Below are 144179 nucleotides of genomic sequence, written 5' to 3'. Positions count from 1 at the left end.
GCCTTCCTATACACAAACAATAAATCTGAAGAAGAAGAAATAAAAAAAAATCCCTTTTATTATCAAAACAAAAAAAATCAAATACTTGGGAATAAATCTAACAAAAGAGGTAAAGGACCTATACAAAGAAAACTATAAAACACTGTTAAAAGAAATAGAAGAAGACACAAAGAAATGGAAAGACATCCTCTGCTCATGGATTGGAAGAATAAACATTATTAAAATGGCCATCCTACCAAAAGCAATATACAGATTCAATGCTCTTCCAATTAAAATTTCAATGTCATTCTTCAAGGAAATAGAACAATTATTGATAAAATTCATATGGAATCACCAAAAACCCCGAATAGCCAAAGCCCTCCTGAAAAAAAAAAAGAAGGGAATGGAGGCATCACACTCCCAGACTTCAAACTATACTACAAAGCCATAATCATCAAAACTGCATGGTATTGGAACAAGAACAGACACACAGACCAATGGAATTGAATAGAAAATCCAGAAATAAACCCACAGATTTATGGTCAACTAATCTTTGACAAAGGAGCAAAGAATATGCATTGAAGAAAAGAAAGTTTGTTCAATAAATGGTGCTGGGAAAACTGGGTTGCTACATGCAAAAGAATGAAGCTTGACTACTATCTCACACCATGCACAAAAACCAACTCAAAATGGATTAAAGAACTAGACATAAGACCTGAAACCATAAAATACGTAGAAGGAAATATAGGCGAAACACTACATGATATGCACATCAAAGACATCTTTACAGACACATCACCCAAAGCAGTGATAGTGAAGGCAAAGATAAACAGCAGGGACTACATCAAATTAAAGAGCTTCTGCACAGCAAAAGAGACAATGACAAAAACAAAGAGAAACCCCACCGACTGGGAGAACATTTTTGCACACAACACTAATGATAAAGGACTGATGACAAAAATCTACAAAGAGCTGATGAGACTCAACAAAAACAAAGAAAATAATCCAGTCAAAAATGGGCAGAAGAGCTAAAAAGAAACTTCTCTGAAGAGGAAATGCAAATGGCCAACAGACATATGAAAAATGTTCAACATCACTTGTGATCAGGGAAATGCAAATCAAAACTACAATGAGATACTATCTTACACCAGTGAGAATGGCACATATTAACCAATCTAGCAACAACAAATGTTGGCGAGAAAAAGGAACTCTCCTGCACTGTTGGTGGGAGTGCAAACTGGTCCAACCACTATGGAGAGCTGTGTGGGGATTTCTGGACCTACTAAACATAGAGCTTCCATATGATCCAGCAATTCCTCTCCTAGGTATTTACCCAAAGGACACAGAAACATCAATTCCAAAGAGCACCTGCACCCCTATGTTTATAGCAGCACTATTTACAATAGCTAAGCTTTGGAAACAACCCAAATGCCCCAAAATAGATGACTGGATCAAGAAGATGTGGTACATATACACCATGGAATATTACTCAGTTTTCAAGAAAGATAAACACATGCAATTTGCAGCAACATGGATGGCTCTGGAAGGGATCATGCTCAGCGAAATAAGCCAGAAAGAAAAAGAAAAATACTGGATGGTCTCACTCATAGCAGGAATCTAGAAAACTTAAATAAGGGACCAGGAAAAAGAATAACTGTAAGAAAGAAAATATCAAAATCAACAAACAACTATGAACCAGAGACACTGTTTGGGGGTGGGGTGCGGGGAAAGGAGGGGTTGGGGTCAAAATAAGGGGCTTGTAATTGTAAGGGGAATATAAAAATAAATTTTAAATAACAAAGAAAAATAAAGTATGCATGTGATATTAAGAAATAGAACTAGGAGCAATGAGAGGTGGCTATTCCAATTGATTTTGCCTCCTAAATATCATTTATATTTATCCCACCTATTTGTTTTTATGACTACTGTTTTAATTTTGTGTAGGGGTTGGAGAACCTTTTACATAAAGGACAAGATACTTCATGTTTTAGGGCTTGTATGGTCTCTGTTACATTTTTTCCATTCTGTATTGTGGCATTAATACAAGTATAGGCAATAGGTAAACAAATTGTTGTGGCCATGTTCCAATAAAACTTTATTTACAGAAAGAGGTGGTGAACTAGTTTAGGTCTGTGGGCTATGGTTTGTTGACTCCTGGTTTAGAGTTTTAACATCTCTCATCTGAGTTATTATAATGATTTGTCTTCCTCACGATGAGTTTACTTCGTTTCAGTCCCATTGGCATTGTTAGTTTAAGCACTCACAATATAAGGATAAGTATGGCAAGGATCCTATCCCTGGAGAGGTGACAGTTCAGAGGAAACATACATGTGAAACCCTGTAACATTAATGAAATGAGGTAGGTTGATCTATGCATTGCTGCCAGAATAGATTTTCTATGAGAGTTAATCATCTCCCTTTCGTGCTAAAACACACTCAATGTTACCTGATGACATCATGACAAGTTCTCTGTGAGGCAAGCAAAACTTTCCTTATTTGACCATCTGGTCTATAGCCATCTTCCCAGTCTTGTGTTTTTTACTTTCCATTTCCACATGTTAAGTAATAGCTACAATAAATCTTAGTATTGGTTATGGCAACAACAGAAATACACGATGCTCTTTTACGTTCTGAGGCTTTGCATATGCTATCTTGGAATGCCCTCCCTACATTTTCTCATATTCAACAAGAGAAAGACTTTTCTTTCGAAGATATCCAAGAATTGTAATGAGCTACCTTATTAGAAAAGAAGGAGTTGTGATGCTTCTAGTCTTTCCCACTAGAAGCCTTAAAGCAGGGATTGGCTAAATACTTGGCAGATGTACCAGATGCTGTTGGAGCCCTGCCAAGAATTTTTTAAAGCAGGTTTTATATTCATCTTCTGGCTACTACAAATGTTGGCTGTTAACAACGCACACCTGCATGTTTTTCAGAGGATTTCCCTAACCTATTGAGAGCCACCATGCTTGGAGATGCTATCTTCTCCCTCCTCCCCACCAGCCACAATCATCCTATCACCCTGTCTGCAACTTGTAGCCAATGAGTAAATAATGTGGTGGAATAACATCCCAATATTGTTGCCTCTGGGTGGGATGAACTGTAGTGTAATTCCTGCACCAGACCTCTCCATGGGATCAAAAACACTCCTCCATCAAGATATGCAGTCCATTTTGTTTCTTCCTTTTGAATATGAATCCTCTTTGTGACATGCTTCTATCTTGTTACAATATGGTAGAAATGATAAAAAAATCTATTTAGCCATTTCAACTGGTGAGTTCAGGACATACATATTTAAGGTGATTGCTGAGACATACATGCTCATTGCCATTTTGATAAGTTTTGTTGTTTCAGTTTGTCTTTGTTTTTTAACTTTTATGTCCTTTTGTCTTATATGTTACTTCTTTCCACTTTGTTTGAAGGTTCTGCTGAGGTTAGTATATATGATGGTCTGTTTGAGTGCCTCGTTGAACAGTCTGATGCTCAACTTTTTGTGACGGGTCACATTGTTATTCCAGTCCTTCATATTATATAATTTAGGTGAAGATTACATCTTTATTTGTTGTTCTGTTAATTTATGACTACTTTAGCACTTCTTCATGTCAACTTGGTGTTGGTGAATTTTTTCAGTTTTTGATTTTTAGTGAAGTTCCTCATCTTTCCATCTGTCTTAAATGTTAATACTGCATAGTAAAGGATTCCACTCTAGAAATCTTTTTCTTTGAGTACTTCAAATATCTTTTGCCATTCCTCTTTTGCCTATAGGGGTTCTACTGAAAAAGTCTGCCCACAGTCTAATTGGTGTTCCTTTATAAGTTACCGTTTATTTCTCTCGATGTCATTAGTATTCTGTTCTTGCCATAGGTTTTCAACAGTTTTTAAATAATGTGTCTTGAGTGTGTCTGTCTAGTGTTATCTTTTTGGGACTCTTAGGACCTCTATCAGGACATCAGGTTTGCTTCTCAGGTTGAGACAGTTTTTAGGAATTATTTGTTTAACTAAGTTGTTTCTCTCTCTCTCCTCACTGTGGGTCCCTCTGTCAACAGTTAGTTGTAGGTGGACTCTGTCTATGACATTGATGCCCTTATCTCCTGTGAGTTCTCTTGCCCTTGGATTACTACAAACAGTTTAATGAAAGGGTTTTCTTCTCATTTCCACTGAACCATTGCTCCATTGTGTGCTGTAATCATCTGTTTATCTTTCAATGATTATTAACTTTGTTCTGCTGCAATTTAGTTGTGACTCTTTGGAGGAGGCAAATCTAGCATCTCCCCTCTGTAGTCATCTTGCTGGAACCTCCTAGCTTTTCTTTCTTGCTATCAAAGGATTTGGTGAAAAGAAGAGTTAGGATATGTTCAGAAGATACTTACATACCTTACCCTATATTAGGAAAATAAAATTCCTGACAGTTCAGAATGCAATGTAACCCCCCAATTAAGAGAAAGTTGTGATTCATTGTTATAAAATAAAAATGATGAAATTCATCAAATAATTCATGTTCTTCAACTGAAGTATTCTCAGAATATTTGTCATTGGCAAAGATTTAAACTTACAATGTTTCTTTCAGAAATTTTTCTTCTTTTTTTTTTCTGGTAGTGAGTGCATTGTCACTTTGCCATTTGTCTCTTAAACCACTTTTCTTGAGTAGTTTCTGAAACGATAGAAAGTATTGTTGGAATTGCTTGACCTTGTTTATCTTCATTTCAAAAATGGGACCCCAAGGGCAGTTGGAAGGAATGAAGAAGAAGAAAAAAATGTATCTATATTCTATTAAATCACTGGGTCATCTGTTTTGGCAACAGTACTATCATCTTATCAGTTAGAAAAGGCTTTAATAAATATCCTCTGTGACCCACCTGCCTAACCATTTTTACTCAAGAGACTAACGTTAGAGTTTGAGAACCTTTGCATGACTCATGAATATACATTAGATGGAGGGATGCCCACTGAGTTCATGATGCTCCTAGGGAATTTGCATATTTGTAGTAGAGGTGCTGTCTTTAGGGAATTATTCTTGTTCTATTCTTGTTCTAGTCTTGTTCTATTCTTCAAAACTGATTTTCTCTTGGGTCACTGCCAGTGAGAACCTTTCCACACTTATCAACCTCCTTTGCTTTTCAAAAGTGTAGCTCTCTGTTTTAGAGACAACTCTGCATTTCCTTGCTAGGAAAAATACTCTTCTGAGGATTGTCTTATCATTTATTAAAAATATTAGATTCTGACTGGTCCAACACAGTAGCCCTGGTCCAACACAGTTGTGACTTGCATCACAATAAACAATAACATTGCACATACTTGCTGTAGATAATTTCTATTAAAGAATCAGTACTTTTCAATCTTAAATTCCATTTTATCAGTGAATCCATGAATTTACCTAGAATGTCTTTACAGGTGGGGGGTAGTGGTGACAGTGGAGCTCAGGAGTATAGCATCCTTTCCATTCCCTATTGTACCAGATTATTGAATAATCTGACAATCCTTGAGAACTAAGTTTAAGATTCTAGCTGATGCAGAAGCTGTTTTAGCAGATTAGCCAGAATTAATAGCCCTATACAGGAAGTTTTACTTACTAAGAAGACAATCTCACCCAGTTTGGTCACTTGAAAATAAATTTCTTCCTTTGTAGGAGAAAAAGATCTTATTTTCCTACACTCTCCCTTTTCATGTGGTCATTTTTTATACTGTAGTATGTCATGTGTAGTCGTATCTTCATTTATGCCTTCTGTAATTTTTCCATTATAAGCATAGCACTGTGAAGATCTCCGTGACCTCTGCAACATGAGTTTGATCCCTGGCTGGCCAGGATGCTGCAGACCTCTCTTGCCTCGCCTTCTGCTCCCTTCATCACTGTGTTTCGGTCAGTCTGCCTGTTCTGTTCCCCACCCACTCTGTCTCTGGTGAATACTCTCATTCCCCGCGCCTCTGGCTTGTACCCCAGTTCTTGTATGCGTAAATAAATAAATCTTAAAAAATACTTAATGCAGTGTATTGTAATAATTGGTTTTTTTGTGTTAGTTTTTCACAAAATAGGATGATGTTTACTTTTTTTTTTTTTTAAAGATTTATTTATTTATTTATATAAGCACTGGGTACAGTCAGAAGCCCGGGAGGGTGAGAGAACTCACCAGAGCCAGAGCAGGGAGCAGAGCTGGCAGAAGGACCGAAGTACACTGCTGAGGGGAGCAGCGGGCGGCAGGAGAGGTCTGCGTGCCATGTGGGACCCTCCTCCGGGCAGCTGGGGATCGAACCGGCGTTGCGGAGGCTTCGGGGAGCTTCGCAACCCAGCGCTCAACTGCTGCGCCACCGGGGAGGCTGGGATGATGTTTACTTTTAATGTTCAATGATCCAGTTGCCAATTTGCCTTTACTTTTGTTCTGATTGTCTTGTAGTTACCTTGTAAATACTGTAAATACTGTGACCTCCACCAATAGGAGAAAATTGGAAGAGTAAATTGATACTGCTATATTCTTGATCACTTAGGTGGGGAATAGGCTAAGGTTGCATGTTGTCTTTGGACACTGCATAGTGCATTGCATTGACAATATTGCAGACATCAAGTACTGGTATCATCAAGAAATAATATAGTATTTTATAGTCATCCTGTGTATGTGAATTATAATAATATATGTCTGTTTATAGCAATATTTCGGGTATTGATCAAGCTATTGAACTCTCTTCTGAACATTTTGACCGGTAGTTTTAGGATAGGTCTAAAAGTAACAAGTTTGATAGTGATAGGTCTGAAAGTAGATAAGAAAAATGCCTGTCAGGAAATTTTCAGTTTAGTTTTCTTATATAGGTGAACATATTGCTTTAAATTTCTTCTATTTGTACTGAGAACTATATAAACTATGTCATTTTTTTGTGCATTTGATGTGCTTTTCCAGTGTTTTTACATAAATGAAAAAAACCAGAATGTGTCCCATTTAGACAAAGCTCTATAAATATAGGATTAGCATACATCAAATTCAAGTTTTGTTTTGTTTTTCCACTTAGGGTGTGTTTTTTAGTTTTGTACATTATCATTTGCTTCTGTGGAGAAGTGCTATGAATTGTGTAAGCACTCAGGCGATTGTGTTTCTTAGTTCAAGATGGTTTCCTACTTTATGCTCAAATATATCATCATAGGAACTAGTCTTGCTTGAACAGTCTAAACTCTAAACCAGTCATTTCCTAGGTGCTAAGGAGCTAACATTTATGAGAGGTTACTTCATGAGTGGCAGGAGAGATTGCTTTATATTTCTAATACGAACAATGAGGCTAATTCTTCTCCTTGAAAAGGTCTAATTTAAGGCTGCTGTTTCACCTGCCCTCTCAACATTGAATCATCCTCAGCACTTGAAGAATTTGGCAGAATTCGTGATTAATGCACAAGTCATAGAAACTTGAATGCAGAATTTATATCTGCTTTAAACAATATGTTGGTAGAATTATCAGGTGATTTAGCAGCCCAGTGTTCTTTGATTCATCTTTGTATTTGTGGCATAATATGTGTCTGGTGTTTATTAACTTTCCAATAAATATTTGATACAGGACAATATAGGCTTATATCATATCAGATCACCTTTTCTGGTGTTTTCCTTAGCAGAGACCCAGCCTGTGTGGAGCATCTCAGTGCTTCTGTTTGGGTTTCACTTATATCAGGGGTGTGTTCTTCCACCATTTCTGGTCTCCCCTCTCCAATATCCCTGTCTGAGTTATGAGTCCTGCATTCTTGGTCTCCCCCTTTCTCCTTCTAGATTCCAGACATTTGACATGAGAATCTCCTCCTTGTCCCTTCAGGTGTGGTCTGTGCTGGTTCCTGAGGTGCTAGGAGTGCCTCAGTCTCAGCCCAACCTGTATGGCTTTCTTAGCATTATGTCCTTTTGCTCAATTAGATGTTCCTCTTGTGAATGAAACAAAGGATCTCTTCTATCTCCATCTTGATCTTGTCATCCCACTCTATTTTTAATTTTTTTAAGAATCTCCATATTCCTTGCCATAATGGCTATGCCTATTTGCATGCCCACTAGAAGTGTACAAGAGTACCCTTCTCCAACACATTTCTCTAACATTTCTTATCTTTTGGATAATGACATTCTCACATATATGAGGAGATGTCCCATTGTGGTTTTAATTTGCATCTCTCTAAGGGGAGATGGTGAACATCTTTTCATGTGCCTGTTGACCATCTGTCTTCTTTGGAAAAGTGTGTGTTCAGATTCTTTTGCCAATTTTTTAATAGGGTTGTTTGTTTTCTTATTGTTGAATTTTATGAGTTTTGGGGGCATATTTTGGATATTAGCCACTTGCAGACTTAAGATACACACATCTCTTCTCCCATTGAGTAAGATGTATTTCTTTTCTGATCCAATTTTCTTTGGTGGTGGAGGAGTTTTTTAGTTTCATGTAGCCTATTTCTTTCTATTTCCATTTGTTTCCCTTTCCACGGGAGTGAGTTCCCAAACATTTCTTTAAGGCTGACGTCCAGTTGCATATTGCCTCTATTTTCTTCTATATATTTTATGGCTTCAGGTTCTTACATCCAAATGTTTAGTTCATTTGGAATCAGTTTTTGTGGATGGTGTGAGACAGTGCTCTAGTTTTATTCTTTTGGATGTGACTGTCCAGTTTTCTCAATAGCATTTATTGAAGAGAGTGTGCTTTTCCAGTTATAATCACTTGACTCTTGATTTAAATGAATAGTTTATATATATGTGGGTTTGTTTATGACTCTAAATTCTGTGCCATTGATCTGTATGTTTTTATTACAAAAGCATGCTATTTAGATTCTTATTGCTTTGTGCTACAGTTGAATTTGGGAAGTGTGACACCTCCATTTTTTAATCCTCCCAACTTTTGTTTGTCTGACAAAGTCTGTTCTCTAGATCTCATGGGTACCTTTGTCAGATAAATTATTCTTGGTTTGAACTTATTTTCTTTCAGTACTGCTTTGAATATATTTCCCCATTCTCTACTGGCCTGTAAGGCTTGTGATGAGAAATCCTCTGGTAGCCTTGTGCTCTCATTTTCCTCTGTGGCCATGAGGGTGTCTCCTGGCACTGAGCAGTGGGTAAAGTGAAACTACCCTTTTTACATTCTTTAATACAATCAATGTTAGAGTTTTTGCTGTAGTGATGTGTTACAATTTCCCTAGTGGACTCCTGAACTTCCACAAATATACTTACATCAACAAATTATTGTGTAAATCAGTGTTCTTTGTGGGGAAGACAGTAGAAAATCCTATACTGCCACATTGTTGATGTAGATCCTTTTATGTTATTTTATTTCAGCTTGATTGAGAGCACTGCTATAAATGCACTATTATTTCTTTGTAAGTATTGCTTTTATAGGATAGTAAATTCCCAGGCTTCTGATATGAGTAACACTTATTTGTTGGGTTCATTTTTGGTGATACAGAAAAATGGCATGAATTTGGTGTCATTGATCATCAAATTTTTAACTCTAATAGTATTTCAGATTTTGAGTCCTGATATTAGCTGAATCATTTACTCTTGCATAATATACATAATATACACATTATAGAATTTGAAGTCCTGATGTAAGGCTTCACTTGATATTTGTTTGATTATCATTGTATCTCTGTGTTTGGTACTGTTTTCTCATTTGTAATATGCACCTTGGAATAACTTTAGGCTCAGTGGTGGTGGTGTGAGCACCATAAGTGACAAGTAACCAAGAAAAGCCTACTTGGTATTGGGGTATAGCACAGACCAGCTACTTTAGTAGTTTTTGATTCTTTTATGCCCCACTGTTATCCTACAATGGCTCTAAGCTTATTTAGGGGGTTAACACACGAGCTTTGGAATGTGAATGGCCTGCAGTTGTCACATACTAGTAAAGATAGACTTTAATAATTTGTCATTTTACATCCATGTACCTTTCCTCTTGGTATTTTCTTCATATAAAAATTGTTTACATTTAGGTCAGTTGCATCTCAAACTTAACTTTCAAGATCTGTCATGATTTGTCCTCTCCCTCAGGAATAGTATATAATTTCCTGGACCTACAATGTACTCCTGTGTCAGAGATCTACGTTGTACTCATTCCTGTGAAAATATGTTTCATGTAATTTCATGAATTTGAGGACTTGTTTCAAGTCCTTCATATATACTATTCTTTTGATTATAATTTTATTTTCTGCTCCTTAAGATATTATTTCCTCATTATTCAGTATCTTAGTCAGATGTTTCTTTCTTGGAAAGCAACCTGCCTTAAATCTAGCTTAATACTTGGTCCTAATTGTATAATTTTTAAATTTTCTCTGATCAATTGTAAGCTCCATAAAGGCAAGCCCATGTTCACGTCTATATACCTAGTATCTGTCAAAAATTTGGGGCTTTATAGTCACTTAAATATTTGTTAAAGGAATTACATGGAGTCTTTTGAAAAGTTGTCTAAGAGTTTTACGTTTTTGTGTTTATAAGGGAGTTTCTCTCTCTCTCTCTCTCTCTCACACACACACACACACACACACACACACACACACACACACACACATGCACACACACATATACCCACCCCTTATTCACAAAAGGGATGGATCTTAGTAGCCAAGAGCTAAATGTTCTCTAGTTGGAATTGCTGTATTATCCAGAAAGGGGAGAGTAGTAGGCAGTGAGACACTAGGGAGCCATTCCTGAGAACATATACAAAAGGCCCCCCAAATAGAGTTACTTTGAAATGCACAAACTAATATTTTGTGCTAGTAAAAGTTTCTTTGAATGTATCAAGCAGTCAGATAGATAAAATTTTAAAATTATGTTTCACAGTCAATTTTACTTTTGTATCAAGATATCTATAAAAACACAAAAATGCTGCAATCCTGTTCTCAAAAAAATAGGTGAGATTAATTGAGATTTAAGCATTAGCTCACTATCTTCATTCATTAAAAATGATCTGAGAATAACTTCACCAAAAGTCAGCAAGACAGAAACACAGAAAAGGAGATGCTTGGACTCTAATTTCTCTGCAGAATATGTAGAAACAGTTTCTTTGATAAGAAAACTTCACAGTAATTGTATTAAGAAGGAAAAGTTTCTGACTAAGCAGAGATATTTGAGTATGTTTGACACCAGGTCTCTGAGTGGTTATGTAAAACTAATGTCTAGCATTTTCCTCCCAGGAGTCTACCAACTCCCAAATTCAAAGTTATTACATTTGCTCCCTTTCTACCTGACAAAGATGCTAGAGAGAATTGACACAGGTCACAGTCTAATCCAGTCACTAAAACTGTTAATACAAGATTTTGGGAGAAAATTTTAAAAAATGAAAAAAAATATATGGTACATTTTATGCATTTATGCAATAAAAGTTGAATTTGGAGTTTGCAAATCCTTGTTCTTATTAAATATCTAATAAATTAGCCATTGGGCTATGAAGGAAGATCTAAGGGAGAAAAGAATAGCAAATTCAAAATTGAGGTCTGAATTCCTATTGTATGGGTTTCCTTTGACCCTTAGACATTATTCACTTTTGATGGGTACCTTATTCTTTTGTCTTTAATGATTTGTTTTCTCCCTGATTATAGTAGATGTTCTGTTATGATCATTCTTTCCTCTTCCGCAATACAATATCTTGGCACCTATCTAATGATTTTTTTTCTTTGCCTATTATATTCACTTTCAGATGCTGGAAACAGGATAGAAAATAAGGAAGTAAAGTGCTCCTTATATTTTTATTCCATCCTTTTTCCTGTGTCTATCACTTTCCAAGCTCCCTTGCATTGGAGCTAGTTCTGGCTAATGGAATACAGAGTGATGAATTAAATATGTAGGCTGCTCCTTAGAATTTCTGGTAAAGTCTCTCCATGATTGTTTCACTTTGCTGATCTAGAGCAGTGCTGTCCAATAGAAATTTAAAGTGAGCACATGTGTAAATTCAGAATTTTTCAGGAGCCACATCAAAAAGTGTAAAAAGGTAAACAAGAAAAGTAAATTGATCCATTAAAGATATTTAACACAATATGCCCAATTACATGTGTCATTAAAATGTAATCAATATAAATATTGAAGAAAATTTATTTTCTTTTTGTAATACTATGTTTGCAAAGCCTATTGTTGATTCTACACTTATAACTCATCTCAAACCATACAGAATTCATTCCCATTTCAGGCACTCAGTGACCACATATAGATTGTGGCTATTCCACTGGACAGGACATTTTTGGAGAATGACATGGAGAGAATGGCACAGCTTTTAGATGGAAAAATGCTGTGTCACTGTGAAGTGTCATACCCAAGTGGTCTGCACTGAACTGTATATGAGTAAGAAATAGACCTTTGTTAATCCACTGATTTTCTGGGTTATTTATTATTAGCTAGTGTCCTGTAGATTAGATTATTTTGTAGCAAATATTTATAACCTTGCTTCTGTCTTCCCTATTCTCTGATAGTAGTAAACTCTCCTGCCTCATTGATGTTGGTGTTGTCATGTGACTTTCTTTGTCTAATGGAATATTGACAGAAAAAATAGTGTGCTGGTTCTCAGTCTAGATTTTAATATTATTGTATGATTCAGATTAATGTTTTTTAAAGTTTTTTCTTTTCTGTTTAAAAAATGTAAACCAAATTATTCACTGGTCAGATGAAGATGGTCACAGAAGAATGAGAAACACATTGAATAGTTACAAATTGAATCTGTGGTCATCAGTTAGACTCAACTGAGTTCAGTCTCGATCAGCTGAATGTCAACCCATCTGTAGACATGTGAGGAAGCTGATAAATGATTCTCACATGCAACACTATTTTGGGGTAGATTGTTACACAGCATTATTGTGACAAAAACTGACTGACCTGTCCTAATAGAATTTCACTGGATCTTCGAATAATCTGCACTTACTACTAATCCATAACCATAATTTTCTGTACCTGTAATAATTTCCTATGGTAATGAGTATAATTATTACCCTATTACATAGAAAAGTTAGCTAAGACTCAGACATAAAATGTAATTCACAAGATGACTAATGAATCAATGATAGAATAAAGGTTTCCAATCTTGTCTGACCTATAAAAAAATAGATTTTCTTGTAAATCTAGCATATAATATTTTGCTAATATTTTGTTGATTGTTTCCTATGTCCCCCTCTTGGGGTTGTTCCAAAGTTCTAGAATAATGTAAGAACCAACAAGGATTTCCAGTAGCAGTCTGTGGATTTGCCTTGAATCTTATTCAAGGTCTCAGTCAAGCATATGTCTGTGTCTTCTAGTGCTGGATTCCTGATTTCTAGGGTTTCTTTTCAAGCAGCAAAGTGGAAATAGATCAGGTGAGACAACACAGCATGTAACTAATTAATCCTGACTCTGATTAGTAGCAGGAAAAATAAAATGTGAGCAGTAACTAGAAGTTTACTCAAGCAAACAAGCTAAAATTCATCCTATTTTTCTGACATGAGTCATATTCTTTGGTTTGATGGCATTCTTCTTTATAAGGAATATATACCTTCCTCATACCTTGTCATGGTTGGCGCCTACTTTACGAGATCCTTATCCTTATTTTAATTGCGTATATCTTTCTTCTTGAAAACAAAATTTTCTTTTATTAATGAACACCTATACAATGAAACTGAACTCCTCACATGTTTATGTAGTTCACAAAATGATCTTCACAGCCATCAGTGGAGATTAGTTCTGCTAATTTTTAAATATATGCAGAATTTCCTAAGTTTAAATATATAGTCCTTATTATCCCATTGTCTGAATACCCCAAGACATATTGTTGAAAAATCTTAATAGTCTCAAAGAATCAAAATCAAAATTTAATATATTTTATAAACTGACATACTTACAGAATTTACTGTTAACAAACTACCTCCCTTTTCTTTCTTCTAACCCATTTTCCCTCTTAGTTATTGATAAATTTTTCCATAATTTTCCAGTAACTCTGTGGCATCTCACACATTTTTTTTCTTATTTTAAGTTGTTATCATAAAGTGAGGTTCCCCCTTCACAGATAATCTGAAAGATAAATGTGCTCAGTGAGGCTTTGATTGATACCTTTTATATCTATCTCATTACAATCCCATTATGCTTGTGGCTACATGCCTGTGCTTGGAAAAAAAAAAAAAGCAGCAAATCATTGGCTAGAATAGCCTGTTTTCTCTCCTTTTTTTTTGGTGGGGCCCTTGCTGGTGGCTGGGGATCTAACTGGCGCTGCAGAGGCTGCGGGCAGCCTCGCAACCCAGCGCTCAACTGCTGTGCCACCAGGGGAGGCCCATCTCCTTGTTTTGACTTTCTTCTTCCCAAAGTTTGTCTAAACTGATTATTTCTTCCTAAATTTCCTATGTAATTCCTTCTATTCTATTACCTAACTTGATGCCTTTCTCTCACCTTCCATAAATTATCCCTTTGGTCAATACTCCCCAATTAGCATTCTTATTAAAGCATTGTTTTAAAGTATATAAACCATTGTTTGGTTGAAAGTTATACTTTTATGACCTTTGAGAGCTGAGAATTTTTTTTTTCAATTTTTTTTTTTTTTTTAAACACTCAGTAACAGAGACCTGGGAATTCTTCAGCAGGTTTCAAAATGCATGCCTTTCAGCCAGGTAATTCCTTATGTGAAGGGACAGGGGACCTTCAGTTTCAATAGATTAATGTAATCCTCAGTGACTGTTCATCTCAAGATGGTAACAGTGGTGTGATGCTGCTATTTGCTGAAATGATGAATACTTCAAAATTGTTCCAATTTTTCTCTGTACCTTTTATCTTATTTTTATAGTTGCAAAAAGTTTTGGTCAAAACAAAATTAGGTTACCTTAGTTTTTCTGTGGTGCAGTTTGAATACTAACAAAATCAATTTGATATTGATATTTTGCTCTTGAAGGACAGTCACTTTCTCAATGCTCTGATGAGATCAAAAGTGATTTGATTATTATATTTATGGAGTGTCCGGAGCATGCGCAGTGTTGCGCAACACGTGCCATCAATTAAGTTTCGCTTTACCGTTTTGCCTTCTGAGAAACCACAGGTTTTTCCTGTTAATCAAATGAGACTGGGAGGTATGATGGGAGGAGCTACCAGGGTATAAGAAGAGAACCACGAGAGAATAGAGGGGGTTACTGTGAGAGGAGCAGAGAGAAGGTCAGGGAAGGTAGAAAGACAGGGAAAAGTAAGAGAAGGTAAAGAAAAAATAAAGAAGCAACCGCTAGCGTCAAGTTGTCTCAAGCCCCTCATTTCAATCCTCAGCCCTTCTCTTTTCGTGCCTATGAATCCCGCGGGTTGGGACAGGTGGCGCCAGGCCTGGGGCATGAAAAAGAACGAAGGAACCGCTGGAGGACCAGCTGTGGTGAGCCGGCCAGTAAGGATGCGGAAGCGCCCCATGGGTTCCCGCTCGATTGGTTTGGTTTGTCAATATACCTGACCCTGCTAACCTTGATGACACGAGCGTCCCAGATGTCAGTACGATGGGCGATTGTGCATTGGCTGCCTTTTTTGCTCCTCATTGATCTTCATGATTCCACTTTTCCGCAAGTATTTGCCAATAATCTTCCTACTGGACTGGCTTCCAAGCCATTGGATAGTGCCCTGTTGGGTCAGGGTGAGGTGAAATTATTTAATGGCACTTACTCTGCAAACAGTAATTCTACCTTTGAACAATCCGTTAGTATCCAGAATAATAGATCAGAAAATTTGTCTACTGCTGTCTGTCTGTTCCCTCCCTTCCTTTTTTTTGTCCTCTCCAATAATGCAGAAAATGCAACTGTGTTGAACTGTTCAGCGGAGCCCTGCGCCCTCTCTGCCTGCTGGACCCGGAGTGTGGAAAGGGTGGTGATCATTCGTCTGCTTTCTACTTTAATCATGCCCATGGATGTTTCTGCACATCTTTCCTTTTCCTGTTCTACCTAGGAGGAGACGTGATTTTGGCATCACTGCAGCTGTTGTCGCTGTTTCAATAGTGGTGGCCGCGGCTGCGGCTGCTGCCGCTGTCTCTGTCACTCAAGCTGCTGCAAAGGCTGACACTATAAACAATTTAGCTGCCAATGTTGCTTTTGTGTTATCAGCATAGCAAGATATGAATGAACATTTATGAAATGGACTTTTGATGCTTAATCAGCAGATAGCTCTAATGTAAGAAGAGATAGACACACTTTTGTTAACTGCTCACATGCCTTGTAACCTTCTGTACCGTTTTATTTGTGTAATTCCTGTTATGGTGAAAAATATGTCTATGGAAGTAAATAGGTTAAATAGTATAATCAGAGGACCTTGGAACCACCAGTTCCTGAAGCTGACTGCTCAATTGGCGAGACAGCTCATAACTGTTAACAACACTCGGGTTACCCCTGTTACGAGTGAGGGTCTCATTGCCTGGTTTAGAGGACTCCTCCCAGAGTTGCTGTTTGTGCATTCGTCATATGGTTTCTCCGTGGGCTACAGAAGCGAAACAAAGAACGTGCTATTGCGGTCAGGCAAGTACTCGGCGCCATGATACTTGACCAGGACTCCCCAGTGGCATCCGGATGGGTCAACTTAGCCCTAGAGAACCTGAGAGCCAAAGACAGGTAAGAGCGTAGCCCGTCCAGACCAACCTAAGACAGAGGTCTGGACCAAGTGCGCCAGATTAGCGATGATGGGTAAGGCTGGTCACGGAATATGCTAACCTAAGATAGGCCAGGTGTCTCATTTAAAAGAAAAAAAGGGGAGATGTCCGGAGCATGCGCAGTGTTGCGCAGCACTGCGCATGCTCCAGACAATGGAGAAAGTTTCAAAAACTTAAAAACGCGTCAGATTAAAAGACTGAGGATATAAGGGCATTTTAATAGGCAAAGATTTAAATTTTGATCTTTATTTAAACAAAGTAAAGTCTCCTTGAGTTCTAGCTATATGAGCTATATGTTGAAAAAGGATGTACATGAAAGCAAGAAATACAGACAGGAAATAAGACAATATATGCAGAAATCATAGCTTACTGAAGTTTATCTCAGGAATAAAGTAACAGAGAAGTTTCAGCTCATGACTGAGCCCACAGCTGCACATTTGTTTTTTACTAAAGTGGAATTTATATAACATAAAATTAACCTTTTTTAAAGGTTAATTCAGCATTTTTTAGTGTATTCATTGTTGTGAAATCACCACCCATCTCTAGTTTTAAGACTTATTCATTGCATCAAAATATCCCTACCTCATACTCAATAAATAATTACTCTCTACGTCCTCCTAACTACATCTTCTGGCCCCACTAATTGCTTTCTGTATGTATGGATTTGTCTAGTCTGGATCACAAAAGAAATTATAGAACATGTGACCTTTTTTTGTCTTGTTTTTTCACTTAGCATCATGTTTTTAGGTTCATCCATGTTTTATATCAAGCACATATCAAGTTACATCAAGCATTTATCAGTATTTCATTCCTTTTAATGACTAAATAATATTACATTCTATATAGCTTCACAATTTGCTTATTATTAATTCTTTGGAGGACATTTAGGTTGTTTCTGCTTATTGACTATTGTAAATATGCTGCTGTGAACCCTCAGGATCAAGTATTTGAATATGTGTTTTCAGTTCTTTGGGGTATAATACCAACAAGTGGAATTACTAGATCACATTGTAATTCTTTGCTTAACTTTTTGTGGAATCATCAAACTGTCTTCTAAAGCAGCAGCACCATTTATAATCCTATTAGAAAAGTAGGAAGGTTTCTATTTCTCCATATATTTACCAACAATTTCTTTCTTTCTTTCTTTTTTTCTTCAAATGAGAAATCTTTCTTAGTGGGCATGAAAGTAGCATATCATTGTGATTTTGATTTGCATTTCCTTAATGTGCCAATTATACTGACCTTCTTTTCATGGCTTGTTAGCCATTTGTACATCTTTGGCGATATGTCTGTTCAATAGTTTGCCTATTATCTAATTGGGTTGTTTGCTTTTTTGTTGTTGTTGAATTTAAGTATCTTTTATTATTCTGGATACTAAATCCTTAATCAGACATTTGATTTTCAAATATTTTCTCCCATTGTGTAGGTTGTCTTTTAAACATCTTAATAATGACTTTTGCTACAGCTATATTTAAATATTTTTAAAATTTTCATTTATCTATTTAGTTCTTTTATTACTTATGCTTTTATGTCAAATCTCAGAATTCATTGGTGAATATAGTCATGAAGATTTACTCTAATGTTTTCCTGTACTAGTTGTTAAGTTTTAGTTTTACTTTTAAGTTTTTGATGCATTTTGAGTTAACTTTTGTGTTTGGTGTGAATTTGGGGTTTTGATTAATTGTTTTGGATGTGTTTATCTACCTATAACAGACAAATTTGTTGAAGACACTATTCCTTCTATATAGAAAGATATTGACCCCCTTGTAAAAATCATTTTGCTATTGATATATGGGCTTGTTTCTAGACTCTCAATTCTATTCTTGGCTGAAAAGCGAGTATCAGTTGATACTAATTGTGACTTGGCCAAGTTTCCATTCCTTGTGCTTCCATTGTCATCCTTAGCTTAGGCAGACTTGTGCAATTTGAATGTAGAGAATATGGAAGCAGACTTAAAAAAAAAAAAGAAATTCAAATATTAAAACGATATTTACTAAGAATTCATTAGGGTAGTTACGCCATAACAATGGTTTGGTTTTAAATATCTTGTGCAATTCTGTAATTTATCAAATTTTTGAGGTCCATGGAATATATTATTTATAAATTAAATATACTTATTCCCCCATCTCTAAGAAATATTATCTTCAATATAAAAGTAGTATATTTGTATACTTTTTTCCGGGTATAAATAAGAACTACATTAGAGATTCAGTAATTTCAAGGTTGCCATTGATAGAAGAGAGACAAATTGATTTGTTTTTCCAAATCCTTGATGATAAACAATGTAAAGATGAAGTGGTAACATCTCCTAACAGTAGTAAATAAGATTTGATGATGCTCTGCTTTGTGAAACAAATGCGTTTTTGCTTACAACGTGCACTGTCCATTCTTCTTACCATATTTTACCTTCATAACATCTTACACTATCATCACATTGGGGATTAGGATTTCAACATGTGAATTTTGGGGGAGATAAAAACATTTGGTCCATAGCTGTTATTGTAATTCCTTTGCCTTGCTATATAAAATTGAGAACAATCTTGTCTATATTTACAAATACTCTAGCTCAGAGTTTGACAGGAATTATATTGATAGTGTGTATCAATTTGGGAAGAATTGGTATCTTTACTATATTGAGTCTTTCAATGCATGAGCATAGTATGTGTCTCTAATGAAATAAATATATCTTTCATTAGTCTAGTGCATAGATATTTGGTTAATTATTTTTTAAATAGTAGAATTTTGCAATGAAACCACTAGGGCTCGGTGATTTCTTTTTTGGGGAATTTTTAAATTATGATTTTGTTTATCTCAATAATTATAGTACTTTTGAATGATTTCTTTCATATTGGAGGAGCTGTGTTTTTTTTTTATTTCACCTAAGTTATTAAAATTAGAGTTGTTAAAGTTTCCCTGTTATTCTTTTGATATATGCAGGATCAGTAGAGATCGTCCTTGTTTTATCTATAATACTGGTAATTTATATCTCCCTTTCTTGTAAGTCTTACAAGAGGCTTGTCTATTTTATTGATTATTTCAAAGAAACAGTTTTTGTCTCATTGAATGTGTTGAATGTACTTTTTATTCTTTCTTTCCTTCTGCTTAATTTAGGTTAATTTTGTTCTTCTTTTTCTAGGTTCTTGAGATATGAGCTTGGATTGATTTGATACTTTCCATTTTCTCTAACATCAGCATTCAGTGCTATACATTTCCTGTTCAATTGTAAATGCTATATTTTCAATCAGATTTTCTTTAGTTTTACTTAGAAATTAAGTAGATTTGATACAGCATAGTCTGCTCTAGCTATATCTGAAACCCAACAATTATTTACTGAATATCTACTGTCTAGATACTAGTCAAGAATTTCTATTCTAGATTCTCTCCTTTAATTGAACTTTCACTCAAATAGGTCAATCAGGAGGGCATATCATTAAAACCCAGTCAGTTAGAATAGTGTCTCATTGACAAGTAGTTGCTGAAGTAGTAGGCTTTATGAAAAAAAGCCATGCCAGTTAGGCCAATGTGATTCAATTCTAGGGGGGTATGAAGGGATCATTGTTAAAAAGAAATTTTATTTCTACAGGAATTGGAGTTGAGAGACTAAATCCAAAGTTACTGGGATGCAAAAGGAGAGAGGTTTTTTTTTCAGTAGTCAAATGGGTGAAGTCAATATAGAAAATACCAGGGCCAAGAGATGGAATGAGTTACCATATTGATTACATTGTTTAAATTTCTAGCAATACTTCTGAATATATCATCCATGTGAATTATACTGATCTACTTACGCCCACCTAATTTGGATTTTTGTCATTTAAAATCTCATGAATCCACAATTTATTTAGCAAATTATTGAATATATTTTGGTATTTGTATTACTTGTATTTGACCTTGTTTTTTTTTCCCTTGCCTAATTTCATCTCTTTTGACTTCTCTGCAACTACTATCTATTGATATTTCATCTTAGGCTAATAATAGTTGTTTTTGTCAGACTTCTTTCCTGGTTTTTCTCTAATACTTGCATTTTTCATAGATTGTGTCCTTGGTTCTTGGTCCTATCTTTATGTCAGTGAAGGTTTTTACATGTCTTAACAAAGGAATATCAACTAGATTTATCTAGAAACCTAGAATTATTATTGACTCATTGAGTCTACCTATTAAGTAATTTTTATTTCCTTCCCTTGATTACATTTAACCCTGCTTCTTTGTATTAATTCAGGTCTTCATAAATTCTCACTTGTGCTGGTTAATAATGGCTTCCTATGTTATCTCTCTCTTAGTCACCAGGATGGTTAGTATTTCACTGCAAAACTGATGATGCCATTTCCTTTCATTATACACATTGTAAATCAATAGTGCCGCTGATGTAGTCCTAACTGACTTCTCTGTCCTCAGAATTTTATGATCTTCTTTTCTCACCTTTGCTATCATGAGAGAAATTGCTTAGACTCCTAAAAAAATATTTTCATATTCATATGCTTTGATTCCATTGCACTTGCTATTCCCTATAGCATCTATTTTTCTGTGTGCCCACCAACTGGAGCTCATAATTGTACTTCAAATAACAGTTCAAATTATTATCTCCTCTTTGAAATATCCCCCAATCTCGCTATGGCAAATTTAGGTAATCCTCACCTCTTATGTCGATCTGGGTTTATTCCAATACACTAACCCATTACATTGTAATAGACTGTGGAGCTGCCTCTTTCCTAAATTTTATTTTTTTTAATTTTTAAAAAATATTTTATTTTATATAATTCTTGCATCATTTTTCATTTTTGCACAATGTATGCATTTTCATTTTGGTTATATTCCCCATACAATTGCACATCCCCTTATTCTGACCCTAATCCTTCCTCTCCCCCTCCCACCCCCCATAGTGTGTCTCTGGTTTATAGTTACTTGTGGATTTTGATTTTTACATTGTATTAATAAGTCTTTTTCCTGGTCCCTTATTTAGGTTTTCTAAACTCCTGCTAGGAGTGAGACCATCTGGTATTTTTCTTTTTCTTTCTGACTTATTTCGCTGAGCATGATCCCTTCCAGCACCATCCATGTTGCTGTAAACTGCAATGTGTTTATCTTTTTTGATTGCTGAGTAATATTCCATTGTGTATATGTACCACATCTTCTTGATCCAGTCATCTATTTTTGGGCATTTGGGTTGTTTCCATAGCTTAGCTATTGTAAATAGTGCTGCTATAAACATGGGGGTGCAGGTGCCCTTTGGAGTTAATGTTTCTGTGTCCTTTGGGTAAATACCTAGGAGTGGAATTGCTGGATCATATGGAAGCTCTATCTTTAATAGGTTGATAAACAGCTGGGACTACATCAAATTAAAGAGCTTCTGCACAGCAAAAGAGACAATAACCAAAACAAAGAGAAACCCCACGGACTGGGAGAACATTTTTGCACACAACACTAATGATAAAGGACTGATCACAAATATATACGAAGAGCTGATGAGACTCAACAAAAACAAAATAAATAACCCAGTCAAAAAATGGGCAGAAGAGCTAAAAAGAAACTTCTCTGAAGAGGAAATGCAAATGGCCAACAGGCATATGAAAAAGTGTTCAACATCACTTGTAATCAGGGAAATGCAAATCAAAACCACCACGAGATACCATCTTACACCAATGAGAATGGCACATATTAAAAAACTGGCAACAACAAATGTTGGCGAGGTTGTGTAGAAAAAGGAACTCTCCTGCACTGCTGGTGGGAGGGCAAGCTGGTCCAACCACTATGGACAGCTAAGTGGAGATTCCTCAATCTTTCCTAAATTTTAAGTAATGTAAGAAAGGAGAAATTTTCATTCATCTTTGAATTTCCAGAATCTCAAAAAGTTACTGACAGAAAATAGCCACTCAATGATCTAAGTGAATACAGGAGATAATTGGGCAAACATTATTTTAATACTCTAGTTAAATAGTCTGTAATATAGTTTCACTTACTTTTTTTAGTTGTAACTTATGGATCATTATTATGTTTGTCATTTCTTAATCCTCTAAATATTTTAGGAACTTTAAGAAAGTATAAAACAATATGCAGCATACATTTATTTAATATATAAAACTAATCATAATGCCAGTTGTATTAAAAGGGATTTATTATAAACACTTTTTACAGATGAGTAAATTAAAGTGAACAGACTTAAGAAACTTGCCTAGGGATATGGGACTAAATTTTGGAGGTAAGATAAGAGTTAAAATTTTTCTTATTCTGAAGTATTTATTTTTTCCACTACAACACAATTCATTTTCAGGACCAAGGGGCAAGCATACATCCTCATGCTTATCCATCTAAAATGTCAAACCTTTTGATTTTCACCAACGTTGCTAAATGCCAAGAAAAATCATTATGCATCTTTCACCTGTTTCAAATCTTTCCTCAAATGTCTTCTTAGGCAAACTTGTTCATACCCTTTAGAAATTTAACTGTTACCCCTCTCCTCCACTCTTATCAGGCTATATGTTTTTTCACACGAGATACCACCTTCTAACTTAATATAAATCAATTTATTTACTATTATATTCTTTCTGTTTACATTACTTGAATTTAAATATGACAAGAGAAAGACTTTGACTATTTACTAATACCAATGAAAACAGTCAATAAAAGTGTGTGATACATATTAAGTGATAATTTAGTAATAAGTGGTAGCAATAGACATACATCAAATGAATTGAGAAGGAATGAGTACATGAATGAATAAAAGATAAGCATTACTAAGAGCAAATAAAACTTGTCAGAATGTATCTGGCACTTTTCTTAGAAAAACTTAAACACAATGGAGCTTTTGAGAAACTTGGGTATTCTGAGCTGCCTGACCATATTACTTGCCAAATACAAATAGGCACTTACTGATTGAGAATATTTGTGAACAAAATACAAAGAAAACATTTATCTTATCCCTACTCATGATTACCAATTGAAGAAAGAAAAATAACTGAAAAAACCTTCAATGAGAATTAATAATGTGGATTGAGTGATTTACACTATTTTTATATGTAGGCTTAGTTCTTTCCTCGGTTTCTTTTAAAGAAAAGAAGAGAATAGAAAGGCAGAGTTATTGCTCAATTTTTTTTTTTTGTGTGTGTGATGTAATGATTTAAGATTACTAATGTTAGTAATCTGATAATACGGCACTTGAGTTGTTTGTATTAAATAGGGCTTTAGTGAAGACTCAAAGTTGTTAAACTACGGAAAGTTGACAAAGAGAACAATTAAATTAATAATGTAAGAATAAAATGATTATACTTCACTTAGTTTGTTTTGCTTCTTTGTGTTTAAATATTTCGTAGAAACAGAAAGAATGTTTATGAATAGGAACTATTCAAACTGTCTTTTCTAAAAGTTTGATATATATGGACTTGATTCTTGTACATGGTATGAGAAAGGATTTCATTTCATTACTTCCCAATGTGATTAATTGATATTTTCTATGTATATATATTCTGTATTTTTTACAGACACGCCTGTGTATATGTGTATTTGTACATATGTATGTGTATCCCTCATTTCTATCACAATGGTAAATTTATCTATACCTCTGCCTATTCTGCATTGCATTATTATATCATGAAGTCCTAGTATTTTCTTTTTTATGACTACTTCATTTAATCATAGCTTTTGGTTTTCCAAAGAAATTATAAGATCATTTTATAGATTTCTTGTTGAAGATTGTATTTTTTCAGAGATGATTCCACTAATTTATCCTTCCTGACTTGCTCCTTTTACTCAGACATTACAATTGAACTGTTTTGACTGCCCCCTTACAAACTTTGTAGTATGTTTTACTATCTTGACATCCTAAATATTTTCTATAATTTTCATTTTGACCCTTTTTTTAACTTGTGAATTTAAAGTGTACTTAATAATTTCCAAACTTATGGTGTTTTTCTGGTTAAAATTTTTTGTTAATGACTTTAGTTGTATTGTGGTCATAGATTATGGCATATATAATGCTAATAATTTGAAATATATATAACCTTGACTTTAAAATTTCATAAAATCTATTTTCATCAAGGCTTCATTGTCCTTGAAAATAAGTATATTCCTCTGATGTTGGTTGCAGTATTCTATGTATTACCATAGATCAATTTTGATTTCATTTATTGATTGATTGATTGATTTTTAAAGGTTTATTTATTTATTTATACAAGAACTGGGTTACAGGCCAAATGTGCAGGAGGGTGAGAGGATCCACCAGAGACAGAGCAGGGAACAGAACAGGCAGACTGACAAAATACACTGCTGAGGGGAGCAGCGGGCGAGTCTGGAGAGGTCTGCTCGCTATGTGGGACCCTCGCTGGCCGGCCGGGATTGAACCCGTGCTGCAGAGGCTGCAGACAGCTTCACAGAGCAGCACTTAACCGCCTGCGCCACCAGGGGAGACCCTCAATTTTGATTTTATTTAGATGCATTCTGTTTCTTCTTTACTTAATCTATCAATCACTGAAAATGCAATGCTAATATATGCTAATACCCTACTATAATGGTAGATATATCTGTTTCTTTTCAAATTTGCACCTTGTATATTTGGTTACACATAGTTTTAGAATTATGTCCTCATTATGAATTAAACCCTATCTTATTATATAGCATACTTCTGTTGCAATGTCTTTTCCCTTAGATATATTTTTTGATAGTTTTATCAGTTTAGTTTACTCTCTGCATGGTAGAAATTTTTCCATTATTTTTCTTTTGTCTTTTAATAGTGTAATGTTTCAGGTATATCCAGTATTTAGTCGAACTTTAAAGATTCAAAATAAAAGAATTGTGTGTGTGTGTTTTTAAAGATTTATTTATTTATACAAGAACTGGGGTACAGGCCAGAAGTGCGGGAGGGTGAGAGAGTTCACCAGAGACAGAGCCGGGAGCAGAACAGGCAGAGGGACTGAAAGCACTGCTGAGGAGAGCAGTGGGCGAGGCAGGAGAGGTCTGCCGTGCCATGTGGGCATCTCCCTGGCCGGCTGGGAATCGAACCCACGCTGCAGTGGCTGTGGACAGCTGCACAGTGCTGCACTCAACCTGCTGCGCCACTGGGGAGGCCCAGAATTGTGTGTGTTTTGTTGAGATATGCTTTATATATAGTATAAGAAACAGATCTTAAATATACTACATTAGTGTAATTATAGACTAGTTTGGGTTTCAATTCACCATTTTCCTTTATGCATTTTATTGTTCCTCCTTGTCATATTATTTTTTCTTTTTCTTTTCTTGCTTTCTTTTTGATTCATTTTTTTAATATTGCTTATTTCCCCTTTAATTGAGTTTATATATTCTATTAGCTTGAGTTTATATATTCTATTAGTACTCATGATTATCTGACATAATATACAAATATCATAGCAAAGTTTAAACATTTTATCCACAATTTATATTCAAATTATTTAATCCCAATACACTGTAAGCCCTGATCAATCAAAAAAGATTATTGAACAGTCAAAACTGATACCACCCCAAAACATCTGATTATCTATCAAACTACACATACTTCAGCATACTTCTCCATTTAAATAAATGGCTTCAGGAAAACATTTTTTTTGCGTGTGCTTCTATTTGATTTTTCTTTCTATTAAAGTGGACTTGCAATATATACAATAAACAAATAATGTAACTTAGATTAGGGTATATACTGTGTCTGGTCCATAGTATACATTTTTATCCATACATTACATGCTTTTTATAGTTTGTAGTTCATGAGCATTTATTTCCAAAGTAAAGTAGGACAATCAATATAAAGACCATGAAAAGACTACAGTACAATTCCTTTCCTTTTCTGTACATTAAAGAAATGAAACAACTTTTGAGTCAGGACCTCCTGGATATATTTTTGTTAACATAAGACTCGTTAGGGCCTCCTTGTTGGTGCAGGCAGTTGAGTGCCGCACTGTGAAGCTGTCTGCAGCCTCTGCATCGCGGGTTTGATCCTCGCCGGCTGGCAAGAAGCCCACATGGTGCAGCAGACCTCTCCTGTATCTCCCACTGCTCCCCCCAGCAGTGTATTTCGTCAGTCTGCCTGTTCTGTTCCCCTCACTCTCTCTCCAGTGAATCCTCTCACCCTCCCATGCATCTGAAAAAAGAAACTCAATAGTTCTGAATTATGTGCTACAGTTTATATAAATAATATCAACTTTACTTTCAAATGACAATACCTACACTTTTTCCCCCGATATATCAAAATTCTGAATATCAGAAGACTGTACTGTGACTTTGTTGAGATGCTTTTTTTAAAGGAGGAGTTTGCTATTATAAAATGAATTTCACTTTAAGTACCTTCTTCAGTTTGGAACATATTCTCAAATATTGAAATTAGCAGAGGCATATTGAATAGTTAGTAAGTCAACATGGTGACTGTGAAGTTTATGTTCTCATTTTATGTGAGTACAATTATTTAAGTATCTTTTAGCCAATTTCACGTAAAGGTAAAAGATTTTTGTTTGTATTGCCTTATTGTCACGGTATTTTTTTTTTCTCTTAAGATTAGCAAGGGAAATGAAAGACAGAAAACAAAGGAAAACTTTTTTCACCAAATATTAAGAGTGCTGATTTCCACATGCTATTAACTGTAGTTGTTCTGACATTTAGAATTGGTGTCTCAGTTTATGCTTGACTGTGGATATTAACAATATCTGTGTTCTTTCTTTTAATAATGATTTGGAATAAATTGAAAACCAAATTTACGTGAAAATGAAAAAGAAACTTTTATTATTGGTGGAAGAACTTTAACCTCTCCAGAAATTTTTCATTCTCAAAAAAAAAAAATGAATCTAAACTATAATTTAAATTAAAATATAATTTGTATTCTTGAGAACTTAGCAATATTTTATGCATTCTACAGAGTAGCTTTTTATAAAGGACTTATTCTCCAGAAATTTGGGGAAGAAAGAAACCTTATTTAAGATGACATATTTATTGAGCATCTGTTTTATGTTAAGCATTCTGTTAAATATACAGGAAATATAAAAATAAGAAAGACTTTTTTAACTTCAAGTAGCTTCCTATCTATAGAGTAATTGGACAAATACATAATCATCTATCAAACAAGGTACAAAACTAGTTGTCAGGGCATTCAGCTGAGGGAAAAATCATAACTCTTAGAGGTAGAACAATAAAGAAAGAGATCACAAACCCATAGGCAATGGAGTTAAGCTTTAGGGGCAAGTCAAATTGTGGCAGTTAAAGATATAAGATGTTCCAAGAATTGTAGTCTAGGCTAACAGCATTAGATAACAAGAGGCAGAATTCTGGGTATATTTCGAGAATTACTAGCATCATAGGTTAGCTACATGGGAGATAAGAAGAAGCTAAAAATGTGAGCTTCCTCTGATTGGTCAAGAAACTTAGTCTATATTAAATACTCATGGGGAGAGGGGCCTCCCCGGTGGCGCAGCGGTTGAGCGCTGGGTTGCGAGGCTGCCCGCGGCCTCTGCGGCACCGGTTCGATTCCAGGCTGCTCCCCAGCCACCGGAGGAGGGTCCCACATGGTGCGCAGACCTCTCCTGCCGCCCGCTGCTCCCCTCAGCAGTGTGCTTCGGTCCTTCTGCCTGCTCTGCTCCCCACTCTGGCTCTGGTGAATTCTCTCACCCTCCCACGCTTCTGACTGTACCCAGTGCATGTATAAACAAAACAAACGAACAAATAAATAAATAAATAAATAAAACATGCCTCTATAAAAAGAAAAAAAAAAATACTCATGGGGAGAGCTGCAGATACTTTTTTTCAGGAAAATGACATCATCCAAACTATTCTTCAGTAATTATTCTTTAGTTAGAGAATGTAATAGTATGATGTACTCTGAAAACTGGAAAGACTTTAACACAAGAGTAAAAGGAGTGTTTTGGAAAAATTAAAAATGCTAGTGAGAAAGCAGTAACCTTAGGTTCTAGGACCTTAAGTTGACCTTAATAGTGCAAAAAAAAAACAAGGAACATTTTACACTAGAGGTAGAACATCTATTCTAGCCATTTCAGAGTGATTGTACTGTATCCATCTCTTGCTCTCATCTTGTATTTCTGACCAGAGACACTTCTTCCATCTCTTCTGACTTCTCTCCTTGATCTCATTTTTCTATTTCAGTAGTTCCAGGAAGATCTACTGTCAGGGAATCTGCCCTTCACCATTTCACAGTGCTCAACAAATTCAAATATCTCATATTTGAGAACAAGAAGTCACAACAAGGAAATAGCCCAGGCTGGTTATAACCTGCACAGATGAAATTTCATGGCATAAAGAACAATGACGCCGTTTCAGTAGGTGAGACTTCCAAGATAAAGTATAAATAGAAGAGAAAAGAAAGTCAAGGACAGAGCCTTGGGGACTCCTTATTTTTAGATGATGAAGGAGGACAAAGAGCCTAAGGAGAAACAAAGCCAGATCAGAAAAGTAGGTGCTGAACCAGGGACAAGTAAAATAATGAACTAGAGAGTTAAGGTTGCTGCCAAGGGAGTTGTAGTAAACAGGGTTGATGACATAGAGTCAGTGGTAGAGAACTACCTAGGTAAGTCAAGTGAGTTAAGAGTAAATGTAGGGGCCTCCCTGGTGGTGCAAGGGGTTAAGCACCACACTATGAAGCAGAACACAGCCTCTGCAGCACGAGTTCAATCTCCGGCTGGCCACGGAGCAACCCACATGGAACAGCAGACCTCTCCTGACTCGCCCGCTGCTCCCTTCAGCAGTGTACTTTGGTCAGTCTGCCTGTTATGTTCCCCGCTCTGTCTCTGGTGAATCCTCTCTCACCTCCCACCCCCACATCTCTGGCCTGTACCCCAGCTCTTGTATGCATGGGTAGATAAATCTTTAAAAAAAAATAGTATATGTAGTAGTACTGTTAAGTAGGAGTGGAAAGCAGAGTCAAGGTAGTGAAAGGATTGAAACTGAAGATAGAAATGAGACCAGTCATTAAGAACATAGTAGGAGGAGAGCAGAAACCAGAAAGAAATAAGCAAAGGACAATGGCTACAGAGATTTTAGGTGGAAAAGAGGAGGTCGAAGGTACTCAGTGTGACAGAGGGTAGTTAAGAGTGCTGAAGTTGGCAGCAGTATCTAAATCTGCTACTAACTTTGAAACCTTAAATATGTCATTTGACCCTCAAATGCTTTTTTCTGTTGTCCACTTCAAACGAGGATAGTAACAGTACTTATACAATTGCAATGAGGTCTAAATGTTTTCAAACTTAGAACAGTACTTGACCCATAATAATTATTTATTATATGTGATAGTGTGAATAATCTCCATAGAGTTTTTGATAAGAACATCATGGAGGAGAGAAGGTTTAGAGGTAGGTAGAACCAGGAAATGAGGATGTTTTTGAAGTGATTGCTCATGTACTTTGAGTGAGTAAGGAGAACAGATCAAACCAGAGCATCACTGAGCTGGACATTGGGAATCCTGGAATAAGTGGAAAGGAATTGGAAACCAATTGAAAAAAAAGATATTTAAACCTTAAGCAATTATATGTGTGAAAGACATGAAAAATGGGAAACAAATCCTCTTCAAGAGTAAATTTTAGGTTTCTACAAGTCAGGAGGCGCAATACTACCATCCCTTGAATTGTGGTATAATACAGAGCTTATTAAGGGAAAACTCATATTTCTTGAGTATTTTTCTGAAGGGACTTGAATGAATCAATGGAGAGAACCAGATATCTGTTGTCTTACTATGTGTATATAACATGAGAATCCTCTTTTCCCTAAAGTACAGAAGGATCATTGCCTCAGGACTGCAGGGCACCTAAATTTGGTCCAGTAGAACCACTAGCAGATACCCAGACCCTCTATTACTGTTGTTTGGTTGATTTTTTTAGTCTCTATTTTAAACTACCAGTAGTGGAAAACTATCTGCTCTGATAATTAGAAGGGAAAAATCTAAACTTCCCTTTTGAAGTTAGTTGTCTCTCTGTAATATGTACCATGGTTATAACTCAACCATTTGGCACTTGTTAGAATATGTCCTTTCCATTGCTAAGTTGTCGGCTATTTGAACAGAGCTGTTTTGTTCTTTCTGAATCTTTACAAAGGGAGGGAGATGTTATGATGAAACATGTTCAGTTTACTCCAACACTCATTTGTTGGGATGTTTTTGAGCTCTTACTAGTGATGTTACTACTTCAGATCTCAGTCGGCTTCAGTGTTATAGAAAGAGGATAAAGGCAACATGAGCCTGTCATGTGACCACGAGGGGGACTAGAATCTAAATGTGTAGTATTTCATATACAACTTGCCTGCTGCCGAGTACAAACAGGTAAACAGATGCTCATGTGAGAGTTTCACTTTTTTTGCCTGTGAAATGGGGGTGACATTAGCTACCTCTGTTGTAAAGGTTCAATGAGCCTATAGCCAGAGACTGATAGCTTAGACATACTCATTAAAGAGCACCTATCATTGTTATTATCATTATTATCAAATGGTATCAGCAATAATGGTAATATAATTTGTCCTTTCTGTGTGTGCATTGGGTAAATTTTAATTTTTTTTGCTACCAGTTTGAAGAACATGTACATATAAATTTTTATACCTTTTTTGAGCCACTTAATTGGAACTTCATTTAAAATGAAGGTTATGTAAAACATGAAAAAAATGTATCTCTGACTTCTTGTTGATCTTTATGTTCAGAATTTAAATTCATGGGATAGATCACATCTCAGTTTACATTGGTATGCAGAAGGAAATGGCAGTTCTGTATTCATGACAGCCTATTTAAAATGGGCATGAAAGAGTCTCTTCTAACAAGGTTATATTGTATTGATTTGCCTTTCAAGTATTTATTTATTTATTATATGTGCCATTTCTGAAAAATGAAAAGTGCAACGAAAATTCATGGCTGTTTCCAGCTTCCCGGGGAGCTGGATACATGTGTATTTATGGGGTATTTATTTTCCTAATATATGCAATGGAGTTGATTCTAGATTATTTGAGTTAGAAGCAGAATATAAATCTTTACAAGCACAAGTAGAGTTAAGGTTTATACTAAATCTTCTCCTAAAATACCCTAAAGCAAGTTCTGAAAAATTCCTTTCCATGCATTAAATTAAATCTAATCTTCCTGGGAAGCCAGTGATGAAACAGGACCCGTGGACCACTCTGCATTGATCACAGCATCCATCACCAACTTATATTTGAAATATGGATGAAAAACCTTATTTCTGTGGCTATAATGTATATTCTTTAAAGACAATACATCTGACTTTTAGTGCTTTACATGTCAGTCAAACTATGGGGTAGGGAACTATTTATCTAGCTTCTCCTGTGGCACTGTTTTAGATATTCTGGCAACAGTTAATAATTATACAGTGCTTACTGTGGACTAGATATTGTGTCCCAAGTGCTTTATAGACATTATGCATTTAATTCTTATGAAAATCATATGATTAGATATAATTTCCCCCACCTTCTGATGGAAGGTGGGAGACTAAAATTCTGAGAGAAATTTAGGAAACTAAAATTCTGAGAGATTAGGGAACTTGCCCAGAGCTGGCCAGTTCAAAATTGATGAATCTAGAATAAGAACCTAGTGTTTGATTGATGGACAGGCCTATCTTCTAGTATTACCCAAATAGTTTTTAATACCTTTAGATAGGAGTGAATGCATAAATAAGAATTATGGTAATATATATTCTAAACATAAACCTTTGCCAAAACATAAAATTTCTCACTTCAGAGAGAAACCAAATAAAGAATATATTACTCATTCATTCATTCATTCATTCATTCAGTACTTATTGCCAATTACGGTTGTGTCAAACATTTGATAGAAAGTGGAGGCCTAGAGGTAAAAGATTGTCCTTGATTCTAACTGGCTCGTGGTCTTTAGGGGATTCAGACAGTAATAAAAGAATTCTAATATGTAACTGGTACAGAAGCTTTCGTGGCTCGGGAGTGCAGAGAGGTTATTAAAGACGTCCAGAGTGGTTGACAACCAAACTGAGCCTTGCAAACTAGGAGAACTGAAATGAAACGAGAGATGGGAGGAGAAAAGGAAAATAAACACAAACCTTTTTTTTTAATCTCTTGTTCAGTCAAAAGCTGTTTTTCAACTCATTCACTTGCAACCATGGCAGCAGCTTGATAGAAAACTTTTGGCAAAGGAGAGAGGAAAGGGGGAAGGGGAGGAGGAATTGAGAGAGAGAGAGAAGTATTGAGAACACAAGGTAGACTAGAACCTCGTGAGATCACTGCAGTTTTCAATTTAGCATTGTCTTTTTATGTGCTTTGGGAAATTATACCCTTTCTCAGAAATAGATTGTCATTTCTGATTTTCTGTAAAGGAGGTTGACAGTTGAAAGACTGCTGAACTTTTCTGAGATTCTGCACTGTCACCTGCTTCCCTTCTCCTTCAGTCTTTTTCCTTCCTAGACTGACACTATCAGCTACTGCAAAAGTGATGCTAATTTCCTTTTAGCTATATTGGGACTTGAACACAAAGACTGCTCTGAACCAGAAACGGTGGAAGAAACATGCAGATAGATATTTAGGTAGCAACCATAACTGCATTTACTCTTTCATTCTAGGTTAGACCAAAGTAGCTTCGGTGTGAAATACAAGAGTTGCTACAAGAGTAAATTACAAAGGGGGGGCCTGAAAACCTTATGCAAACCTCAAAACTGGCAATCGCCAATCATTTCAGTTGCTGTGCAGTTGGCAAGGGGATTCTTTCCTTTGGAATGTTGTACTCTCCCCCCTTCCAACACATAGTCCCTAGTATAGACTTTAATATAATGTGAGATCAAGATATGAAGATACTAATAAATTTTATGCTTAAGGGAAGAATGTTAAAGCATCTGGGAAAATGGAAGCATTATTTTCCACGTCCTTCTGGTTCATTCCCACTTAGTCCAGCGCTCACAGTTTTATTTTTTATTTATTTTTTACTTTTTCCATGCTTGGGCTTTTTTTAGTACTCTCATGACAGACTAAGTATTGTTTTCTCTTGGTTCTATTCTTGTTGACTTGCATATTGTCTAATGCAAACCTTATCCTCTTAGGACGCTGCAGTCCCTCTTCTTTCCCGCCCCCTCAGCAGTCTTCTTTTTCTATATATACACCTTCAATTTTAAGCAGTTTTCCTACCTTGTCACAGTCCCATGCAGAGATACATCAATTGCAGCATCTGTGTGAATGCCTCTCTCTATTGTGAGGTTTTCAATTGCTTGGAATTCTTTCTCTGAGTCTTAATGATTTCTCTGTATAAGGTTTTAGAATCTGCATTTTTCTTCTTCACTAGGAATGTATTTATTCCCACTCTCCTGCCTTGAATCGATTCTAATGGGTGTGTACGGATGGTCTGATGAACTGTAAAATAGAATGAGAAAGCGGGTTAAATCATTCTTTCCAAAAGGTACCCTTTTTGTCACCCATATATTCCTAGAAAAAATAGTTAAAAAGGAGAAAAAAATACTACTGGAGAGAGATCTTAAATTTGGGGTGGTGTTAATTTCGGACACTCCTAATTTCAAGTGAATGTGAAATTTTCTGTATTTTTGATTCCTTAATTATAGCTCATCTCAGATTGTAAGCCAATGATTAGCATATGTTTCTTATTTAATACTGTGTACTTCAGGGACAGAGATTTGCTCATATTCATCTTTGTGTCCCTAGCATTATGTTTGGCATATAGCAGCCCCTGCATAAAGAGTCTTGGATGTGTCTTTCACTACTATTATATCCTAGGAGTACCAGAGTTTTAATTTTCCCAGTTGAATAATATATAAAAATGCATACAATTCAGATTAAAATCATAATTTGTTGATTGACATTGTTGTGTTGAAGTTTAAGCAACTGTTCTACATTTCTCAGTGCTATTTTAAATTGTGAATGTGCTTTGCACAAACACATATTAGAACATTAAATTGTGCACCCAACTTGAGAGAATGCTTTTGAAAATATGAACATATGTGATTTAAAAACAGAAAGGTAAAAATTAGCATCTCAAAATAAAGTTCTATGCAAATAAAAAGGATTTAAGAGATAGGCTGTGTCTGTATATCATATAAAATGTTAAGAAGAAAGTCAATCTTCAGCCAGGTGTTTCACTGTTAAGTTAAATGTTCAGATGCCACATTATCCTTGCCCAGATTTCTATTATTTATTGAAAGCTAAGGCCTTTTAAGCCAGTACAGATGGATTGACTAGCTATTTTGATTGTAATCAACCATAAAAGTTGCCTGACTGTACTTCTGTCCATTGATTCATCTGGGGCAGAGAGGTAGATTGAAAGTGCACAAGGTGAGGCTTATCAAGCAGAAGTGCGAAGGCACCATTTTTGAAACAGAAGTAAGAAACTTAAATAAGTACCCCCAAATACCATTTTCAGCAAGACAACAAAAATCTTGCAGTCTGAGGGGGAGGAATTAAAATTGAAATGAACTAGCAGAGGAGCTGTGCCATGGAAACTCCTCAGCTGCTGCCTGGAAGAGATCTTCAAAACTCCTAAAAAGGAAGAAAAAGTATCTTCTATATGCATATGATGCAGAATTTAGAGGAGAAAATTTTAGAAGCTTGTTTGTAGATAGGCATATATGTTTCCAAGTTTACTCCAACTAGGAAAAGGAAAAAGAATGGGAAAAAAAATGAATTCTGGAGAAAGTGTTTTTTGGGAAGACCAAAAGATCTCAATGTTAGGGTAGTCTTTTGTCTATACTGGGGTTATATTGTCAGTTTCTCAATACGTATTTTTGGAAGTAGTTCTATCTAGAAGATTTCCATAGTTTTTTTTTTTTTTTTTTTTAATCTTACAGGAAAAGTTAAAACCACCATCTAGCCTCTTTATATTTCCTTAGAGTTTTGTTTGTGACATAGAGAAAGCAAATTTAAGGATAAAAGTAAACTGCTATAATCATCTATTAATAAAAATGCACTAAAATGAAACTGGGCAGATTATTTGGAATTCATGTTGACAGGAATAGGTTATGGAAGAGAATGGTGTATTACAAATAGCATGGGTTATGGAATCAGGCCTCTATTGACTCATTCAGTAATGATATATTGAGAGCCTACGATAGGTTAGACATTGTGCTGGGTTGTAAGCGTATAACAGAGAATAAAACAGAAGAAGTCCTTGTCCCCATGGCACCCACAGACTAGTAAGGGAGAAATGGTTAAAAACACATAATGAATCTATGGCTGCTTTTTGCCAGTAAATACAAAAAGAAAAAAAATATCGAGAGATAGAAATTAAAGTGTTTGAAGAGCTAAAATACTCTAATTCCATTTTTGAGAGTCACTATTTATATTGAGGTGACATTGTTTTACATTGTTGTTTATGTTTTAGAGGTATAGGATTCCCCCCCTTCAAGTGTTGTTAATAAATCACATCCACCACCAAAAGACCATCACTCACAGACCGTCCATTGACCAGGGGAGCATTACTTAATCTTTTTGAGTCTCAATTTTCTCATCTGTAAAACAAATTTTAAAAGAACCACTAAATAATGTATAAATAAGTGAAATGAGATGTTTTTAATAACACATCCATTTTGGATAACTAAGAATTAACTGGAAGCCCTTTTGTTCTAGCTAAATTACCAACAATCTAATCTACTGTGTGTCACAGTGCCAGATCCTAGACCTAGGGTGATACAGATTATTGAAAATTTGACATTCAAGGTTAACTCCATTACAATCCCTGTGCTTTCAGGCATCCTGTTCTGTGTAATTAGTCACATATAGAATTTCTATAAAGACATGTATCCAAAACCTCCTTCCTAATTACTATGTTTTATTGTCAGCAAACAATCCCATTCTTTATTTCTTGAAGTGGTGGAAAGGACCACAGCCATATTTTCTTAAAATATTTATTTATTTGTTTGTTTTTGTGTAGAAGAACTGGAGTGTAGGCCACGGGTGAGAGGGTTCACCAGAGACAGAGTGGGGAGCAGAACAGGCTGATCTACTGAAATACACTGCTAAGGTGAGTGGTGGGTGAAACAGAAGTCTGCTGTGCCATGTGGTTTAACTCCCTGGTGGGGGATTGAACTCTGGCTTTATGGAGGGCCATCAAGGTAGTGGTGCTGAGAGTTAACCCCTAGTCTACCAGGGAGGGCCACAGCCCTATTTTCTACTGGTGCTCCAATTAATCTGTTGTTGCACATTTTTTTTTTTGTTTTAAATGCCCCCTGGAAAATAAGTATAGGAGATTCATTTGTGGTGCTGCGCACTAAGGAAGGATTAAAGTCCAAGGGTTTTGGCATAAAGAGGAGTGTTAATGTTTCAGGCTAACAATTAGCACAATGACTGAATATAACCTAACACTGCTTTGAAGATTCAAAATCCTGTAATGGCCTAGGGTCAACAGGCTAATAAACTGATAATCCAGTATGCTAAGAGTTGAAAGTGAATGAGACACAAACCCTGGAACATACATCAGAATTTGATTTCTTGAATGGAACTTTCATATATCTTATTGTTAATATTATGTTTTCTTTTCTTTTTCTTTTTTTCTTTTTTTAAGGATTATGTTTTGGTTTACCCAGTGTAAGGTAAGTGGAAATTACCACGTTTTTTCTGCCCTCCCACCATTAGCATCAATGATCGATAGGCGTGGTCTTACATGCATGCCTCATGGCAGCACTTGGAGTGTGGTGTGTGGGTGCATAAAGTGGGCGCACCTGAGCTGAAGAGTCTGCGCATGTAGGGGCAGCGACGCAGAGGATGAGCCAGGCAGCAGAGGACGGGAGGTGGCGGATGATAGTGCAGCAGAGTGCAGTGGAGAGCGAGCGTCAGAGAATGTCTAAGAGAGTGAAAAGAGCATGTAGGGATTCTCAGGGGGTCCAAGTTTCTGACTCCCTGCTGACTTGTTTCCCCTAACCTGTGGGGATGATGCCCAGGGCTCCAGGGTGCTCTTTCAAGTTGCCTGAACTGATGATCAACCTGCCTGGTCAGGGATGGCTGCAGAACCCCCAGTGATATGGATGATGTGTTTCTGGTTAGTTGAAATTTTAAGAATTGAATTTGGGAGGATCTTTTCATTTTATGTACCAGTTTACCATCCTAATATCAGCTGGATGTTTTAATAGCATACACCATAGATTTAAAGTGAATTTTTCCTTAAGTTATTCCTAATTCAGGTAGGCTAATACTTAACACAAGTAGAGAAACAATGTCTGACAAATCTTATTACACATCATCCAAGAGACACTTTTAAATACTGCTTCCTAGGTTTTATCTCAAATATACAGAATGAGAAATTCTAGGTGTGGAGTCACCAAATCTGTAATTTAGAAAGTCTTTCCAGGTGTTTCTGGTGCATGAGCTTCATGATACACCTTTGAGTGCTAGCTGAGAGCAAGTGGAAAGTGGCTGTGTGTTTTGTGCTAATGTGAATCCATTTTTGCCCGTAGGCACATTTCTGACAGTCATTACAAGTGTAATCAGTGATTCTGCTGATTACACTTGTTCCTCTCTCTCTAGTTATGTCCCAGATGTGTTATAATTCAAAATGAAGCTCCCTTTCAAGTATTTGAAGGGAAGGTAACATCATAGAATGGAGTCCTCATTTCCTTATTAATTTCTCTTCTCTCTTTTTTGTGGCACTCTGTTGAGAAAATGCCAAAAAAAAAGGTGTGTGTGTGTGTGTGTGTGTGTGTGTGTGTGTGTGTTTGTGCATAAATGATTGTGTGTTTTTTCCTGGAATAATAACAGCCTTGATGAGAAACCCTTTCATTAGGATTATAACATAAGGGGCTATAAAAATATTCTTAGGTAAATTACCATTTTGTAAGCTCCTCAGTTTGAATTATTCAGCTGTGGTTACTATGGAACCATGAGCCTTGTTCACTTTGCAGAGGAAAATTCTAATGGTCCCCCTGTGTCCCCACACTATGGAAGAGCTCATTAAAGGAAACATACTGCTTCCCCTGTTAAAGATACACAAACCGACTGCAGAATGTACACATCAGGGTTTTAGGTCTACCTTTCATTGGCAGAGCTTGCAATTTCAGATAAGTGTCAAGATGCCTCCTTGCTAGAAAGAGTTATTATACTTAGGTCAGCTCAATCCTAGAGAGAAAACATTTTGGAAGAGTGAAACTAGCCTGGTCTTCGTTCTGGATGTGATAAGTAAAATAATGTCTTCCTTTTATTTAACTAACACTTAACATTTTCTCCTTATACTGCTGGTGGTTTATACATATAATTTCATATAGTTTTCTTGATGCATCTAAGGGAGGATTATTACATTTAACAAAAGAGGGAACTGAGATTCAAAGTTGTTAGATACCCCTCATACTGGTTTAATGAGTCTACATTCCCACTGGCAATGTAGGAGGGTTGCCTTTTCTCCACATCCTTGCCAACACTTGTTTCTGGTCTTTTCAATATGGGCAGTGCTCACAGGTGTGAGGTGGTAGCTCATTGTAGTCTTGATTTGTATTTCCCTGATAATAAATGATGATGAGCATTTTTCATGTGCCTGCTTGCCATCTGTATGTTTTCTTTGGAGAAGTGCCTATTTAGCTCTTCTGTCCATTTTTTGATTGGGCTATTTGTTTGCTTTTTGTTTACTTGTTTACTTGAGTTCTTTGTAGATATTTTATTTGTACAGTGGACTATCATCATGGACTAGGGTGATATAGTCAGATATGATAATGTACCTGAAAGAGGAATGACTCCTGTACTTAATGCCAACAATAACGTAAGCTAATGTAACCTCAATTAAAAAAAAAAAAAAAGAGTAGTTGAGTAAATTACCCAAGTATGTAAAAGATTCTGAGTTTGAACCAAGTTTGAACTCTTAATAACTAAGCTGGAATATACAATGTGACTGAGTGGTATAGAAGCCCTTGACTGCTAATTATTTTCCATGAATTAGGGTTATAGTAACTGATGTCCTAGCTGGAGAGATTTTGATTATGTTATCAGCAAAACCCACTTCCTAATAATATTGGTACAAGAAATTTGCACTCCACAGCTCTACCCTCTTTCATTTGGATTTACTTTTTTTTTTTTTTAAGATTTATTTATTTATTTATATATACAAGCACTGGGTACAGTCAGAAGCACGGGAGGGTGAGAGAATTCACCAGAGCCAGAGTGGGGAACAGAACAGGCAGGCTGACGAAATACACTGCTGAGGGGAGCAGTGGGCACAGCAGGAGAGGTTTGTCGTGCCATGTCGGACCCTCACCGGAGGCCGGGGATTAGAACCAGCGCTGCAGAGGCTGTGGGCAGCTTCGTAGCCCAGCGCTCAACCGCTGCTCCACCAGGGGAGGCCCTCATTTGGATTTAAAAGGTCCTATTACAGGTCTCTCTAGTGGCGCAAGGGGTTAAGTCTCAGCACTATGAAGCTATGGGCAGCCACTGCAGCATGAATTCCATCCCCAACCACAAAGCCAACCCACATGGTGCAGCAGACCTCTTTTGTCTCGCCCGCTCCCCTCAGCAGTATATTTCCATAGATCCCTGTTCTGCTTCCCACTCTGTCTCTGGTGAATCCCCCCCCCCCACAAACGCCTCTGGCCTACACACCAGCTTTTATGTGAATAAATACAATAAATGTTTTAAAAAATAAAAGGTCCTATTACATTGCAAGGGAAATGCATTTGTGGTCCCCATTCCTTAACCCAGAAGTTAAGTTGGATGGGGGAAGGGGGCAAGTAATGTCCTGAGCCACGAATAGACTAATGTTGACTTTGGAATCAGGCAAGGCAAAGAAATTGGTAGGGTAAAGGTAGGACAATCTGCTAATATATTGTTAGCCCACTCTCACTGATGAGAAATTGAAACACGGTTAAATTTTTCAGATTTGCAGAGGAAGCTGGTGAAAAATTAATTCAGCAATAGATTCAAAGCTTTTTATTCATTCGTAAAATGAAAGTCTTTTATTGACAGGGGATGTCGTGCCAGCAAGCACAGAGCAGGTTCTCTGTCAATTTGGGCAGATGGATAAACGAGAGTCCTGGAGCCCTCATTGGCTTTTTCAGGCTTTAAATGCTGTTTCTACATCATTTGTTGTGGGGCAAGCTTGCAGGATGGCAAGGCAGGGGGGCTGGATCAGGAGGCTGGCAAGCCTCCTGGCCCCTATCATATCTTTATTTTTCCTGTTTGGGCGCTCTCTGACATTCTCTTGTGGTCTCTTCCTCTCAGAGCCCTCACTTGTCCTCTTATAACTGCTCCTTTTAGCCCTTCTTGTCTCTGAGTGCCTCCATCCTTACTGCCTCAGCCTTTTGGCTCAAGTGTGCACACTTTCTCATGCCCACACCATACTCCAGGTGTCCACAGCCAGGCACGCATGCCCCATGCCCAAGCTCCCAAGCACCTTCTGCATTTAAGGCCACAGATGCCAATGATGTAAGAGCCTGACAATCTTCATTTACCCTATAGGGGACCTTAGAGACAACCTAGCTCAGTTTTATTTTGCATGTGAGGACATTGAGAGCCAGAGATTCATACACTTGCCAGGGAAACCAAAAGGCCTGAAGAGTAAAACGGCAAGTAATCTAATGCTGATCTCCCGATAGCAAGACTGGCCTTTCCACACTAGATCTTGCACCATCTCTTGTCAGGGGTCAATCTGCTTGAGCATTTGTGTATACCAGCAACCTCTGACTGGCTGGAAGGAGAACTTGGAGTGGAGAGGCAGACTTTCACAAGGAACAGTGGATAGTTGATGGGTAGGTTAAGAGAAATATAAAAGAGCAAAGCAAGGGGATCCAGATGACAGGCAAATTGTTCCTTCTCACAATTGTGTCCAGAATTGCCTTAGTGCCCAGAGGTGACAACCTTGATTTCAAGCCTCCAGGAATTGCAAATCCTCAGCTAATGAAAGAAATTGCTGTCAGTAGAAGAAACTTGGAAGTATTATTACATTTCCCCCCCTCTGGGTTTTATTGCCTCAACTTTCACCTTTCATATGCAAAAGCAGCTGCTTAAAAGCCTGGGAGGTTCTCTCCAAATTACTTTTGGTATGTGAGCTGCTTTTAACTTATATCCTGAGTGTCAGTTCCTGTGAAGGTTTCTTCCCACATATTAGAGGCAGTGTCTCTCTGGGAGAGGCGCTAGGTTGGTGTCACTGATGTGGCCAGTGCCTTCAAAAGCATGTTAGAGATTTCTGGGGAAAGATGGCCAGGTGGCAGATGAATAAGTGATAGAATTTTCCTGTGGCGCTAAAAGATGATCTTGGGGAGAAAGTCTCAAATGTAGGTGTGCATGAACTTGATTATTGAGTTTGTTGAAAATGTGTATCTCTACAATGCAACTCTTGATATAGTGTTTTAATTCAAAAAGCCTGGGTTCATAAATATTCCCGCTTAATATTGGACCCAGGTGATTTGGTTATAAGGAGTTTTCTGGACTGCAGTTTGAAAAATATTTAGTCTTGCTACTATGAGCATAAGTATTATATGGGAATTGAAACAAATACAGAATTCAGGTCTCACTCACAGCCTTCCAAATCAGAACAAGGTTTGATTCCTGTGCACGTAGGAGCTTGAGAAGCATTGATGTGGAGGATGCATTAGTTTGCTCTTCTACACACATTTGTCATCACAAAATAGCACAGACTGGATGGTTTCAACAACAGAAGTTTATTTTCTTACAGCTCTAGAGGGTGAGAGTTGAAGATCAAGGTGTCAACAGGTTTGATTTCTTCTGAAGCCTCGCTCTTTGACTTGCAGATGACTGCCTTTGCCTTGTGTGTTCACATGGCATTTCCTCTGTATGTACACATCCATGATGTCTCTTTGTACATCCAAATTTACATTTCTTATAAGAACACCCATCAGATTAGATTAGGATTCACCCTAAATTCTCAATTTTGACTTCATCATAGAGTCTTCTTTAACGACTCAATCTAGGGCCTCCCTTGTGGCCTAGGGGTTAAGTCTCAGTGCTATCACTGCTACGGCCTGAGTTCGATCCCTGGCCAGGGAGCTAATCCAAATATAACACCTCTCTTGTCTTGCTCACTACTCCCCTTAGAGCAGTGTATTTCAGTAAATCCCCCTGTTCTGCTCCCCTCTCTGTCCATGGTAAATCTGCTTACTCCTTGTACTTTTGGCCTACACACCAGTTCTTCTACACACACACAAAACAAAACACCCTATCTCTAAATTTAGTTACAGTCTTTGGTACTGGGTCTAAGAGAATCAACATAAGAATTTTTGGGGTATATAGTTGAGCCCATAATAGACAGTATGGTGACAAAGAGTTTTAGAATAACCCTCTCCAAGGTGTGACATGTGCATTATTTTGAAGCAGTTGAGACCCTGCAGGATGCAGAGAAAATTTTGTTTCTCTCTTAACTACCTAGAAAAATTTAGATAGGGGACCTTGCTAAAAATGAGAGTTATTACCAGAAATAAATTTTATGACCTATCTGTATGCAGGCAAACTGTGTAATTATTGAACATCTGCTCTTTTTAAAATCCTGTGAATTACCCTCTTTACTTTGGAAGTCACAAGGTTTCTGTCTCGTTCCTTGTCTCAGGCTGGAATATACATTTGTTTTCACGGACTATCATGGAACCTTCATGTTATGTGGGTTTCCTGTATGTGTGAAATTAAATTAGTATTTCTCCTGCTAGTCTGTCTTATGTTGATTTCTTAGATCACTCAAAAGAACCTTGAAGATTGGAGGAAGTTTTTTCCTCCTCTGTCCTACATATATGAATGTTGTCATTGAGAAAACTCTGAGAAGTTTAGAAACTCAGATCACATGTTTGCTGGGAGCCCCTAAATTCATCCTTTAGCCTATATTCTTCATGTTGGTAAATGGCATTATTTTTGGCTTAATTTGTCCAAACCAGATTATCTTAGAAACTAATCCTCCCTCTCTCTTGCCATAACATTTGACTAGCCACCACATCTTACAGTATTTACCACTACCATCTCTCCAGTACAACTTTCCCCTCCTCCATTCTAATTTCCATTACTCTGGTGCCTGCCTCCTAATTTCTTGATACCTATTAGAAATATCAACTCACTTTTCCTACTGGTATCTTGGCCTCTGGTCTTATTCCTGTGTCTGGTCTGTTATTTATGTTGACCAGATGTTTGTTGTAAAATAAGAATATTTTCATCCATACTTGTTGAAGGTACTAGTGAAGGGGTCTTTGTTTATAGGAAATCTAAAATCTTGGGAAATGGAACGTCTGAATGCAAGTACAGGTAATTACCACTAGTGTGACATTCTTAGGGAGTCACTTCAAATTGGAAACAGGTAATAGAGAGAAGTACCTGATTTTCCCCTGAAGAAGTTAAAAAATGCTAACCTTATAAGTTGGTGATTTTAGGAGGACAAAGAGACAGGAACAGATATGTTGCTACTGTAACACTATGCCATTACTCAGAAATCTCAGTCTTCCCTGAATGTTTAATATTACTTGCCTCCCCAAGTTTCTATGAATGCAACCTGGCCTCCTTACCTTGTAGGATGGCACAGAATAAGTTTTATTAAGTCATACCAGATTGGTCCTCCATAGCAATAAGGGAAAAGAACAATGTAATAGGAATCCTGCTCTTTAATGGATTCTCTTTCTAGAACTGTTGTTATAACTGGGTCCCACATAGTAGTTTACCAAGTCATACTTGCTCTTTGATATTGGTCCAATGTTTGTTTTCCCAACAGAGCTGTAAAGTCAGATCAAATCTGTTTTGTTCAGCACTGATTAACTAAGTCTAGCACATAGTGAGTACTTAATAAATAATGACTGGTTTGGAAGACTTTTATTTAGGCAATTAGAGAATGATGATGCCAATAACTAGGTTTAGAATCAGAAAGAAGTGCACATTTGACAAGGGAAGTAAGTGCATGGCGGCAGTCAAATCACAGAGCAGATCAAGAGCCTAAGAAATATTCTGGCACTAGAAATAGAGATTTATTATTACTGTGGAATATTGCTGATATTTAAAGCTTTGTGAAAGTATGAGAGTTTACAGGCGAACATATTTAGTCTGTGTAGATAATAATTATAATATTAAGTGACATGTATTAAGCACTTACCATATGTTATGTGCTGTTTTAAGTGTTTTACAAATAGCTTCCTATTTAATTCTTACAAAAACTCGAGAACTTAGTTACTATTAGGTATAGACCAAAATAGGTTAAAGAACTTGTCCAAGCTCACTGACTTTTAAGTGACAGAAACAAACTTCAGAACCAGCCTGTCTGACTCATGTGCCAAGATGCATGCAGAAAGAATAGGAAATAAGATGGTCCCTTCTATTTCTCATCACATTTTAGTGTTGATGAAAAAAGTTATCTTTCAGCAAAATAGCAAAATAAGTCTTAGGGTTTGATACCTTGTTCTAAGAATGTTGTATATTCGTTCTTACTGAGTGCAAATCTATGGACTGACATCGACTTTGCCTAAGCTGCTCCAGGTACTGAAATAGCCTAAAGATAGCATGAGTGCAAAAGGTTTTCTATTAAAGCACCTTGAATTGTTCTTGGCAGCTTATCTTCCAAAAGGTAGAAACATCAGAAAAATGAACTGAAACCTGCTTTGCATTACTATGTCAGCTGCCTGTCACCATCCAAAATAGCCAATACTCTTCAAAAGCTGTAAAATCATCTCAAAGGTACAATTATATTTTTAGCTTATCTGATTTTCTTTAAAAGAAAGTAGTTGAACTTGTTAAGTATTGCTTTTAAAACTATTGGTGTGATCTTTTGAATTGCATTAGCACTAATGTAAGCTAAGGGGATTGCCTCTCAGACCAGGTTGTGGACCTGCTTAAGGATACCCTTATCATATGTTTAAGTGACACTTGACACATGCATTTATTTTAGCCACCTCTATGTTTTCATATTATATTTTGATATTATTTTTGATTATATATTAGATTTTTCCTATTCTCAGAAGAACAATAAATACAATGAATGTAACACCTTCCTGTGTGCAGTGAAAAATATATTTTATGGTAAATCTGCTTTTCAAATTTTTAAAGCAATAGAGTTGCTGAATTGCAACTTCTTATAGATATCTGTGCCTCTCATAACTGCTCTTATAGATCATGAGTATTTCAAGACAAGATTCATAGAATCTGTTTTCTTAAGATGAACCTGGTGGAAGAGACCAACATGATCACCAACTTTGCATCTCATTAGGAGATTTTAAACTGAACCCTGCACCAAGGAGTTCTAGCCAGCTAACTCTCCAGTGAAGACATGAATTTTAAAGCATATTCATATATAGAAACTATTAAAATTTTATTTGATCTTTTTTTTTTTTTTAGTTAATCATTTCTACCTAGCAGTAATATTTGCATCACTGGGTGATTATTTGAAGAAGGTTTCCTTGTACATTTTTCTGGTGCCTGTTGTTTGTAGAGAAAGAGTGTATGTGTGCAGTCAAGAGAAAAAGAAGGGGAGGGGTATCCCAAAGTCCTAAACCTGAATAATAATCTGTTAAAGTGAAAACCAAAATCTATTTGTACATTTTTCTCCCTGTTGCCTCATTTTGAGACTCTCTTCTTGTTAATATTTAACAGGGCAGAAAGATGACTACCTAAGGATCTCCCTCCCTTAAATATGGTGATGTGAATGTCCCTGCAATGGGTATGGCAAAACTGCAGAATAACCACTGTGTTTTCACTAAGCTCAGTTTGCTCTTTCCTGGTGCCTTGGAGAGAAGCCCATTTATTCACTTGAGCTTTCTGGATATCATTGACATTTTCTTCAACTGTGCCTCAGGCTGTTGTAGTGAGGAGGGCTTTTAACAGGAGGGTTAACTGCCTGAATGTCAGAGAGCTTCAACATCCACATGCTTTACCAACAAATAAATTCATGTATTTTTGTGCTTTCAGGTGGATCTGAGAGCAGGCCACATATTAATGGATTGTGTGCAGAAATAGGGAGAGTGTATGTATGGCGGGAGTGGGGGGGGTCTTTGAGGAAAATTTCTGTCCCTTGCTGCTATCCTCACATAAGTATATTGGCAGTAATATCCTGTCCAGGCATTGGATTGATTCAGCATGGACTGGAACTCAGAGTGTGTGTGTGTGTGTGTGTGTGTGTGTGTGTGTGTTCTGTTTTATATTCTGTATGCTTCAAAGCCCAACTTTAAATCAATCAAGCAAAGATGTCAGGATGGAAATTGCTAGATCCGCAAGAGTTTAACCATTGTGGTCTCTAGACTTTTCCTGGCAATTAGAAATGAAGCTTAGCTGCCAGGTTTTTCTTGTTGATTACCTCAATATTCTCAACTGAAAAAGTGATAATAGGGCCTCCCTGGTGGCTCAGCGGCTGGGTTGGGAAGCTGCCCGCAGCCTCTGCAGTACTGGTTTGATCCCCGGCCGCCAGGTGAGGGTCTCACCTGGTGCGCAGACCTCTCCTGCCGCCTGCTGCTCCCCTCAGCAGTGTACTTCGTCAGACTACCTGTTCTGCACCCTGCTCTGGCTCCCTCCCGCGCTTCTAAGTGCACCCAGTGCTTGTATATCCATAAATAAATAAATCTTAAAAAAAAAAAGGTTTTCTTCAATTAAAAAAAAAAGCGATAATAATAGGGCTTTCCTTACAGAGTTGTAGAAATGCAAGGAGGTAATATATGTAAAGACTTAGATCAGTGTTTGGTATAGAGTATGTCCTGTCAGAGCATTCACTCTCATCATCATATGCATCTTTAGTCAGAACTCTATCTTGCTCCTTTTTGTAGCCATATTACACATTAGCCCAGTTACCATAGTCAAAGTGGAATTGTTATTATTCCCCATCCCATCCTATGGGCAGCAGCCTTTTCTTTCTCTTATAAAGCACCTAAAATGCTGAACCTAGTTTTCTGTGAGCTGTGGGTCAGGTCAAAGTCAGCCTTGTATAGTGGGAAAAAATAAATTATAGGAGTATGAGATCCAGTTTCTGCTGCTGGATCTTGTGTGTGAACTTAAAATGGAGACAGAGGAAGAAAAGTATTGAGATGAACACCCTCTATAGGATAAGTGCAGCACTATCCTTTTATGTTCTCAAGTGTGATTTATTCTTGTAGCTATGTTAGAGCTGGCCGTTAGGCCAGCTCAGTGAAATTGTATGATTGACCAATACCTACTCTTGTCATTTCCTTCCTTTTTTTTTTTTTAAAGAAAATGTATCTCCACTTGACCTCATATTCTCCCTCTCTATATTTTCTTTTCTTTTTTAAGATTTATGCATACAAGAACTGGGGTGCATGCCAGAAGTGTGGGGGTGAGAGAATTCACCAGACAGAGTGGGAGCAGAACAGGCAAACTGACTGAAACACACTGCTGAGGGGAGCAGTGGGCCAGTCAGGAGAGGTCTGCTGCACCATGTGGGTTGCTCCCAGGCCGGCCGGGGGATCGAACTTGTGCTGCAATGGCTGCGGATTGCTCCATAGGTTGCATTTTAACCCCTTGCACCACCAGGGAGGCCCACTCTATATATTTTCTATCTCCCTCATTAAATGATGCTTCAGTAGTAGGGGTCCAATACAGTCATTCAAACCATAGACACCAACACAGACTGCATAAGTTTAAATTTCAGATTTGCTACTTACTATGAATCTGAAAGTTACTGAAGTTGGCCTTAATTCCAGATTTATAAAAATGAGGATAAAATTAAGAGCACCATTAAATGTTATTTAATGAATAGCTTGTTTCAGGCTCTTTTTAGGCATTGGGGATATAACACTAGACAGAAACCCCTACTCTCATGGAGCTTGTATTCTAGTGATAAAAGACAGATGAAAAGCAAGATGAATACAAAAACTATATGATTTTTTTAAACTAGTATAAGATTGTGGAGAAAAATAAAGCAGGAAAGGGAATGAGGTAAAGATAGTGTTCAGTTTACCAGGGTGGTCAGGGAAGGCTTTCACATGAAGAACATCTTTGAACAAAGATCTGAACCAGGTAAGGGCACTGACCATGGGGATACCTGGGAAAAGAGCTCTCCCAGCAAAGGGACTGAAAGTTCATAGCCCCCACTACCACACTATGATTATACTTTGGTCATGCTGAACTAGGAATATTTCACACCTCTGTGTCTTTGCTTATTTTATTCCATCAGTTAGAAATCTCTATTTCCCTTCACTTTTTCTGTAAAATATCATTTAATTAGCTAGGGGTAATAAATTTATCTCCCTCAAATGTTACGAAGATTATTTCATATGTGAAGTGTATAATATGATGACTGACCCATAGCATATGAGATAGAAATGTCATTTCTTACTTAAATGCAAATATGAATCATGTCATTATTGTTACTATGTCTGCTCATCTTTTGAGTTCAGCTTCCTTTAGCCACTCAGTCTGAAAAGGTGCTTTTCTTATATAATCCCATGCTTTCTCTAATACTGCATTTATCACAAAGAATCACAATTTCTTATATATTTGGTTGCTTTCCAATCTAATTTTTTTTAAAGATGTATTTATTTATACAAGAACTGGGGTACAGGTCAGAGGCACAGGAGGGTGAGAGAATTCACCAGAGACACAGCGGGGAGCAGAGGAGGCAGACGGACCGAAGACACTGCTGAGGGGAGCAGCGGGCGTGGCAGGAGAGGTCTTGCCACACCATGTGGGTATCTCCCTGGCTGGCCTGGAATTGAACCCACGCTGCAGAGGCTGCAGACAGCTTCACAGAGTGGTGCTCAACCTACCACCTGGGAGGCCCTTCAATCTAAATTTTAAGCAACTTGAGAATGGAGACCTTATCTGGTTCACTGTTACAGCCTCAGTACTAGATTTTTGGTTCATGATAAGAACTCATAAATAAATCAGAAGTTATTATAAATATTATTAATATAAATAGTACAGTATTCTATAGTGTACTAATGAAATTAATCAGTACTTACTGAATAAAATTATGTATGTAAATTATTATTTTGAAAAACCTGCCATATTGAAAGCTTGTCTGAAAGGATTTGTTTTCTCAAGCCTTCATTGAGATCTGGGTATTCCTTAATATGACTACTCTCCTATCTGTTCTCCCATAGGAAGTATACTTTTCCCACCAATTTATGTCCTGAATATCTATTATTGAATAATGTGTGTCTTGAGGGGTTTATATTTATTAGTCAGAACTGATCAGGTTATGCTGAGGGAACAAATAATCCAAAATTCTAGAGGTTCTATATAACAAAGTTTTATTTTTTGTTCCTTCAGCCTGAGCTGACAAAAGCTTCACTAAATTGTGACTGCAATGTTAGGAACACGTAACCTCCTAGGCCACCACTAAACAGAAGGAGACAGCCTGGAGAATTCTCATGGGTTCAGCTTGGAAGTGAGAGGTATGTGTGTTTTCTGCTCCTTTTCATTGACTGTAGAGTCACATGGTTCTAATCCCTTTGAGGCTCAGAAGTGTATTCTTTGTATACAGAGGGTAAGAAGAATTGGATGTTGATGAACACTGATTGTGTTTACCCCATATTTTATCCCAGGTGTGCACAGAGATTTGAAATTTCAATCTTGCTCTATTAAGTCCCAATTCAGATCCTATTACTGGTTTTTAGAGTGGCCATCTCATTGTAAACAGTAGTACCCAAAGGTTTTATATCTATCACCAAGTACCATTCATTGTGATGTGGTGGTTAGAGCATAACTGGTAACTAGGATCCAAGTTATCTGCTTATAGCTCTGCATTGGCCAGATTAGATAGCTAACTTGCTGCGGTGTCTTTCTCTTGGGCTTATAGATGATCATTTCAGATGTGGTTTGTTCTAAATACTAACCTGCCTCTAGGTGGAAAATCCTGTCATGTGTTAAGTATCATTTTGCCTATGAAACTTCTTCCGAAATTTTATGCCAACATTAATTGTTTTGAAATTCCCTAAAATATGAGAATCTCAAGGGAAGATATTAAGTCCTAGACATCTTTGTATTTTGATGTCTAACAATATGTTAAAAATAAAACATAAAATTTGGGGTGAATTAATAAATTAACAAATACACACCCTACCTGAAAATAGTTGCCAACTAAATCAAATCCCTTTCATTTACCTATATCACTCCATATTTGGAGGTTAATGGGAACAATATATCATGTTGACTCAGAACAAGGACTCATGAGGCAGAGAGTTGTGAATTTGATGCCTGGTGTGTGATTATCAGTTGGTAGGCAAGCCAGTAAAGCTCTCTAAGACACATCTGTAAAATTCAATCCATAGTGTTCCCATGAGGTTATTTTGAAGATTTGCTGAGATAATCCTCATAAAGCGCTGAGCATAGCATCTGGCATCTAAAAGGCTTCAATTGATGTTGGCTATTATTCTTCTTTAACTGTACTTCTGCCAGTTTTTCCCCAAGATTTAGGCAATATGGTAAATAAACACAAGTAATATTTATTGAACACTTATGTACCGAACCCCGTGCAAAACATTGCACATTTTACCTGCATTTATCCTTACAATTACCTTATCTTATTACTCTGAGTCCTAGATCAGGGTAAAATAAACCCAAGATCAAGTTGCTGGTAAGTGGCAGAGGTGAGAATCAGACCTAGAATCATTGAACTGCTTGGTCCCTATCACTGACTCTAAACCACCATGGTGATGTTTCTGTTGTCATTCTGTAGAGATTCTTTCATCTTTCTTAACTTTTGTTCTGTTTTCTTGGCTATCAGAAATAATTTAACCAGTTATTGAATTGAGACACTAAGACAAGTTCTTTTATTTGAGCTCATTACTTTTTGTTCCAATTTGCAAGTCTACTTGCAAACTACAGAAAATATAGCCAGCTGGTCCTTGAACAATGTTGTTTTGTTCAGTTTCAGCCACAAGTGTCTTTTTCTCATGATTATAGGGATTTTTTTCTTCAATGCATCCTTTTGCTTAAAGTCATGATTTCCACAAACCTATTGATGAAGTCAATATTTACTCTGTCTACGTTTTAAATACAGAGTGTTGCTAGGAGAGTGATTGTTAGTTGTTTTTATCTGCTTTCTGCACCAAGTCATTATGGGATTTCAGTTATGTGCTTCATTTCTCACAATATATAACTTGCAGTATGGAGCAGAGCTACCCCGTGAGCCTTGATTCAGTTAGCCGGCCAGACAACTTGCAGACACGTGAGTGAGCTGCTAAGATCAGCAATCACCATAAAAACTCTGCTCCATCAGTTGATCTCCAGACAATCCATAGACATTTGAGCAGTAATAAACACTTGTTTTAAAAAATTAACTTTTGGAGTATTTTGTTTTGAAATAGTTTCACAGAAATAGTTAACCAATTACCCAATTTTCTTTTGATAATGCATTTATACATGATGTATATGATATACATTTATAATTGTATATAAAGTATTATATTCTGTGATACATGATTAAACCACTGCCTGCATATAGTAATATGTTATTTGATTTCACTAATTCTGTCATAGGTGAAGACATAAAAATTAAACATGGATATAATTAGATGTATTTGAGTAATACTGATACATTTAGTTCCATTAAATTAAACATTGCTGAAGGATAGCATTTTAAGGAAAACATTTAAATTTGATCTGTTATTCCTTAGATAATTTGATGTGATATAACTGTTATAATACAATATTCGTATTTATTTTTGCAGAAGATGAGTAGGATAAAGAGGTAACACAAATGCCAAGTAACTAGTATTTTTTGTTTTAAAAATTAGATGGTAAAATCTTGTGCACTTATAATCACCTTTAAGAACTTAAGAGTGAAATTCACCTTTTTTGAATAGAGAAGGCTAGGGAACCGCATATAACTGTACAGCAGCAAAAATGGCTACAAGTTCCAGATGACTTCCTCAGGTTTTGTGTAGAATGTGTCTGTAATCACGCAATGGAAACTGTCTTCCACCCACTCATGTCAACAGGTTGGAGAAATTTGAAGAACAGTCAGCTTACTTGCAGTGACTTCAACCAAATAAAATGACCAACAATGTGCAGCACCTAGGAAGTTCTCAAATGTGTAGGCTACCTGAATTGTATTTATTTCAAACATCCTTGATTTTTTTATTTTATTTTCTATTAAACTCCTCTCAAACCTTTCTTTTCTTTTTTTTAAAGATTTGTTTATCGACACATACAACAACTGGGGTATAGGCCAGAGGTGTGGGGGGTGAGAGGATTCACCAGAGACAGAGTGGGGAACAGAACAGGCAGACTTAAAGAAGTACACTGCTGAGGGGCACAGTGGGAGAGTCAAGAGAGGTCTGTTGCACCATGTGGGTTGTTCCCTGGTTGGCCCGGGGGATTGAACTCATGCTGCAGAGCCTGTAGAATGCTTCATAGGTTGCGTCTTAACCCCTTGCACCATCAGGGAGGCCCTCTCAAACCTTTCTTAGTTAAATTAGAGTGAGTTAGTGGGTTGCTTCTTAACTGATACTGTTCATTTATATGGGATTTTGTAATGTGCACTTATGATGATTTCTACCAGTTGATTTGTGTGATCAAGATGTACTGCATTTTTGTAGATGTATATATGCAATATGGCTAGGTTTTTCATATTATCTCACTTTATCACCATATCAAGCAAGTTCTGATTTAGTTTAATGTTGAGAATCCTAAAGACAATAAAAATAATATATACTCTAAGACATAAGATCTTTTCCAAGGTAAGGTAACAAAATTTTACATAAAATTTTACATACATTTGTGATTTCTAATTCTATGTTTGCATTTCACTCTGTATTACTATTATTCTAGTATAATTAACTGTACTTTAATTTTTATCAAAATTAGTCAATCATTTTATGCTCAGTTGTGCTTGAGAAGCTTACCCTTTGACATAAAACCTTTTGCCTACAAATAAAAATTTAAGTAAAATATATATAGTGTTCTGCTTCCCTTCCTGTCTCCAGCCTTTTAAGTTCGGTGATTTTTTTAAAAGCAACATTGGATGAATAGGAGGCATGATAGGATAGTGGAATGAGTATAATTTTGTGATCATACAGACTTGAATTTGTCTTAGATCAGTTATGTGATTATGGGCACATGTAATCCCATTGCACCTCAATTTCTATCAGTGTACATACATACATACACTGTATGTATCCCCAAAGTTTATGTAAACTTTAATATATGTAATTAATACCCAGTATAAATATCATTTGTAATTAGTTTTCTTTCCATCAATATCAGGATACTAAGGAAGCCAGTTAGCCATACTCCTTTCTCCCAGTTTAAACAAAAAGAGAGACATATACTAGTCATTTAGGGGTCAAAATGTACACGTATTCCCAGTAAAAGTGCAATGGATAGCTTAGCTTACATCTGAGTTTCAAGGTGACTCTCAGTAATAGTCATATGACTTTATAGTAGATTGCTAACATACAGATTTATGGGATAGAGATAACTTCAATCTTTCTCTTCAGATGCAGAGCCTGCCCAACTTCAGTAACCATTCCACTTGGAGGATATAAGAATATGTATATTCTGAGGGCACACTAAATCCAAAGAGAACCAACAAAAGGTCGAGCTATGGACATTCTTATTTTCCCCATTGCTTTAGTTAGAGATCTTGTAGTTTCTTTCCATGGAAAAATAAGTGAGGTGGGTGCAGAGAATAGCAGATATTTTCTTGGCAATCTCTACATCAGTCAATGTGCTAAATCTATAATGGATGTAGTGGCAGGAAGGCACAGAGCAGGTTTTCTATGATTTAGCAGATGGGTAAAGGAGAGTCCTGGAACCCTCGGTGGCTTTCTCAGGCTTTTATTGAGCTTTACATGTAGTGTGGCAAACAGGTACATGGCAGACAGGGGTGCTGGGGGGCCAGGAGACCAGCAGACCTCCAAGCCCCCAGCATGTCTTCACTCTGGGCTTCTCTGGCTTCTTTCTTCCCATCTCTCTCTTGCCTCTTCTCCCGCTTCTGCTTCTCTCTGTGACTCTCAATACTCCTCCCATGGCCCACAGATATAAATAAGACAGCTTGCAACAATGTAACACCTGCAGGTACCTCCATCAGGCAGGGCAATCCTAATGGTGGGAGGGCAGAAAAGCCTGAAAACCATTTTACCCTACAACCCACCCCCTCAGGGTTTTCTGCCATACAATCTATATACAAGTATATACAAGTTTCCCTTAACAAACATAAACACTGCAGCCATGGCCCACAAAAGAAAATGCAACTGAATAATGAAACAATACAATAGAACATAAATAATTTCCAGGCAGGGCACCAACCTAGTGGCAAAGGGTGATTATTGGCACCAGCAGATGATCCACCACTTCTGTTGCTGAAGGCACTGCTCATGTGAGGGAAGGGACCATTCAGGCATCTGCCATCACACACCAGGAGCCTGGTCTTCTCTGGCTATGGTCTCGGCCACAACTTTCCCACCGCACCCACCCCCAGGATGCACTCACTCTTGGACTGGCGATTCTGTACTGTTTGGGGGTAATTGCCCAATTCTCAGGGTTTTCTGTCTGCAGTCGCTCCAATACTCAGCTTTCATAGCCACCAATGCGACATGCAGACCCCTGCACTCAGACCAACCCACTGCACAATCACATGGGTCAGGGATCCGTGGATACAAGCTCCACGTGCAGCCTTTTTTGGTTGGGTCCCCTCTTCATCTGTGGGCTTCAGCACAAGCCATGTTCCCCACCCGTTCCCCCAAGGACAGGTTCCTCAGCTCATCATGATTTTAAGAGACTCACTGGCCTTCCTTAGCATACTTAGGCTGCTTAACAGCCATTCAGAGCTTCCCAATCTCAGCACCAGCTTTTGCCTTTCTAAATTGTTTTCTTTTCCTCCAATCTCCTGGGTTTTACAAACATCACTTCCTCCCCCAGGGTCCCCAAAACATAACATTTCCCTGCCAAAGTTCCTCCACCTTCTGGTGGGATTGTAAGTCCAAGTCCATCAGTCTTTTCCTTCATCAGCACTGGGTGAGCTCCGAATCATGGTCCTTTCTTCCCCGACGATTCTGCTGCTGCAGGGGTCATGGGCTGGTCCTCGCAGGCTATCTCCTCTTCCACTTGAGGTCTCATCCTGCAGCTCCTGGACCTTGTCCACCTCCTGTGCTCCTGCAGCATCTGTAGCTCTTCCTGCAGCTCCTGGACCTTGGTTATCTCCTTTGCTGCCATGGCACATCCAGCATTGTCACAGGCAAACACAGTCTGCTACTCTTCAGTCCCTCCTGACGTCTTCGGAGGTCTCCATACCCATCTGCTTCAGAAAATCCTGCCGACTATGCCAATTGTAGTGGCAGGAAGGCACAGAACAGGTTTTCTATTATCCAGCAGACAGGTAAAGGAGAGTACTGGAGCCCTTGGTGGCTTTCTCAGGCTGTTATTGAGCTTTACATGTAGTGTGGCAAACAGGTACCTGGCAAGTCTTCACTCTGGGCTTCTCTGGCTTCTTTCCCCCCTTATCTCTCCTGTCTCTTCTCCTGCCTCTTCTCCTGCCTCTGCTTCTCTTGGTGACTATCTCAGTACTCCTCCCATGGCCCACAGAAGTAAACAAGACAGCTTGCAACAATGTAACAACTGCGTGTGCCCCATCAGGCAGGGCAATCCTAATGGTGGGAATGCAGAAAAACCTGAGAGCCATTTTGCCTTAAAATGGAGCTCAGAGACCCTTGGGCAGAGGTGAAGAAAGATCCTAATTCTTTGCTACTGTAGCTTTGGAGTATGACTCAGGCATAGGAAAGATGTGATTACAACCATTTTGACATACACCTTTTGCTTCAAGTTGATGTTTAGTTATCATATTTTTTCTGATTATTTTTCATCGATAATTTTTCATCATGGTAAGTACCTTCAGGAAATTGTAGTCATTGTTGAGTTAGCTGAGCAAGCAGGGCAGGCGTCTGAAAATCTTGACTGTTAGGATGTGATGCAATTGAGCAGACCATGGTTTCAGGTAGACATAAGAAGGCCAGCCTTCCCAGCAGACTGCCATTATAAAGATGTAGTAGTAGTGAACAGTTCAATACTGCCTCTTTAATGTACTGCCAGCCTCCATACTTCATTAATTTCTTCCTTCACCCATTCAATCACTTATCCATAGTCTTAGTATGTACCAGATATTATTTTAGGTTCTAGAAATATATCAATAAACAGTCAAAAATCCCTAAACTTACGGTGCTCTCACTTTTTGTCTCATTACCCTTGGTTAGCTGTTAAGTTCATTTATGGCAGAAAGTGTGTTTTATTCATTGACAATTCCTACCACTAGTTATGTGCCTGGGACTCTGCCTGAGTGAATGTTCACAATGGGCTAATGATATTTTCTGATAGAAGAACAAAGAGAGTAAGAGAGATACAAGTAATTTTTTCTTTATACCTATACCAAAATATCCATGGCTCTCTAAAGTTTTCATTTGCTTCCTGTTGTCAAAGTACAGATAACACTCAATTATCTATAGAGGCAGGTAGAGAAATAATGTTTTGAAAAATATGTCAACAGGAATGCATATATTGGATGCACAAAATGGGTAAGCAATCCATTTTGTCTCTTGAAAAAGGGTTTTGGAATCATTTAATAGGGGAGGTAGCATTTGAGTTAAGTCTGTAAGCTAAGAAGATATTTCCAAAACTTAATACAAAAACAAAACAAGAACATTCTTTTATGTTAGAGCTTGCAGGAGAAAATGAAGACCCATCACATGATTTTCTCTGGATGGCGATCTTTAGGTAACTTATAGATGTACAGATTATATATCTGTGTATCTGGAACTCCTTTTTTTTTTTTTTTTTTACTTCTTTTTGGTTTAGTCTTCAGAAAAGGGCAAGAGAATAATGACGTCTCTTGCTGATATATATTTATTGTTCTTTAATGGCTTCTCTGAAGGTTCAGGAATACCTATATTAAAGTAAGGCATTTGACATGCGATTAGAAAATTGGCCAACCTTTCTAATCATATCTCCACTTCTCCTACTGGCTGAGACTGATGTTTATTGGTAATGAAGAAACTGGGCATCTTTCCACCATAGAGGTGCCTGGACTGTGTTTAACAGGCAATTTCATTAGATTGTCCTCAGTTTCTCCAAAGGTAATTCTATTAGTGCTTATCAGTCATTGTATTCTTTCTTGTCATGACTTCCCTTTTAGTGTCAGTAGCATCCCCAGAAAAATATGAAGCATGTGTGTGTGTGTGTGTGTGTGTATGTGTGTGTGTGAAAACAAAACTGCCTGAGTTGCTCAGAGCAATGTAGTGAATAAGCGCTCAATAACTAAAACACCCCCACACAGAGAGATAATGCAGTAGTACTTCTGGTTCAGAAATCAGTTATGTGGCAATAACCAGAGAGTGCCTGGAAACATTAGGTGTCAATTATCTAGACCATTTAGTTGTTCTAAGCTCCAAATGTCTGCCTGAGCCTCCTAAGAGAGAATTTTTTTCATAATTACTTGATAATTTTCTGAGGAATAGTTAATTTCCTAATAAACTAGAATATTTCTTTCTCCTGTTTTCTTTCCTTCTTTTCCACACTCATTTTTAACAGAGAGACATGAGGCATATGTTAAACAATCCAATCATATGCTCCCCATCTCTTTTGCACATGGACTTGAGTGTATGCTATTTCTTTTTTATCTGATGTGTCTGGTAAATAGTCAGGAAGTGGTGAATGCCCTCTGTTCATACCTCCTATTATTTTTCTTTCATTTTCTTTACATAAGCTATTTCTTATTAATCTCACTTATCACTAGCCTGTACATTTCATTAGTATCAGGCTTACATGTTTTTTCTTTTGCATCCTTACTTAAATCATAGCTGCTTTCTTGCCTTTTAAAATCTACTTACAGCTTGAGTTCCATGAAAAGAATATTAAAGATTCTCTTCTAGCTGTTTTGTATTTTTTTTTTTAACATGCTAGTTTTCAAGAGATGGAGGCATCTTGATCACTTTTTTTTTTAATGGCATTAAAGCTTTTAGTGATCTGGCTTCACCCATCTTATCAAAACAATTTCCTGCTAGTGACACCCAACTCTAGCCTTTCCATCCAGCTACTCACTATTGCTGATCTCCTAATTGCTTTTCTTCCCTTCACTTTACCCATGTTGTTCCTTTCTCCTGCAATATTCTTCATTTCTTCTCTGCAAAATCCAGAGTTACTCATTCTTGAAGATCTATCTCAGTTGTCCTCTATCCAAAGTCTTACTTGAGCCCTTCATCTAAAAGTTCACAGAATTTTATCTGTATTTTATTGCTAGGGCTTATATTTGTTATCTGTCAGTTATCTAGCTATAAGTTGCTTGAAGGAAGAACCAGTTCCAGATTTAATTTTATTTTTCTTCATAGTGTGCAATATGTGGTAATTTCTCAATAGTGAGTCTTGAATAAATGCTATTTTTGTATGATTATTTTATCTTCATATTTCCTTTAAAGTATCTAATGAATGCTTCAGTCTTTGAGCACTCTTTGTATATTATACTATAATCATTACATTCCTGGTTTCTAATGTAAGTAAGATGATGCAGTTAAAAAATATATATATATGTGTGTGTGTATATATATATATATATATATATATATATCCCTATTTAAGCTGACAGAACTGACTAGGGCCTGCCCTAAGGCAGACAGTTATTTAGAATGAAAAAGTTAACAATTAAATTCCTTCTACCTTTAAACAATTTCCCCACTGTTCTTCTAGTGCAGCACGTTTTGCATTTCTTCTGTGTCACTACTTTTGTTGAGTTTCCTTTGCTGATTTCTCCTTGGAGTGTCCCAAGGTTTAGTCCTCTACTCTTTGTACATTCATTTCCTTAGGATTTCACCTAGTAGCATGTCTTTAAATGTTATGTATCAGCTGATAACTCCTAAATTTAAAGCTCCAGTTTGGTATAATCATCTCAACTCCAAAACCTTTGTCTAACTCATCACCTCCAAAGGATATTAACTAGTTAAATCAAACCCAACATGCCCATAATAAACCTTTTCCAACATGGTCTTCCCCAACTTTGTATATTGTAGTTCTAGTCATCAAAGATTACCGTGTTCGCCTCTAAAGAGAAGAGATAAACTAAACTTAAAATGATTATTAATGTCTCCCTTTCCCTTATAACCCACATCTAGGAAATAATGTCAGGAAATTATATTTCAGCATAAGTTTAGTTTTCACTTTCCCTTTTACTCCAACCAGATACAAGCTACTATCAATTTCTCACCTGCATTTTTAAAAAAGATTTTATTTATTTATTTATTTATTTATACAAGAACTGGGGTACAGGCCAGATGTGTGGGAGGGTGAGAGGATTCACCGGAGACTGAGCGGGGAACAGAACATTCTCACCTGCATTTTTGCAGTGATTTTTTGGCTGGCCTGCCTCCTCCTACCTGTAATCGATTCTCAATCAAAGCCAATTTTTTTTTTAACATAAATCAGATCATGTTGCTTTTCCACTGTGAACTTTGTCCAATGGCTTTTGATTTTACTCAGAAAAAAAGAAAAAGAAAGTCCTGAAATCACCTACAAGGATTTGCATGATCTAGCTCCCACTGCTTCCTAACTGCATCACCTCTTCCCTTTCTACACCATTTGTACTCATATTGATCTCTTTGCTTCCTAGAGCACACAGGATCATCTCCCAGCTCAGTCTTGCATTTATTATTTCTCCAGTCTGGCACATCTTCCCTGAGATTTCCCTTGTCACTAATTCCCTTGATTCCTTTAAGTCTTTGTTCAAAGTGTTTCTCAATGAGGCATCCCCTAACTACCCTATTTAAAACTGCAATTACATTCTCTTTTTCCCTTCCCCGATTCATTTCTTTCCTAAACATTGCATCCTATATAATTTACTATTTTATTTTGTGTATTGGCTGTCTCTTACCACTGAAATGTAAACTCCATGAGATCAGTGATTTTTATCTGTTTTGTTAGGTCTTCAACCCATAGAAAGTGCATGCATATAAATATCACTCCACAGGTATTTGTTGAGAAAGTGATTAAATTTCCACTCACCTCTTAATTTTCACACCTCTCTCAATTATTACTCTGCAGTGTCCGTTTAGTTTATACTTTAGGAACTTTATACATGTTTCTTTAGTAGAATTTCTACAAATCTCTCTCTGGTCTTTCCATCTCAGCTCACTTCCTCTAAGAGACTTTCCCTGTCCCCATAATATAGATTAAATAAACCTATTATTCTACAGACACCTATATTTCCCTTCATAGAATTTAAGTATAAGACATCTCTATTTCATTAATTTATGAAGCTGAAGTTCTGGTTTTTGTGTAAACAACTTTATATTCAGAAGCACTAATATGATTGGACTCTGGTTGTTCATATTTAAAGGAAGTTTTTAGAATTCATTAACATTTTGCTTTCTCAAGATCCTTACTAGCTATCATTTTAAAGTCTTTCCTCTATAAATCCACAAAAATACTTTCAAACATTTCAATTGACTCCTTCATTTGGGTTGTATCTCTTTCCTCCTTATGGACACAATTTAGAAAGCCATAAATGGTGGGAAAAACAATGGGAATAGGAAGATAATTGTCCTGCTACAAGAAGAATGTGGGACAACAGGGGGATTGTTGGTGATGATAACTAGGAGAGAGGATCATCTACTGGGAAAGCATTATCTACAAAGGCAAACGGAATTGTGATAGGGTGAGTTTAGCATTGAGTTGCTAGGAGAATGCTCTTACTACTGAGGGGTTGTATGCTGCAGGACAAGGGAACCATCCTTACAGAAAGGGAGAAAGTGAGAAAGTAGGTAAGGGAGTGGGTTGTTTAAGAAGCACAGAAAGCCGAAGAGATATGTTATTATTTTGGGGAGTATAGTATTAAAAATTTGGGCAAATGGCTTGCTGAAGGAAGATGGACAAAGAGGGAAGATGCACAAATATCCTAGGGCAAATTCCTGGAAGGATAAAGTCTAGTCTATTGTCTTGTAATCACAGTTGCCACAGGTATGAGTCAGGGTGTGACTGCCTTAAGGCTCCACAAGAAATGCCGGAGTCAAGTTTGAGTGTTGGGAATGATCGAAATAATTCCCCAAGCATGCTGGTTCCTGGATGATAGGACTGAAAGGCAGTGGTCATTAGAAAATATGTGTATATATGTCAAAGTGGGAATAATAAAAAGGATTTGGGTATCAAACATATTGTTTAATTATTTTCATTTCTATCAGAACCAATGCATCCTCTTTATAACAAATTTATTTAATGCTCTTTTCTATATCTCAAAATGAAATTTTAGATATTAAAACAATTACATGTATTCTTTAAAAAATCAATATAATACCTTAAAATATAGCAAATATAAAAGAGAAATACAGAAGAAATAACAAAAGAATAATATATATTTTAATTTATATATGCTTTCTGGGCAGACCACATTAGAAGATCAAAAGCATTACCCCTTATTTCCAAATCATGGTTCTCCCTTGCAAATATTGATGCGTATACCGATATATATTCTCTTGGTCTAATAATGACTTACATAAAGCCTTTTGAATACTAGTGAATTGGGCTTAGAGTCTGTCTTGGGGAGGAAAGAATTCAACAATGAAACCAGAGTTAGGAGGAAAAGCAAGAGATTTATTGGTAGATGAGGAGAAAGACAGGAAAGCAATCTGAGCAGAGTGGGGTTCCGAATGGGTTGCCACTGAGGGAGGTAAGAAACAGGATTTTATATGAGTATGGAGAGTGTGGGGTGGGAATTTGGACTTTGAGTTTCTGGGTGTTTTGTCTCTTGTTGATTGAACGAAGCCCGCTGGGTCTCCCAGGTTACTTGGTCTGTTTTCTTGGAATGAGCTTTTGTCTGTTGCTTCAGCATTAGTGTGGTTTTTGAGCACACAGTTTTCACTGCTTGGGGCACCCTGACTCTGCCTGATTGCCTGTACACAGCCTAACTTCCTCATTCACTAGGTTGGATAACCCCATTAGAGAGCAAGATGGAACAAGGCAACATGGAGCTCAGAATAGAAACAGCATGTTTTTAAAAATTTGAGAAATAAATCTTTTATTTGATAACTAGGGAATGCTATGTGCTAGGTACTTTGTTAGTTGTATTTATGTTGTATTCAAGCCTTGAAAATTATGGTGACTTCTCGGGAAGTAGGTACTATATTTAGGTACTTTATTACCTTCATCTTATAATTAAAGAAGCTTAAAACCAGAGAAATAAAATAATTCATATACTTACCAGTAAGTGAGGGAGATGGGATTCAAAACCAGCGCTCTTGCTGTTAGAGTCCACACTGTAGTTCCATCATGGCAGGGGGCCTGGTACAGTGATGATTTGATAAACACTTGTTACATGAAAGACTAAATCAGAATGTAAAGGTTTCGGGGAAGAATGTAGTTGCTCAATCAAGTATTTTTTTTTTTGATCCTTGTTTTTTTAATTTATTTTTTATTTTTTACATCATTGTTCATTTTTAAACTATTTGCTTCCCCCAACCCCTTCAGGTGTAGTCCCCATAGAGTTTCCTTCCCCAATGCACCCGTGCACCATCACCTCACTCCCCTGTGCGCCTCCCTCCCTACCTCTGATCCCTCTCCAGAATGTCTCTGGTTTATAATTGCCTGTTTTTGCTTTATTGTGTTTTGTACTATTACTATTTTTTTTACACTGATGTCTTATTTGGTTCCCCCATATTCCTGCTATAAGTGAAACCATGTAATATTTTTCTTTTTCCTTCTGGCTTATTTCACTGACCATAATTCCTTCTAGCTCCATCCACGTTGCTGCGAATGGCATGAGTTTATCTTTTTTGGTTGCTGAATAATATTCCATTGTGTATTTATACCACATCTTCTTGATCCAGTCATGTATTTTTGGGCATATGGGTTGTTTAAAGATTTATTTATGCATATAAGAACTGGGGTACAAGATAGAGGTGTGGGGGTGAGAGGATTCACCAGAGACAGACTGGGGAGCAGAACAGGCAGATTGACTGAAATACACTGCTGAGGGGAGCAGCGGGTGAGTCAGTAGAGATCTGCTATGCCATGTGGGTCAGCTACATGGCCAGGGATCAAACTTGTGCTGCAGTGACTGCGGGTAGCTTCATAGGTTGCATCTTAACCCCTTGCATCACCAGGGAGGCCCCTCAATCAAGTAATTTTTAAAATGTTCACTCAAAATGAACATAAGATTAAAAAGCAGATAAGAGAGAAAGACTGAGAAAAATAAAAGTCAATCTTTGACATTTATTCTGGAATATCTATATCAAATCCTAGCCTTGGTGTGCTGTTAGACCCTTCAACTAAAAGTCTCAAAGGAACAAGATCATAAATTCTGGGTTTTCCTGCCTATGGGGAAGCAATATTCTTTCAGACTTTAAAATGAATGTAGCTAACCCTTTGGGATAAGAGACTAAAGAAAACACCACCACCTACAATCTGAAGGAAAAAGTCCTGTGGATTACAAACTATCAGAGTTCTGTTAGTATTGGGGCACCTCTCTCCACCCTACCTATTGATGGATGTGATCCCTGGGAGCTGGTGCAGGATGAAGAAGCCAGCTGTCCCTAGAAACGACAAAATTATCCACAGCACTCTCTTTGCTTAATCAGCCATCGGGAGTTTGCGCAGACTGACTTTCCCTTTTTTAATAAATTTTTCACTTTGCTAGACTAATTAACATGATACTTTGAGTGAACTTAACCCAAGATACTGGTGATTCAGCCTTTATTGATGCGAATTAGAACAGAGTCAGCCAGTGAGATCTCATCTTCTTAGGGAGACTGCCAAGAAAGGGAGAGTTCTGAATGTAAACATTGAACTTGAGAAACAAACAGACAAAATAAAGAACACATTTTCTTTATCTTGCACCAGGGTGCCCTTTAAACTTAGTTCTTATTTAAAAAAAAAAAAAGGAGGTTTCTGATATCACCTATAATGTGGACAAATAGGCCTTTTCTTTATTCATATTCACCTTTGGAAAGCCTGCCAATACCACCTGGTGACCCCAGCCCAGCTGTTTCCTCCACAGCTGCAGAGGACCATGTCTGTGGAGGGGCAGACTACTAAACAAGTAGCAGGGTAATTTAAATCTGCTTGGGTTTCTATACCCTTGGGAGCAGGCCTGTCCCTGCTGTGAATCTGGCAGCCAGCCTTGACTTTTTTTTAAACCAAACCATCTGGCAGCCTCAATTCTCTGGTAATAATTGTGCTACTTACTCCATCTGTACTTATAAGATAACTAGTTGTCTTCACAAATTAAGCCAACCCCATCTGTTTCCCTACCTTATAAATGAGTACAAGGGCTTCACACTCCTCTTGGAATGTGGACAGCATAAAGCATGGAAAGTATTGGGAAAGAGAGGAGTGGGTTTTTTTTTTCTTACTGCAAGAGAAGTACTGGGTTCCAACAGTCTAGCATTTTCTGTCATGGGTTTGCAAGGGTGCAACAAGTCTTTTGTGGTTGATCTGTCCTATTTTGCATCCAGACTGCTGCACTTCAGAAAAGGCTGCCACTCAGAGGGAGTGGTTATAAGTAGACTCTGTGGGAGCAGGGGCTCAGGTACGAACCAAGGCAGTCAAGAATGCTGATGCAGTCACCATCCGGTTTTCTGTGAATGTTGCGAAGAGAGGTTAAGAGAGACCAGTGGGACCTCATCAAGATATTCTGATAATCTTGATACTCTCAATCTAGACAAATGGGGAAAAGAGCCTAAATTTGTTTTATGATGTCCCAGGACCTATAAGAGTTAATATAATTTCCTGAAGTGACTAACAGAGAGCAGTTTACACATTTTGAGAATCAGGCTCAATATTTGGCATAGCACTTCATCTTCCTGTCACCAAAATTCACAGGCTGGTGACTCCCTAGGAAGGCATCCCTTGCATTCCTATGAGGGTAAGCAAACTGGATGAAATCTCTGTATTAAAGGGTTATTTCTTTAAAAAATATGGAAAATCATGACTACCACAAGTATAGAACAAATGCAAGTTAATAATTTTATTTAACTTATTTCTTTTTTTTAACCTTTGTAAAAATCAAATTTTATTGATTTACCATTCATTTACATACCTATATAATTTCAGGAATAGTTTCACATTTCAATAGGTGTATAAGCTTTCTTCAATCAGGAACAAAGTTCTAGTGCCTTCACACTATCAGATTGGACCTTCTCTACCCATGGGATGTTCCCTTTCTGTTCCTTGCTTTTACCAACATATTTAAAAATTTTTGTTGTCATTTAGCAGTTTATTTGCTTTGAGTATTTATATTCTACACATGAATAAATTCGTCTGGTGATTGCCTTTCACTTTCTGACTTATTTCACTTAGCATAATCACCTCAAGTTCCACTTATGTTGTACCAAAGGCAACATTTCATCTTATTTTTAATAGCTAGATAGTATTCCAGTTGTCTATTTATGGGCATTTAGGTTGATTCCATGACTTTGCTATTGTGAATAATTCTGCTATGAAAATAGGGGTGCATATGTCTTCTTGAATTAGTATTTTCATAATCTTAGAATAAATACCTAGGAATGGTATTACTGTATCATATGGTATATCCATTTTTGGCTTTTTTTTTTTAAAGAATCTCCATACTGTTTTCCATAGAGGTTGCACCAGATTGCATTCCCACATCAGTGGATGAGTGTTCCATTTTCTCCACATCCTCACCAACACTTGTTCTTTTCAGACCTTTTGATATAAGCCATTCTTACAAATATGAGGTGATATCTCATTGTGGTTTTGATACGCATTTATCTTATCATAAGCGATGCTGAGCATTTTCTCATGTGCCCAAGGGAATTTGTATGTCTTCTTTGGAGAAATGTCTATTCAGGTCTTTTGCCCAATTTCTTTGACTGGTTTTTGTTTTTGTTGCTGTTGAATTGTATGAATTCTTTATACATTTTGGAAATTGTTGGGCATATAATATGCAAATATCTTTTCCCATTCTAGAAGTTGCCTTTTTATTTTTGTGGTGGTTCTTTTTGCTGTACAAAAGCTTTTCAGTTTGATGTAGTTCCATTTGTTTGCCTTTGCTTTTGTTTCCTTTGTTGTTGGATTTGTGTCCCCAAATTAATCTCTGAGATTAATGTCTATGAGAATTTTGTCTGTTTTTATGTATTCTATGCTTTTAGGTCTTATATCCAAGTCTTTAATCCTTTTTGAATAATTTTTTTCATATGACAATAATAATTATCTAGCTTTTTCTCCTCCTCCTTCTTCATGTAATTGTCTAGGTTTCCCAGCATCAACTGTTGAAGAGGTTTTTTTTTCTCCACTGCATGGTCGTGGCACCTTTGATTTAGATTAATTGTCCATATATGTATAGATAGATGGGTTATTTCTGGGCTCTCAATTCTCTTCCATTGGTCTGTGTTTGGTTTTGTTCCAAAATCATACTGCTTTGATTACTATTGCACTATAGGATAGTTTGAAGTCAAGAAGCATGGTTCTCTCATTTTTTTCCCCTTTATTTCTGGATTACTTTTGCTCATTGGGGTCTTTTGTGCTGCCATACAAATTTTAGAATTTTTGTTCCATTTCCTTGAAAAATACCACTGAAATTTTGACAGATAGTCTGTAAATCACTTTAAGTATTATGGCCATTTTAACAATGTTTATTGTTCCAACTAATGAACATAGGATAGCTTTCCATTTCTTTGTATCTTTTATCTCTTTTAACAGTGTTGTATAGTTTTCACCTCCTGTTTCAAAGTTTTCTCCTAGGTATTTTATCCTTTTTGATGAAATTATACATGGTTTGTTTTATAAATTTCCCTTTCCTCTAATTTGTTGTTTGCAAATAGAAATGCAATACATTTTGAATACTGATTTTTTTCTGCCACCTCATTTATTGTTTCTACTAGGTTTTTGTTGCACTCAAGATTTTCTATGTATATTGTCAAGTCACCTGCAAATAGTGATAGTTTACTTCTTTATTTTGAATTTTGATTCTTTTTATCCTTTTTCTTTACTATTTTTTCTGTTTAGGACTCTCCATACTAAGTTGAGCAATAATGAGAGTGAACAATCTTGTTGCTGTCTTAGGGGAAACATTTTCAGTTTTTCACTATTGACATGATGCTTGCTGTAGGTTTGTCATATATAGCTTTTATTATATTGGGGTATGCTTCATCTCCCTATTTTTTGAGGGTATTAATCATAAATGGAAATTTTTGTGTATGTTTATCAAGTCCATCAGATCAATTACTACATTTTATGTTCTTATATCCTTACTTATTTTCTGTTTGGGTCATCTGTCCATTGATATAAGTGGTTCAAATCCTCTATTATTATGTTGCTGTTAGTGTTTTACTTTAGGTCTGAATGCTTTATTTATGTGTGACTGTGGTGGGGACATAAATATTAATGACAGTTAGTGATAGTTATATATTCTTGATGGATTGTCTTCTTGGTCATTAGATAGTACACTTCTATCCTCTTTCACTTTTTTTTTTTTAAACAATAGACTCCAAGCAGAAAATGGAGGAAGCTGACATATTTTACTTGAGGCATTGCATAGATAAATACTTTGCTTTTCTTAATTTTTTTATCCTAGTTTCCTGAGAATTGGAGAGTTTCTACCCTCCCAATTGAGAAACTCTTAAGGAAAACATCATTTTAACAGAGCTGTTTTATAGCATTAATGATGTCATTGGTATTTATACCAAAGACATTGATTGGCTTGTCTTAATATTAGCAATCTGTTTTTATGTACTTTGATAAATATGGTTTATTTCTCAATTTTTAAAATATTCACAGATGGAATCAAATTAAAAAGCGGAGAAAAATTTTTATTCCAAATGTTAACATTTATTTCTGAAAAGAAAAACAAAAGAAAAATATGAGTTTATTTAGCAAAAGTTAAAATGAATTTAATTTTTATGCTATGTTTTTTTTTTTTTTTGGTAAGCTGAATTTTTATAGATACTTTTACTTGCAGAAAACAAGTTTCCTTGAAGTAAAATATAGTGGTTAGATTTGGCTAAAGAAAAGTAAAATATAATGTGACTTTTTAGGATTTATTTTGTGTGTCCCTCCAAACACCATTTAATTTTATAGAGTTCATTTTTTATATGTCAGCTGGCATTGAAAGATTGACTTATATAATTGGAGGAGCAATCTGATTTCATCCTCCATCACCTATTTTACAGACATGTAACTGAAGCCTAGGTTATTTTATGAGTAACATTATTGAAAGGATAACTATGGTTTAATTACTAAGGCTCTGTAAATCTTCCATCATTGTTGTGAATTCTCTATCAGCAAAAATCATTTATACATTTTGGAAGCTAGGCATTTCTTTTTCATCACCACCATTGTAGAGGAGAACCATAGACATTTCTTAACTTTTAATATATTTGATTTCAACTGTTTTATTTCTTTTAAATATTGGTTATCCAGTTCAGACATATAATTATCAGTTTCTTCTCTTTTCCTGTGAATCTGATTTTGGAATATACAGAATGGCATGAAAAAATAGAACTCTTTAAGAATAGTCCAAGTACTCTAGAGATTTTTCAAAGCATAATCCATTTCCACCTAAATATTTCAGACCTAAGAAAGGAATGTTTCAGTAACATTTCCATATTCTACTTTGCAGTTAGCTGACTGAAGCTAGGATAGTGGGAAGATAGTTTAGAAATGTATGGCTAACTTTTGTACACTTTTGGTGGGAATGTAAATTGGTGCAGCCCCTATGGAAAGCAGTATGGAGATTCCTCAAAATTAAGAAGTTCTGTATGATCCAGCTATTACACTCTGGGTAATTATTTGAATATTATTAAAACACTAACTTGAAAAGATAGCTGTCTATATATCTATCTATATATACACAGAGATATATAGATATATATCTCATACACAAAAATACATATACACATATATGTACATATAATTGCTTGATGTCATATAAATTTGTCATTTGGTATCAATTAAATTTGGGAACCACTATAAACTATAACCTTGGCTTGCAGATTTATGAAGCATATTTGAAAATTTAATTATCTGATAATTCCTGTAGAAATTGAGTTGTTTAATTTTGTAATTTTTTTTAAAGATTTATTTATTTTTATACAAGAACTGGGGTATAGGCCATAGGCATGGGAGGGTGAGAGGATTCACCAGAGACAGAGTGGGGAGCAGAACAGGCAGATCTACTGAAATACACTGCTGAGGGGAGTAGCAGGCGAAACAGGAGAGGTCTGCTTCGCCTTGTGGGATTCTCACTGGCCAGCTGGGATTGAACCTTCACTGCAGAGGCTGCGGACAGCTTCACAGCACTGTGCTCAAACTGCTGCACCACCAGGGTGGCCCTAGTTGTTTAATTTTGTCTAAGCCAGTGTTTCTCAAATTTTTTTTTTTTTACTTCTCCCTCCTATTTCTGAGAATATCAATGTAGTATTGGAAATGCTAGTCTAGTGGATTTAGACTTCTTTTTATTAAGCAACTACCTGAAGAAAATAGTTAGGAAACTTTGCCTTGCTATAATTATACTCATTATAGGAATTTTATCCTTTTTGTTTCTAATTTATGAGAGGCTACTCACTTAGACTCGATTCAGACTGTTGCAGAATCACCATGCAATTGTCTGAATTTTAGAATACACCATTTTGCATTTTAATATTGTTAACTCTATGCTGAGATGGAGATAGGAAATAGTCGTTTGTAATGCATCTAATATTGGGGTCCATTATGTTGAAAATACTGTCTTTTAAATTAGTTAGGGTTTTCTATAAAAAATTTTTTATGATGAATTTTAATTTAGAACTCCCTGCTGGGAATAACATTTTTTCTCTTTAAGAATTAAGGCAATAAATACTTTCCTTCATTCTGATGAGAATCTTTTCATAGCAGATTCCCAAGAAGCTAAAATAACTATTTGAGGTCTAAGCAGGCAATTTTGTTGCTATTTATGTTGACATTTTTAAATTCTTTTTTCCCTTGGTTCTAATTTTCTGTTTTCATTCATATATTTGATTTCATTGTCCTTTATTTAAGCCACCTTGAGTTCTTTATGAGTTTAGACATGTAATAAATATAAACATTAAATAAGAATCACTTTAAAGGGGAAATATTTCCTTTGATAAGGAAGCAGTGACAATATAAATTTCCATGAGAGCTTCATGCAAACTGCTAAGCAGTTCAGAAGAAATCAGTGGTGTGTGTGTGTGGGAAGAATAGGACGGAAATATCAAAGAGGATGCATCATGAAGAATTCTGTAAAGGAAAAGTTCTTATTCAGAGAATATCTCTAAAGGATAAGAAGCAAGAAAATGTTATCTATTATATATTTAGGAATTACGAAGTATGTCAGATCTAAAACATAGGGTTGCTGGGAGTAATGAAGCAGGAATGTTGAGTTCCTTCTCATCTTCACAGTGATTAATATTTTCCTCAGTTGTGTTGACTCCCAGGTATTTTAAAATCTCCCTCCCTTAACCTTCGATTGTTGTTATATGTCTGGTAAATTCTAGGTCAACTGCAATGACAGCAGTTTATAACTATCAAGAAGCAACATAGAGATAAAGGGATTCATTGGATGAGGACTTACATATATAAAACACTTAGAATTATATAGGTTCATAGTGTGGTTGTATGCAGTGTTCTTTCTGAGCAGCAATTGCATCATATTGGCATTTTGTATGTGTTTGTTTTTATCTAATGTTGTTCCATTTGATTATATACAGTGTCTTTCTACACTTTTTAAAGGAGGTTTTGTTTATAAAGAGAAGTTAATTGTGCCATTTTGTGCATGTATTGTCTACTTAATAACAGAGGAAGTTTCCATCTTCTTCTGTCTTAGTTAAATGTATCTTCTGCAAGTTGCTGCTTCAGTGTGTTTCATTATATCACTGTCACCACTATGATTCACAGAGAATTCTTACTTTTCCACTGAAAGTTGCAGTGAAAAGAGTTCTTTATAACTCTGCCATAAGATGACAGCTCCAGGATAAAGCCAGCCAGGGGTGATTCTCTCCAATTTTCCTTTTTCTTACTGTCAGGTATAATATGCTGTTTGGGGTCCCATGTCCCTGCCACATTCATTCCCTCATGCCTCAGGCCTTAGTTTATCTACAAAGATAATTTCTGAAATATTTTATCTGATAATTCCTCTAAATTCCCATTATTACTCCTTAAAAATCAAAGGATTTGTAATTAAGAAAATGATGTCTGATTCATAAAAGCTTTACTTATAAAGTATATAGTATAAAGTCAATTCACTGGGGAAGTCAATTCACTGCAAGTTTTAAAAATTCTTTGCTGTTTTCTCTAGAATTTTCATTTTTTAAATCTTTTAGTGCTGAGAAAATCTCTAATACATTGCAAGTCTCCTTATACATATTTAGAAAGTGTTGGTTTTTTATTTTCAAATTTTGTAGCTCTGTAGGATAATTTATCAATGTCCTCAATGTATTTTCTTCCATCTAACCTAAGTCCCTTTATTAATGCTGGTAACTTTCATTAATCAGGATATCCTCAGTTAATAATAATGGACCCATTATCTACTTGGAAATGTTTTAAAAATATCATTTTGTTCCTTCTTTTAAAAGAAGTAACATCTTGGGACTATTCTAAGTTTATGTCTAGTTATTTTTTTCTCACTGAGATTTATTTCTCTGGGAGTAATAATTTCTCTAGCTTCTGCTTTTCTTCTATATATTTTATATGTGTGTATGTATTGGGACGTTTGATCATAGGCATAGATACTGAATTTAAAAACTTACAGCAAATTTGATCATAGGCATAGATACTGAATTTCATAGATACTATGGAAAAATTCTAGCAACACAATTCAAAGCATACTTCATAGTTGAAAGTTATTGCATTGTTAGAACAAATATTTGTGGATAGATGATAGTTAATATCTGATAATCCACTGAAGAATGATTTGGATTCTGATTATCTTTATTTGAATTCTTGATTTTATTCTTGGATTTTGGACTTACATGTGAAGGTCTTTGAAGTTAAGTATTATTGTCTCAGATTCTTTGGAATAGCTGACATTTAATGCAGATCTTTGCTTTTTCATTATTTCCTATTTTACCACCTTAGGCCTTGATAATAAATATTTATTTATTTATTTTTAAAATTTTATTTAATTTATTATTTAATTTATTTTTATTTATACAAGAACTGGGGTACAGGCCAGAGGCACCAGAGAGTGAGAGAATTCACCAGAGACAGAGTGGGGAGCAGAACAGGCCGATTGACTGAAATACACTGCTAAGGGGAGCAGCAGGCGAGACAGGAGAGGTCTGCCATGCCATGTGGGTATCTCCCTGACTAGTGGGGAATTGAACCAGAGCTGCAGAGGCTGCGTGCAGACAGCTTCACAGTGCTGAGCTCAACCTGCTGCGCCAACTGGGAGACCCTAAGGTAAATTTAAACCTAACCATATTGATACTAGAATTAAATGTGAATGGGTTAACAGCCCCAATTTGAAGGTAGAGATTGTCAGATTAGATAAAATTCTCTGCTGCCTATAAAATATTTGCTTTATATAAAAGGCACAATTAAGTGAAAAGTAAAGTTATAATGAAACATAGCATGATAACACAAATAAAGCTTATGTGGGTATATTAATATAAGAAAAAGTAGATATCTTTGTAGTTAGATCAAAGAATATTATCAGGGATTAAGAAAGTAATTTCATAATGATATAGGGGTCAAGTTATCAAGAAGACATAACAGTTCTGAAGGTTTTTATATTTCTAAACTTTTAAATACATGGGACAAAAACTGACAGAACTGTGAAGAGAAATAAACAAATCTACAATTTTGCTTAAATATTTCAATATCCCTAGCTCAACAATCAGACAAAAATCAATAAAAATATTTAAGATTTGTACAACAGTATCAACCTATAAGAACTAATTGATAACTTATAAAACACCCCACCCAACAAAAGCAAAATACATATTATTTACAAGTACACATGTAACATTCACTAGTATATATCTATTCTTGACCATAAAGCAAATATTTATAAATTTTAAAATTATGAAGCCATATAAAATGTGTTCTCTAGTGACTACAGTGGAATAAAACTAGGATAAAGATAGCTGAACATTGTCCAGAATTTGGAAATTAAATAAACCACTTCTAAATATCCCTTGGGTTAAAGAAATAATAAAAAGGAAAATTAGAATCTATCCTGAATGGAAATGAAAACATGTATCCAAATTTATGAATGCCACTATAGTAAAATTTAAAGGAATATTATTTATAGCTCTAGATGTCTATATTGAATAAGACAAATATTTCCAATCAATGATCTCAGCTTTTGCTTTAAGAAATTAAAAATGAAAGATCAATTGAAACCCAAGTAGATGAAAACAACTAATAAATATCATAGCAAAAATTAATGAAATAAGGAAAAACCAATAGAGGAAATCAATGAAATAAAAGGTAGGCTTTTTACATGATCATTAAAATTGATAGTTCTGTAGCTAGATATATGTGGAAGAGAGATGTCAAAAATCACTAGTAGCATGAATGAGAAAGGTGATGGTAATAAAAATTCTAGAGGTATTAAAGGGTAATAAAGAATGTTATCAAAAACTTTATTGCAGTAAGCTCACCAGCATAGATGAAATGTGTAAATTCCTTGAAATGTACAGTCTATCAAAACTCATTGAGGGAAGGGGGCGGAGCAACATGGCCGCGAGGAGACGCTGCGAGTAAGATCTCCCATTAAAAAAAGTTAATGGGGAGGAAAAGCGGCAGGTCCCAGTGAGAACTGGGACACGGAAGATAAACGGGTGACGCCAGCGAACTACCCGAAGAAGAAAGTGGCCATAAAAGAGGACTAGAAGGGAGGGAAGCGCAGAACCCTGCTCCCCTCCCCCGCCCACAGAGGCGGCACTCTCCGACCGGCAGAGAGGAGGAAACAACAAACCAAAACGACCCACAAGAACAAACGACGCAGCAAGCGGGACTGTGAGTGGAAAGGAACTATTGCAGCCACCACACCCCGTGAACGGGAGCTGAGGCGAACCCTGCAGGATCCGCCGCAGCGGTGAGCGAACGGCTCCGGGCGCCATTAGAGAAGAACAAAGACCCTGGGAGACGCGCACACAGCCCGGGCTGCCGGTAAGCTGGCGCGGGAAAGCGCGCGCTCGGTGCACTTGAAAAGCAAGTGCAGACCTGGATCGCGGCTGCCCAGGTCCCCGCGCCTGCGACCTAGGCTTGCGGGGAGACGACCTAGGCTTGCGGGGAGATGCGCGGAGGTCCTCACTGAGGTGAAGGTCCCTCCTTGAGTGAGCAGGAACCAGGCGCCCAGGCACGGGAGCTGTGCAAAAGGCGCCATTCCAGCGCCACTGAACTGGGCTACAGCCCGCGTCCTGGAACTGAGGGCTTTGAACTGGATTGGAAGAATAAACATTATTAAATGGCCATCCTACCAAAAGCAATATACAGATTCAATGCTATTCCAATCAAAATCTCAATGGCATTCTTCAAAGAAATAGAACAATTATTGATGAAATTCATATGGAATCACCAAAAACCCCGAATAGCCAAAAGCTCTCCTGAAAAAAAAAGAAGGAAATGGAGGCATCACACTCCCAGACTTCAAACTATACTACAAAGCCATAATCATCAAAACTGCATGGTATTGGAACAAGAACAGACATACAGACCAATGGAATCGAATAGAAAATCCAGAAATAAACCCACAGATTTATGGTCAACTAATCTTTGACAAAGGAGCAAAGACTATGCATTGGAGCAAAGAAAGTTTGTTCAATAAATGGTGCTGGGAAAACTGGGTCGCTACATGCAAAAGAATGAAGCTTGACCACTACCTCACACCATACACAAAAATCAACTCAAAATGGATTAAAGAACTAGACATAAGACCTGAAACCATAAAATACATAGAAGGAAATATAGGCGAAACACTACGGGATTTGCACATCAAAGACATCTTTACAGACACATCACCCAAAGCAGTGATAGTGAAGGCAAAGATAAACAGCTGGGACTACATCAAATTAAAGAGCTTCTGCACAGCAAAAGAGACAATAACAAAAACAAAGAGAAACCCCACCAACTGGGAGAACATTTTTGCACCCAACACGAATGATAAAGGACTGATCACAAAAATCTGCAAAGAGCTGATGAGACTCAGCAACAACAAAGAAAATAATCCAGTCAAAAAATGGGCAGAAGAGCTAAAAAGAAACTTCTCTGAAGAGGAAATGCAAATGGCCAACAGACATATGAAAAAATGTTCAACATCACTTGTAATCAGGGAAATGCAAATCAAAACTACCATGAGATACCATCTCACACCAGTGAGAATGGCACATATTAAAAAAACTAGCAACAACAAATGTTGGCGAGGATGTGGAGAAAAAGGAACTCTTGTGCACTGTTGGTGGGAGTGCAAAGTGGTCCAACCACTATGGAGAGCTGTGTGGAGATTTCTGGACCTACTAAACATAGAGCTTCCATATGATCCAGCAATTCCACTCCTAGGTATTTACCCAAAGGACACAGAAACATCAATTCCAAAGAGCACCTGCACTCCTATGTTTATAGCAGCACTGTTTACAATAGCTAAGCTTTGGAAACAACCCAAATGCCCAAAAATAGATGACTGGATCAAGAAGATGTGGTACATATATACCATGGAATATTACTCAGCATTCAAAAAAGATAAACACATGCAATTTGCAGCAACATGGATGGCGCTGGAAGGGATCATGCTCAGCGAAATAAGCCAAAAAGAAAAAGAAAAATACCGGATGGTCTCACTCATAGCAGGAATCTAGAAAACTTAAATAAGGGACCAGGAAAATGAATAACTATAAGAAAGTGAAAATCAAAATCAACAAAAAACTATGAACCAGAGACACTTTTTGGGGGGTGGGGGGCGGGACGGGAAGGATTGGGGTCAGAATGGGGCATTTGCAATTGTATGGGGGAATATAAAAATAAAATTTAATATTTAAAAAAAAAAAAAAAAAAACTCATTGAGGAGAAATAAATAATTTAATATATATTAAAGAAATTGAATTTTTACTTAGAAATACATTTACAATGAAAACTGCAGACCCATATTGCTTTGCTGGTAAATACTATCAAACATTAGGGAAAATAATATAAAGTTTACACAAAATCTTCTAAAAATAGAAAAGGATCAAATAAATACCAATTCCTTCTAAAAGAAGGAATTTTAGAAGGAATTCCTTCTAAAAGAAGGAATTGGCCAGCATTTGGCTGATAATAAGACCAAAGATGTTGTTTTAATAACAACAGCATATATCCCTAATCAGTAGATGCAAAGCCTTTAAAAACTTACAGCAAACATAATTTACCAACATAAAATTCAGGAATAATATTTCCTGAACAGCATAAAAGGAAAACTGCAGATGAATATCTTTGATGACTATAAATGCAAAAGTTCTCAACAAAAAACCAGCAAGTCTAATTCGGCAATACATTACAAAGATAATATACGGGGCCGACTTGGATTTATCCAGAGATGCAAATCTATGAATGCAATACACTACATTGAAAAAAAGGAATACAGGGCCTCCCTGGTGGCACAAGGGGTTAAGCAACGCACTATGAAGCAATCCACAGCCTCTGCATCAGGGGTTCGATTCCCAGCTGGCCAGGGGGCCACCCACATGGCACAGCAGACCTCTCCTGACTCGCCCGCTGCTCCCTTCAGCAGTGTATTTCAATCAGTCTGCCTGTTCTGTTCCCCGTTCTGTCTCTGGTGAATCTTCTCACCCCCCACACCTCTGGCCTGTACCCCAGCTCTTGTATGCATAAATAAATAAATCTTTAAAAATAAGAAAAAAAGGAATACAATTCCATATGATAATATCAATAGATGCAAAGATACAGCACCAATTTATTTATTTATACAAGCACTGGGTATAGTCAGAAGCATGGGAGGGTGAGAGAATTCACCAGAGCCAGAGTGGGGAACAGAACAGGCAGACCGATGAAATACACTGCTGAGGGGAGCAGCGGGCGTGGCAGGAGAGGTCTGCGTGCCATGTGGGACCCTTGCCAGTGGCCGGGGATTGAACCGGTGCTGCAGAGGCTGCGGGCAGCTTCGCAGCCCAGCACTCAACCACTGTGCCACCAGGGGAGGCCCCCAGGATAAAAGTTCTTAAGAAATGGAAATAGAAGGAACCTATCTTAATATAATAAAGACTATATACCACAAACCCATATTCAATATTACACTTTATGTGAAAAACTGTAAACTCTCTTTAAGATGAAAATGAAGCATGGATGCCCACTGTCACCACTTCTGTTTAGTATAGTGTTATGTGTTTGAGCTAGAGCATCATACAACAAAATATAAAAGGAATCCTTATTATAAAATAAGTGAAACTCATTATTTGTAGATGATATATTATATATTGAAAACTCTAAAGACTTCACCAAAAAGCTATTAGAAACAGTAAACATATAATAAGGTGACAGGTTACAAAATTAGCCCCAAAAACCAACTATTTTTTATAAACAATGAGTGAGAAGAAAAAATTCCATTTATAATCACATCAAAAAGAATTAAACACCTAGGAATTAACCTAAGTAAGAAGCTGAAGAATTTATATAACAAAAGCTATAAGATACTATTAAAGGATATAGAACAAGACATAGAGATGGAAATATATCCTGTGTTATATGAATGAGGAGAATTAATATAGTCAAGATGACTATTTATCAAAAGAGATGTATAGATTTAATGCATCCCCTATTAAGTTTACAGTGATATTCTTTAAGTACAAAACTACTAAAATTTGTATGGCACCACACAAGTCCTCCAGGGTTGAAAGCATCCCTAGTCAAATGAAAAAAAAAAAAAATGGAAGTATCATGTTACCTGATATTAAACTATACTATAAAGCAACACCAATTACAACAATATGGTTTTGGAATAAAAATAGACCTGTGAAACAGAATGAACAGACAGAAATAAATCCATATACATATGATATCTAATTTATGACCCCACAATGGAGAAAGGAGAGTCAACTTAATAAATGGTACCTGCAAATTGGATGGATACACATAAAAGAATGATATTGGATGTTTCTGTAGCTCCATGCACAAAATAAATTGAAAATGGATTATAATAATGCTGCAATAAACATAGGAGTACAGGTTTCCTTTCAACTTTAGTGTTTTTGTGTCCTTTGTGTAGATTCCTAGGAGTGGAATCACTGAATCATAAAGTGTTCTGAGAAACCTACACACAGCTTTCTATCGTGGTTGGACCAGTTTACATTCCCACCAGCAGTATAAGAGGGTTCCTTTATCTCTACGTCCTCTTCAGCATTTGTTGTTTCTGTTTTATTTATTTTTTTAATGTGGGCCATTCTTACTGGAGTGAGGTGGTATCTCGTGTTTTTGATTTGCATTTCCCTGATAACTAGTGAACAATTTTTCACTACTGAACAATTTTTCACATGCCTGTTGGCCATGCGTGTTTCTTCTTTGGAGAAGTCTCTTTTCAGTTCTTTTGCCCACTTTTTGACTGGATTGTTTGTTTTATTTTTTATTGAGTTGTCGGAAACAACCCAAATGCCCCCAAATAGACAAATGTATTAAAAAGTTGTGGTATATTTATACAATGGAATATTACTCAGCCATCAAAAAAGACAAACTCATGTTATTTGCAGCAACATGGATGGAGCTGGAAGGGATTATGCTACCTGAAATTAGTCAAAAGGAAAAAGATAAATACTGCATGGTTTCACTTACATGTGAAATGTAGAGAAACCAAAAGTCAAGACAAAGCCACAAGTAGCAAGCTGACCATCGAACTGAGGCATACAGCAAAGGAATGGGTGGCAGGGGCAAAATCAATGCAGGTATGAACACAAGGCAATATGCTAATGGTTCACGGATGATATGGTGATGGGAGAACTATGGTGATTACAGTGATGTAAGAAAAAAATAATTAAAAAAATAGAAACAAAATGGATTAAAGACAGATATAAGGCATGCAATAATAAAATAGTTAATATTTTCATTTTTTTTCCCATTTGGTCATTCTAGTATGTGTGTAGTAAGTCATCATGGTTTTACATAGAATTTACCTAATAGTAATGAAATTGAGCATTTTTCTTGTACCTTTTTGCTTTGATAAAATGTGCAAAAAAGGTGTTTTTTATGTTGGTCTTTATTTTATTCAGGATCAATGTTTTTTTTTTTTTTTCCTAGAAACTTCCAGCAAATTTTCTATAGACAAAAGCATTGTGACAATCTCTTATGATATCTGTTTGGTTTATACCAGTTGTGATTTATCTCTTGGATCTGAGGCAAAAGACCACCATCCCTAAGCATGGAGCTGGATCCAGTTTTTGTAAAGAATAAAAATTCTTTAAGTAAAGAACTACACAATTCTAAACACCAGCTTTCTAGTGTACCTCTTAGGGGATTTAGAAACAGCCCTGCAAGAGAGGGGTTCTGATACTTCACCTTTCATTAACCCATCTACTCTTGAATATTTACCACTCATCCTGAACAACATCAAGGCTTTGTTGGTAAGGCTGTTGCATTGTTAGTCACAGTTTCTGCCTCAATTCCCTTTTTACAGCGTTTTGGAAACTTGCAAAATTCTCTATGGGTATAAATAATTTCAGGGACCTTTAAACTGCTAGGTAGGGTCATTCCTCTTTAAATTTCCTTCATCAGTTAGATGAAAAGTGACTTATTAAATGCCACCTCCTTATTAGGCCTGATAAAAGCAGCAACATGTGATAGAATGTAGTTGAGGCTATTTTGAGTTTCCTCTTCACGATTTTTAAGTGCATGATCTAAAGCAGGTTGCTTATTATTTAGCAACCCTTAATTACCTTCTATATTAATATGGGTAATAATATGTAGATAAAAACTAAAGTTTGAAATAAATCTGCTAAGTATTCCCCTAACAGGTAGTATTTTCTTCTGAGGAAGTTATCATGGATATCTTGGATATCTTTTCCTTTTCCATCTTTCCTATGCTACAAGAGAAGGTATTTTTTTTGTCCTGAAAATGACCATTTAATTCCAAAAAGTCAAGTTACAGATTGTTGGGTGGGTGGTAAGAAACAGTATATTTTTCTTCAAGTGCTTATTTAGAGTGATTGTTAACATGTACCCTTAGTGATTAAGTCATTAAGCAAGAACACAATTTGTGAAATAATGTTTTCTCAAGCTACTCATTTTTTTAAGCATGGCACAACAAACATCAACTCAAAGCTTTTATTCTGGCTGATCTGAATTCCTATTACCAAACACTTCATAAATAATTCAGAAGGGAGACAATGGATAGCTCATGTTATATTTTTCTTTCATAAAAAATGGTTTCAAACCATTAAGTCATGTCATCACAGCAACTTATGAAATGGAGACTTTCCTACTCTTTGGTTGAATTTGATCAGCGCAGTCAGGACAGAAACATAATTATTATAAAATAAGTGTGGCTGGATACCTCTATTTAGTGGGTGCCTTCTGGTTGACAGGTCCTATTCTAGGTACCTTACATTGTTTCATTTATTTTTTATGATAAGTCAGCAAAAGGAGTATGATTTTGTCCATTTTACAAATGTGGAAACTGAAATTGAATGAAAAGTTAAATAACCAGCCCCTCAAAATTATACATATAAAGGATTTGGAACAGTCCTTAATGCCTTTATGGCCCTTAGTAGGGGTTAGGTAGTTGCTATTAGACTAAAGCCACCAGCTTGGGGATTTTTTTTTTTCACTGCAGAATCCTTGGTGCATGAAACAATGCCCTGCACATGGCATACTGTTAATACTTTGATTGAATAAATGATATAGCATCTGTTGTGTACCAGTTTTATAACTTCTTTCCTTCTCTTCTATCCACCCACTGTAGCTTTAGTTTTTAGCAATGCTGTGAAAACTTCCCTGATCTCTAGCTCACTGAACCCCAAAGTTAATATGCATATCTGTCACAGGGAAGGTTGTTAAAATGCACATTCTGATGCAGTAGGTTTGAAGTTGGGAATTTCTGATAAGTTCCCAGGTGATAGTGGTGCTGCTTTTGCCTGTCCCAATTCATTTCCACCTGTTCCATCTCCCTCATTATCATTATTATTGCAAACTATTTAATCATACCCTTTGGTTTGCAATGGTCTCAGGAAAAGACACTGATTTTGAGTGATATTGGTCTAATGTATTTTGAGTGAATTGACTTCTAATTATTTTTTAGGGCAGTTTAATATTTTGGGGGAGTTTTAGTTTTTTTTTATTATAGAAAATATATTTTATTATAGAAAATATCAAATGTAGACAAGAATGAAGTGAATAGAATAACACACTCCCCTATATCCATCACAACAACCTGACAATTATTAAACTCATGGCCAATTTTGTTAATCTCCCACTACTAGATATTTTGAAGATAATTCATATATAATTTAGTTTATAAATAATTCAGTATACATATCTAAAATAGAAGAAATCTTAAAAATATAACAAGAATCTCATTCTTATATCCCTTGCATTGATTTTCAGTGTTCACATTTTTCTAGTGTGTCTTTTTCTGTTATCATTATTTTTATAATGGTTGCTTGGTTTCTTCAAGTCAAGCTCCAAACAAGGACTGCACATTGAATTGCTTGATATGTCTCTTAAGATTATTTTAGTCCATAGATTTCTATTCCCTCTTTTTTTTTTTTTTTTCTTAAAAATTTACTTGGGGAAGTATAATCATTAGTTTTATAGATTTTTTTTCCAAGTTTTAGATTTGGATGACTGGATTATTATGATTTTTTTCTAAATATTATTTTGTCCTCTGTTTTTCTTGAAAATATGTAATTAGATGTAGAGACTAGCTATGTTTCAGATTCTATTTTTTGGTAAAAATGTCACGTGGATGTTAGAGAACAGTTTTGTAATTGAAAGGCAGCTGAAGGCTGCTGGATACCTGAGAGTAGAAGGAAGAGAGGATTCTCTAAGTGTCCAAGCCTGGGAAGCTTTCAGCTACATAGTTTTGGAAGCCTTGTCTTTTTTAAAATTGAAGATGGCACCTTGTCAGAGACACCTGACTCAGAGCGCTCTACTGGGAAATGCGTCTAAGTCCTGTCTAGAAGTTTCTTAAGAAAGCGGTGTGAGTCATGGCACAGAAGTGCTCAGAATTCAAAAGAAGAGTAGAAACAAGCCTTTGTATATCGTATATCACTAGATTCTTGGAATTAATGCAGTGGGTAGAATTTAAGAAGTAAAAAATGTTGTAGGCCTATTGTTTTTGACCCAGATAATAGTAAAATGTGCCAACCCCCACCCATTTATTTTAAATTGAGGCAACATTGGTTTACATCATTGTATTGTAGAGGTTTAGGATCTCCCCTTTCAAGTATTGTTACTATACCACACTACCACCAAAACCCCCACAATCCATCCGTGTAGTCCATTTTGCTCCCCTCCCATTTTCATCTCACCCCTCCCTCTAGTAGGCTAAGTTCTATAGTCAGATTTCTATGGTTTGTTGTTAGTTTTTTCTGACCTCCCCCTTTTTTCTCTATATTCCATGTATAAGTGACACCATCACTTCTGACTTATTTTGCTTAGCATAATCCCTTCCAGTTCCATTCATGTTGTTGCAGTTTTTTTTTTTCTTTCTTAGGTATAAGAGTGATTACTTAATGCTGAAGGTTGCAGAACTATCTCTTAGTTACATAGGTAACTAAGAGATAGGTAATAAGTGCCAGAGGTGGGAGTTGAACTCTAAAGTTAGATTCCAGAATTTGTAGAGACAATCACTTTACTATACTAATGTCTATAAAACTAATTATGTCACTATCTGCTAATATTTTTTTGCATCTCCCATTAAGAGTGTCTAAATTCATTATTCTGGTGTATAAAGTTTTTCATATGTGGATTTTGCTTCCGCAACTTCATTTCAAGAAACAACTTCCTTCCTTTCCTGCCCCTACCTAGAAACAGATAATACTTGATCCAATTATACTGAAATTCTGGCAGGGTTTTTTTACTTGCTTGTTTTGTGTATGTACCATGCATTCCTACTCCTTGACTTTTCAACATGTGGCTTGTACCACATGGAATAGTCTCTTTTCCTAAGTATTTCACTCTGTCACTGTCATGCTAATGCATACTTCTACTGCTGGCTCCATGTCCAGCCTTCCTTCATCAATCTTCTATGAGCCTCATTTCTGGGTTAGCAACACCTGTGAGCTCCTATAAAACCTTGTGTTTCCAATGTGTTCTCTGTTCTCAGACTAGGAAAAGTTGACCCACTGTTACTTTACACTAGGACCCAGTGCTATTAACATTATGCTTGGCCTAGGATAGTTAACATTCTGTCTGTGTTAACATTCTGTCTGGCAAAGCAAAATTCAACTACCCCATAACTGAGATAGAGTAAGATAACTTACTCTCCAGGAACTTCATCTGGCTGTCTTCAGTGTGGATGCACACCTCATTGAAACCTTGAGTGGGTGCCACGCTGTGCTGGATTTTGTTTAAAACTTGTGAGTGGAGGACTCTGGTCTTTCCTGCTCCATCCAGACCCAACACTAGGATCTGCTTATCTTTGTCCTGTGAAATAAAAGACAAATCAATAATAATAATAATAATAATAATAATAATAAAAACTACCTTGTATTTCAACATTCCTACCAACATTGTACAGGTTCCTTTTTCTCTCCAACTGTAAACTAACACCTTTAGATAGAAATAAGCTTAGCCAGAAAGAATTGCTCCAGGGGTCATTCAAATTCCAGTTCTTTTGCTATGCTTAATTCCTTAAACAGAACATTACCATCTGAGGTCCTAAGATCCTTGCCCATCACTGTGCTTTCTTACCAACACATTTATTTATTTATTTGGATATTTATTCATCCATCCATCCATCCATCCATCCATCCATCTATCTATCTATCTATCTATCTATCTATCTATCTATCTATCTATCTATCTATCTATCTATCTATCTATCTATCTATTCAAACACTGGGTACAGTCAGAAGCGCGGGAGGGTGAGAGAATTCACCAGAGCTAGAGCAGAGAACAGAACAGGCAGACTGACGAAGTACAATGCTGAGGGGAGCAGCTGGCGGCAGGAGAGGTCTGCGCGCCATGTGGGACCCTCGCTGGTGGCCGGGGATTGAACCGGTGCTGCAGAGGCTTCAGGCAGTTTCGCAGCCCAGCGCTTAACCGCTGCACCACCAGGGGAGGCCCTTACCAAAACATTTAAACATTATGGGTGCCATGGTGGTGGGAGTTCTGTTGTGAACACACCTGAGAAGAGAAATCCTAAATTGTCAAAAAATTGACAAGGATGTAAAAAAAAAAGTGCTTTATTAAATAATAAATTAAAAAAAATAATCTTTGGTGAGTTGATGAATTTTGTATGAAATTTTGCCTAACAGGTGAAACAGAGGAGAAACATAGGATCTGCATCCTATGAGTACTAAAACCTTCCTTTGGCTGAGAATTTTTTAAATTTGGCATATTTGTACATGCAACTGCATTTTATAAAGCCCCATTAAGAGGTGAGGGGGCAGCAATCTGTGGTGATCATTCATCACCCTGCCCACACAGCAATTTTAAGTTACTTTGAGGCAGTGTTTTCTTTCATCTACAAACTGATAGTTCACCAGGGGACTGGCAGGCTGACTAATATATGTAGTGTTATTGGTGGCTGCTTAGAAACCCCCTGTTTTCTAGAATCACGTAAATTGTGTTATTTTGACTCCCACTGACAAGGTGTGACTAGTGTTAACTTTTCTTGCCAAACTCCCTGTTTCCTTTGTCAAGTTCTCAAAGCACTTACTTCTTGGTAGGACTCAGAAAATTACTGAGGATGGTGTTAGAGCATATGTATTTTTATGTATAATAAAACCCATAAATAGCACTCATATTCCAGGGAGAAACCTAACCTCTCTTTTCTTTTTCTGTTTGAAATTATATATTAAATAATTAAATATAAGAGGCAGTTTTGTCATTGTTGGTGTTATAATTTAACTAGCAAGAACTTCCTGATACAGCATCCACTCACCATGCTCCTGGGATACTGCTGTAAAGATGGTTGTTGATGCCTTGCTAGATATCATCAGCCTGAAATAACTGGATTTCTTGAAATAAAGGCCTTTCTTAAAGGGTAGGGATAAAGGATGTAAGTCAATGTATCCATTAAACAAATCCAAAATAATAATTGATTGGATTGATTGATTTGGCCCTGGATTTCAACTTTCTCATTGGAAAGTTAGTTTCTCAAGGACAGAAATAATGTTTTATTCATATTTATATCCCTTTAACTGCATAACACGGTTTCATGTATTCATGAAACAAGTATTCAATATATGTTGAATTTAATTGAATATTCATTGCCTTGAGTTGTGCAGAGTTCATCCTTATTAGAAGGAATTAAACCATAAGTATTTTAAGATAGATCATGCAATTAAGTAGATATAATCTAAGCTTTTGGATATTAAAATATTCAGTGTGAACACCTTAGTAAAGTTGTTAGGTACTTGTGCATTTAAAGATGACAATGATATGATTTCTGAAAGCACATACATCACAGTTCACCATGGAGGTGGATATACAAATGGTAAGGATCCAGTTGCTTTGAAGGTCTTCTGGACATTTCTAAAAATTATCAGATTAAGAACTGGCTACTATTGAGAATGCTCAGTAGATTGTGATACAGATCTTTATTTTCTTGATCTATCCCCAAAACTTCTTGTCATAGGATTACCTGAGGAATAAAGGAGAGAAGAGAGTCCTGAAGTTGAACTAGGATCACTTTTCTGCAGGATGTATTATCTTTATCAGCAGTAATTAAAGGGAGGCAGAGAACTCTTTCTGCTCTGGGAATTATCACCCTTGTCTATCATCCTCTCTCCTATATGTTCATACCTTCTGTATCACTCTCTGCTGTGGGATCTTTTTTTTGGTTAAAGATTTATTTTTATACAAGAGCTGGGGTACAGGCCAGAGGTGTGAGATGGTGAGAGGATTCACCAGAGAGAAAGCAAGGAGCAGAACAGGTGACCGACAGGAGAGGTCTGCCACTCCATGCGGGAATCTCCCTGGCTGGCCGGGAATCAAACCGGTGCTGCAGAAGCTGCAGACAGCTTCACAGTGCTGCACTCAACCTGCTGTGCCACCGGGGAGGCCCTGCCTTGGATCTTTATAACTAATCTCCTCAGGCCTCTTATCCCAAATAAAAACAGTTATCCCAAGAAAGCTCAATCATATCTTAGATCCAGGACTGTAATCCCCAATAACTTCTCTGACCCCTCTCCATATCCTAAATTCCCTGACTGCAAAAAGTCTTCTCAGGCTTTCTGGAGCTCTAGACTGATCCTCTGCAAATCTTTAAGTCCAAATTATTTTGTGAATTTCCCCTTTACTTTCTTGCTTTACCAGAAATTTGGCTCTCCTCAGATTTTTCCCTAAGATTCCTCTCAGTCACTGGTTGTTTTATTTTGAAAGCCTTTTCTATTATAGGTCCTAGAAGTGGGGTAGATGGGTATCTCGTTGCTACTTTCACACAGTGTTCCTTATCCTTCACAAAAGCACCCAACTTAGCTTCTCATGTCCCCAGAGAATACCACCCCACCATTCTACCTTGCTGTACTCACCCACCACCCACTAGGCCACTTTTCTCATTTCTCAAAGATTTTAGCTCCTGACTCATTGTCACTTTCCAAAACTAATTCTGCCTTAAGTCTTAATGATTTCATATACAAAGTGGTGACTGTTCCAACACTGTGTCTTTTCATTCCCATTCAGTCTTTTCCTGTATGCTTATATCATACCATACCTTACATACTGCTGTGGCTGAACCTACACATTGTCATTACCAATTACTCACCCCCTGTATGATTATAAATTTATATACTATCTAAGCACTAGCATCTTCTATTTTCCAGGCTTATGGCCTTTTGTAGTTCCCAATTACAATAATTCTAACTCATTGAGACTTGCAATCTTCCAAACCTACATTCTTGTTCCTATTACTCACAGGACTTCTCCGCTAGGTCAGAGTGCTGACTTGATGTGACTTTCTAGAATACCGTGAATTAATCACTGTTTCTCTGATTATCAAATTTTCCCATCTCTATATTTAAGAAATTGCTAAAAATAATAATGGTAACAATTTTTTCAACTTTCATATGTTGAGCAATGCTCCAAATACTATCTATAACTCATTCAATCCCTACAACAGTCCCTTAATATGGATGCTGTTTTTAGCTCTCTTTTCTTCTCAATGACAAAATTGTGTCAGAGGGTAGGTAAATAATTGATGTAATATAAATAAGCTTTACTCTGACTTATTAGCAAAAGGAAACATTCCATTTGAAGGCAGTTTTTGAAACTGCCTTTTGCTGTATTGGTATCTATTTCCTTTGTCACTACAAGGAAGTACACAAAAACTCTTTCATTTAGACTAAACTATTCTTCAAGTATTTGTGAGATATAATAGATATGCCTTATATTCCAGGTTAAAGGGACACTGTCTACTGTAGTATGGTATTGATAGTCTGGCAAATGGGAGAGGGTAAGCACTGGAAAGAATTTTTTTTCTGTCTTAAAAAGAGATGATGACAAATGTTTAATATCCACATTCAACTTGAAAGTCTGCAAGGGCTAATGATACAGTTTGGGTAAAAATAATTTTCTTTTGGCATATAAAAAAACAAAATAAAAATAGAGATAAAAGATGCGACAATAAAAGGTCAACATTTGAACTTCGAAGTAAACTGTCAACATTTATATCTTCTTATCATCTTAAGGCTAGAGAACCAGCATATTTGAATTCTACTTAAGAATTCACTTGAACCAAAAGGCCTACTGAACTATTTTCTTGGAGTTCAGAATTTTTCAAAGTAAACCAAAGAGGAGGAAAAAAATCCCAATGCAAGAGTCTGGTTGGTGGATGAGGGTGGTCTTTCCAAGGCTCTCTTTCTTTCTTCTATCTTTTATCCCCATTTACTATTTATAAATTTGACTTCATGCCAATGAATATTCAGCCAGAAAATAATAATTCAACTCTTAAAGAAGCTATCATGAGTTATGGTAATCTTCCTGAATGAAAAGCAAGGGCCTGTAGAAGACTCTAGTGAGTTGATGAATGGACTTCAAGTTTCTGTTAATTTTTTGAAATCATTTGTAGAGTTGTTGCATATATGACCTTATTTTTAGAGTGAGAGTGCATAGATTTTGTCAGATCCTCTAATAGGTCTGTTACCTATTAAAAACCTCTTGTTGGGCCTCCCTGGTGGCGCAAGGTTTAAGACGCAACCTATGAAGCAATCTGCAGCCACTGCAGCAAGGGTTTGATTCCCGGCTAGCCAGGAAGCAACCCACATGGCACAGCAGACCTCTCCTGACTCACCCGCTGCTCCCTTCAGCAGTGTACTTTGGTCAATATGCCTGTTGTGTTCCCCATTCTGTCTCTGTGAATCCTCTCAACCCCACACACACCTCTGGTCTGTACCCCAGCTCTTGTATGCATAAACAAATAAATCTTTAAAAAAAAAAAACACCTCTTTTTACCATTTCAGTTGAAGTCCTCACAGTCTACCCAGTGATCAAAGCTGAAACCCAACCATCATCAGTTGTTATTTCTGCTCACTCAGATCCATATTTTATTAACTCCCATGATAAATCTAGTTCTTACCATTTTTTCTGTTCCAACTCTCTTGAAGGAAGCTTTTGTTTTCATAAATAACAATGATTTCTAAAAAAAGAATTCCCAATTACAAGAGGAGCAAGATTTCTTCAAACATGCATCTCATGGAGGAGAGGTTGAGCATGTGTCATGTGCTTTGTAAAAATATCCCAGTTTATTCTGATTTGTCTTTCTGAGGATGTGAACCAGTCAGTCAGAAAGCACAGGTCTCACTGATTCTCTCCCCCACCCCTTTCCTCTCTCTCTCTCTCTCACACACACACACATACACACATACAGGTGCACACACACATCAGTTTTTTTACTTCATTTTCACTGCCCTTATCCCAATCTGTGCCCCCATCATTTCTTACTGAGGTGCTTACAGTGTTCTCCTACTTGGTTTCTATGTCTTCAGTATCTTATCTCCAGTTCATTTATAACATGTAACTAGAATTATGCCTCTATTAATTCATACCAAAGGCAATTGCTGATACTGACTATTTTTGACTATTGGAAGAGAAGATTCTCTTATGGTTCAAGCTAACATAGTTATGATTGTGCCATTTCTTGGCTTAATGTCTTTTTATGGTTACTTTTTCTTTGTGAGAAAAAGACTTCTCACAGACTTCTCCAGACTTCTCAGTATGACATTTAGGAGCATGCTCTCTTAACAATAGATCCTGAACTTGACTGCCTGACCAGAATTTGAAAACTCAAATGCCTACAGGGATCAAATGAATAGCATCAATGTTTGGCATGAGTTAGAATATGACCTAGAAATGCTACATATGGGACATGGTGATTGTGAGGTGGCATGCCCTCTCTGAAGAGGCTTCTCCAGCAGATAGCTGCTATAGTCCCATATTTCTGATTTTTCAGAAAAAGCTGGAAATCCAGAAGCTTATCAGAAATATTTTGATTTTTCAATATTGATAACAAACATGTTGTAACATGTATTATGAATTAGGCTTTATTCTAAACTCTTTTCAATGTGACCAGCTAATTAAAAATCCTTTCTGTTAATCTTAATGGTTTCCTTCTTTCTTTTATGGCACTTTTACCTCCACTTTTTCCTTCAGCACACAACTCAGATGTATGTACATTGGGCATTCAAAAATGTTTACTACAATATGTAAGTGAATGAGTATTCTACAGAAGTATATTTGAAGCCCATTTATTTATTTAACAAACACATTTGGCCACCTGTTATACCAGACAGACTTTTCAAAGAGTCTAATTGTTCTTGTTAATGTATCATAAACTCTCCTGGGTTATACTTTCCCAAAGCATATATTATGATAGGATTTTTATCCTTTGCCTAAGCCTTTTGCAAGGAACCAGTTTCTTGGTACCTCTATCAATGCCCAATGCATAGTGAATTCTTTTCTTTCTTGAAAAAATGGCAATTAGGTAGAAAGACAAAATTTCTGAAAGGCAATCCTTTCCAAAAACTCAACTATCCTTGTTTCCAACTGCATGGTAGAACAGGGATTGCAATCAAGTTGTGTTTGAATACTGCATGATAACCTAATGATGGAGTTTATTGAAGAAGATACTGTACTTTGTTTAAACACATGCACACATGCACAAAAAAAATAAGGGAACATAAGGAGAGAAAAATGACACAAATAGAAAACAATTATGAAGATATCACAGCAACTAGAAATGAAATTATTAAATACATATATAATCACATTAAACACATTTTTCTAAACATTCTTTAAGATTGAGTGAATCAATGTCACTTTCCCAAGTTTCTTAATTATAACATCTCAAATGGAAATATAATCACTATAGCTGTCAATACATATTGCTGAATAGTACCTGATCACACATTTAGTGATAACAACACATATGTATTATCTTAATATTTCCATAGATCAGCAGTCTGGACACAGTTTAGCTGAATCCTCTACTTAGAATCTCAAAGGATATAATAAAGGGGTTAGCTAGACTGCATTCTAATCTGAAGGCTATGTAGAGATAGAATCCATCTCTAAGCTTACCCAGGTTGTTGGCAGAATTCACTTTCCTTAGTTGTATCATTGAGGGTCCCAGCATTTTTCTGAATATTGTCTAGAAGCTGAGTGCAGGTCATTAACTTCACCTATAGTTCCTAGTCACATGTACTTTTTCAATGTGGATGCTAACTTTACATGTCTACAAGGAGAGGTTTGCTCACTGGAAAAGTTCCCATTCCTTTTCTTAAAGGAAGCAGGCCGGATTAGTGCAGCCCATGCAGGATAAGTTCCTTTTTGACTACCTCAACAATCAATGCCTGAAACCAAATTCCAACCACAGAATTTCTTCACTGTTGCCATATTCTGTTGAGTAGAAGAAAATCACAGATTATGACCTAGACTAAGGGTGTGTAGAGGGCTTCAATGCCAGGGGGCAGGATCATGGAAATCTAGGTGCTGGCCCCTAAAAGCCACAACCCCAAATACCCTCATCTGGTAAAGAAAGGATAGAGTAGATATTTATCATTCTACTTTACTTCCAGGAACGTGGAGGATTACACTTCTCTATCATTTTAAAGTCAATGAAATTTGAGCAAAGGTGTCTAGTATCACTTCCAAGAAGATCTGTTTAATACTGGGTCTTAGCTAGTCCTCATTTCCTCTGTTGGGGCAAACCTCATGATTTTTGTTGCAGTGGTAGCAGCTTAAATGGTGAAATAGCATCAACTGGTCCCTGAATATTAATCATGAACTACCTACAAATCCATACGACACATATATCATGAGCACGATCTAAACCTGTGTTAATTTTAAGCTATTGGCATTTTGGGATTGTTTATTAAGACACCGTATCCTATCTTAACTAATAAAAAATTGAAATGGAATAAAGTTTTATACCACTATTGAATTTGGGGAGTTAAAATAATTAAAGAGTAAAAATCATAGTATTTGTAAAAATTTGTGCAGAATTTTAAAGCAAGATGGCCACTTCCTGTATATCCTGTGAATTTGATATCACACTTGATATATGATACCAATTGGGACTGATAAAATAGTAACTATAGTACAGATGAACAGTAAGATGTGCCTCCCCAAAGGATTCCTCTAATCAACAATTTATCAATTTATATAAGCAAACTAATCCTCTAAGTCATCAGCCCCTTTGATAAAACTGCATATAACTCTCCCATGAGGTAGAAGGAATCTATTTAAGACAGTCTTAGAAATTTTACCCAAGCTTTGAAATGAATAATCTTTAAGGTGAATTAAAATTCTGTACCATATTGCTCCAAGCTTGCTCTTCATTTTACTTTACTTTTTTTTTTTAACTCCCAATTCTCTTGAATCTTTTTTTTTTTTTTTTTTTTCATTTTTCTACAGTGATTTCTGTCTAGATGGAACACTGGAAAAATAATTGTTTGATTTTTTTTTTTTCTGGTTAGAGATCAAGAAGAAAGTATAGTTGAGGAGGACCTACAAGTGTGTGTTTTTGTATAGCTGTGAAAAGTAGTTGTTGTGAGACACAGTTGAAGCAAGAAGAAACATTCGAAGGGGTGAACTGAAAAAAAATAGTTTTGTAATAAGATTACTTTATAATTCCTAACTAGACTCCATGAATAGAGGCAGACAGTTCTATTTTATCGAGTCATCTTTGCCTGTCATTGGAGTGCTATTTTCTCAGATAAATGCTTTCAGGTAGCAATACTTTAACTCAGCTAAAAGGGAGGGTGGCTACCCTGTCTAATTGGAGGAAGTCATGCAATTTATCCACTTTTTGAAAGAGACATAATAATATGTCAAATTCTGCAGCCTACCCTTTTGGTGAGGAGCAATTCACTTTCTCTTTCCAGTCCACCAGCCCATTGAAGCATTTCATGGAAATGTCAGAGGCACCTGGAAAAGATCAATCTTTCTTGGTTAGGAGACTTTGAGAAAGAAGAAACATCAGGGCATGTATGAAAAAGAAACAATAGGTCAGCTAGCATATTACTTAAATCTCATTCCCTCTTTAATATTTCTCATATATATTTTCCATAATATCTATTATATATATGTATTATATACCATGCATTATATAGAATATGTAATGTTTATGTACTTTCTTTAAAATTTATATATAATCAATTAGCACAGAATCTGCTCAGTAATTAATTACTCTGGTTACTAAGGAGATGAAAGTAGAGCCTGGGGAAAATTTTGAGTTTTGAATCTTAGCATTTTGCTAACATTCTTGAATTTTTCAAAATTTCTGAAATTACTTCAATTAGAAGCATTTCACACCTACTATGAAATAGATTTGATTATGTCTAGACAAGCATAGAATTTTTAATGTGTGTGTCTTTGTTACTTCACAGATGTGTCTATTTTCTCACTTTCAAAAGAAGTCCTGAAAACATGAAGTCCTGAAAATTTTCCTGAACATTGACAAGAAGCAGAATGTGGTACCCTGTTTGAGCATATTTATATTCGTTAAGTTTAAGTAAAACAATGAGGGTTAAGTGAAACCAGAGAGATTAAAAAAAAACCAAAAAGACCAATGAAATTATTTCTCTATGTGCTGAATCTATACATTTGAGGTTTTCTATGTGTCTGTGTTTGTGAGCTAATCTTGATTTGTGTAACAGAACAGAAAAAATGGAATAAAATGAAAATTATCATTTTACATCTTAAAAAAATAATAAGCTGAAAGCTTAAGGCTCGCTTTTACATGACTTGCTTAACTATAAGACAATTTTAGTTTTAGTAATGTTAAATCATTCTTTTAGATAAACTGCTGCTTGAACTATAAACCATTGCTTTTAGGAAGTCATTTAAAGCATAATCCATTTTTTCATTACCTCAAGATTTATTTCATTTGTATAAAAAATAGTTATTTTGATAGTATTAAGTTTTATAAGGACATCTAAATATGACTGTCAACCATTCTCCTTACTGAGTCCTGTCTTTTCCAACTATCCATTTCCAATCAATTTCTCTAAGGCTTTTTGATTTTTAAAGTTTTTTTCCCCTCAAATTTATATATTTTTCCCACCATGACTCCCCTTTTCTATTAGCCCACTCCCTGCCCCCATTTCACTAGCCCCACTTGCTCTTGCCCACCTCTGATCCATTTCCCACATTTGGTAGAACACTATTTGTAAGACATATTTGAACATGTCACCCTCCACTTGGAATATGTCAAAACGGTCTTGTATTCTTCTTCTTCTTTTTTTTTTTTAAGATTTATTTATTTACACAAGCACTGGGTACAGTCAGAAATGCGGGAGGGTGAGAGAATTCACCAGAGCCAGAGCGGGGAACAGAACAGGCAGACTGATGAAGTACACTGCTGAGGGGAGCAGCGGGCATGGCAGGAGAAGTCTGTGCGCTATTTGGGACCCTCGCCAGTGGCTGGGGATGGAACCGGCGCTGCAGAGGCTGCAGGCAGCTTCACAGTCCAGTGCTCAACCACTGCGCCACCCGGGAGGCCCCGGTCTTGTGTTCTTATCAAGAAAAGCAAGATGTATGGTTGACAAATTCCTGTAGTATCTGCTTATCCTTCTTCCACTTCCAGGCCCACATCCGAGTCCCGTCTTGTACCTCCCCATGCTCTCCATCATGCAGCTGCCTTGCCTGACTTGCTTTTTTGTGGATGTATCATTCTCTCTACTGTCTTAGGGCCTTTGCACATCCTGTTCTCTGCGTCTAAAACCCTATTTCTGCTTATCTGTTTTGAGGCTACATACTTTAAGCCTCATCTCGAGAGTCAGTTCTATAAGAAAACCTTTTCATTGACCCCAGATTAGACCTATTGTAGTTTTTCTTTATAGTGCCTTTTTCAAAGGTCTTAATTATAAATTGTGCTATTATGGACTTTCAGAGTTTCAAAGTACAAATGAGTGTAAAGATATAATTCCCTCTTGTCTGCCCAATAGAATTTCATTTCTATCCATGATGCAGATAAATATTGCCACTTTAGAATTTTTTTCAGTTTCTTTCAGATAAATTTTATTCTTTTAGTTTAAGACTTTTCCCTTCCTCATATCTTTTCCTTATCTTTGGGGATATATTCGTTTCTGAAAGTAAGGTGGACTGGCCTACCTTATTTATAATGGTGTCTGTTCACTGACCTGAGATGAGATCTACTTGTTATCTTTTACTTCTTTCCATGATGGCATTTCTGGATGCTACCCCTGATCCTGCAGTGGCCTCTGATTGCCACATCCATGCCTTCTTTCTCATCATAATTCCATCTGAGAGACCCAATGACCTAATTTCAGGACTTGGTTTTCTCTTGATTCTAGGGGTTGGAGGTTATGACCAAAGCAAGTTGGTTTTCCATACCCCCCTTGGTCTGAGGTACCCTGTGAAGCTGCCATGAGGTCTGTTTGCCTAGGAAGTATCACTCAGCCAGAGCTACAGAAGCGCTGTGGTGCCGGGGTAGAATTTGACTTTTCTAGGAGCCTTGCCTTCTTCCCAGAATGCAACAGGGCAGGTGAGAGCCTGCTTGAGCCCATTTACCTGCAGGTTTGTCTCAGGAGGAAGCAGAGCCAGGGCTCTTTCTCAGCAGTCCACGCTAACCACAGGCTTATGGTCTTGCTTTCTCCCCCACTTTGGATGTTCTTCTATCCTCGGTGAAAGCCAGCTCTCCACTGATTACCTTCTTATATACATTTATTGGTAAACTTTGCAACCATCTCCTTAGAACTTCACCTCCATTTGATATTCAGAGTTAAACTTTTATTTTAATCCTTTTCCTGTTGACTTTCAAGAGAATTGTCCTTGAAATAAGACTTTAAAATTTCATTTAGCATCTCAATTGACTTCTTTTTTTTCATAAGCTGATTCACACTTTCATAAGCCAATAAGAATTTTAAGAAACACTTGGTTATTTTTAAACTATTATCTTTCTACCTGTGGTTGATTTTTGTATCTTCCACAGTATTGTAAATTTTCCAAGGCCAGCATGCTGCTTTTTGCATACTATTGTATACCTGAGCCTACATTAGAGGTCTTTATTAATAAATATTCTTGAAGAAATGAATATATAAACAAGAATATTAGCAAGAGGAAATAAACTTCACTTTTAGTAGGTTGGGTCCAAACACCCATGTAGAAATTTAAAAATTTCTTCTCAAGTAGGTAGTCTGACCTGGAGTCTCCCTATCTTCCATCTATTCTAATACTACATTCTTATCTTACTTTGGGCATGTCCTTAAGAGGTAAAAGCCTGGGTCTTCTTTTATATCTAGCTACATGGAAACAGGTAAGAACATGTATAGTAGCTACAAAAAGCTTACAATCCACAGAAAAGTGTGGAGAATTGAGAGAACAACAGAGAGTATGGTTTCTTTTCAGGTGAGAAAATGTAAAATGTTACTTTGTTGTCATAGTTGTATACATGAAAAGGAAAAGAACCACTTATTATATTTCATATTGTAATGCACAGTGGCCTGTCATCCATAAATGCTTCTCAAGTGATTACTTAGAATCTGATGACTCTCTTTTTTCTTTGGGTAGAAGGAAACAAGAGAGAACAGAGAGGACTCTCCTTACTTTCTGTCTTTAGTACTCTTCTTATTTAACCTCTATAGGAAATATTAAGGCTAAACTGGCCCCCAAATCAACTAATCTTTCACTGTGTTTAACAACAAACAGATGTCTGGGCATGGCCAACTGATGGAAACATACAGTATTGGGAGTTGAAATCCAAATGTAAAATAAGATTCTATCTTCTTTTTCCCACCTACTTTTTTATTATTGGCTTTTACAGTAAGAGAAATTTTCCAGTGAAGTTTCAATTTTAGAGGTCAAGTCCCTCTGCTTTATTTTGATCACATTTCAGATTTCAAAGAAAGAAAACTGATTACAAAGAGAAACACCACAGAAGAAAATGAAACTAAACGGTCTTGAGCATCACAATGCAACAGTTTAGACAAAAGGCTTGGGAAAATAACCAGAGAAACATTCCGGAGGTTTCTTAAGACCACCATAAAATAGAAAAGGCCTGAAACTCTATTTAGATTATCATTTCAGAGGTATAAACAATCACTGAAGTAATTTTGTCCATCATGCATAGTAATCACTTCATTTAGTAAGTTGCTCAAGGTCATATTCTAATTCAGTGACAAATGTTAGGCAGAACTTTTATCTTTGACTCCCAACTAAGCCAGCCAGACTCTCTTTTCAAATAAAGTGAAGATTAAAACAGGCATGGGAAAGGGAAGAAAGCTAGATTCATGGTATCTGATAGATGTGACCTAAAGTCCCTGAATTCCTGTAAAGATGCCCCAATCTGCTTTAACTGGCCCCTGCCCTTTTAAAATGCTCCCTCGGGGGCCTCTCCAGTGGCGCAGCGGTTGAGCGCTGGGTTGCAAAGCTGCCCGCAGCCTCTGCAGCACTGGTTCGATCCCCGGCTGCGGGGCGAGGGTCCCACATGGTGCACAGACCTCTCCTGCCACCCGCTTCTCCCCTCAGCAGTGTACTTCGGTCCTTCTGCCTGCTCTGCTCCCTGCTCTGGCTCTGGTGAATTCTCTCACCCTCCTGCGCTTCTGACTGTACCCAGTGCTTGTATAAACAAATAAATAAATAAATCTATATATATAAAAAAAATAAAATGTTCCCTTATTCCCTGCTATGTATTAATTGCCCCTTTTGTATGTTTTGTGCCAAAAGACTTCTCTAAATCTTTTGTATTGTAGTGTACATTTTCATAAGGAGGCACCAAATACATGTGGTGATTCCTATACTTATTTGACCTTTCTCATGGAGCATCCTTTGGGCCTGTTCCCTCCTTCCCTCCCTCCCTCCTTCCCTCCTATTCTTCCTCTTTCCTTTTAGTTTCAGAGCACTCTGGAAAATAGTGCATTAATACCATTGCTGCAGTGTTGTCCCTTAAGGCTCTGCCTTAGCCCTAGAGCTGATTCTCAACCTATTTATCATAGTATACTTTTCTATTTACAAAGTAAAGGTGTCGCATCATATGGGCAGAGGATGGTCTCTGTGTTATAACATTACAATAGTTAGGACACTGGAAGCAATTTTACCACAGGTATTCTAGTTGAACTCTCTGGGTAGGGTGCCAGGGTTTCTATGATATTGTTTCTGTTGTATTACTGACTCAGATGTGTTCCAACAAGGGTTTATGCCTCAGTTTCCCTAGAGGTAAAACAGAAAGGAATAATACTTACCTGATAGCTCCCAGAGTGCTGGCAGATGGATTAGGTAATACCTGCAGTCTGACCTGAATTCTGCAGAGACAAGAATTCTAAAACACTAGCCATCAATGTTTGTTATAGACAAAGACTTCAAAGTGCTTTTCATGTATTTTAATTGAGTGTTTAGGTAATTACATAACCAGACTATTAAGTCCTTTTGAGAAAAGATAAAAATACGAGTCAGAGTAGTTCACACTGACTTATGCACATGTTGAGGAAAGTCAAACCTTGTGACAAAACTATTGCTCCCAGTAATCCTGGGAATGGAGACACAGGTGACATCAGTGGGAGATACATTTAATAAAACAACCTTATGGGATATGTGCATGGCATGTCACATCTCTACTGCGTGATTGATTAAGAATAACTTAAATTGTACATTTTCTTTGGCCAATACTCTGCCCTTTCATTTTGCCAGCTATTCTAATGTGAGGTGAGATTGTTCAGGAAAGGTAGAATAAGTTTGAGAGGAGTCACAGATGAATTCTATTTACTTACCTCCAGAAAATCTTTCAAATTCAGCCTTCCATTGAACAGATATGCTGTTGACTATGAAAAAGACAATCACCAATTCAAAATTATCACCTTTCCCCTAGTCTTCACAGAGAGGGTTTTTAACAGTGAGCAAACAATCTTGAGGGGAGTAAATCTGTTGCTTTTTATGGTGTCTTGAATTCTCAACACAAGGCCCACAAGTGGGGACTTGATGAAGCACCTTGTCTGCATGAGAAAAGGGGAATGGGAAATGATACCATTCAGCATTAAAGGAGAGGGGGTGGGTTGAGGGTTATTAATAAAGGTGAGATAGAATCTCTGAGTTCTCTTTCTCAGTGCCATTTTTGGCTACACTTGGAAAGGAAGGGAGTCATGCAGAAGTAAACAATCTGGTCATCCTTTGCATCATATTTTAAATCCTACTATTAGCTTTTCTTCGTGGGGACTCTGGTTTGAGTCACACAGTTAATCAAAAATATTCCTGAATAGGAAATAATGCTTTTAATTTCAACCACAAAGTGTTAGTGATATTGGTGGAGCTTTTCCCAGTGTACCTCACTTCAGAGTGAAGGTGTTATTTCATAATGTTTGTTCATTAATTCATTTATTCAGTAATTATGAGATATGACTGCAATCAGCATTGTCCTACCTTCTGGAGAAATTATGGTGACTTCATTAATGTATCTCATAAACTAGTTGTGAATTTAGAAAATAAGCAGGTGATTTTAATTGTATTGCATGGTTGAAATTTGCTGAACGAGTAGAACTTAAATTTTCTCACACATGAAAAATAAATATGTGAGGTGATGAGTGTGTTAGTTAATTCTATAAGGGGAATCCTTTTACAATGTATATATGTATATATATATATATCAAATCATCAGATTTTACACTTTATATACCTTGCATTTTTGACACATCAATAAAGCTAATAAAATAAAGTCATTAAAAAGCAGGTGATTTTAATATGATGAAATATGTAATTGATCAAATTAAGAAACCTGTGTGGAAGGGAGGGCCACTTAAACTAACCTAAAACAGATTAGTTGATGCATTCGAGAGGAGAGCTGAGCTAAGAACTAAAAGATAAAAAAATCAGTGAAAAAAAGAAAAAGGACATAGTTTTTCTTTCATAGCCCTAGAAGTATAATTTCCCCTAGTCAACAGTTCTGAATACATAACAAGTTCTCTATGATTTACATATATCCGCTTTATTTCTTAAAACAACTTTATGAAGAAAGTATTATTTTATTTGCATTTTAAGGTTATAATCTCATGAATGTAAGCTGTTTGTTCAAGATCATATGGTAAATACCTAAGTAGAGGAATCTAGATATAAAACCAGGTTGATCTGACTATAAAACCTGAGTTTTCTCCATGATTTATGCTGGCTCGCATAGCTCCTTAACTGACCACCTTTCTTTGGACATGAAATGGAATTGTTATCCAAGACTAACTATTGATCCACTGGATCCAAGATAGTCAGATCATCTGTCTTGTAAATTTTACCAAAGAAAGATATAAACACTGTGGTGGGTTAATTGTTAGCAGTGGAACTGAAACCTGTGATACAGCAACCAGAGGTGGCCAAGATGAGATACTTATAAAATATACATATGGAGAAATCTGTTTAATGGGGAATGAAGAATGGGGAGTGTAAGGTAAGGTAAAAAGTATCAGGCTTTTCTGCCCTCCTGCCATTAGGATAGATGATGGAACCCTGTGGTCCTGAATGCATGCCTGATGGCGGGCACCTGGAATAGGGTGTGGGCATATGTAGATGGGATTCACCTGGGCTAAGACTGGGCTTTTAGGGGTGGAGTCGCGGGGATGCCAGCAGAAAGCAGAGAGAAAGAGAAGCAGAAGAAGAGAAGCAGAGAAATAGAAGCAGAACCATGAGAGAGCAGAGCAACAGAGATCATTGCAGAGCCCAGAAAGAGTGAAGACGGAGCTGGGAGGCCTGCCAGCCTCTCGGCCCCCCCCCCTGCCTGCTGTGTACCTGGTAAATCCCAATAAAATCCTGAAAGCCACCAAGGGCTTCAGGACTCCGTCCTCCTTTACCCCGTCTGCTGGATCAGAAAACCTGCTCAGTGGCCTGTCCTGCCCCTACTGGGAGTTTGCAAAGAGATAAGCAGAAAAGAATCTTGTGAGAGAGAGGAAGATGAGGCGTTGTAGCTTCATCTTCAGTTCCATTGTCTATGAGGCCATTATATTTTGTTTCCTACTCTCTGGTGTCTTTGAGAATGTCAGTGAATCTTTACAATTCATGAATGTAAGTCAGTTTCTGTTTCTGGCAGACAAAACTTCCAAATGAAACACATGTGCCAGACTTTGTGCATATAAAATCTCTAGTTTTCCTAAGCTCCTCCAAATTCAATCATTACTATGGTGTTGTCTTGTTGTCCCTAGCTAACAAGAACCAGAGAGAAGCCAAGAAACTTGCTCAAAATTAAATAGTTGGTAAATACTGGGTGTAAGGTCAGGAATGGACCACAGTGCAGGTTTTCTGATGTAGCAGACTGGGTAAAGGAGAAGTCAGCGTCCTCAGTTGTTTTGCAGGTTTTTATTGGGATTACCAGGCACATGGCAGGCAGGGGTGCTGGGGGGCCGGGAGGCGGGCAGTCCTCCCAGCCCCCAGCAAGTTTTCACTCTGACTGGGCTCTCCTGCCTTCTCTCTGCTTCTCTGCTCTTCCGTTCGTTCTGCTGCTTCTCGGCTTCTGCTTCTTTCTCGGCTTTTCTTTCGGCTTGTACTGGTGTACCCGTGACGCCGCCCTTAAAAGCCCAGTCTCAGCCCAGGTGAATCCCATCTTCCTATGCCCACACCCTACTCCAGGTGCCCACCATCAGGCATGCATTCAGGACCTCAAGGATCCATCATCTATCCTGATGGCGGGAGGGCAGAAAAGCCTGACATTTTTCCTTACTCTACACTGGGGCTTGAATTTGAGTTCAAGACACTTACCCCAAGGACTATTCCATATTCTATACAAAATCACTAATCATTTTGTTGGTACAATAGAGAACCGTAGTTCTTATTATGCCCCCCACCCCCGTCAATAAAGCATTGTGTGATAATGAGCATCCGCCCAACGTTTTCTGCTCCTCTTTTTTGTCGTGTGTACAGTTAAAGGGTTTGGTAAAGGTAAATGTAAAGAGATAAATATGCATATTTTCAAAAAATAACCCCAAACCTCTGTACACTTTTACAATAATTGTGCTTGGTACTTCCTTCTCTCTCTGAACTGGAATTTGTTATTATAGCAACTAGAACATGGATAACACAATTCTAACCTGTACACGTTTTAACTTTACTCAGAGTTGATTATTACATTTTCAGGGGAAAAAGAACAGTCTATAAGTTGCAAGAGAGTAGAATGACTGCATAAAATAATGTAAATTGAATCCACTATCACAGTGCCTGAAATATACATTTCTTCCCTTCCTTCCTTGGTCCTCCCTTCTCACTGCTTTCGTTTTTCCTTCTATTCTCTCATTCATCTTTCATCTCTCATTCTCATTCTCTTTCAAGAGTACTTTTTATGAAAGTTAAGATATTGTATTTTAGAATGGTAACTACAATCCTATGACTACAATCAGAATTGTAGCTACAAGCAGATGAGAGGCATGTTCTAAAACATTTATTGGTCAGAGCCACAAGGAGGAGTAGGGCAGGCGTTCCTGTCCAGTGTCATTGTTTTTCCCAGAGCAGTCTCTGGAGAATGGAAGAAATGAGCTGATGTGTCATTATCACTTCTAATCTCTGTGATCATTGCATTTGGAACTGACATAAGGGTCAGCTGTAGTTCAGAGAGAAAGTGTGCATTTGGCTTTGGAAGAAAGCCTCAGAGCTTTTAACAACCTCTTAAGAATGCCTGATTAACCTTAGGAAGGTTCCCATGGGACTCCAAAAGACCTGTCCTATGTCATTTTGCCCCTAAAGAGTGTTTTGGAAGAGGAGAGAGATGGGATGTGAGGCAGTAGGAATGTGAAAGTGCAAGTAATGTGTCAGGATGGTTCACATAAAAGGTATCAATGTCAGATCAGAACTATAGAACTTTTTGACATGATTCCTGAGCTGTCAAGTTGACCATGAAAGACTATGAGAGAATAATGAGAATAGTTGACACTTTTAGGAATAAAAGACTGAAATCATCTACATTGTCCATCTATAACAGGGCCTATGTAAATTCAGTGGATGAGCCTGGAAATTTCTTCCGCAGGACTGTCATGTTATACAGTTCTAAGAAACATTACTTGCATTGTAATTTATGTGCTTGTCACTACTAGGGTTGTGCAGTGCAAAGGCTGACATAGAGGTCTTCAATTTAATACCTCATTTATAGGTGAAAAAGCTGTGAGATTTAGAGAGGGAAAGTCTCTGACCAAGGCCATATAGATGGTAGCAGAGTTGAACCAGAAGCCAAATTTCTCTACTTCAGTTTAGTGATATTTCAATTGAATGTGACTCCTAACCTATAGGTTGTAATTCTCTAGAGACTATGGAAGTATACAAGGAGTATAAGAAGTTATGTATGTATGTGTATGTATTTCCAAATCAACAGGCATTAGAAGTACAATTTATAATCTCTCAAAAAAAAATAGACATCTCATGTAAGATTGGGTAGGTCAAACTTCTATAGTAAATTTGTTTATTTTTTTTACTAAAAATAGAATATAAACAAACTTTTAATTAATATTTTATTTTATATAATTCTTACATCATTTTTAATTTTTGCACAATGTATGCATTATCATTTTGGTTATATTCCCCATACAATTGCACTTCCCTTTATTTTGACCCCAGTCCTTCCTCTCCCCTTCCCTCCCTGCCCCCCCACCCTGTAGTGTCTCTGGTTTATAGTTCCTTGTTGATTTTGATTTTTACTTTGTATTAATTGGTCTTTTTCCTGGTCCCTTATTTAGGTTTTCTAAATTCCTGCTATTAGTGAGACCATCCGGTATTTCTCTTTTTCTTTCTGACTTACTTCGCTGAGCATGATCCCTTCTAGCTCCATCCATGTTGCTGCAAACTGCATGTGTTTATCTTTTTTGATTGCTGAGTAATATTCCATTGTGTATATATACCACATCTTCCTGATCTAGTCATCTATTTTTGGGCATTTGGGTTGTTTCCAAAGCTTAGCTATTGTAAATAGAGCTGCTATAAACATAGGGGTGCAGGTGCTCTTTGGAATTGATGTTTCTGTGTACTTTGGGTAAATACCTAGGAGTGGATTTGCTGGATCAGATGGCAGCTCTATGTTTAGTAGGTCCAGAAATCTCCACACAGCTCTCCATAGTGGTTGGACCAGTTTGCACTCCCACCAGCAGTGCAGGAGAGTTCCTTTTTCTCCACAACCTCGCCAACATTTGTTGTTGCTAGTTTTTTTAATATGTGCCATTCTCACTGGTATAAGATGGTATCTCAATGTAGTTTTGATTTGCATTTCCTTGATTTCAAGTGATGTTGAACATTTTTCATATGTCTGTTGGCCATTTGCATTTTCTCCTCAGAGAAGTTTCTTTTTAGCTCTTCTGCCCATTTTTTGACTGGATTATTTTCTTTGTTTTTGTTGAGTCTCATCAGCTCTTTGTAGATTTTTGTGATCAGTCCTTTATCATTAGTGTTGGGTGCAAAAATGTTCTCCTAGTCGGTGGGGTTTCTCTTTGTTTTTGTTATTGTCTCTTTTGCTGTGCAGAAGCTCTTTAATTTGATGTAGTCACAGCTGTTTATCTTTGCCTTCACTATCACTGCTTTGGGTGATGTGTCTGTAAAGACGTCTTTGAGGTGCATGTCATGTAGCGTTTCGCCTATATTTTCTTCTGTGTATTTTATGGTTTCAGGTCTTATGTCTAGTTCTTTAATCCATTTTGAGTTGGTTTTTGTGCATATAAACAATAATTTTAAAACATCAGATCTTAAGCTTTATCTACCAGACAAAGCCTATATTATGATAGAATATCTAATGAAAATATTTTACTTTATCAAAAATATATCACAGTAAGAAATGATGTATTCATGGAAAAATCTTTGAATTTGTATCTACTTATGGGTGCTTTGGTGTTGGGTTTGGTGGAAGAGGTCCTGTATATCTAAATCATAAACAATGTTGTAAACCAATCATTATTTTCAATTAAAAAATTAAAATAAATAAGTATAACTCATTAACTGCAAGACTTCAAATAAGTCATTCTCTTCTATTTACTTAACAGGCAAACATTGAGTGGTTAGAGAGGTCTAGGAATTTTACTCATGTGGAGAAGCAGATAAAAGAATTAGTCATAATTTTAAGCAGCTCATAGGTTAACAAGATTAAAGGATGGTTCTGATACAATACATAAGTTCTGCCATCATTTTATCTATTAACAATGGGACCTCATAAAAGTAAAAATTATCCTCGACCTGGGGCGGGAAGGCAGTATTATTAGGATACTCTTCCTGGATGATCACATGTCAAAACTGAATTATGGAGCAAAATTTGTCACCAGCAAGTAAATATAGAGGAAAAGAAAGACTTAACAGACAGAAGGATGCCATGTTAAAAGGCAGAGGAGAATGACACAGCATGTACTGTCAATGGTTTTCAATTTTCTCACCCTCAGTGCCTTGAAATGCAACATTGCTAAGAAGTGAATTAGAAATCTATGTGCTATCTTCCATATTTCAAGAAATTTAAATAAAAATCAGAGAACCTACTTAAGTGCTGCTGAGGCTTACTGAAATGTCAACTTCTTTATCCTTTGATTCTAACTATATCAACTAAGTTGATTTCTCTGGGATTGTCATACCAATCTGAAGTATCATTTAAGAATTATATATGGCATTGATTTTAATAATATTAGGAAACATAAATATTGTTATTAATATAATTGGTCAGACAAAATTCTCTGAACTATAGAATGAAAAGAGGAAGATAAAGGTAAATCCATGGGAATACTCTTATGTGCTATTGGAAATTAGAACCTCCATCAATGTGACTGGCTTATAGATATTGTTCAAGTGCCTCTTGTGGAAGCAATAAACAGGTATCTGATTGTAAGCAATATTTTGGGAGATTCCCTTAATTCCTTTGTTGTTTGTTAGCTTACAAATCCAAGTTTCCTCTCTACTTCCCCAATTTGAGATCCATGAAGCAAGAATATAGTTACTAAACAAGCATACCAGAGTGTCAGGTTTACTATCTCTCTCCTAAAACAATTATATTTATTAAAAAGTCAAGAAAAACTTAAAGTGTTATACTAGGATACTATGCTTCAACTTAGGATAAGAATATTAAAATATCTTCATGTGGATAAGGCTTTTGTCTATTCTGAATTATAATTCAAATTAATGAGGACATTACTTCGATTATAGGATATGTAACAAGTTTAAGATACAAAGCCTAACTTAAAGGGCTATGCAGTTAAATTAGATACAAATAAAATATTTCAAAGAGAGAAATTAGGTAATAATGGTGCCTTCTCCCTGCCCATTCCCCATTTCCCAGTTTCCTTCTAACAGATGCAGTCCTATTTTGGTAATAATTCCACCAAACACATCACTTTGCCTTTTATATTACAGTTTCTAAAGTACTATTTGGCTTTTTTATCTCTAAAATCAGAATAGCAATGTAATTCTAACTTTATAACATCTCTGTGAGTTTAAAATGAGGTCACAGGTATGAAATGTTAGCACATAATAAAACATACATTGTTACTATGAAGGAGGCAGCAAGAGGTAGTGTGAGTGGTTTGAATTTGAAATGAGAACAACTTGTTTATTTTTTCTCCAGTGGTTACCAGTTTTGTGATCTTAGGCAAGTTAATTAACCTCTCAAATCTGTTTTTCCCAATGTGTTAAGTGTGAGTAAGACTTATTTTTTTTTTGGAATTTACATGAAGATAAAATTAACTAATTTATAGTATAGGTCAAGCAAAGTACCCAAAACATAAAAGATAATATAAGGTAGAAATTTTCTTTCTTCAATAAGGACATTGAGAAACTAGAAAGCAGATTTTCACTGAACAATTCATCATTGCATCTTTAGTATCTAGGACACAGATTGAAACCTAGAATGTTCTTAATAAATATGTGTTGAACTGAACTGAATTGTTAAAACACCTACTTAGTTAAGCTTATTTTAATATATACAAGAAGATTCAAGGTTTCTCAAATAAAGGTACACACAGATTTCAAAATAGTAGAAATCAGAAAATCAAGATCTAGAGCTCACTGTGTTGTTTTGTATCTAAATCAAGCGTTCTGTATATAAATCATAGGACATTCACAGTAGAAGTTTGAGAATATTTGCCTTAGTGCTCAGTTGTTATATGACTTGGTTGGACCGATAGTGTGCTGATCTCTATCTTTGCTCTCAACCAGCAGATTCTTCTCATTCTTGCTGTACAGTCTCCAATGGGTGGACACTGAAATGCCCACCTCATCTTTGGGAGCAGGCTATGAAATCTTTCATCATCATGTGGATTATCTGCCATTTAGTATATGGCCACATCGGCTCTATAGAGGCAATACCTTCAGCACAGAGTAGGAAGCCTTAGCACTGCAGTTTGAGCTAGAAGAGGGAATTGGGCTTGGCAGTCAACTTAAAGGCCTATTCAGAATACTTCATCCTGGGCCTTCCTGGTGGCCTAAGGGTTACATATCAGTGCTATCACCCTATCACCGCTATGGCATGAATTTGATCCCTGGCCAGGAAGCTAACCCACATTTGGCACAGCAGACCTTTCCTGTCTCTCCCGCTGCTCCCCTCAGCAGTGTACTTCAGTAAACCTGCCTGTTCTGCTCCCCACTCTGTCTCTGGTAAATCCTTTCATACCCTGCACCTCTGGGCTACACTCCAGTTCTATACAAAAAAAAAAAAACTTTGTCTTTCAACTTCATCTCTCATTTCATAATGTTTATGATTATATAACTTAGGTCAGAATAAATGGTAAAAACAGTTATTTGCATCTTTATTGGGGGTCTATTTGAAGAATGCTATTATGTTTCTCATCTACACCTCCTTAGAGAGATGCATGAGCTATGCTAATGTTCTTGTTTAACATATACAACAGATAAAAAATGATTATTAACTACTCAGCATGATCTTGTCAGAGAAGTGTTTTGATTTCTAAGGCTACCAAATTTGTCTGTGTAAGATAAAGTACTTGAGCCAATTAAAGACTTCCACCTTAAGCTAAGAGACAAACTGAATAAGACTAGCTTTATTCTAATGGTTAAGACTGAGGGATGGGGAAGGAGCACATTCAGGAAAAATTGAGTCTCATCCATATGGAGTTGCTGCAAGGCACATCTTGAGAGGATTCTTTAAGATTCAAAGTGATCCTGCTCCATTTCCTTTATAAGATTAAAAAAAGTAATTGATAATGGTATCCTAGCAAGAGCCAAGTCTTCTTCTAGAAGGATCATTGTCATCCATTTGTTGCAGGCTGCATCTTGAACAAGAATATCTAGATCAGAAAAATCTGGAGACCGAGTTTATTAACAAAACTGTAATTGTTTATTTTCTACTTTTTTCCTTGTTGCTGGAGGTGAGTCCACAAAGATGTTTCTGCAGTTTATGTCACAAGCGTTTTGCCTATTCTATATATTTTATCATTTCAAGTGTTACATCCAAATCTATGTCAAACTAAAAAGTTTGTGTTCAGCGAAAGAGACAGTGACCAAAATAAAGAGGCACCCTACTGAATGGGAAAAAGGAAATTTGCACACCATCTATCTAATAAGGGATTGATACTGAAGATGTGCAAAGAGCTTACATAACTTAACAACAACAACAAAAAAACAAAACAGCCCAATCAAAAAATGGGCAGAAGAGCTAAATAGGTACTTCTCCATAAGTCATGCATATGACAATAGACATATGAAAAAAATGCTCATCATCACTTTCTAGCAGGGAAATGCAAATCAAAATCACAATGAGATACCACCTCACTCCTGTGTGAATGGCACATATCAAACAAACCAGAAACAAGTGCTGGAAAGGGTGCTGAGAAAAGTACCCCTCTCTCACTGTTGGTGGGAATGCAGACTGGACCAGCCCCTATGGAAAACTGTGTGAGGAGGTTCTGAAAAATACTAAAGATGAATCTGTCATATGACCCAGTGATTTCACTCCTAGGTATCTATCCAAATAGCACAAAAACACCAATTCAAAGGGAAACCTGCACTTCCAAGTTATATCATCATTATTTGCAAGAGCCAAGACATGGAAACAACCTAAATGCCCCAGAACAGATGAGTGGATCAAGAAGATGTGCTGGGCCTCCCTGGTGGTGCAATGGTTGAGCGCTGGGTTGCGAAGCTGCCCGCAGCCACTACAGTGCTAGTTCTATCCCCGGCCACCGGCGAGGGTTCCACATGGCGCGCAGACCTCTTCTGCCCCCCGCTGCTCCCCTCAGCAGTGTACTTCGGTCCTTCTGCCTGTTCTATTCCCCGCTCTGGCTCTGGCGAATTCTCTCACCCTCCCGCGCTTCTGACTGTACCCAGTGCTTGTATAAATAAATAAATAAATCTTTAAAAAAAAAATAAAGATGTGCTATATTTATGCAGTGGAATACTACTCAATGATCAAAATGATAAACTCATGCCATTTGAGGCAACATGGACAGAACTGAGATTATTCTAAGTGAAGTGAGTCAGAAGGAGAAAGAGAAATACCAGATGGATTCACTTATATCTAGAGAAATCAAACAAAGGATCAGGCAAAGATAAACTGTAAGACTGACCCTTAAAGAAAGCAGACTGCAGATCTGAGACACTTGGGATGGGAGGGGCATGACTAGAGAATAAGTGGGGGGAGAGTGTGGTAGAGGAATGTGGGCACTTTTATGGTGGGAAAACTATGGTGATTGCACCTGAGGAGAGAAATCCTACATTGTGAAAAAATAAACATGGATGTTATTTAAAACGATTTAAAAAATTTTTTTTTAAATTTTAAATTTTTAAAATTTTAAATTTTTTTAAATTTTAAAATGATTTCTTTAAAAGGATGCTTAATTTGGTTATACCCTGTAGATTGTCTAGGAAAAAAATTGAAATAGATTGCATGTGGTCTAACAGTCATGCTTATAACTTTAATGCATCTACCTTATCCATAGTAAGAAACTGAAAATCATATACAGCCACTGCACTCAGTGATTGTGATATCATGAGGTCCTTTAAGGATCTCATCCCCATCATTCAAAAACTTCAGATCCCTGATTCTTTCTTTAGAACTATCATACTTGCAATCCCACTATTACTCCTCACTGTTCCATGCCTATAAACTAAATGGTAACTATAAACCCCAGTACTAACCGAACTTATAAAGATGGAAAAAAAGATTAAGCTAGTAATGACCTTAATTATTTGTGTGTTTTAAAAAAACAAAGCTAGAGGGGACTAGTATATTTCATTGGCACACATTCTACATTTCTTTAACCTTTAGACAGCGCCTCAGCTGGACGGGAATTCCACTTCAAGAAATGTGATCCTTTATTCCTGTGGGGTCTGAGTCCTTGATAGTCTTGCCAATGTGAAATTGAGGTCATTTTCCATTAACCTACCCCATTGGATATGATGATACAAAGAGTTGACTAGGAAGTCTCCAAGTTCTATCCATATTCCTTGTAGGTACAGAATGTAGTAGAAGTCAGTTATCTCTTTAGATGTAGTGTCAGCAATTTGTCCAACACTAGGACTATTTTCCAATGGTTCCATCAGTAGTTTGAGAAACTAGTAATGTCCATATGGAAATCTCAACTGCGGTATAGTCTAAACATTATTGTGTACCTAATTGAACATGTCATTGTCTTGGGAACTAAAATCTATAGGCCAGCAGAGTGCAGAGTTACTGGGATGGGAAACAAAATTTGAAAGTGATTGATTCTCAGACCTATATAATTTGGCTATGAAAGAAACAACGTAATTTACAAGTCACTGGTTCAAGGCATGGGCATTTAATATTGCATAGCAACTCACTAGTTTATGTCTTAGAGCTGTCCCTGTAGCAAAGTATAAATAGATTTTTTGTTCCACCATTCAGGAAAGCTCTTTATTTTTGCATGATAGACTGCCTAATGATTCTAGTTATCCTAAGGGCATATACCCTTTGCCCCCATGCATTCATTATGCATTCATTATTGATGTCATTTGATTAGAGATAATGCTATGTCTTCAAAACATTTTACATAATCATGGTTGATAAGCATTATGGAAGAAATCAAGTCTAGGATAAGACAATTCCTGTGGAGGGTGAGAAAGGAGGTATATTATTGTAAGAAGTTTGACGTAATTGAATAACACAAGTTAGCTATGGATCTCCTTGATTTTGGAGTGTCAAATTGGGGTTTTTGTTAAGAGCTATTCTCAACATTGGGAAATTATATATTTAGTTGTGATGGTACTCTGGTTAGCTAAAGTGAGGTAATGCTACTGTTTTTTCCAATCTCAATTTTTTTAAAGATTTATTTATTAATGCATACAAGAACTGGGGTGCAGGGCCTCCCCGGTGGCGCAGCAGTTGAGCGCTGGGCTGTGAAGCTGTGTGTGGCCTCTGCAGCGCCGGTTCGATCCCCGGCTGCTCCCCGGCCACTGGAGGAGGGTCCCACATGGTGCGCAGACCTCTCCTGCCGCCCGCTGCTCCCCTCAGCAGTGTACTTCGGTCCTTCTGCCTGCCCTGCTCCCTGCTCTGGCTCTGGTGAACTCTCTCACCCTCCCGCACTTCTGACTGTACCCAGTGCTTGCATAAATAAATAAATCTTAAAAAAAAAAAAAGAACTGGGGTGTAAGCCAGAGGTGTGGGGGGTGAGAGGATTCACCAGAGAGAGTGGGGAGCAGAATAGGCAGGTCTACTGAAATACACTGCTGAGGGGAGCAGCAGGCGAGACAGGAGAGGTCTGCTGTGCCATGTGGGTTGCTCTCTGGCTGGCCGGGGATTGAACTCATGCTGCAGTGGCTAGCTATAGCTTGATAATGCTGTGTTTAACCCCTGCACCACCAGGGACACCCCCAGTCTCAATTTTTAATCCTAAATTAAGATTTTGCTTTGTCCATGGTTTTCCACTGGTAATTTTTGTTTGTTTGAGTAAATAGGAAAGTAGAGATAGTAGCCATAAATTAATAATAAGCAGGTTTTCCATATTTGGAGAATCAGGCATGCTTTTTTTTGAGTGGAAAAAAAATCACATTAAATCCCATTTTTCTGGTTTCTAGGTCTGAATTACAGAGATGACGCATATTCCTTGAGTTGTCAAAAAAGAACTATTTGGAGGCCTTCTGAGGCTAATTTTAGTAAGGGTGGGAAACTATGGAAATAAGACTACAGGATTCAACAATGAAATGCAGAAATAGAGGTATGGCTATGAGTGTCTTTGGGAAAGTCTGGCAGTGGAAAGGGGTATTAAAATGGTGTCTTACCGAACAGAGAAGCAGACTCAGTTTAAGGCTCTTAAAATGAGAGATGAATGATAACATTTGGAGGGAGAGACCATGTGTCTGGAATAGAAGGAACATCAGGTATCATGAGTTCTAATTTCAGTTCTGTGGTTGCCTACATGATCTTAGGCAATTCATCCAGTGCCCCTCTGACTCAGGGTGCTCAACTGACAATGATAAATTAACTCCTTTTCCCAAAGCTCATAAGAGTAATTGGTCCCATACATGTTACTTATGTAATTTGAAAGGGTGGGGATTATCATTTTTGTTTAAGATCATGTTGTCCTTGATGACCCCTGGAATTCTGGCCATTTAGGATTAAAGTGTATAAATAGCTATGAAAAACATCTTGGCTCAGAACATATATAATTGCTGGCCTTTTGCAAACCTTAGCTAACATCCTACTCAGAAAACATCCCACTGCTGCCAGCCTTGCAAAGATAGCACCGTGTGGCCGAACAAAATGCATTCTGTTCTGTGTCAGGCATCATCAAGAAAATTGCCACTTAAGCCCTGATTCCAGAATCTTTATTGTTGGTTCTAATTTATGAAGCAAACATCAGAACACAGCTTGATTTTTCAGATGCCAAGATGAGCTGGCAGTTGCTTAAATCTTGTTTTGACTTGCAAACTGATTGTATTTGAGCTTAAAGCTGTGAGGGAGGTAGAAATATGAGATACCAATGTCCTCTGAAAATTACTAGATTTATTGTTCTAGTTTTTAAGCCTTTGGAAATGGGGTTTTTGTTAGAAAGGGATAAGGATTTGGAAGATAGTCTTGCAGAATTCATTTTTTGAATTATTTAGCATTTGATGAGAAAGAGAAAGGGGGAGAGAGAGAGAATAAAGAAAGTCTTAGTCATTTAGCATACATTCAATCAACTCATTGTTTAGGAAAGGAAGCTGCTATAGGGCTAGGAATTATTAGTTATCTGGGAAACTAAGAATCTATTTAAGTCTAACTGACTGGTATTGGCCAGAGAAAGAAAATATCAGGGCACCCTGAAAACTGTGTTGAGAGAAAGCAGACATCTATGAGTTGTGGTGTCAGAAAGAGTTGGCTGAGACAGCTGCTGATTGATCTTCCAACTGTTAACAAAAACTTCTGATATAAAGTGGAGTTTTAGAAACAGTTTGAGGTCTAGAAGGAGAAACAAGGGGAAGGGTTTTTATAGAGTAGGGTTTTCAGGATTAAGGATGAGGGTTGCCTAAGGAAAGACTTAAAAGTTTGATTCCAAATATCCCATTATCCCCTTCAAGGGCTTCTATAACTTAGACTTGTCTCACTTTCCCAGTTTAATCCTTAAGTTTTCTTTCATGTGGGTATGATGCCTGTCAATATAATAACTATATATATATATATATATAGTGTTTTATATATATTCAATTTCTAAAATATAACTTGCAGGAGATATCCCAAACATTACTTCGTAGATTTTATAAGAAATATTCAAGATAGATGTTATTATTTCTATTTTATAGATGAGGAAAACTATGGCACAGGAAGGAAAATTCACTTGCCAAAAGTCACATAGCATGTCAATGAAATGACCAGAATTAAAAATTAAGCCTGAGTCCCTAGATTGCAAGTAGAGATAACAGCATTATAATACGATCAGTGCTCTAAGACACAGATACAGCCAAACAGTCCAGCTTAATAGCCTAATACAGTAATTTCTGTATTGGTGGAGAGGTTCCCCTTATGCTAGTTAGAGCAATATATGTGGTGACCCAGAAACAGACCTCCTAGTGCGGGCAACAATGGATAATATACAATGATGTTAGTGGCAAGTCCAATGAGGTAGGAGGAACAAAACATCAAGAAACAAAAAATCCAAAACCAGCATGCTAAAGTCATGCCAAGGCCAGTTCCCATCATTGCTTAATAGAGTAAGGGAACAGAATCGAGTGGTTTTAAAGCCCTTTATGGTATAAAGTAGAAAAGATGTCTCTAGGTTACAGAGGAAACCAATTACGGCTGAAGTAGAAGGAACAATGAAGATGCCCATGTCTCACTCCCCAGAGCATATGAATATAGCACATTAGAGTAACAAAGACTTGACAGATATAATAAAGTTAGGACTCCTCAGGTAGGGGGGTTATTCAGATTATTCAGATGAACCTAATGTAATCACAAGGGAAGGTGATATGGCAGTGAAAGAAGGAAGATAGAGATGCGCCATTGCTGACTTTGAAGATGGAGAAAAGAACAAAAAACCAGGAAATTGAGGTGGCCTCTGGAAGCTGGAAAAGGTGAGGAAACAAATTCCCCTGTAGGGCCTCCAGAAGGAATATAGTTTGTCAACACCCAATGTTAATCCAGTGAGCATGTCATCCTTCTTGAGCAACATGAATGTAGGAAAATAAATCTGTGTTCTTTTAAGTCACCGGGCTAGTGGTAATTTGTTACTGCAGTAATATAGGTGACTATTGCAATGGCCAACAAGAAGACTGTGAGACTCCTTGAAAAGAGAACATTTGTTGTCGGGGCACTGTAGAATTAAACAATTCCTGGGTTGACTAAAGAAAGAATGAGGGGAAAAGTTTGATGAAAAGAAAAATCCCTGTGCCAGCTTCCTCTGGAGTCATGCACATGTGGCATTGGTTCTTTGTTTATTTCATATTCTTCTGATTCCTGAGAGAACAGTTGTTTGCTGCAAGAATTACTCAAGTGTATTCTACAATTAGAAAAACTCAAAGGAACGACTTCCTGTGGGTGTATCTGATATGTCAGAGGAAAGGTTTCCCTTTGTGGCTCAGGCATAGAGCCTGGAATTGATAGCTACAATACCTGAGGCTTCCACATGTCAACAGAAATGCATTTCAAAAGTATTAATGGGCCTCCCCTGGTGACACAGGCGGTTGAGCACCGCGCTGTGAAGCTGTCCACAGCTTCTGCAGCACCAGTTCGATCCCGGCTGGCCGGCGAGGGTCCCACATGGCATGGCAGACCTCTCCTGTGGTGCCCGTTGCTCCCCTCAGCAGTGTATTTCGTCAGTCTGCCTGTTCTGTTCCCCACTCTGTCTGTGGTAAATCCTCTCCCCGTCCCGCGCATCTGGCCTGTACCCAGGTTCTTGTATAAAATAAATGAAATAAATCAATCTTAAAAAAAAGTATCACTGATCTTAGGAAATAGAGAAGGCTTCTGAAGAGAAAACCTGAAGGATTAATAGGAGAAATTAGGTTAAGTGCAAGGATCTAGGTGACAAGGGTATTATTCCAGAGGTGCAGAACATGCAAAGCTTAGAACAAGAAAGTGCATGAATGAGGTTTCTCAAGTAAGTATGCTTGCATAGTGTGACTTGAGGTGCTGAGCACTAAGAAGGGAGTGGGGATGAGAAGGGATAAGCATGAAGGGCAAGCAGGTGTTTGGATGTGGCCGCTGAAGCCTTTATTCCTCTTAGACTGTAAGTTTCATGAAGACAGTTACTATGTTGGTCTCATTTATCACTGAATTCTTAATGTATAGTACAGGTTTTAAAATACTACTGAGTTCAGTAAACACTTGTTAAAAATTGGAAAGAAAGGGGAGAAAATTGCAGCACTATTTACAATAGCTAAGCTATGGACACAACCCAAATGCCCAAAAATAGATGACTGGATCAAGAAGATGTGGTACATATACACAATGGGATATTACTCAGCAATCAAAAAAAGATAAACTCATGCAATTTGCAGCAACATGGATGGAACTGGAAGGGATCATGCTCAGTGAAATAAGCCAGAAAGAAAAAGAAAAATAGTGGATGCTCTCGCTCATAGCAGGAATTTAGAAAACCCAAATAAGGGATTAGGAAAAAGACTAATTATAATAAAGTAAAAATCAAAACCAACAAGCAACTAGAAACCAGAGACACACTGTTGGGGGGTGGGAGAAGGGAGTAGAATCAAAACAAGGGTGGTGGGAATTGTGCAGGGACTATAACCAAGATGAAAATGCATACATTGTACAAAAATGAAAAATGATGTAAAAATATGTAAAAAAAAGAAAGGGGAGAAAAAGAAAGAGGAGAAAGGAAAGAGGCAAAAGGAAAGAGGATGGAGATGGAGGGAAAGATGGAGGGAGGAAAGCAAGGAAGGATCAGGGTGAGGACAGATTCTTCCTGAATTAGTGATCCATCTATTAGTTCAGCTGGAAGCTCTTGCTGCTTGCTTTTGTTGCTGTCTTGTATTTCAAAGGTTCACTTTTATTATTCTGCTTTGTACAAAGAGCAGCCAATGTAGACAGACTTCAGGTTATAGTCTTAGTAAATTCTTTGGGCTATAAAGGATATACTGACCTTATTTCTCAGTGTTTTTGTACAAGGGACAATGTCTCTGAAAAGAATATTGATTCACCTTCTCATTCTTCCCTGTCTGTCAAAGTTTCAGCATTTTCACTGATACTAGTGGCATTAACTGTCATGGACATAAAAGGACAGAATAATGGACAGGACTACATGGTAGTCGGTAGACAGGACTACATGGATACATGGTAGGGTCAACTGGGATTCCATCTAATCTCTCCTCCAGGGAGGAGACAGGTCTAATGTTTCCTCCATCTAGGAAAGTTGCAGAATGTATGATTGTTTCTAGCTGGGTAGCAGACTTGATGATAGTATTTTTCTGACTTTGTGGGTTTTTTTTGAAGGACTTTGGTTGATGGTATCATATACTACTTGGCTGGCTTGAGATGTATTTCTAAGATACTTTTTCTGTTGTAATGACTAAATGAATGAATGAGTTAAGTAAAATAAATAGGTAATTTGAAACTAGAAATTTGATACTATAGTCACCTTAGAAACAGTGCAGGAAGGGGTTAGCTCAGCAGACTTGGGTTGCTAAAATCCTACATATCCCCAAGAAAAGCACACTTATAGAATTGACTTAACTAGCCATGGAAACTGAGCTCTGAACCCTTGGAATGTCTGCCATGTAAGTATTCATGTGAGCCTGAGGGTTTGGGGGCATGTTGTACCAGTTTAACCAGCATTTATGTTAACAATGTGACTTATGGCAAGCACCTGTTTTCTCTTTGGGAATCTAGAGTATGTGTAGTTGAACTAGTTTTCAAAGTGCTGTATGCTTTAAATGACTAGTCCACAGTGAAAACTCTGGACTCCAGACTGGGGTGAGCTTCCCTGGTTGGCAACACTTCACATGCATTATCATGAATAATTTCTGGGAGAATTTAGTGCATCCTAGTGCGACTACTAAAAGGTACAACTATTTGATGTTTGTAACTTCTTCTGGACTTTGCCCTATATGCCTTTTTTTTTGCTAATTTTAATCTGTATCGTATCACTGTAGCAAACCATAACCATGAGTAATCAGCTTTTGGGTCTCATGATAACTTTTAGTGAATGATGGAATCAGAGGTTACTTTTACAGACCCTTGACACTGTACTTTTGTTTAGACAGTCTGCCTGATACTGTAACGTGCCAAAAGAATTGAAATCAGGAAGGCTGCATAATTCTTTAATTAGAAATATTATATTATTATATGGTACACAGGTGAATTGGTAAAGGAAATTGTATGGGGACTACACCCGGGGTGGGGTGGGGAGAGGGAGGGAAACAAACATTGTTTAAAAATGAACAATGATGTAAAATATATATAAATAAAAATACTTCTAAAAAAGAAATATTATGTGATAAATGTGTAAGTATTTCCCCAGTGAATTAATGCATCTCTGTGTAGTAAAGATGGAAAATATATCGTCTTAATGAGTAGCACAAGAATTCCTTTTTAAGTGATAATTTGCTTTATTTAAGATAAAGTCTTGAGAGCTGTCTGTGAAATAAACTGAGTGTATGAGTACACTTTTACTCTACATATGAGGAAGTGTGTGCTCCTGAGAGGGGTAGCAGAGAAAAGCAAGAGAAGTATATAACATGTTAGAAAAAGTAGGGGAGGGACTCCCTGGTGGTGCAGCGGTTGAGCGCTGGGCTGCAAAGCTGCCCTCAGCCTCTGCAGCACCGGTTCGATCCCTGCCACTAGACAAGGGTCTCACATGGCTCGCAGACCTCTCCTGCTGCCCTCTGCTCCCCTCAGCAGTGTACTTCGTCAGTCTGCCTGTTCTGTTCCTCGCTCTGGCTCTGGTGAATCCTCTCACCCTCCCGCGCTTCTGACTGTACCCAGTGCTTGTATAAATAAATAAATAAATCTTTAAAAAAAAAAAAGAAGGGGAAGTGAACTGTAAGGTGGCCTGAGGCTGACACATTCCCTGGATGAATGGGGTTTTTAATTAAAATGAGGAAAATTTTTGTCTAGAGTGATATAGTTCAAAATAAATATATTAAGCAGGACAATAGAGCCTGTTAACTAAACAAATGGACAGAAGAAGCTGGGGAATGTTACTATTCCTGTTCCTCAATAATTTGTAGAAATATTGAATAGGGCTTTGATATTAAAGTGGTAATATCAAATGGGGAGAGGCTTAAATTCATTTCATCTAATCCTCAAGTCTGGGAGAAGTTAGATTACAGCTCTATCACAAACAATTGACTAGATTAACTGTATGTAATGAAAGAATGGGTATTGAAGATTATCTCTTAACTTCCTTGCTTGAATTCACTACATAAGGTGCACAGTCAAGTTCCCCAGGAAGTAGATTGTGAGACTAAAGTTTGATTGTGGAAGGTTCATTGGAGAGTGCTCTCAGCAATCACACGAGAAGGGAGAGTGCGAGAAAAGTGGGATTGGGCAGAAAGAGAATGTGAACTCAGTAAAGTTGCAACAGTGACCTCAGCCCAGACTGTGAAGCTTAAAAGATATCCTGGGTGGATGCAAGAGCTCAGGTATTTGTATCCTTATGTAGATCAGTCATTGGTTCAAAGGAGGGAGAATGCCCTTGTGCGAAACAGGTTCCTGGCAAAGGGCAATTCCTAGGGAGGGGCTCATTTCTGAGCTTCAGCAGAGTACTCCTGTAACTGTGGGAATTAATGCTTCCATCTTGGAAAGGGGGATCTGGGATCAGAGTTCAGCAAATTTACTGGTCCCCACTATGTCCTAATAATTGCTGTTATCGATGGTATAAAAATTTTTGAGCTCTGCTGTCTGTTGTAATGATGCTTATAGCCCAATAGGGGGAGATAGATATGTAAAAACAAAGAAAAACATATCACGAAATAATTTTTTTTAAAAAAGGTTGTGTACAGGGCATGGAAGTAAGGAAAGGTGGAATAGCATGTGGCTCAGCAATGCTAACCACAGGTGTCTTCCTAGCGGAAATGAAGGCATATGAACTAGCAAAGAATTGCACGTTCATGTTCATAGCAGCCAGTATCATTCCCAGTAGCAGAAACTGCATTGGACTAAATGCCCATCAACTGGTGAATGGATAAACAAAGCTTGGTGTATCCAATCAATGGAAAACTGTTCATGAATATAAAGAACGAGGTATTAAAGATATGCTCAATAAAAGAAGCCAGACACAAATCAACACATTGTGATTCCATTTATATAAAATGTTCAGAAAAGCAAATCTTAAGGAGATAGAATATTGGTGAGAAATCTTAAGAATATTGGTGGAGGTGGGAATGCAAAAGGACTGTACATGGGCATGAGGTATCTTTCTTGAGTGAAAGAAATGTTCTACAATTAAATTGTGACCATATTTGCATAACTGTAAATATGCTAAAAGTCATTGAATCATATATTTAAAACAGGTGATGCTTCATTATGTAAATAATTCTTCATTGAAGCTGTTAATAAAAATGTTAGTATTTAAAAATATGTGGAAAGGGCCTCCCTGGTGGCACAGGCAGTTGAACACAGCGCTGTGAAGCTGTCCGCAGCCTCTGCAATGCTGGTTCGATACCTGCCAGCCGGCAAGAATCCCACATGGCGCAGCAGACCGCTCTTGACTTGCCCACTGCTCCCCTCAGCAGTGTATTTTGGTCATTCTGCTTGTTCTGTTCCCCGCTCTGTCTCTGGTGAATCCTCTCATCCTCCCGCATGTCTGGCCTGTACCCTGATTCTTGTATAAATAAATAAATAAATCTTTAAAAAAAAATGTGCCTTCTCCTATATCCTATTAAAAAATATATGGAAGATACTTGTAAGGGGAGATAGAAAGAAACTAAGGGAGAAATAATGCAAACTTAGAGAAGTTTTTCAGGATAAATATAATTTTCATCTATGAAGAGATGTCAGGAAAAAGAGTATGTCAGGTCAAGGAAATGATATATGCAGAAATACAGTGGAATATGTAATTCAGGAAATGTGCGTTTTCTTTGAGTATAAGGGGTTGAAGGGACGAAGAGCATTTGGCTTGTAATCAGTGATGGAAGTCTTTTCATAAAGAATATGTTATGCTTTGGAAACAAGTCTGAAATTTCTTATTTTAACACCTTCATACAAACCTGTTCGTATACTTCAATGCTCTTTCCCTGTTTGTTTCTTTTAATGCCTGACTTTCTCCTCCATCAGCTCTTAGCTTAAAAAGAGTCTTCCCATTCACAATGTCTTCCCTGATCATTTTATCTCAAAAGTTTCTGTCTGCTCACCATCATTCTCTAACAGAAAAGCACTGCTTGTTATTTTTATTTGTTTAGCTTTTCTTTGCCTCATCATGCAGTAAATAGGAACTAGGTCTGTTTTACTAATCAGAGTAAGGACTTAAATACTTGGACCAGGACTTTTCTACAGCTGTGTGACCTTGCTACATTTACTTGACCCAGTGGCTTTCAATTTTCTTCTGTTAAACATTCTTGTGATAGATTTAACATCTGTCTATCTTTTAGGCTTAATGTGAAAATTGTTATAATAGTTGTAAAAATCATTTGTAAATATTAAATCCCTGAAAATTATTATAATTGAATGATGAATAATGCATTAATAATAGTTATTAATAATTTATCACAGTGGCTCTTCCTGTAAATTTATTGAATCATTATAGCTGCATAATAAATAAGGTATTATTAATAAATAATCTACATTAAAGTATTTATTTAGGATTTAGGGTACATTTTATGCACATCAGTTATTCTTCTGTCTTGCATTATATGCTCGTCCTTAGGTACAAAGGAATTACCCCCATATAAATGGTCTTGGTGAGCTGTTTTTTGTTTGCAACAAAACAAAAACAGCTGTTTTTTTGTTGCAAACTTTTGTTTGCTTTTTGTATTTTCTGACATTTTGTTCTTTCATACTAAGATTCTTAAAGTTGTATATAATTTATAAATTAAAGGACTGAAAGGATAATCTTACAGATAGAAGCACTCTTTTAAGTATATATGTATAAACTACTACATGAGATGCTTATGAAGCAAAAGTGACTCAGATATGAACTCTGTCATTAAGGAGTTTGTATTCTAGAAGGGATGGTAAACTGTAAAAATTTAGAATGCAAGGTAGAAGTAGAAAACTACCATATGAAAGATGCAAATGGAACATATATTTGGAGCAGGAAGAATGTGTCATCAGTTAGAGAGAACAGAGGGGACTTCAGTTAAGTGTTAGTGCTTGACGCGACACTGGTGATGGATTAGATTTTTCACCAGGAAGAATGTGGTTCTCTCAGCACCTCAGGAAGCAGATATAACCTAAACAAATCAATAGAAGTGAAAAAAGTATGAGATCTCTGTCCAGATAGATCTATAGTAGGTAGCTAGGTACATAGCCGATAGAAATAAAGGTAAATATTAAAAACTAAGAAATGATCAGTGGATTTTTCTGTATTGGAACCTATCAATTATTTAAAAGGAATAGGTAAAAAGGAGTATTTCACTCAATGACAAGTTTGTATAATCTAATTTATGCCACATAGAAGCCCGATGCACCTTGTGTATCAATTACATTGAATGAGGTCTGTGGCAGTTACATAGCATGGAAAAGATGCAAACATTTTACGTATTAGACTTTTTAAAATAAGGAAACAAAATGGTCAAACACATCTCCATCCACATAGGTCACCACTGATTGAATAACTCAGAGAAATACAGATATTTGAGAAGGTGCAAGACTTGAAAGTCAGTGCTACTTCACAATTCCATACCTTCCCTTTTGTTGAAAAAAAAAAATACTAAGCTAATAGTTCTTTCCTTTTTAAAAAATTTACCATTAATCATTGTTGGTCATCTGGCACTTTTCAATAGCAAGAGTAGCCACTTTGAATATTTTGAATTCATTAATAAGTAAAGAAAATTGAGGGTTCCATTTACTTACTAAGAATAACATAGGCTTTTAAAATTAAATTAAAATTGGATTCTTTTTAGAAAATGCTTTTAGGCTTTTGAGCCTTTTATAAATTTCTAAAGTAGTATTTTAGAGCAAATACTCTTTCAACTTTTTTTTTTTTTACTCGCTTCTGTACCTTAGGGGAAAAATACTTGTCACTGATCATGGTAGAGTTTGGTTTGAATTGTGTTATCCTGTTCATCTGCTATCATCTTGTTTTATCACTAAAACCCAAAAGAATACTTAATACTAAATGTTAGAGAGAGAAGCAATTCATAAATGTTGTACAAATTATCAACCACAGACATTAATATTTCACTGTATCTACTCTCCTCAATCCAAAAAAAGATAATAAATACAGCTCAGGACATAATGAGTCAGGGGTTGTTTAATAAGCACTGAATATTTAAGTTTGACAATCAGGAGACTATAGGAAAGTATTTGAAATTTTTTTATTTACAGCAAGGAATGGAAGCTATTTATATAGATGTGTGGCTTGATTACTGATTGGGAATATTGCCTAGAGAACCCCATGATTATAATGGCATACAGATATAGATATGTAGATACGTAGATCTATGTCTGCCTATAGGCAGATGTAACAAAAGAATAATAAGAGTGAATCAATAAAAGAGGATGATGAAATCTTTGGTTTTCAGACATCTGCCATGTACATTTGTGGACTGACCTCATTAAAAAACGTAGCTTAGACCAACATTTACACACTGATAACTGAGCTGTGGTGACCAGCGACATGATTCTCTATGTTACTGTTATAAAATAAAAAGAAGTGACAGGGAAATAAAATGACCACACCCAAGATGGGTAAAGCTGTGACATCTTTCCATATCTTGACCTTCTCACTGTTCACCCCCTATTCAATATGTTAAAGTTATAAACTACTTAGTCATAATTGAATGATTATAGTCTTCAATCTGTCTCATCTGTCACAATTCTCTAGAGAACTGTTAGTTTTTCTAAACAATGGTTTTTATTATGTCATTTCCTTGCTCAAACACTTGCTTCCCAGTCCCTATAGAATAAAATCCAAAATCACTAGTTTGGCATTCATAGTTCCCTAGTAAGGCCCAAGCCAGCATTTGTAATCTTGTTTGTCAAATAACTTAGTAAATATTAATTACCTATTGTTTGACAAATATTGCTAGACAATGGGTATAGATACTGTAAACCAACTATATTCCTATCTTCACAGATCTTAGAAAAAAGAAGACGATATAGACATTGAACAAATAACCTAATTGTGGTAAGTATTGTAAGGTGATAGAGCACATATATCCTAAAGGTCTAATTTGGAGGGCAGGGCCCTTCGTAGCATTATTATTATTTTTTTTTTTATAGAGGCATGTTTTATTTATTTATTTATTTGTTTTGTTTGTTTGTTTATACATGCACTGGGTACAGTCAGAAGCGCGGGAAGGTGAGAGAATTCACCAGAGCCAGAGCAGGGAGCAGAGCAGGCAGAAGGACCGAAGTACACTGCTGAGGGGAGCAGCGGGCGGCAGGAGAGGTCTGCGCACCATGTGGGACCCTCCTCCGGTGGCCGGGGATCAGCCGGGGATCGAACTGGCACCACAGAGGCCGTGGGCAGCTTCGCAACCCAGAGCTCAATCGCTGCGCCACCGGGGAAGCCCCTCGTAGCATTATTTTTAAGGACTACTTGTCTGTTGAGTAGGAATTAGCTAGAGAGAACCGTGTTTTGGAGCTCAAATTCAGAATACTAAATATTATAAAACAAAGGCAAGATTGCAAAAAAGTGAGGCAGATGAGGCTTGAGACCAAAGCAGTACTAGAACCCAGGAAGGTCTCCTAACCTATGTTTGGGGTTTAGAACTTTAAGAGCAATGGGAAGATCATTGCAGAGATTTAAGCTTTGCAGGCAACTTTGCATTGCCAAAGATTTAAGCTTTGCATTGCATATAAAATTTTACTTTCAGTGTTAAAAACTCACTGGAAGGAGGCTTTAAAAAAAAGGAAGGGTAGGGGGCCTCCCTGATGGCACAAGCTATCTGTAGCCTCTGCAGCATGAGTTCCATCCCCAGCCAGTGAACTACCCACATGGCACAGCAGACCTCTCCTGACTTGCCCACTGCTCCCCTCAGCAGTGTATTTCAGTCAGTCTCCCTGTTCTGTTTTCCATTCTGTCTCTGGTGAATTCTCTCACACCCCACACCTCCGGCCTGTACCCCAGTTCTTGTATGCATAAATAATAAATAAATCCTTAAAAAAAGGGTAGGCCGGTTTCATCACAGACATGATAAACACCCATTTTAGTTAAGTGCGCTTTATTTTGGTCTTCTTGAATATATTTTATATTATATACTGTCCACATATTAACATGAAAGAGCCATAACCTGTGTGTACTATTGAGACACACACACAATTCAGATTTTGGATGAGCATTAGTAAAATCATTAGTATCCCATATTCTGAAAAATTGTGTTCCCTTTTCAGAAGTGTCATACATTAGAGTGGAAATAGTGGTTATGATCCTAAACAAGTTAGAGTGTTGGATCAAGTCCAGCAGGTAGTGTCATGTACCCTTTCTGAATTCCGTGGGATTACACAGAGACAGTCAGATTTCCTTTTCGTATTTGCTCTGCAGTTCATTGATTTTAATACAGTAGAGCGAGCTACTTAGAGTGTGAGTGGGCCTGAGTCTACCTCTGAGAAGTTATCTGCATGTTAATATGAGTCTCTTCAGAAAAAAAAAAAAGAACCTTGACCTTCTGAATCATACATATTGGGGAAGGTTATGGATTGTGAATTGCTAACCTATTCATATTAATAAATTGGTACTGGCAAAATTGTACTCATTTGCATAAGCTTCTTCTCTCTGTAGCCCATGAAATTAACATTGCTTAATGGCTGGAAATAAGATCACCTTTGGCTGTACCAGTCATACTTTCATTTCAAAAGGAAGAGATAAAGGGGTCTTGACTCAGTAAGCAAGAAACGGTTTTAAATTGCAAGTACCTTCATTAGGGAACACAGTGAGTCCAAGTGACAAAAGCAGTGTCAGCTGTTGATGAGTGGGGATTCTAGGACAAACCAGAATATCAAGCCTTCTTTAGCTAGCTTCCTTGACCAGGCCTGTCTTCAAAGGCCCTACAATGTGAAGTGGAAGTGCAGTACCCAACTTTGTCCTAGAGGGTTTGACAGAATGTTCACAGAGAAAGTCGTATTTGCATTGGTCTTTGAAGAATGAATGAAATTTCTCAGTTTTAGAAGAAGGGCCATGCAGTCGGAAGAAAGCATGTACTGTAAACCAGGTTTAGTATTTTGAAGAAAAAGCAAGGAGTTCAGTGATGCAGGGCTGGTTACGTAATTTCGGGGCTCAGTGGCAAAATGAAAATGTGAAATACTTTGCTCTAAAAAAGAAAAAGCAGGAAACAATGCTATTAAAGGTTACTTCCAAGTCTCTCTCTTGACTTGTCATGGTCTTTTATATTTGCCATTTAATTTATTAAGCAATGAAAAATTAAAATTTTTAATTATTGTGAATCTTGCCAGATATCTTTATATTGTGTGATGTCAATTTTAAATGCAAATATAAGATCATTTAATCCATGCATAATCACTGGAATTACACAATTCTTCCTTTCATAAAAAAATACATGAATAAGATCTTATTCCTAACAAAGAAAATGCCACACAAAACTAACTTTTACAAACGAACTTGTCTTTCACAGCTTGATATGTGCTCATTCTACCACCACTCTCAACCTTCAGCTTATTGAAGAAAAAAATGACTGAAAAGCTTTTCCTATGTTTTCCTTCCTCTAAGTCATCATATTCAATAAATAGCTGATTAATTGATGAGTAAGAAAGAATATGATTGGATTTCTTGGTCATTTGTGCATTGCAGAATGCCATTACCTTCTTCCTTCTTTTATAGTAAGTTCTGGTTCCAACAAAGTATGGACTCTCAAGGCTGTCAGTGAACCTGCTTCCTTAGTCTTAGATTTAACATACACACCTTGTACTTGCTTTGAGACTCTCTGAACTCCCACACATTATGGTGTCACTGGAATTATGTGCTCATGGGCATTACAAATGCCTATGATAAAACATTGAAGAACAGACATACTGCATTTTTCTTTTTGCTCACACTTGTGCTCTGTCAATCCATTGGCCTTCACTTTTAAAACACAACTTCACAGATAAAATTATTAAGAATTTCAAGAAGGCAAAAGTAGAGCTTAAAGCAAGTGAGGGGCCCTTCTGTACACAGAAACGTGTGGGACTGCACATTTGAAATACCATGAAATCCGCTGTGGTGTGATGGTTCTGGCCACACAAGGTAGAAAGAAACTAAGTTTGAGATGGTTAGGTGGAGATTATGTGACCATATAGACAATATTATAAAATTTGGTATTGCTACTGTTTGACAGAAAGATTCAAAACTTTTTTTATGCATTGCCACCAGTACCATATCACATTTATGTTTTACAAAGCTAACCATGGGGGCCATGTGGAAAGTGAATTGGAATGGTGGCAGAGATTACACAGAACTGAATGTTGCCAGTGGCAGAAGATTATGAGGTCGAGATGCAAAGTGGTGTATGAATGACAGTTCTCTGAGAGAAAGATAGAATTCCTAGAGTTTGCTACCTGAATTTAGGAAATGTGGTAGAGAAAGAAATATGTGAACAAAACTAATTTTTGAAGGAAGCATAGCACTTAATTTTCATCCTATAAATCACAACTTTCAACTCCAAGGTTCTAGAAGTATAATCAGTAAATGGTAGCATCGTATGTATTTCCTCTCTAAGATATTGAAAGAGTGATGGCAACTGTTTCAATGAAATAGAAGATCTCATTTAGAGAGAACCCCCTATCCTTTGGTGATAAAACTAAACTCATTGGAATCTTTTTAAATGGGTAGGTCAAGAATACCATTGTGATGCTGAGTCCATAATAGGTGATAAGTATTTTAAACATGAAGGCCAATCACCTGATCAGATTCCAAAAGCCAAAAGATATACTATATATGCAAGCATCATTTGAAATCCCATGGTTTCATATAGTTCACTGATAATTGGGGACTCAATTATGAAGATATCTCAAATTAAAAAAAAATCTATCTCATGTATTGAGTTGATGATTGAGGATGGAATGTATGAAAGACATCCGTCCAGCTGCCAGGTTCCACTCTCTCCTAGTTGAAATGAGAAAGATGTGTAAATTACTCAGTTGGTACTTTACTTCAAAGAAGGTGTTAATTGAAAAGGTAGCATACTCAAATTTCATTTTATTAATCAGGATGATTTTCTGGGACATTTTTTCTGTTGTTATTTTAGTTTAAAGCATCCTTTAAAAAGTTATCTTTTATCATAAGGATGTTTTTATTGACGTTTTTATTTGCCAGTCTCCTATTCTGTAAAGTCACTGATTTTCAACTCTGGCTGCATATTAAATCTCCTGGGGAACTGGATCCCCATATATCTTTACCCCAACCCTTTTCAGATTAGTTAAATTAGATGCGTAGGAGAGAATATCAGGTATTTTTAAATACTTATCTACTTTTTAAAGAGTTTCCCAGGTAATCTAAAGCATAATCCGGGTTAAAAAGAACTGTGCTGATTTTTACTTAGATTTTTGAGACACAGTTTTCATCCCATTTCAAGGTATCTGATAAAGGCAAAGGAAAAAAAGTAGGTTCAATAAATTGGAGGTGGATTTTTAGATAATTAGAACAGTAAAGAAAAGCAGCTTTTTCCCGTAGCTGTTATAATTATTAATTTATTTTTGTAGGTAAGGGAATTCACAAATGTGGTTTTTAGTAGTGATGAGCCTGGTCAAGGATCAGCAATGATGCTGATCAAATACCAGAGTTTTAAAAGCCATTACTCACTTGATATTTGAATTTTATTATATTTTTATAAAGCATGTCTGTTTTTCTTTTTCTGTTTCTTTGTATAGAGCATTGTATAAGTGTCCTTAGGAATGCTGGCTTAAAAGAATACCATTCTCTAAAGGTATATGTTCTTATGTGATTGTTGTTGAGCTGTTTCTGGAGTTTATTTTATTGTTGAAATGAATTTTTAAAGGCCTAACTATGGAAGATGCTATTTTTCATGTAAGATGATTATAACAATACTATAATCAAATACTGTTACAATAATATGAGGTGACAAATAACAACCCCTGGCCCAAATCTCAGTATCTTATATCAACAAATATTTTCTTTTTTCACTCTTGGACCTCTGGGTCATCTGTGATATTACTGTTCTTGGCTGAGTTAGTGAGTTTGGCTCTAAGCTACAGGTTAGGTCTGGGTCTGCTTCATATATCTCACTGTGTCGCTAAGTCAGGAGCAGAAGAGAGCTGGGGCATGCTCCTATTAGAGTTCCTGGTAACAGGTCCAGAGAGAAGGTGAAACACATCATGCCTTTTAAACTATCAGCTAACAGCTGGCACAATGTCATGCTGGCCTCTAACCACTTGACAAATATATTGGGCTAGACCCAATATGAATTTATTAGGGAAATACACTCTCACCACAATATGAGGCCATGCAAAATTACATGATAGATAAAGAACTCGATGTATAATTTTATTGAAGAATTGGGAACAATAATCCCATCTATGCCAAAAACATGTTCTGTTTTAAGAAGTGATTTAGATCTATAAAAAAGATAATTTCAAATGTGTGAAGATATTATATTAGATTATACTAGAATAACTGCCTGAGATTATACCTGGGATATCAGTGAAGTTGGAAGTAGGGTAGGCCAATCAAAAGAGGTATTGCAGGGCCTCCCCCGGTGGTGCAGTGGTTGAGCGCTGGGCTGCGAAGCTGCCTGCAGTCTCTGCAGTGCCGGTTCGATCCCCGGCTGCCGGCGAGGGTCCCACATGGCATGCAGACCTCTCCTGCTGCACCCACTGCTCCCCTCAGCAGTGTATTTCATCAGTCTGCCTGTTCTGCTCCCCACTCTGGCTCTGGTGAATTCTCTCACCCTCCTGCGCTTCTGACTGTACCCAGTGCTTGTATAAATAAATAAATAAATCTTAAAAAATAAATAAGTAAATAAAAGTTTTTTTAAAAAAAGGTATTGCAATTACAAATCCTAGTTTTGCCACATATTTCAGTGATGCTAAGGCAGTTCCCTTAATTTTTCTGGATACATTTTCCTCAACTTTAAATAACACATAACAATGCCCACTTTACCTGTGAGGAAAATCTGAGAGAATATACTTGATAACACTTGGCAAAATTAAAATGAAATACAAAAGAAGTTTGGATATAATTATCAGTTTAATTAGTTATTTCAATGTTCCAATTCAAAATTACTTGTAACTATATACTTTTTTTATATACTTTTTTCCTTGGGCTTATTTTAAATGTGATAGAGTAAGACATTCTGTCAAGGTTATGCAAGCTTTGGACACTTAAGGCAGATGTCACAGACTCATGACCCGCTGGCTCCATCTACTTTGGGGCATACAGTATTACACAATCATCTGTATTCATTGCCAGTATTAAGGAATTGGGAGGTTTCTCATTTAACCTGTATTCTTACATGATCACAATCTTCCACAGCTACATAACAACTACTTCTTTAAGGGAAGTATAAGCTCTCCAGTTTCCCACATTTCCTGTCACCTCCTATTGTAGTACACCTGCCCACTAAATTAATTTCTATTATCTTCTGAAATCTTTTAAACAGGGCAAAAATTCAGTATGCTTATCTGTTAAAGTCAAAACCCAATGAATCAGAAAGGACATTAGTCATTGGGTGTTCAAGCAGAATCTTGGGATACAGTCCGTTGTAATATCAGATGATAACCCTTTATGTACTGGCATGAAGGAAAATCCAGTGGTTCCTGGAGATTGGGGTGACGGTGGCATGATAATGGTGGGTTACTCCGGGTTACTCCGGGTACTCAAAGTAGGGGATTTTTATAAAACATTAAATAAATACCTTAATATTTTAATGACAGGTATGCCCCTGTATATTGTATGTAACTGAATATTGTCCATTATAAAATTTGCATTTCTATCCTAGAAGGCAAAGATATGGATTAAGAATAGAAATTATTGAAAATCTAAATTCCAAAAACTTGACCAAATTCCTTGGTAGTATGGCTAGAGTATAATGGATCAAAAGAAAGAATTTTTTTCTGAGAAAGCTGTTTGTCTCTTCTATTATGTCAATGTTAGTCTGTTGGCTGTCTTCAATCACACATTAGATGTTCTTCAAACACACATTAGATGAGTTTTTTCTTGACATTCCTTTGACTAAACCATCTCAGCCTAGCTTTTTTTCTTGCTGTTAAAAGTTTAGGTGGTATCAATGGGATCCAGATGCTTGAGAAACTGCTTGACATCTTTTGTTCTTTTTGATATCAAATTACTCTAATTTATGGTGCCTCTTAATAAAATATAATGGGTTTAGCATTGGATGTTATAGCTCTTTTTTGAAGATCGTTATGAACTATCCCTTTCTGATTTATAAGTTGTTTAATCTTATCTATAAAAAAGTTAAGTATGCTATTTCATTTATGGGATAGAATTTTTTCCCCATCAGCGTCTTGAAGATTTTGTGCTTATGACAGGAAAAATGAGTTTTTAAAAATTTCAATTTTATGACACTTCAAATAGCATATTTCTGTGAGTTTCCAAGTTTTAGAGTAGAATGTGCTATTTATAGAGAATAGTCTACTTTATTGTGAAAAAAAGTCTGATGTTAGAGTGAAAAAAAGAGCAGTAATTCAATATTGCAGCATACTTGCATCACAGAAGATGAAAAGTTTTGATTTGGAGAGCCAAAAGCTGTACCTCCAGTAAATTCTTGCCACATATGCCTCACAACTGACACCAAACACCATTAGTTCACTTTCTTTTTTTAAAAATAATGGTATTATTTTTATTGAACTAACATTGGTTTACACACTGTGTATGATTTAAGGATCTAAGTTCACATATCTTCAAATATATCTCCTCTCACCATCTGTATTACAGAAGCACCCATGATACTCTACTATACATCTACATACTCCATTCCCACTTTGGCCACTCCTCCCTACCCCCCAACCCCCAATCCTCAATTTTGCTGTCAAATTTCTAGATTTTGTTTTGGTCTAGCTTTTTACTGTTCTTTTATTTTGTTTCTTTATATTCCACATTTTCTTTCTACCTATGATGTACTTTGCTTAGAATGATCCCCTCCAGTTGCATCCATATTGTTCATGTTGTCACAAATGCCAAGATTTCATATATATATATGAAATATATGATATACATATATTTAGATAAATGTAGACATAGGTATATAGCCAAGTAGCATTCCCTTGTGTATATCTACCACATCATCTTTATTGACTCATCTATTGTGCTCACAGGTTATTTCTATAGATTGATTATGGTAAAAAACAAAACAAAACAAAACAAAACTGTGATGAACATAAGAGTATACATATATATCCCTTTGAATTAGTGTTTATGTGTTCTTCAAATAGATACCCATGAGTGTACTGTTGGATCAAAGGGTAGATCTATTTTTAATATTTTGAGAAACCTCAATTCTGCTTTCTATAGAGGTTGCACCAGTCTATAGGTCCATCAACTATGCATTTGGGTTCCTTTTATTCCACAACCTTCCTAGCACTTGTTGCTTCTGATCATTTTGATTTGAACCATTCTCACAGGTGTGAGGTGTTATTTCATTTTGGTTTTAGCATTTCCCTGATAATAAGTGATGATGAGCATGTTTTCAGTATGTCCTCTTTGAAGATGTATTTACTTAGCTCTTCTGCCTATTTTTGATTGGGGTGTTTGTTTTCTTGTTGCAGAGTTGTATCAGTTCTTTGTAGATCTTGGATATTAGCCCATTGTTGAATGCATGATGTGCAAATATTTTCTTCCATTTGGTAGGGGGTCATTTCATTTTAATGGTAGTTTCCTTTGCTGTGAAAAAGTTTTCAGTTTGATGCAGTCCAATTGTTTATATTTGCTTTTGTTTTCCTTGCCATTGTAGATAAGTCCCCAAGTTGATCTCTGAAGTCAGTATTATGAATTATTTTGCTTTTGTTTTCTTCTATGTATTGTATGGTGTCAGGTCTTACATCTAGGTTTTTAATAATCCATTTTCAACTAAATTTTTGTGTTTGGTGTGAGATAATGTTCTGTTGTTCTTTTGCAAATAGTCATTTACCCAAACCATTTATTGTAGAGACTCCTTTTTCTATGATATCCTTTTTGCTCCTAAAGGATAGATTAACTGTTCATTTAAATGTAGGTTTATGTCTGGGTTCTCAATTCTATTCACTGATCTGTGTGTTTATTTTCACGTCAGTATTATACTGTTTTGATTACTATAGCTTTCTACTTTAGTTTGAAGTGTGGATGAATAATATTTCCATTCTTTTACAGCTAGACCTGAATTTGGATCCTTGTTCCAACACTTTGACTAGGTACTTTGACTCTTCAAAACTTGATTTATTCATCTAAAATGGAGCTAGTAAAATAGTTGTCTTGACTAGTTCAGAGATTCTTTAAGACTGTTTTGTGAAAAGAAAAGAAAAAAAAAACAAATAAAAAGAGCTTTACAAACTGTTAATTAGTATGTGAAAGTCAATTCTTTGCCATTCTTTTAAAATTTCATATGAGGCATAGCGTAGGTAAGTGACACGAATGAATTTAGAGAGGATTATTCTAGAATACACTCAGTTTTCATTGGGTTGTGTTCATTTCATTCCCTTTCCTATGTGGTTTGGAATGTGGCTCTGGTTGAGAGCATAATTTCAAAAGGGTAGACTTGGAACAAGTTGGCATCCTTGTAATGGTATGGTTAGATGTTTTAGATAATTTATTTTTATGGAAATCTAATAATAGGAAGAATGGCTACACATTTCAGAAGGACTGAGAAGGGCAAAATAATTAGTTATAAAAAATTTCATATTCAAAAGTTTATGGATAATTACTTTCTGAGTATGAAATTTTATTGTAACCAATTTTTGCTTCCCTTTTTATGTCCTCTTGGAATCTGTAGCTATTCTTATTTGATTTCCATAAAAACATTATCTAAATATGCAAAGAATAGGAAAATAATTAGTATAGAGTATCAATTATGTAGTTATCACTGTGCTAAATGCTCCACAAATATTTTATCTCATCATTGTCCTCACTTTGTAGTTAGAAAAACTGAGGCTTTATTTAAGCAAATATTTTATAAATAGATAAATAAATTTGTTGGTAATTAGTGTAGTTGGATTGGAACCCAGAATACTGACTCTAAAACTACATTGAAAATCTTTCTATTTTACCATAAAGACACCAGCAGCAAAGCATGCTTTTAATTCATCACCCTCTGTCTTGTTGTTGCCTCTGCCAGTCTGTGACAGGAGAATTGTCAAAGATAGTGATAACACTTCTTGTTTTGAATAATAATCTCTTTTACACAACTCAGTAGGATTTTAATGACACTTGTGCATTCTTACGCCTATCCTCCTTATAGCTATGCCTGTGATTCTATGTGATCCATAGACCAATCAGACTTAAACATTCTTTTAAAAAATTTTATTCATTATTTTTTTATTATCAACTAGTCATTGGTTTACCATACTGTGTTTGATTTAGGGAAATCATTTCATATCCCCTCAGGTGTATATTACCATACCATATTCACCAGCAAAGCAACCATGTCCCTTTACTGTAGACTTTTGTTAAGAATATTTTATGGAGGCCATAAAACATTCAAATAGGTGATGTTATATCTCAAACACCACCTCTAAGAATCAACTGAGATAACTTTGACATAAGTTATGGGTCATCTGGGACCCTCCAAATTATAATACTCATCATATCCTCCATGTTCAGTCTCTTAATTAAACCGCAATGAACCATATTCCAAAACAAAGTACTGGGGTTAATTTCAAAGATGGAGAGTATTGCCTCCTTGTTCAGCTTGTGTTCCCATTTCAAGAGGTACAGGGTCTCTTCTGTTTATCTTCTGGTGGACTTGGTCAATAATAGCAATTTGAATATTCTCATGTACTAAGCACTGGTGATACCCACTGTCATGAGTCTGGGCTGCTATAGAAAAATAACATAACCTGGAAAATGCAAATATTTATTTCTTATAGTTCTGGAAACTGTGAGATTTGAGATCAAGGGTTCTGGTAAGAGCCTTCTTCCTGGTTTGCAGATGACCATCTTCTTGCTGTGTCCTCACATGATAGAGAAAGAGAAATGTCATCTGTCTTTTGTCCTTCTTATAAAGACACTTATAACCTTCATGAGGGCTCTACTCTCAGGCCCTAATTACTTCCCCTAAGCCCCCAAATCTAATACCAGTATATTGGATATTTAGGCTCCAACTTAATGAATTCTGGGGGCACACAGACGTTCTACACATAGCACCCACCTACCAAGACTATTGCTAGATCTATAGTTGTTCTCCACAACCAACCACAACCATCAAGAGTACATAAATCCTGAGCTTCCCAGCTCAGATTTTCTAGTTATCCCTGTCATAGTCTATTTGTGCTGTTATAACAAAATACCATAAGCTTGGAGGCTTGTAAACAAAAATTTATTTCTTACAGTTCTGGAGCCTAGGAAGCCCCAGATCATGGGGCCTACAGGCTTGGTGTCTGGTGAGAACACACTTTCTAGATGGTTATCTTTTTATTGTAATCTTACACTGAAGAACGGGCAAGTGAGCTTTTTTGGGTTACCTTTTCAAGGACATTGATATTTTTTATCTTTCTCCATCTTCCAAATGTCCCACCTCTTAGTACAATCATCTTAAGAATTGGGCATCAAGATATGAATTAGGGAGGATACAACAATTCAGAAAGCAATACCCTAATCATAAATGGACTCTAAAATATTTTAAGATATAAGGGAATGTGAGATGACACTGAATAGCACTAGCTGTAGGACACGAGACACAGCAGATGAAAGAAATATAAAAGCACTCTCCCAAGCTTCAAAGGGAGAAAAATCAGGACTAGGCAAGTTTGAAATATCTTCTAATTTTAGAACTTAGTTCCTTATTCTGGATGCAAGTACAACCCACCCTTATTCTGTCCGTTTTAAGCACTCCCTGTATAACACGTGTGAAAGTGCTCTGCACATGTGAAGTGCTATTTAAAATTTTGAAGTTGTTATTGTTTTCAGTAGCATCAAACCTTTGATCAGGAGCACAATGATTTGGTATCAGGCGGACCCCATTAAGAGAAAGAGAGCATTCCTCTCTGATTAAAAAATACCCTCTGAGCGGCATTAATTGTAGTAGTGAAGTGACATTACTACATGACCCCCAGGGGCATTCCTGGTATATCACATCAATGAAACCTGGAGAGAAAAACTGTAAGAAGACCTCAAATCTCCTCTTTTGCTTCCAAGGAATTTGGTGCCAACAAATGCGACTTATTAGAATGAAGTTCTTTTGCATTTCATTACGATTCTGATTTATTATTTGATCTATCAGCATGGACTGTGCTCTTGAGCTCATGTTTTAAAATCATATACAACAGCTTGCTTCTTTTTGGACAGAATGAATCCTTTGCATCTGGAGAGCATAAAGTGAATTAGGAATTGACCTTATCAAACCTGAAAGCAAGGCAACATAAAGTTACCTTCATGGTTCATAAGAGGCTTTGAAATATCTCTTGTTTACCATGTAAGGTAAAATAATCAGAACCAAAACAACCAGAATAATTTTTACTTTTATTGAATAAAGAGAAAAATAACAAGAATGTGGACTAAATATTCCTTCCATAATTATCTGACAATAATAATTTCAGAGTAGATATGAATTGATGACACAGTAAATTGTCCAAACTCTGTTCTTGATCAGAAATTGACTATCTTTCCAGGTAACCCTTTCAACAGCTGGGCTGTTAGAGATGCTATCAAATGTTGAGATAAAATCTAATCCCCTGAAAACCCTTTTCAAGTGGACCTAATTCTGTTTTCTGTGTGGTTTCATACTTCGTGGTCAGGTTTTAGTATCTACTTGTCTACTGACACTACTTGTTTCAGGGTCACCAGTGAGCTCCCTGTCACCAAATACAATGGCCAATTGTGTTAATTTGCTAAGGCTTTCAAATCAAAGCAGCATCGTCTAGGTGGCTTGAGTAACCATAATTTATTTCCTTATAGTTCTGGAAGCTAGAAGTTTGATATCAAGGTGTTAGCAGCATTGTTTTCTTTTCTCCTTAAGCTTCTCTCTTTAGCTTATAGATGGCCATCTTCTCCTATTGCCTTCACAAGGTTTTCTTTGTATCTGTGTCCAAATTTCCTCATCTGTAAGGACACCAGTCATAATTGCATATGGACCAACCAAATGACCTCATTTTTTAACTTAATTGCCTTTTAAAAGGCTCTGCCTTTAAATATAGTCACATTCGGAGATACTGATGGTTAGGACTTCAACATGAATATCAGAGAAATATAATTCTGCCTATAAAAACAATTTTTTTCAAAACTCATCTTGAGAAAAATTTATTTGCCTTCTCTAAATTGATGTCTTATTTATCATAATCTCCTAACCTTCCTTTCATTTTGTTGGTTGTACCTTTTTGATCTCCTTACCCAAATCCTCCTTCCTTGTAATTTCTAAGCTGTAGAATGTTCCAGGACATTTTAATCACCTCTGCTACAGTCACACTTTTTGTTGATCTCATCCTGTATCAGAGATTAAAATCTATCTTTACATGCTAATGACTCCCGAATGTATACATTCAAGCCAAAACTTTCCCCAATTCCCAGACATCTCAGTATAGATCTATCTACCCACTTAACTATGTCAGAACTAAATTCCTGATCTACCTCCCATCTTAAACCTGCTTCTTCTACATCCTTCCCATCACAGTAAATGATGTGTTTTCATCCATTTCCTTAGGTTCAAATTTTGGAATTATCCTTGATTCACTTCTTTCAAATCTCACATCAATTTTGACAAATCCAATTAGCTTCACTTTTAAAGTATATCAAAAGTACATTTGCTTCTTAACACCTCTGTCATTATACTTTATGCAAACATTTCTCAGCCACAAAGTAGGTCCAGACTCCTGCCTCATCATCTTGTTCCCACTACAAGCCTCCCTTAGTCTATTCTCCACACAGAAGTCATAATGATTCTTTTCATACTTGTTGGATGCCTTAACTTCTCTTTTCAAACCTTCCAACAGATGAAAAACTTAAAGCTTCACTAAGGTATATAGTTCCGCAATTATTCTCCACACACATTTTCTGATCTAGGTCTATCATGATGTTCAATCTATTTCTTGAGGTCTGAAACTTTGAGCTGTTTCTTGAGCATGCCAGGAGTATTGCCAACTTAGGAAATTTTCATGTTTTTTCCTTCTGAAAAGTGTTTACCCTGAGTATTCACATTTATTTATTTATATTCTATATTCTGTGCTTATTAAGGCAGGGCAATAGCTACTAAAATGTTAATAAAAAATTCAATCAGCTAAATGCTCTTCGCTTTCCAGTTGGATGATATTTTATGGTATATGACTTAAAAAAAGTTACAGAGCATACTTAGCAATCACCAGCAGCAGTAAAAAGGAGTTATGTAGTGACCCAGACCACTGAATATTGATTTCTTCAAAGGCAGTATAGTGAAGTAACTGTTAAGAGCAGGGTTTTTGGGTTCAGCTTGTTAGTGTCTGGATCCCATTTCTTTTATTTGTTGACTGATGTGTTCATATTAACATCCTAGCGTATAGGTTTGTTGTAAGGACTTGGTGAAATATTTCACACAAAGCACCTAGAACCATGCTTAATATCCAATATATACTCAATAAATGTTAGATTTTTCTACTTCAGCAAAATTTACTTTTCTTTATGTCACGCACATTCAGATTCCACCACCAATGCTGAGATATGTTGGGAGAAAGGATGGAAATCTAGGTTTTTTTTCTTTAACATTTTAATAATCTAGTGGATAAAAATATGCACAAACTCCTGCTATCCAGTTTGTTGTGCACTCAATATGTAGAAGATGCTGGGCATAATGGATTAATTCTGTTTGACAAAGTCAGGGAAACACTTGGAGGCATGACATTCAGACATTCATTAATAGTTTTTTGTTAAAATTTTATTACATGACAGCAGCTGTGGTAATCACAAGGTATATAAAATTAATAAACATCTCGATTTAGTCAAAGAGGTAGACATATAGTGATAAAATTGTAATATTCTTTGGTGAGTGTCTTGCTAATGTATGAATAAATTATTACATGACATCATGTCATGATAGGCATCTCCAGAGATGAGGTAATATGTTAACTGTGTATAGTAAGCTATGTTATCTGTGTATGCTAACAATGAGCAGGAATGTGGCATAGAGAAAAAGGCATAGAGAAATAGACTTACAGGAGGAAGAAAATGCATAAAAAAGAACTATGAGGAAAACATTTGTACAGGGCAATCTCTATCACGAAGTACATGAAATTTAAGTTTCAGAACCTCTTTCTTGTGTGTGTACCTTCTATTTCTCCATGTGTTTTCTCCCATAAAATTAAAATTCAGAATGTTATTCTTACCCCTTCATCTCCAAGCAGAGTCCTAGGAGGTTGACAACCTCATGAGAAAATAACTAAAGCTTTTCATTTGGGGCACTGAGTAGATGCTTGCTAACTTTGATTAAGTAGGCGTGATAGTTGGCTAGGGAGGTGGAACCTAATGAATGGATTCTGAGAGGGCAGCCAAGAAACAGAACTCTTCTATTTGGAGATGTGACACAGAATCCTTACTGGGACTGAAATTTGGTCTGGAAGCCAGGACTTAAGGAGAACACATTCATCTCTGGTGCTCTGATGAGGACACATTGTTGCTTTCTGAAGACCATGTAGAAATGTATTTGGGAGGTGGGCTGAAAGAGCTGAGCTCTGTGATGGCCAGGAGGGCATCAAAACAATTAGGGCTTTGGAGAGGGCATTTGCTAATTTTAGCAGGAGGAAAATGTAATCAGTACCTTTTATGAAGTATTCTCAATTAATTTAATATTATCTTTACTAACATTTTAAATCCCTATTATGTAAAAAAACAAGTAAGGTGGTGAGCTTTGGATGATCAAGATAAGTTAGTTTCCTCAAGAATTATACAGTCAAAGAAAATGAAATAAAAATCTCAAATATATATATATATATATCTGCCCTGCCATGTTTTTTGCAGCATTGTTCACAAGGGCCCAGACATCAAAAAAAGACTTGTGTCCATAGGTGAATAAAGAAAATGTGACCTATGTATACACACTATACACACACACACACACATCCAATGGAATATTATTTAGTCATAAAAGGAAGGCGATCTCTAAGTCCATTTGCAGCATTTGCTAATGTAATGCAGTTCTTTGCTAATGTATGACTAAACCTTAGAGAGAATTATGCTAAGTGAAAAAAGAAGAGAGAAAGATATATAACAGAGAAAGACAAAAACCATATCATCTCATATGTGGAATCTAAAAACTTTGAATTCATAGAAAGAACATGATGATTTCAGGGAGGTAAGAAGTGGGAGAAATGGAGAAATGTTAGTCAATGTGTACAAGCTTGCAATAATAAGATGGATACATTCTGGGGGTCAAAGTTATAGCATGTTTCTAATTACCAATAGTGTATACTTAAAAGTAGAACTTTAATAGTTTTTACCACAGTAACAACAAACTGATAATTATGTGAGATTAAAAATGTATTAAATTTGTTATTTTGACAAAATTTTACAACATATAGGTTACCAAGTCAGTATATTGTACACTTTATACCTACATATGTTGAATATATCTCAATAAATCTGGAAAACAGAATTAGATAAAATGAAAGAAACAGACTTGTATAACTTAACTGAAAAAATGCCCATTAGTCTTTTATCTTCATGTAGAGCCAAGTGCCTATGTTATTGTGTTTGTTTATTAAATGCATTGGTAATCCTTCAATATATGAAAAGAATCTGAAATAGTTACAAAATGCACTGAGTACATTAATAGGGTCAAATCAGGGTCAAAACAGAAAGAATAATATAATTTTAATCTGTGAAAAGAATTGCAATAATTTGGTTTAATTTATGGTTTAATTATAGTGTGTAGGTCATAGGTTATTGTGAGGATTAAACAGCTTAATATGTATTAAGTTAGTAAGTGGTCAATGAAATTTAGTTATTATTTTGCTTTACTTTCTATGAAATTTCTTCCATATTATTTTCCCACTGTTTTGTGTAGTTTTAATTTACTATTGCATCTTCGTGGTATTGTGTAACTTCTAAGGATTCTTTTGATTGTATGTGTTCCATTTGCTTTTTTGTAACTTGCTTAATTAATGCAATGATAATTTTTTGAATATATTAAGAGTGTCTTATTCATAATTAATTTTATTTTATTCTGTCTGTGCTTACTCTGATTCTTCAAGGTTGCTTGTTTTTAACTTTTTTATTCTAGTTATTATCATTCAAATTAGAATATTGATTTTCAAAAATGTTTGACTCTGAATCTCAGTTAAAAGCACTTTTTATATCAGGATCCAGTACATGTCAAACACAGTGACGCACAGACACGTAAGCAAATACACATATTTCACACATTATCAGGGATTAGAAATTCATGTAACTGCTTAACCTTACTATGTGCACTGTTGAGCACTTGATAATCTATGATTTAAAAGCCTAATTGGGCACCTAAGTTCACATGTAGGCCTACAAAAAAATCTTAACAGTGGCCTAATTCAATTTTGATTCTATCTCTGTGGTTGTGATTTTTCAGTCCTTATATGCTTACCCTGCTATCTCTTTAGGATGGGGTGACTCAGGTAGAATGCAAAGGAAACATTTTGGGGTCACTGAGCTTTTTTCTCTCCACATAGAGACTTGAGAGTGAAAATCTTGGTTGGGAAAATGAAGATCACTCTTTCTCCAAATGGAATGAAATGGGCGAATTGACCAGGAGGAAATGTGGTCACTTCACTGCTCTTCTTTAAAGAGTGTGAGCTTTGAAAGGGTGTAATGAGAAACAAGAAAAAAAAAAAAAAAAAAAAAAACTCAGTGAATGCAATCTTCTACACAGCATCAGACTTCTCTTCACAATCTTTTTTTTCTGAATAGAGCAGAACAGTAGATCTCCTTTAAGAGGTATTTTCTCCCTGGTTTAGTTATGTTTTTCTTTTTCTTCACCACACTCACACTTGTACAAGTACCGTATGCAATTTCAGTGAATTGTTGTTCAACATGGATCAATACCAGTTCTGGTACTGACAGTTTCTCAAAGCACATGCCTCTTGAAATCCACCTTGTGAACAATTCCATACAAGCCTCGTTTAAGGCTCCCTAGAAAGTGAAGAACCCTGGAGGGATGGTGCCTAATCAATCTTCTACAGCAAATTGACCCCCTAAGACCTTGGGCAAGTGTTGGAGCTTGCCATAATAAAGTGAAATGGATAAATGATTGTGGGTAGGGGAGAAGGTTCAGAGGTTCTGACCTAAATTAGAGAACACTGACTAATTTATCTGCCCCAATAGTATGTTAGGAAGGATACTCTTATAGTGGTGAAAGATAACCAAAACGTCTGAATTTCTCCTTTTGCTGAAAATTCAGTTGCCTTATTTCATATTTTCTTCATTTTCTTCCCTCACAATAGAGAATCACCAAATATACAGATCATCTTTTTAAAGAAAATGCTAGCCATTTTTCACCATTAAAAGAGTATGTGCTCATATTAAATTGTAAGGACCAAAAGAAACAGAAATCCCCATCCTGTCACATTTCCATGGTTATGGAAGTAATCATGATTTTGAATGTCATTTTATTTAAGAATGTATGTATTCATTTTGGTTTTTTCCCAAAATGTATATTTTGAACATTTGAAAAATACAAGTGTAATTCTGTCATTTCTAGAATTTAATTGATTACCCCTACATATCATAACATGTTAAAATATTTTTAAAATATTGCAGATTTAGTAGAAATACCATATTTAGTTACAACTCACTATTCTCTTGAAAAAATAGCTTTATCTTTTAATGTAGGATATTTAAATTATTTAAAATTTAAAATATAATAAAGGTAGAATTTCACAGTAGTGGGAAATAAAAAATACTATTTCCAATACCATTTGCCAAAAGTGGAGGCCATAATTTAAAGCACACTTCTTACCTTATTCCTAAATAAATTCCAGGAAGATTAATAGTATAGTGTTTAGAATGATAGCATAGAAGGACTAGAAGAATATAAGGATGAGTATTTATACAGCCATGGTGTACCAGGGTATATCTAATCAAGAAACCAAAGCATAAATCACAAAATGATTAGTAGATGTAACTGTATAGAATTGAAAGACTTCTATGTAGCAAAAATATTTATCTGTATACATATACATGCAAATATATATATATGCACATACTCGTATAATGTTAAAGGAAAAATGACTATCAAAATGATCTAAAAATCTTAGAAATCAATAATGAGAAATCAAAAGTGAAAATGGTCTAAATTTGATGTATAGGTGATTTACTGTGGAACAAAATTATAACAAACATTTAAAATATATATAGTAGTAGTAAAAGATAAGTAAGTTAAAATAAGTTAATATCACATTTTAGAAACTTAAAAAAAAGAGCTAGACACCTCATGTTATCATGATTGTGGAAAAAGAAGCAATTCTAAACACAGAGTGGAATTATAAATTGGTTTGTGTTCCCTGGAAAATATTTTAAAATATTTTAAAATAAAGGTATTAAATGTTAAGGACTTTCAGGAAATTCTTGGAATTTTATTGTGTCCACAGAGGAGTGTGTATAGAGAACAACATGAATAATTTAAAACAGCCTGAAGTAACCGTGAGTTGGTTGTTAAAAATATTTTGGCGTGATTATACAATAGAAAAAACCATGTTCAAAAAAAAGATGTGAATTATATATGTTGTTATAGAGTTGAGGACAATCATTAGTTATTAAATGGAGAAAAATTACTGAAGAAAATGTAAGATGTTCTGTTTTTGACATACATTAAGTTTCTGAAAACTTTGGAGAAAATCTGGAAGAAATGACAAGTATGTTAACCGCGGTTACTTCTGGGTAGTGAGATTTTGGCTAATAGAAATTTAAATACTGCCTCTAATCTATATTTTCCTTTTTTTTGCCATATTAAAATCATGCATATCTTAGTATTTTTTGGAATAATAAAATATATAATAGTATGATAAGTACTTAAATTCATATATCCTTAGGTGAATTTATTTATTTTTTCCCTTAGAATAAGTGACTAGAAGTGGGCAGGTCAGTTTAAAGGATAGGAATATTTTGAAAGTCTTGACATCTTTTGCAAATTGCCCTATATCAACATAACAAGCCCATGGGCATTAACTTAGAAGTGTCCCTTTTACCATACTGTTATTATCATTGGTGAAGTGATTACCAGGGAGAGTATATTTTAAAATTTTAAATATTTGTTAATCACTCAAATTTTCACTGTGGGAAAGCTGTTCTTTGAGGGCATATTTTAAAAACCACCCCAGCAGATCTTTTATGGCAGGCAATGGATTTTCAGATCATCATGAAGGAAAAGTGTTTTCTTATACAGTCTGCAAAAATGTTACAGAATTACTATGAATTTTCTTGCTTTTTCTAACTAAAATGACACAGCAGTAGGCAAATTCACCAATATTGATCATTTTCTTTTTTTGTGCCTTTTGGAAGTTCAGTTGTGCCTTTTGGGAAGATCCCAAGCTTTCCCCTCCTTCATTGCAAATAATATATGAATCAATGTTAAGGTATTGGTTATTTTTCTAAATTCCATTTCTGGTAAATGGTATTTTCTAGTAAAGGAGTTTAAGATTCTGGACTCTGGCAGCAATTTCCTGTTTTGTTTGTTGTTTGTTTGTTTTTTCTCTTTCCTCTTTGAATCAGTCTTTTAAAACTAGAGAAGATAAAGACTTTATCTTAAGAAAAAAGTCATATTACTGAGTTCTAGCCAAAGAATGTGAGTGAAAATGGTTAAGTTGAATCCCAGACCACACCATAATAATCTTTGATATATGCATCTTCATGAATTTTCTACTTCCAGTTGTTGCAGTCCATGAATTCACAATGTTATAT

General features: G+C 36.5%; 1 long non-coding RNA gene across 2 annotated transcripts; it reads left to right on the top strand.

Moving 5' to 3' along the window:
* The first annotated feature begins 36966 nt into the window (after positions 1-36966).
* On the top strand, positions 36967-128095 carry LOC119236627 (uncharacterized). 2 transcript variants are annotated; one of them, XR_005123115.2, is made up of 6 exons: positions 36967-36998; positions 49573-49697; positions 93198-93284; positions 123327-123377; positions 125824-126028; positions 128057-128095. It is a non-coding gene; the product is annotated as an uncharacterized LOC119236627 (long non-coding RNA). The 2 variants fall into 2 exon arrangements; XR_008550245.1 differs by lacking the exon at positions 36967-36998 and adding an exon at positions 44917-45036.
* Positions 128096-144179: the final 16084 nt, after the last annotated feature.

The sequence above is a fragment of the Talpa occidentalis genome, unplaced genomic scaffold, assembly GCF_014898055.3.
Source record: "Talpa occidentalis isolate TD23 unplaced genomic scaffold, MPIMG_talOcc4v2.1 talOcc4.9, whole genome shotgun sequence".
NCBI classification, from domain to species: Eukaryota; Metazoa; Chordata; class Mammalia; order Eulipotyphla; family Talpidae; genus Talpa; species Talpa occidentalis.
This window is presented reverse-complemented; position numbering and strand designations above follow the sequence as displayed.